The sequence below is a fragment of the Bufo bufo genome, chromosome 4 (assembly GCF_905171765.1).
Source record: "Bufo bufo chromosome 4, aBufBuf1.1, whole genome shotgun sequence".
In the NCBI taxonomy this organism is placed as follows: Eukaryota; Metazoa; Chordata; class Amphibia; order Anura; family Bufonidae; genus Bufo; species Bufo bufo.
In genome coordinates, this window is record NC_053392.1 from 351615615 (window position 1) to 351759793 (window position 144179).

A 144179-nucleotide genomic window follows, 5' to 3' on the forward strand; every position below is an offset into this window, starting at 1 on the left:
AAAATCAAGCATCAGAAAGATCCAAGTGGCCTGTATTTTGTAGGGATGGAGTTAGTAAAACCGCATTGGCGTGGAGAGAATACAATCGAGCGGATCAACAGGAGGGAGGTGGAATTGATCTACATGATGGATTCCCTGCAGCCAAAAGGGATGAATGTAGTATTCGATCTTAAACCTTGCCTCACTTGAAAGAGTCTTCTGCAATCCCCACTCTGTCCATGTCTTGGTTCGTGGCAGTAGTGAGGGACTAACCGCTGCTGGCTGGAGACATTCGTGTGGGTCGCTTTGCCCGTCATTCATTTCTGGATGGAGGGAAGTGTCCTCAGGAGAAGGACTCTGCTATTGGTGGAGAAGGATCATGTGGGGAGTGGCCATCCATGAATGAATGGGGTAGCGTTCCCACGGTGTATAAACAACTACTGAAGGGCGGTCCTACGACACCTGGGAGGCGTCCCTATGACTTGTCATTTTGTTATAGGCTGGGAAGAACCACGTGTCTCCTGACGTCTTCACTGGTGGGACTCTACTATGTGAGACTTCTGGGTTAGTGATGCATGGAGGAGGGCGGTATCAGGTATGATTGATCAGGGGTTATGATTGACTAAGGGGGTGGTGACGTATCGGCTGTCCGTGAATGAGGGTTTAGCCCCTAAGGTTTATTGAGTAAGGCAATATGCTTCTGTAATAGGTGGATAGTAGTCATTAGGAGAAGGCTATACAAATAGGATATAACTAATCCAGACATGGGTATGTGGGAATCTGTCTATTAACCCTGGGAGTGCCGAATGCACAGAGATGTGTATGTGGTTACTTTGTCCATTAACCTGGGAGTGCCATGTCTATTAACCCTGGGAGTGCCGCATGCACAGAGATGTGTATGTGGTTACTTTGTCCATTAACCCTGGGAGTGCTATGTCTATTAACCCTGGGAGTGCCGCATGCACAGAGATGTGTATGTGGTTACTTTGTCCATTAACCCTGGGAGTGCCATGGCTGAGTTTGTTAGCATCATGTTACCCAGCTATTTTGTGTGAGCCTATGTCTATTAACCCTGGGAGTGACGCATGCACAGAGATGTGTATGTGGTTACTTTGTCCATTAACCCTGGGAGTGCCATGGCTGAGTTTGTTAACATCATGTTACCCAGCTATTTTGTGTGAGCCTATGTATTTCTTTGCTATTCATAGGAATGCTGTTTTTAAACTGGTTTAGGATTTATTTGTCTCTGTGTTAAACATGCGATCATGTATGGTGTTTTGATACTATTTTATATCTTCTTTTTTTTTTTGACTGGTATTATGTTAAATGTCATGTGATCAGTCTGAAGCAGTTCAGATATGTTGGTAATTTATAATTCACGTTATAACCAATAATTTGGTGACCCAAAGGAGGTCTATATGTGATATTTGTATAATGAATGTATTTGATGTATTTTTTGGATGTTTTAATGTTTGTATTGAGCCCTTTGAGCTATGATGATTTTAAAAAGGTGTAGCCTATCAGTGGCAGATATATAAAGACCGCCTCTTGGTAGGCGTAGTAGATACCCCTGACGAAGCTTCACAAACTGAAACCCGGGTCGGGTGAATTGATTTGTATACACCGCATGTGATTTTATCCATCTTGTAAGTATAATAAAAACCTTGCAGTTGGAACCTTGTGTGAATGTACTTCACTATTGGTGGCACCTTGATTTCTCATAAGGTTACCTGGAGGAGAGGTGAACTTAAGTGAGCTGATCGCTTACCCATATTCAAGAAATTCCTGTGAGATCTGGAAAGGAGGATTTTTCAGCTCTGTCCAGGTGCAGCACGGTCCTTTTAAGAAAACGTGTCTATAGATGTGAACATTGCCCACTTCACTACTGGAATTCGCGACGCACCGAAAGAAAGGCAACGTACCGAAGGCTATTTTATATATTTCATATATATTCTATTTACCAGTCAGCCATCAGTCGGTAGTTGGAAGCAGTGTAGCATAGCACTGCAGTGGGGAAGCGGCAACAGGCTGATATGGTTAGGGGACAAACAGCACACTGCCGCAAAGCTTTGCCAGGGGATAAGAGTCCAGACTGAGCTGTGGCTCTCGCCACTCAACCTACAACCAGGCATGATTGTGTCTGATAATGGCCGCAACTTAGTGGTGGCTTTGGAGCTCAGCAAGCTCACACACATCCCATGCCTAGCCCACATCTTAAACTTAGTGGTTCAGCAGTTTCTCAAAACCTACCCCAATTTGCCTGAGCTAGTGGTGAAGGTTCGCCTCATGTGTGCACACTTCCGCAAGTCATCAACAGCTTCAGTCAGTCTGTCAATGCTGCAGCAGCGCTAGAAATTGCCAGCTCACCAGCTGTTGTGCGACGTGGGCATGCACTGGAACTCAACTTTCCACATGTTGGCCAGGCTTTGTGAGCAGCAGAGGGCAGTAGTGGAATACCAGCTGCAATATGGTTGTCGCCTTTCCAGTCAGCTTCCGCTATTCACAAGTGAGGAGTGGGCATGGATGTCAATAGAGACGGTGAGCGGCAATAACGCTATTATCAGTGTAACCATCCCACTTATGTGTCTACTCAAATGCTTGATGCTCATAATTAAGGACGACCCTTTGCATGTGAAAGAGGTGGAAATGGGGGAAGACAGTACACAGGGTGATAGCCAGTCCACCCTCTGTTCGTCCTCTCAGCGCGAATTGGACGATGAAGAGGAGGAGCAGGAGACTGTTGCCTCCGCTACAGAGGGTAGTACCCATGGAAGTTAAATTCCATCTATTCTGCGTGGGTGGGCAGAAGAGGAAGAAGAGGATGAGGAGATTGAGAGTCATCCTCCTGATGACGACAGCAAAGTCTTGCCTGTTGGTACTCTGGCACACATGGCTGACTTCATGTTAGGCTGCCTTTCCAGCGACCCGCGTGTTATACGCATTTTAGACAACATGGATTACTGGTTGTTCGCCCTTCTCGACCCAAGCTACAAAGAGAACTTATCATCTCTCCTTCCTCTGGTGGAGATGATGAGCAAAACAGTGCAATACCAGAAGGTCCTTGTTAAAAAATTGCTCCCAAAATTTCCATCTTACAATGCTGACGGCAGAGTACATAGTTCCTTGGGCAACCAAGGAGGGGAGACAAGGGGAACACACAGCAGTTCCAACAGGAGGAAAAAAAAATGGAAGATGTGAAGGAGTACGTAGTAGACCGTGTCAGCATCCTCGATGATCCCTTAGTGCCTTACAAATACTGTGTGTCCAACCTGGACACGTGGCACGAACTGGCGCTCTACGCCTTGGAGGTGCTGGCCTGCCCTGCCGCCAGCGTTTTGTCTGAGCGGGTATTTAGTGCTGCTGGTGGCATTATAACAGATAAGTGTATCCGCCTGTCGACTGAAAATGCTGACAGGTTGACTCTTATAAAAATGAGCAAGGCGTGGATTGACCATAAATTCTCAACTCTACCAGATGAAAGCTGATGAACATAAAGGCACTTTAAATGTGTTGTACTGAATACACTGTATTCCCATGCACCCCTTTCACCACAAATAGCTCACCATCAGGCCCTCACCTACAATCTTATACGGGGTCAGCTCACTTGCAGGCCCTCGCATATAATGTTTAACAGGGTCAGCTCACCTGCAGGCCCTCGCATCTAATTTTTTAGAGAGTCATCTTACCTGCAGGCCCTTGCATATAATTTTTTTAGAGGGTCAGCTCACCTGCAGGCCCTTGCATATAATGTTTTACAGGGTTAGCTCACCAGCAGGCTCTCATCTACAATCTTTTACAGTATCAGCTCACCAGCAGGCCATCCATCATAATTTTTCAAGGGTGAATGATGCCCTCCTTTATGTGTAATTAAGGGTGTATTGGAGTGTCAGTTCCTTGTAATTTTTGGCAGCCCTTTCACTTAGTGCATAGGCTTTATGAGTGTAGGAGTCCCACTACCTGAACAATTGTACCACAATGTGAATGAGGCCCTCCTTTATGTGATATACTGGTTGTATTGGAGTGCTCTTCCTTGTAATTTTTGGCAGCACAGCAGTATATAACCCAGGAATTTCACACGTGCTGATGCTGCATTATAACAGATAAGTGTATCCGCTTATAAGTGTATAAGCTTGTGAAGCTGATGCTGCAAGGCCTGAAAATAGTATTTATTGGCAAAAAAGTGTGTTTTTAAAACCACAGAAAATGATGGGTGTATTTCTAGCTTAAATTGCACACTGACTAATCCAGATGTTGTATATTACCAAAAAAGAGTTTTTTTGGTAACAGAATATGAAAGCTGTATATATTAAACTTAAATTTAACACTTGCAGATCAGGAAAATTGTGGTTTTTGGCAAAAACGTTTTTTTTTTTAAACCCCAGAAAATGATGGCTGTATTTCTAGCTTAAATTGCACACTGACTAATCCAGATGTTGTATATTGCCCAAAAAATTGGGATTTTCAATGTCCCAAAAGCTCAGATGCAGTGCTGGTGCACTGAGCTTGCATAAAATGGCCGCCGCTGCCGCCCACCTAACTGACTTATTAAAGTTATTTTTTTTCCGATCAATGGGCTCAGGGCAGGAAAAAGAAATTGTGCCCTGCACCCACAAAACACAATGTATGTAGATCGCTGAGTTAGATTCAGATTTTGAGCAAAGACTCTCTCCTATTCTTTCCCTGAAATCACCAGCAGCATTCTCTCCCTACACTAAACACAGCAGAGTGATGTGCAGCGCTACAGGACTCCAGCTTATATAGAGGCTGGGTCACATGCTACACTGGACAATCACAGCCATGCCATTAGTAGGCATGGCTGTGATGGCTTCTAAGGTCAGACAGTTAAACGCTTGTTGATTGGCTGCTCTGCATATGAGGCTGTGAGCGGGAAGGCCGAAGTTACGATGCAGCGCTGACAGGTGAGCAGCAGCAGGGTGAGAACGCCCAAAGCGCGCACAGACGGCCCGCACTTTATGCAGCAGCACTGACATATCAGGGCAATTTTTAAGGAATCTCTGCACCACCAAATTCAGCACATGCGCCAGGCAAGGGATGTGCGTTAAACCGGCTAGTCCCAGAGCTGCTACGAGATTTTGCCCATTATCGCACACCACCAGGCCCGGCTTGAGGCTCACTGGCACCAACCACTCATCGATCTGTTGTTCAAGGCCCGTCCACAGCTCCTGATTGGTGTGGGGTTTGTCCCCCAAACAGATAAGTTTTAAAATTGCCTGCTGTCGTTTATCTCTGGCTGTGTTGAAGTTGGTGGTGAAGGTGTTACGCTGAGCGGATGAGGAGCCGGGAGAGGATGAGGAAGCAGAGTAGGAGGAGGAAGCAACAGGAGGCAAACTGAAGCGCCCTGCAATCCTCGTGGTGGAAGGACATGCGCCAAACTGCTATCCGCCTCAGGCCCAGCCGCCACTGCATTTACCCAGTGTGCTGTTATGGAGATATAACGTCCCTAACCGTGCTTACTGGTCCACGTATCGGTAGTGAGGTGCACCTTGCCACAGATGGCGTTGCGCAGTGCACACCTGATTTTGTCCCCCACTTGGTTGTGCAGGGAAGGGATGGCACGCCTGGAAAAGTAGTGGCGGCTGGGCTTGACGTACTGTGGGACAACCACCGCCATAAGGCTTTTAAAACTCTCCATCTCCACCAGACGGAATGACAGCATTTCAAAGGACAGCAATTTTGAAATGCTGGCATTCAGGGCCAGGGATCGCGGGTGGGTAGTGGGGTACTTCCTCTTCCGCTCCAGTGTTTGGGAGATGGAGAGCTGAACGCTTCCATGGGACATTGTGGAAATGCTTGGTGACCCAGATCTGGGGCAGGGATAGGTGGATGGCCCTGGAAAACCCTGCTAACAGAGTCATCAAAAAGCAGAAGAAACTGCTGCATGACTTGGGGCTCAGACTGCTTGGCTGATTTGCAAGGGGGTAAGGTTAAAAACTGATGGACATCGGCTGCAGGTGCCAACTGTGATCTTTCAGCAGGAGACTGGGTGGAGACAATGTGAAGGAACTGGATCCACTGTCAGCAACCCAATCTACTATCGCCTGCACTTGTTCTGCCCTCACCTTTCGTAGAGCCGCATTAGGCCCGACCAAATACTACTGAAGGTTCTGTTGCCTACTCACACCAGAGGAAGGTGTTTCACTTGTGCGTGTAGCTGGCACAGATCGACCCCGTCCTCTCCCTGCATTAGGAGCTCCACTAGGCCACGTCCCTTATTTGACCCTCACCTCATATTTCTCAAATTTAGGATCTTGCCCTAAATGGGTGTTTAATTAATTGTAGAATAGAACGACAGTATGTAAAGGGTGTATCTCGAAATAACAGATGCAGCAAAGGCTGCAAAATTAAGATTTTTGTCCTAAATGGGTGTTTTTTTAATAGAATAGATCAACAGTATCTAAAGGGTTTATATCACAATGACAGATGCAGCAAAGGCCGCAAATTTCGATTTTTACCCAAAATGGGTGTTTATTTATTACTAGAATAGCACAGCAGTATCTAAAGCGTGTATCTCACACTGACAGATGCAGACAAGGCCGCAAATTAAGTATTTTGCCCTAAAAGGCTGTTTTTTAAAACCAAGAAAATTGTAGTTGTATTTCTAGCTTAAATTGCACATTGACTAATGCGGCAGAGGCCCCAGATGAAGGATATTGCCAAAAATTTGTGTTTTTTCAAGGCCAGAATTTTTTTTAAGTATTTCAATCTTGTTTTTAATAATCACAGATGCAGCAAAGACTGCAATATTAAGTATTTTGTCCAAAATGGGTGTTTTTTGAATAACAGAATATGACAGCAGTATATAACACTTGAATTTCACACGTACAGATGCAACAAGGGCTGTAAAATTGTGTATTTTGCCCACAAAGTGTGTTTTTTAAAACCCAGAAAATTAAAGCTGTATTTCTAGCTTAAATTGCACACTGACTAATGTGGCAGAGGCCCAAGATGGAGGGTATTGCAAACAATGGGTGTTTTAAACCCAGAATATTTTTTAAGTATTTCAAGCTTGTTTTAACAATAACAGATGCAGCAAAGATTGCAATATTAAGTACTTTGCCCAAAATGGGTGTTTTTTTTTTATAACAGAATATGAAAGCAGTATATAACGCTTGAATTTCACACTAGCAGATGCAGACAAGGCCGCAAATTAAGTATTTTGCCCAAAATGGGTGTTTTTTTTTACTAACAGAATATAACAGCAGTATATAACGCTTGAATTTCACACGTACAGATGCAGCAAGGGCTGTAAAATTGAGTATTTTGCCCAAAAAGGGTGTTTTTTAAAACCCAGAAAATTATAGCTGTAGTTCTAGCTTAAATTGCACACTGACTAATGCGGCAGAGGCCCAAGATGGAGGTTATTGCCAAAAATGGTTGATTTTTCTTTTAAAGCCATAAAATTATTGAAGTATTTCAAGCTTGTTTTAACAAAAATAAATGCAGCAAAGGCTGCAGAATTAAGTACTTTGCCCAAAAAGGGAGTTTTTTTTTATAACAGAATATGACAGCAGTATATAACGCTTGAATTTCACACGTACAGATGCAGCAAGGGCTGTAAAATTTTGTATTTTGCCCAAAAAGGGTGTTTTCTAAAACCCAGAAAATTAAAGCTGTATTTCTAGCTTAAATTGCACACTGACTAATGCTGCAAAGGCACCAGATGTAGGATATTGCCCAAAATTGGTGTTTTTTTAAACCCAGATTATTATTGCAGTATTTCAAGCTTGGATTTCAATGTCACAAACGCACATATGCACTGGTGCACTGAGCTTGCATAAAATGGCCGCCGCCGCCGCCCACCTAACTAACAGACCGATAAAAAATGTCTCTGTCACTGGGCTCAGGGCAGGGTAAAAAGATTGTGCACTGCACCCACACAACAAAATCTATGCAGATCGCTGAGTTCAATTGCAGTTCTGATGAAAGTTTATTTCCAATTCTCTCCCTCACAGCAGCAGCATTCTATCTCTACACTAAGCACAGCAGAGTGACGTGCAGCGCTACATGACTCCAGCTTATATAGAGGCTGGGTCACATGCTGCACTGGCCATTCACAGCCATGCTATTAGTAGGCATGGCTGTGATGGCTTCTAAGGGCACAGAGTTAAACGCTTGTTGATTGGCTGCTCTGCAGCCTTTCAAAAAGCGTCAATAACTCGCCGAACCCAAACCCTAACTTTTACTGAAATGTTCGGGTCCGGGGTTCAAAAATCCTAAAGTTCGGTACAAACCCGAACTTTACAGTGTCTGTATCAGATTTTCTCTATGTGCACATATGACGTGGATTTCGACCCCAATAGAAGCGGGGGTAATTTCCCCAACACCAGTGACTGCCTAATGTACCTCCAGCCACATCATCACAAGTTCTTTTCTGTCAGGTGAATGCCTAATTTTTGGGGCCTGTACTGTCCTACAGTAAATATTTTAGCTGGTGACTGCCTAATGTACCTCCAGCCACAACATCACAAGTTATTTTCTGTCAGGGGAATGCCTAATTTTTGGGGCCTATACTTGCCGACAGTTAAATTTTTAGCCACTGACCAACTAATGTACCTCCAGCCACATAATCACAAGTTCTTTCTTGTCAGGTGAATGCCTAATTTTTGGGGCCTGTGCTCCACTGGCCTACAATAAATTATTAATATTATTATTGTGACCGCCTAATGTACCTCCAGCCACAAAATTTGTGTTGAGAGAGCATGCTCGGCCGAACTGCTGTTCGTCTTGAGCATCGCTATGCTCGGCAGATCTGAGTGCTCAGCTGAATAATTCGGATGTTCAAATGCAATTTAATACAATGGAAGTCATGGGGAGAAACCCAGGCTCAGAAAAGAAGAGAGTGTCTGGTACATACAAAAGGTTAGAAATTGATGGAAACCCCATCAAAATGGTTTGACAACAGCATTAAGAGGATAGCTGGATGCATCTTAGACTCCTATTATGTATGACATACAATAGACAACCACACATATGCCAAAAGCCAGGTATGGGCAAGCATTCAAACTATCCAGGAGACAGATAGCCAGCATACCTTACAATGGCAGCCTTGGGCACTATGAGATATTACAAACCAGCTCTCATCTGACTGAGAACCAGTAAACCTCAAAGTTATTTTGCATCTGTTGGATGGCTTGGGTGGACCTGCACACCTAGATCACTATCATTAGGGCGACAAGAAGTTTTCTGATTGTCCTAACATAATATTCGATAACCTTTCTATACAGTTTTGTCATGTAAAAACTAATTTGCATAAACATGGGCATATGGGAAAGACATGCAAATGAGCAGAATCTCTCATGAACAGCGCCCTCTATTAGTTGCATAGTGTTATGACAAGACTATTCACTCACAACAGTGAATAGTCTTGTCATAACACTGTGCAACTAATAGAGGGTGCTGCTCATGAGTCATGATTCATGAGTCATGAATCACGACTCATGAACAGCGCCCTCTATTAGTTGCATAGTGTTATGACAAGACAATTCGCTGAGATCATATTCGCTATATTGCTCTATATTCTTTTTTTAGAATATTCGTAATATTCAAAAAAATGAATAATTAGCAATATAGCGAATATTATGTAATAATTATGTAGTAAGTCAGTGATAATATCTGACACTGGAAAAGCTGGGTAATAACTCAGTGTAGATTGCGAGTTATTACCCAGCTTTCCCAGTGTCAGATTTTCTCACTGAGTTATTACCCAGCTTTCCCAGTGTCAGATATCTTTACTGAGTTATTACCCAGCTTTCCCAGTGTCAGATTTTATCACTGAGTTATTACTCAACTTTCCCAGTGTCAGATATTATCCTAGTGCAGATCGTGAATATTCTAATCGCAAATTTTTATTGTGAATTTTCCATGCAAAAGGCTACACTAATAAGCTTGTCATAAGACTCAGTCTAATATTCTTGTCAGAAGACTATGAAAGCAATAGATGGCACTATTGAGTTATGAACAGCGCCCTCTATTGGTTTCATAGTCTTCTGACAAGAATATTAGTCTTGTGATAAGACTGTGAAACCAATAGAGAGCGCTGTTCATAACTCAATAGCGCCATCTATTGGTTTTCATAGTCTTATGACAGCTGAAAAACAAGGCAGATTCTGCTCATTTGCATGTCTTTCCCATATGCCCATGTTTATGCAAATGAGTTTTTACATGACAAAACTGTATAGAAAGGTTATTGAATATTATGTTAGGACAATCAGAAAACTTTTTGTCGCCCTAATGATATTGATCTAGGTGTGCAGGTCCACCCAAGCCATCCAACAGATGCTAAATAACTTTGAGGTTTACTGGTTCTCTTTTAGATGAGAGCTGGATTGGAATATCTCATAGTGCATAAGGCTGCCATTGTAAGGCTGTTATCTGTCTCCTGCATAGATTGATGGCTTGCACATACCTGGCTTTTGGCATATAGCCTTTGTGTGGTTGTTCATTGTATGTCATACATAATATGAGTCTAAGATGCATCCAGCTATCCTCTTAATGCTGTTTCCAAACCATTTTGATGGGGTTTTCATCAATTTCTAACCTTTTTTTAATGAACCAGACACCCTCTACTCTTCTGATCAGGGGGTGCCTGGGGTTCTCCTATTGACTTCCATTGTGCTTAATAAAACACACGAGCATACCGATGTGTTCTGCCCGAGCACACAAACACTTTGGTGCTCGCTCAATACTGCACATAATCACTTATTCTTTTCTGTTAGGTGAATGCCTAATTTTTGGGGCCTGTACTCCACTGGCCTACAGTAAAATTGTTATTCATTGACCGCCTAATGTACCTCCAGCCACATAATAACTTGTTATTTTCTGTCAGGTGAATGCCTAATTTTTGGGACCTGTACTGGCCTACAGTAAAATTGTTATCCATTGACCGTCCAATATATCTCCAGCCACATAATCACTTGTTCTTTCTGTCAGGTGAATACCTAACAGAAAAGGGGCCTGTATTCACGTGGCCTAAAATAAAAAATTTCTAGGTTCCAGCAGGGCATATTTTTGACAGTTTCCCTTTAAGACACTTAGAAATGGACCCTGATTAAAATACATATTTTTTTGTGGGAATTTTTGCCATTGATCCCCCTCTGGTATGTCACTGTCCATGTCACTGTCCATGTTGTGGGACTATTTTTGCACTTCTAGTAAGTATTTGGTGGCTGCAAATATGACCTGAAGGTTTTTTGAGGTTCACGAACATTTGATTTTTGTGTCTGTGTTGTGGTGGAGGGTGCAATTGCAGTCTAGGGTGTGGTAAGGCGGGATAAAGGGGGCCCAAGTAAATTCTTGCCCAGGGTCCAATCAATATTAAAGACAGCCCATCTCAACACTACTCTTGACCCTTCATATACATGCTGGGCATGGCTGTGTGTGCATGTGTCAGACACCTCTAGTGATAGCTTAACTCCACTAAAAACAAAGATCAGGCATACTAAAATCCAACAGCCTGATTCTACTTTCGCCTCAATATAAACATCTTTCGTTGGGCAGAGGTGGGGACACCCCCATACATATTAGATGGCAGGTGATCCTGTCAGGTTTAACAAACATTAACCCCTTAGTGACCACCAATATGCCTTTTTACAGCGGTCACTAAGGGCACTTAGGCTGGACCACCTCTATTCAGAGCTGACTCCCTCTGTCTCCCATCGGCACCCCACAAATGCGATCGCAGGGTGCCGATGTGTGTAAAGGCTGGCTGAGGCTTCATGTAGGCTCCAAGCCAGCCTTGAGTGTTTTTTCCAGCAGGCTGTGCCTCTCTGGTGTAGCCTGCTGGTCAATGTCAGTATAGCACTGACATTAAAATGCAATGCACTATAGGGATAGTGCATTTAATTTTAAAGGCAATTAAAACCATGTCTGTAATGACCCACGCTATACAAATGTCAAGTAAATGATTCCCTACAGTGAACACCTTTAAAAAAAAAAAAAAGGCAGAATTGCTCAATTAATCTTAGTCGCCATCGGAAAACTTAAAGGGATTCTGTCATGAGATTTGAGCCCTATAAGCTAAACATATGGCCAGGTCCGTACTAATAACATGAATCCTAAACTGCCCTTATTAAACCTGCTTGTGGCTCTATAAGCCCAAAATACAGTTTTTTTTAAGCTGTCACTCACCTACCTAAGGTGCCCAAGGGGTTTTACGTTAACCCAGGGTGCCCGCCCGCACCCCTCGCCGTCTGGTGCCCAGCGCCGCCTTCCTCACCTCAGCCCCGCCTCCGCAATCCTCCCGTCCCTCAGGCCGGCGCATCAGGCCGGCGCATGCGCACTTCGCTCAACGAAGCCGCTGCCAGGAGTCTGCGGCGCATCAGGCTGAGCCTAGTGCGCAGGCGCCGGATCTAGCAGAGGGACGGGAGGATTGCAGAGGCGGGGCTGAGGTGAGGAAGGCGGCGCTTGGCACCAGATGGCGAGGGGTGCGGGCGGGCACCCTGGGTTAACGTAAAACCCCTTGGGCACCTTAGGTAGGTGAGTGATAGCTTATAAAAACCATTTTTTTGGGCTAATAGAGCCACAAGCAGGTTTAATAAGGGCAGTTTAGGATTCATGTTATTAGTACGGACCTGGCCATATGTTTAGCTTATAGGGCTCAAATCTCATGACAGAATCCCTTTAACAACAAGCGATCTAAAAGAGGAATTTACCCCAAAATAATACCAATGTAAACTACAAGTCAACCCTCAAAAATTAAGCCCTGACACAACTCCATCGAAAGAAAAATAAAAAAGTTATGGGTCTTGGGAAGCAGCGATGGAAAAATACTTTCTTCCTTTAAAAAAAAAGTAGTAAAACAAAAATTTTTATTTGGTATTGCTGTAATTCTACTGACCTAGAGAATAAATATATCATGTTATTTTTACAGAAAAATGAACATTGTAAAATTTATAATGTAAAGAGCTCAGTGGCATTATTGCTGTTTTTTCCCATCTCTTGCCAAGAAAGATTTAACTAAAGTTAATCAGAAAATTATCTGTACCCCAAAATGACACCATTTAAAACTACAATTTGTCCCATAAAAAACAAGCCCTCAAACATCTACATAGTTGGAAAATTAAAATAGTTAGAACTTATTCTCTGTCCACGGGATAAGGGATAACTAACTAATCGATAGGGTTCTGACCTCTAGAGACCCCACCAATCCCGAAAACAGGAATCTCGTTCTCTCAGTCTAATGGAGTGGAAGGTTGAGCATGCACTCTGCATCATTCTCTGTGGGACTGACAGAAATAGTTAAGCAATATATATTCAACTATCTCTGGTATTATTTGCCTGCGTAGTTGAATAAGTCCATACTGATGATCTGCCATGGACGTGTCGGTATCTCGTGCGACATCATAGTTTCCTTTTGTTGGAAGTCGGCATATTAATTGCAGATGGTACAATTACTGACAAAATCTTTGATTTCACCTTGCATGTTAGGCCAGTAAAGAGTATCACGAGCTTGTCTGTAGCATGCTTCACCTCCAATGTGGCTAGAGTGTATTCGTGATAACATCTCCGCTCTCAGCGATTTAGGCACTATGACCCTTAGGCCTTTGTACAAGATACCATTTTGTACGCTGATCTCATCTCTGAAGGACCAATATTCTCGTAGAGTTGAAGGAATTTCTACTTTATCATCTGGACATCCACTCAAGACAACAGATTTCAGAGCTTGTAACGTTGCGTCACTGTCAGTGTGTTGTATCTGTTGCTGCAGATGCTGAGCAGTGACATTAAGATAGTCTGCTTGATTGATGTCGGCAAAGAAAATTTGTTCCTGTTGCAGCTGACAAATTGTTTGACGCTCGTGTTCACCTCCAGGTGCCACATTATCCAACGTAGCTCTGCTCAAAGTATCGCTGATATACATTTCACTTCCTGGCTTATAGACAATATTGAGGTTGGAATGCTGCAATGTAAGCATCATGCTCTGCAAATGCTTGGGTGCACACAAAAGGGGCTTGTGGTTTGTGGTCAGTCTCGCCCATAGAGATAATGATGGAAGCGTTGGCATGCAAATACAATACTTAAACATTCCTTCTCAATCTGAGCAATGTTTCGCTCAGCTTGTGAAAGAGCTCTGGACGCATATTCAACCGGTTGACCTTCCTGCAAAAGACAACAACCCAGGCCATTTTTGCTAGAGTCACTTTGTATGTCAACAGGCTTAGGCAACCTTCACACTCGCGTTTGGTGCGGATCCGTCTTGTATCTGCACAGACGGATCCGCACCAATAATGCAAACGCTTGTATCCGTTTATAATGGATCCGTTTGCATTATTCATTGAAAAAAAAGTCAATGTCAAAACGGATCCGTCTTGACTTACATTGAAAGTCAATGGGGGACGGATCAGTTTTCAATTGCACCATATTGTGTCAGTGAAAAACGGATCCGTCCTCATTGACTTACATTGTAAGTCAGGACGGATCCGTTTGGCTCTGCATAGTCAGACGGTCACCAAACGCTGCAAGCTGCGTTTTAGTGACCGTCTAAAAAAACGCAACGGAGACCAAAAGCAGCCAAACTGAGGCATTCTGAACGGATCCTTATCCATTCAGAATGCATTGGGGCTAAACTGATCCATTTTGGGGCCGCTTGTGAGAGCCCTGAATCGGATCTCAAAAGGCGGACCCAGAAACGCCAGTGTGAAAGTAGCCTAAGTGACATCATAGTATTTCAACACTGGTGCAGAGGTGACCAAGCGTTTGATATCCTCTACCGCCTGGTCATGTTTGGGAAGCCAGTGCCAAACCGCATCTCTGTCCACAAGTCGTCTTAACAGCTCACACACCTCAGATAAATGTGGCAGGAATTTTGCTACATATGTAACAAAGCCATAAATCTCTGTACTGCTTTGGCATCAGCAGGCTGTGGCATGTCCACAAAGGCTTTAATCTTGTCCGGGTCAGCTTTTAAGCCTTGTGAAGACAGGATATGTCCACGGAAATGGACTTCTTGCACCGTGAACTGCAATTTCTTCACGCTAAGCCTCAGCATCACCTGTCTGCAATGATCTAGTAGCGCTATTAACTTTTCATCATGGTCCCGCTCAGCTTCTTCATCAGTGTTACCACAACCAACTATAAGATATGTCATCAGCTATTGGCTCAATTCCACAAAACCCACTCAATAGTTCATGTTGTTTGCGCTGGTAAACCTCTGGTGCCACGGAAACCCCAAATGGAAGTTTAAGCCCTCTCTTTCTGCCCCAAGGAGTCCAGAAAGTGGTAATGTAACTGCTTTTTTCATCTAGTTTGCACTGTAAAAAGTCATCTCTTACATCGACTAGTGTGAAAATACGCGCTTTTGGAAGTTTGTGCAGAAGAGTGTAGGCATTAGGTAGTGTGACCGCTTCAGGGCCATATTCAGGAACTTGGGATAGCTTAATAGCTATTGGTACATTCCGTGGGGCACATTGAAGTGGTTGAATAGCAGGGTCAAGTTCAAAGCGCATGTTCCCTGGAACAGATACTACCGGGCCCTCAAATACATCACTGTAAGCATGAAGAATTTGCTGTTTTGTCAGCGGCCTCGTCAGGGATTTCGCTGGCTGATTATCAACATTGTGCAGCTCATCAGGAATAGTGAACTGCAGCAGTCCCAGGCGCTCACATGTTGAACCAGATAATAGCAGTTTCTGATCAGCTCCCACAATCTCAAAGTGCAATTTGTGCATGTGGCGAAACCAACCTCGCCACTGGGTTTTGGAGCGGCCTGTTTATCAGCCTCTTGCCTCAGGATTATGGCCCATACTAACTTTAAAGGAGCAGACAGACCGGCCGCACAGCTTAAATCTGTCTTTGCAATTGTATTTTGTTATGTGAGGATACCCAGATAGCTAATTGCATTGTATTTGTGTATTCTGAGTGCCATTCACCTAATGATATGCACTCAGACTTGAGCTATCTGGGAATATGTTAAATGTCTGTGTTTGCTGTGGGGGTGTGACATTGTGTGTTTGGGTGGTGATTTCTGTCCGGTTGTCCCCACATGTGTATTGGCGATTTCCCTTTGTCTTGAGAGATAATTGGATTACTCCTCGGGTGTCTCCAGGGCAGAGAGGAGGAAACCATGATGCATTGTGGGGATGTGTTGTGTCTGTGTATCCTGAGTTGCTGCATATCTGTCCTGTGTCGCAGTCTTCCTTCTGGTCCACTGGGGGCGTGTCCACCAGATGGGGACCTGCATAAATACGGGCGGGTAGCCCTCAATAAAGGAATTCCTGTTTTATACCTTCAGGGATGGAATAACTACACTCTTGGGGATTGCTATATCACAATACTCCCCTGAGTATAAGCTCTTGTAAGAGCTTGCTCCTGGTTCCTGTCTCTGGATTAAGGAGAGGTTCACCCACTGGAGCCTGGAGCCTTGTCGTAGGTCCAGGGTGGGTAGGAGACGGCGAGACCTCCACCAAGCTTTGTCGGTTCGTGGGGTCTGCAGTGCTGACGGTGTCAAGAGGAGTGCTTGGAGTCCTCTGGAAGCACTAGGAGCATCTATCGACGGAGGTACCCGGTCGGGGTGCTAGGCGTTCCATTACAGTGCACACAATCTCGCATGCTGCATCACAAACGTTGCCGCTTACCCTCATCAGCTCAGGCAGCAGAATGCTGTTAGCCGCCATGATGCTGCTATTGCTTGCATCAAATGCTCAAATCCACAGACAGGAGACAGGAGACACGATCATGCTGCAAGGCTGGAAGGCTCTCAGCGGCAAATGTGCAGAATCAGCGCAGATCCAGATACTTCTGACACCATGTTTCATGTGATGTAAATAAACACAGCACGTGGGATTACTGCACAGGAGCCATGTAGATAACATAACATAAAGACAGGAGCAACTGCCACAAACGGAAAACAGGAAACAGGAAGTGGTGCACCAACATAACATCCATAACAGGGGCTGGATGCACCAAAGTTATGTAGAAGCCAGCGCCTCTTCATAACTCTGGCAGATCCACCGCTAGATATAGGGCTTATTAAGATTGGTGTCTAAAACACTGGTCTTAATAAATTACTCCCGTAATTTCCAAAATTGGCCTTGTACTGAAGTGGTTGAAGGGGTTGTCCACTCCCTTTTATATTCATGTCCTATAAATGGATATGTCATCAATATCTGATCAGCATGGTCTTGCACTCAGCAACCCCACCAATCAGCTGTTCTGCAGTAGCTCTGATGTCAAAAGGTTTTGTGCAGTAAACACCACTAATATTACACATGGAAAAGGTTGTCAAGATGGGACAGTCCATTTAAAGGGTTATTCCCATCTCAAACATTGATGCCATATCACTAGTGAATACCATCGGTGTCAGGAGTCTGTCACACCTCTAGGAATCTGCTCCAATCTCCAGAACGGCACCCTGAAGTGAAGGATAGGGCATCACACAAGCATAGCCACTCTCCGTTCAACACTATTGGAATTCAAAAAATACAATGGTTCAGCTATTTCCATCAGTTCCATTGAAGTGAATGGTGGTGCATTCGCGGTGGACTCTCCTTCATTTTAGGGACGACCTTCTGGAGATAGGAACAGGTCCCAGAGGTGGGACTTGCACCAATCTTCTAGAGATTTGCCATCAAGCCTTTTAAATTTGATCCTGATGCTAGAACAATTTGCTGAAAATGAACAGTTTAAGGCTACATTCACATGACAGTAGTTTTCTGCAGATATCGGCCTGTGTGCATTCCGCAATCTGTGGACCACACATAACCGCCGCTACTATAGAAAATGCCTATTCTTGTCTGCAATTGCTGACAAGAATAGGACATGCTCTATCTTTTTGCGGGGCAACGGAACTACGGTGTGCTGTCCGCATTTTTTGCGGCCCCATTGAAATGAATGGGTCCGCACCTGTTCCGCAAAATTGAAGAACGGACGCGGACTCATACATACGGTCGTGTGAATGTAGCCTTAGAGTGTATCTTTTATTGTACTGCATTGGCTCATTATTCTGCAGTAGGCGCCACCTATTATGCACTTGTATTGTAATTACTTCATATGTGAACTGTGCACCTAGAAATAGCACTGTTCCTAGCACTGCAGTACATGCTTTTTGTTCACAGTACTTTAAACTGTATATTGTTTGCCTTTCAGCTGCCTCCATTATCATCTGTCATAAGAAAAAGCCTCACTATAGACAATTTAAATAATCGCTGCAGAACTTTATCATTCACCAACTTTTTATACCAGCTGTCATACTGGCCCGAGTCCCTTAAATAAATGGGAAATTCAGCTACAACAGTTTCTGAAGAAAGGCCAGCTCACCTGCTGATAACTATATGCCTAAGGATTAATACTTATAATCCATTATTCTTTGGATTTTGTGTGTGTTTTATCTGCAAACAGTTCATCCCTTCAGTTCAGTCTCGATGATGCTGGAGGCACACAGACTCTAGTAGGGAATATGAAGGGAAAATAATATGAAATGTATCTTCTGCAGTATTGTGCAGCAAACATACTGACAGTTATCATAATGCTTGTACTGCTGCCAGTCAGTCTCCTGGTTGCAAAGGGATAAGACACCCACTCTGCTACTCTCAATGCAGGAGTTTACAAGGTGTCATGTAAGTGGACAAACTTCTGAAGAAATTCTGCATCATAATAACCCCCTATTGTAAACCTTATTAATTTGTGATGGACAATTTGCTGCATAGATTATACAGAATATATAAGAATTATTCCAGTTGTGTATTACTTTCATTGATCCCTCACTTGAACTATCCAAACAAGTAATATGTTCAGCGGATGTTCTGATGTACTGAGAAGCTACTTAGGAGGACCTTGGCTTTGTTCATTCTGTCCCTGTGCTGTTCAATCGGATTTTGTGCTTCACTGAACCCTTTTCTTGCCTCACTTGTCAGCTCTGTTAACTCTGATCAGTTTTTTGTGTTAACAATACCAAGTACAACTAATATATCTAGCCTCTTGCTTCCACTTGAATACCTGTTTTGTGCCTTGACATTAACTTTTCTGCTTTCCTCTTTAGCCTTTTTTTTGTGATCCTGGGTTACTCTATTAAATTCTATTCAGAATCTAATCCTGTCCTGAGCTGAGCTTATGTTCATTCACTACTGGTTTTAAGGGTCCATTCACATGTCCGCAATTTCGTTCCGCATTTTGCGTAACGGAATTGCGGACCCATTCATTTCTATGGGGCAGCACGATGTGCTGCCGAGATCCGGAATTGCGGATCCGCACTTCCGGGTCCGCAATTCTGTTCCCGAAAAAAAATACAACATGTCCTATTCTTGTCCGCAATTGCGGACAAGAATTGGCATTTTCTATTAAGTGCTGGCAATGTGCGGTCCGCAAAATGCGGAACACACATCGTCGATGTCCGTGTTTTGCGGATCCACGGATCCGTGTATCCGCAAAACACACACGGACATGTGAATGGACCCTAAGTGTGTTTTTGCTTATTATAAAACCCTTAGGCCTCTTTCACACTACCGGGTTTTTTTTTTTCCGTTTTGCGGGCCGTTTTTTGCGTTCCATATACGGAACCATTCATTTCAATGGGTCCGCAAAAAAATGGAAGGTACTCCGTATGCATTCCGTTTCCGTATTTCTGTTTTTGCATTCCGTTGAAAGATAATCACATTCCGCAAATCACATTCCGTGGCTCCATTTAAGTCAATGGGTCCGCAAAAAAAACTGAACACATACGGAAATGCATCGGTATGTCTTCCGTATCCATTCCGTTTTTTTCTGAACCATCTATTGAAAATGTTATGCCCAGCCCAATTTTTTCTATGTAATTACTGTATACTGTATATGCCATACGGAAAAACGGAACGGAAACACAACGGAAACAAAAAACTGAACAACGGATCCGTGAAAAACGGATCGCAAAACACTGAAATAGCCATACGGTAGTGTGAAAGAGGCCTTAAATTGATATTGCAGCTTTTTAATATTGATGACATCCTACAGATAAGTCATCAATATCATATTGGTGGCGATGAGAGTTGAGCTGTAGGCAAGCATGAACAGAGCTTCTGCGTCCACCTCTGTTTAGTTTCCAGCACCTGCTGAAAACACCTGATTAGTGGTGGTGTCGGGTGTTGGACTGGACTGATCAGACACTAATAACTTTCTTGGAGCATAGGTCATCAATAGAGATGAGTGAATTTCTCAAAAATTTTATTCAGCCGGTTTGCCGAATTTTCCGAAAAGATTTGATCCAAATTTATTTGTGGCGAATCACGTTAAAAACCATCTATTTCCTGGCTGCAGAGAGCCTGTATAGTGGTGTAGAACACTGTGCCTTGCAGTAACACGCATAGGGAGTCTGCTGTGGTAGAGAAACAATACTATGAGTCAGTATGACTCGCAGAGGACAGGCGTCACTCTAAGAATCACTGCACACTTCACTTATTTGGGCAGTTTTGGGGCCAAAACTGACCAAATAACTCATGTGAACACAGCCTTACAGGTCAATGTTAGCGTCAAGAAGAAGCGCACTCCTTTTACACCATCATCAGCTGATTCCACATAAATGTCTACAGAACCTGTTCTATTAAACATTTATATAAGTAGAGCCCCCCGACAGAGTGGAGAGGGTGTCAGCAGTAAGTTTGTGTTGACGTCACTGATTATTTTTCCCTTCCTCTGATCCGTCAGAACAATAACCCCCCAAAAAAGGATCCTGTCTGATGAGTATCCGCCTTCACTCAGTCAGCATGTGGTCAGTAATCCATCTTTATTGCTAAAGCAAAAAAAAAAAAAACAGGAGTGAACCCAAAACAGAGATGACAATAAATGGAATATTTGCATGTCTTCTGTGTTTTGTACCCACTCATGCTTTGGCTACCAAATCATAAGCCAATTCTGATGGGACCATACAAGCCTTACAGCTGCTAAATAGACAGGATCCATTTTGCATCTCATTTTTCCTTCCTTCTGACAGATAAGAAGAAGGGTCAAATAAATGATGATGTCAACCAGAGCAAAAAGGCAAAATAGTGGCCCAGTTATGAGTGGGGAGGGTGGGAACAGCATGATAAGTCTACAGAGTAGCCGAATGACATAGTGGTGAGGTGGAAGCAGAGTTTTGATTTGCAGCAGCATGAGGAGACCACAGAGTCGCAAGGTGACATAGTGTGGAGGTGGCAGCAGCAGCATGAGGAGACTGCAGAGTGGCACAATGACAAAGTGTGTCGTGGCAACAGCAGCTTGAGGAGATTTGAGTGGTGATGTGGCAGAAGCCTCAGGAGACCACAGAGTAAACCGGTCACAGAGTGGGGAGGTGGGTGGCAATAACAGTACCCGCTGATGTTGGTGCGTGAAAGAAGGAGCACTTGGCATCAGATGTGTGGCATCAGGTGGGTGGCAGCATCAGAATAGTAGATGAGGCAAGTAGCCAGAAGAAACCTGTCTCTATTGTCAAGGTTTGGTGAGGCAGCATGGATGATCTAATCTGATGTATCAGGCATTGGTGGGTTGAAATCCTGGATGATCCACGCCTGATTCATCTTGACAAAGGTCAGTCTCTCCAAATTTTGGGTGGACAGGCGAGTACTCCTTGTAGTAACTATGGCCCCCATTGCACTCCCTTTCTCTGTTCATATAGTCGGTCCAACATATGAAGGTTGGAATTCCAACGGGTCGAAATGTCGCATATCAGCCTATGTTTAGGGGTTGCCGTTCTACCGCTGCAGCTCAAGGAGGGTGTGTTTTGCGGTGTACGAGTAGCTGAAGTGCATGCAAAGTTTTCTGGCCATTTTTAGGATGTCTTGCAGATGGGTGGAAGACTTCAGGAACCGCTTGACAACCAGAAAGAACACATGTGCCAATCAGGGCGCATGGCTCTGCCCTCCTTGACGCAGCGCCGACACCGTATTCTTCCCGTTGTCGGTCTTTATGGTTCAGATTTTGAGCTGTAGCGGAGAAAGCTAGGATTTGATTTCTTGATCAAAGGATGCGGAAACGTTTCTCCCCTGTGTGTCTCAGTTCGCCCAGGCAAACTAGGTGCAAAACAGTTTGACACTGCTGTACCCTGCACATGTGGTATGCTGGTGGGGCACTGTGAATTGTCCCTGCAGTGGCGGCTGAGGACATGGTGGAGGATGAGGAGGCAGAGGCGGACATTGTCGCACTACCAATGGCGTGTGAACGTGGAGGCGGAAGCGGCGTCACCTGACCAAGTTGCTGGTGTGGCTGTGCAGGAACCACATTAACCCAGTGAGCCGTAAACTACATGTATTGTCACTGACCGTAGTTATAGCTCCACATGTCAGCGCTGCCGTGCACTTTGGCAGACACCTACAGGCTCAAGGACTGGCCCACCTTCTGTTCTACATACATATGCAGGGCTGGTGCTGCGTTTTTGGCCGAGAAATGACAGCTTAGGACTCTCCACTGGGGTTGAGCGAACCCGAACTTTAGGATTTTTGGACCCCGGACCCGAACCCGAACATTTCAGTAAAAGTTCGGGTTCGGTGTTCGGCTATTTTATGGCTCTTTTTGAAAGGCTGCAGAGCAGCCAATCAACAAGCGTTTAACTCGTGGGCCCTTAGAAGCCATTACAGCCATGCCTACTAATGGCATGGCTGTGATTGGCAAGTGCAGCATATGACCCAGCCTCTATATAAGCTGGAGTCACGTAGCGCGGCATGTTACTATGCTCTGTTTAGTGTAGGGATAGGATGCTGCTGCTGTGAGGGAGAGAATGGGACAGAATCTTTAATCAGAAGTGCTTGTTAACTCAGCGATCTACTTAGATTTTGTTTTGTGGGTGCAGTGCACAATCTTTTTACCCTGCCCTGAGCCCAGTGACCCAGAAAAATAACTTTTATGCATCTGTTAGTAGGTGCTACAGCACAACATATGTGCATTTGCGACAGTCAAATAGAAGCTTGATCTACTGCAATTATATTCTGGGTTTAAAAAAATCACCCATTTTTGGAAAGACCCTACATCTGTGGCCTTTGCAGCATTAGTCAGTGGGCAATTTAAGCTAGAAATACAGCTATAATTTTCTGGGTTTTAAAAAACACCCTTTTTGACCAAAATACTACATTTTACAGCCCTTGCTGCATCTGTCAGTGTGAAATTCAAGCGTTATATACTGCTGTCATATTCTGTTATTAAAAAAACACCCTTTTTGGGCAAAATAATAAATTTTACAGCCCTTGCAGCATCTGTTATTGTGAGATACACGCTTTAGATTCTGCTGTGCTATTTCTATTATTAAAAAAAACACAATTTTGGGCAAAATACAAAATTTGCGGCCTTGTCTGCATCTGTCAGTGTGAGATACAATCTTGAAATACAAGAATAATATTCTAAGTTTAAAAAACCTAATAAAACTTAATATTTCAGCCCTTGCTGCATTTGTCATTGTGAGATACACGCGTTAGACACTGGTGTTCTATTCTGTTATTAAAAAAACACCCATTTTGGGCAAAAATAATAATTTTGCAGCCTTTGCTGCATCTGTCATTGTGAGATACACCCTTTAGATACTGTTATTCTATTCTGCTATTAAAAAAACACCTATTTAGGGCAAAAATCTAAATTTTTCATCTTTCATTGTGAGATAAACCCTTTAGATATTTTTCTATTCTATTATTAAAAAAACACCCATTTTTGTCAAGATCCTAAATTTGAGAAATATGAGGAGAGCGTCAAATAAGAGACGTGGTCCCGGTTGTGGTGCTGCTGGTGGAGCTCCTGTTGCAGGAAGAGGACGTGGACGATCTGTGCCAGCTACACGCACAAGTGAAACACCTTCCTCAGGTGCAATTAGGCGACAGAACCTCCAGCGGTATTTGGTCGGGCCTAATGCGTCTCTATGAATGGTGAGGCCAGAACAAGTACAGGCAATAGTAGATTGGGTTGCTGACAGTGCCTTCAGTTCCTTTACATTGTCTACCACCCAGTCTACTGCTGAAAGATTAGAGTTGGCACCTGCAGCTGATGTCCATCAGTCTTTTACCTCACCCCCTTGCAAATCAGCCAAGTAGTCTGAGCCCCAAGTCATGCAGCAGTCTCTTCTGCTTTTTGATGACATTGCTAGCAGGGTTTCCCAGGGCCATCCACCTATCCCTGCCCCAGAAATTGAAGATATTGAGTGCACCAATGCCCAACCACTTATGTTTCAAGATGAGTACATGGGAGGACCACCGCAGCACTTCTCGGATGATGACGAAACAAAAAAGGATCCTGTCTGATGAGTATCCGCCTTCACTCCGTCAGCATGTGGTCAGTAATCCATCTTTATTGCTAAAGCAAAAAAAAAAAAAACAGGAGTGAATCCAAAACAGAGATAACAATAAATGGAATATTTGCATGTCTTCTGTGTTTTGTACCCACTCCTGCTTTTGGCTACCAAATCATAAGCCAATTCTGATGGGACCATACAAGCCTTACAGCTGCTAAATAGACAGGATCCATTTTGCATCTCATTTTTCCTTCCTTCTGACAGATAAGAAGGGTCAAATAAATGATGATGTCAACCAGAGCAAAAAGGCAAAATAGTGGCCCAGTTATGTGTGGGGAGGGAGTGGGGAGGGTGGGAACAGAATGATAAGTCTACAGAGTAGCCGAATGACATAGTGGTGAGGTGGAAGCAGAGTTTTAATTTGCAGCAGCATGAGGAGACCACAGAGTCGCAAGGTGACATAGTGTGGAGGTGGCAGCAGCAGCATGAGGAGACCGCAGAGTGGCACAATGACAAAGTGTGTCGTGGCAACAGCAGCTTGAGGAGATTTCAGTGGTGATGTGGCAGCAGCCTCAGGAGACCACAGAGTAAACCGGTCACAGAGTGGGGAGGTGGGTGGCAATAACAGTACCCGCTTTCCAAAAATGCCTAATACATTTTTGGAAAAACCCTACATCTGTGGCCTATGCAGCATTAGTCAGTGTGCAATTTAAGCTAGAAATACAGCTATAATTTTCTGGGTTTTAAAAAACATCCTTTTTGGGCAAAATACTCAATTTTACAGCCTTTGCTACATCTGTCAGTGTGAAATTCAAGCGTTATATACTGCTGTCATATTTTGTTAGTAAAAAAAACACCCATTTTGGGCAAAGTACTTAATATTGCAGCCTTTGCTGCATCTGTGATTGTTAAAAACAAGCTTGAAATACTTTAATAATTTTCTGGGTTTTAAAAAACACCCATTTTTGGCAATACCCTCCATCTGGAGCCTCTGCCTCATTAATCAGTGTGCAATTTAAGCTAGAAATACAAATTTTCTGGGTTTTAAAAAACACCCTTTTTGGGCAAAATACTACATTTTACAGCCCTTGCTGCATCTGTCAGTGTGAAATTCAAGCGTTATATACTGCTGTCATATTCTGTTATTAAAAAAACACCCTTTTTGGGCAAAACAATAAATTTTACAGCCCTTGCAGCATCTGTTATTGTGAGATACACGCTTTAGATTCTGCTACACTATTCTGTTATTAAAAAAACACCCATTTTGAGCAAAAAACTTAATTTGTGCCCTTGTCTGCATCTGTCAGTGTGAGATACACACTTTAGATCTGCTTTGCTATTCTGTTATTAAAAAAACACCCTTTTTGGGCAAAATAATAAATTTTACAGCCCTTGCAGCATCTGTCATTGTGAGATACACTCTTTAGATACTGCTATGCTATTCTATTATTTAAAAAAACACCCATTTTGGGCAAAATACAAAATTTGCGGCCTTGTCTGCATCTGTCAGTGTGAGATACAATCTTGAAATACAGCAATAATATTCTGGGTTTAAAAAAACACTCATTTTAAGTACTTAATATTTCAGCCCTTGCTGCATTTGTCATTATGAGATACACGCGTTAGATACTGGTGTTCTATTCTGTTATTAAAAAAAACACCCATTTTGGGCAAAAATAATAATTTTGCAGCCTTTGCTGCATCTGTCATTGTGAGATACACCCTTTAGATACTGTTATTCTATTCTGCTATTAAAAAAACACCTATTTAGGGCAAAAATCTAAATTTTTCAGCATTTGCTGCATCTTTCATTGTGAGATAAACCCTTTAGATATTTTTCTATTCTGTTATTAAAAAAACACCCATTTTTGTCAAGATCCTAAATTTGAGAAATATGAGGAGAGCGTCAAATAAGAGACGTGGTCCCGGTCGTGGTGCTTCTGGTGGAGCTCCTGTTGCAGGAAGAGGACGTGGACGATCTGTGCCAGCTATACGCACAAGTGAAACACCTTCCTCAGGGGCAATTAGGCGACAGAACCTCCAGCGGTATTTGGTCGGGCCTAATGCGGCTCTATAAATGGTGAGGCCAGAACAAGTACAGGCAATAGTAGATTGGGTTGCTGACAGTGCCTTCAGTTCCTTTACATTGTCTACCACCCAGTCTACTGCTGAAAGATTAGAGTTGGCACCTGCAGCTGATGTCCATCAGTCTTTTACCTCACCCCCTTGCAAATCAGCCAAGTAGTCTGAGCCCCAAGTCATGCAGCAGTCTCTTCTGCTTTTTGATGACTTTGCTAGCAGGGTTTCCCAGGGCCATCCACCTATCCCTGCCCCAGAAATTGAAGATATTGAGTGCACCGATGCCCAACCACTTATGTTTCAAGATGAGTACATGGGAGGACCACCACAGCACTTCTCGGATGATGACGAAACACAGGTGCCAACTGCTGGGGCTTTCGAAAGTGTGCAGACCGACAAGGAGGGCAGGGGTGAACACTGGGTGGAAGATGATGTGGAGGACGATGAGGTCCTCGACCCCACATGGAATCAAGGTCATGCGACTGACCTGTGTAGTTTGGAGGAAGAGGCGGTGGTCGCACAGAGCCACCAGCACAGAAGAAGATTGAGCAGGGTGCAAAAGCGGAGCGGCCGTTCCTCTAGATCAGGGCTGGGCAACCTGCGGCCCTCCAGCTGTTGTAAAACTACAACTCCCAGTATGCCCAGTCTGCCTACAGCTATCAGCCTACAGCAGGGCATGATGGGATTTGTAGTTTTACAACAGCTGGAGGGCCGCAGTTTGCCCATCCCTGCTCTAGATAGTATGCCTGTTACTGCCCACCGCAGCAAGGGACCGAGCAAACCAAAGCCAGCTCCAAGCAGCTCCTGGATACTATCTCAGCATGAGGGGATGTCAGTAATCTTTACATAATGATTTCTTCTTGAGACTCCTTGAATACCTGCTCACCCATAATTTCTTTCTTTTTGGTACAAAGCTTTACCACCAGCTCAGGGGCACAGCAATGGGCTGTTCTTGTGCGCCGGCCTATGCTAATTTGCTCCTGGGCTGGTGGGAAGCAACCAGTGTTTTTTCAGACAGGATGACGTTGAGTACCGGGCCTATAGCATTGTGGGCCCGTTATATTGACAACATTTTTGTTGTCTGGAATGATACCAAATCATCCTTTTCAGGCTTTGTGGATGAGATAAACAGTAATGACATCGGTCTTAGAGTCACACATGAGTCTGATACAAACACCCTTTCTTGATATTTTTATTTCAAGGAAGGGTACTGATGAACTGTCAACCACCATCTTCAGAAAACCTACTTCTACTAACTCCATCCTACATTGGAGCAGTAGCCATCCTACCCCTCTTAAGAGGGGTATTCCATGTGGTCAGTATTTGCGTGTTAGGTGCAACTGCTCCGAGAGGACGGAGTTTAGGAAGAAAGCGGACGACCTCAGGGCGAGGTTCCACAGCAGGGGGTACCCGGATGATATACTCAAGCAAGCCTACCATAGGGCTGCTGTTACAGCTCGCTCAGATCTATTGGTACCCAAAGAAAAAACAGTGTATGACCAAAAAAACCAGATGATAGCCACGTTTGATGGCTGTGCCGACCGTACGAGCGGGATCCTCAAGAAACACTGGCCCATTCTCCTGATGAACCCGGACATTAGGGAGATGATACATGAGTACCCTCAGATCACTTTTAGAAGAGGCAATAGCCTGAAGGACCTCCTCGTACACAGCCATTTTACCCCTGCTCCTCAGAAGGGCACCTGGCTTGACCGTAGACCTACCGGCTGTTTTAAATGTAGCGGCTGCATAGCCTGTAACATTGTACAAACAGGCAAAACATTCTATAGTTCTAACCTACAAAGAACATTCCCTATCAGGGACTTCATCAGTTGCAGAACCCAGGGTGTGATTTATAAAATCACCTGTGAGTGCAAAATGGAATATGTAGGTAAGACCAGACGTGAACTACGACTGGGCGAGCACCTGGGTGACATCGAGAACAGAAGGGATACGGTAGTGTCCAGACATGTTCACGACTGTCACCAGGGTAATCCTAGATGTTTAAACGCCATGGGAATTGAAAAAGTCGGGCATCCAATTCGTGGTGGGGACTGGGACCGTACTTTACTACAGTGTGAAGTTTGCTGGATTTATACATTGCGTACGGTCTCACCCATGGGCCTGAATGAGCAGCTTAACTTCAGATGCTTTATCTAGATTGATTGTATCCTCCTTTATTATGCCATAATCTCTTTCCCTCCTTCACTGTGGATGATCCCTCCCACCAATACAAACAATAACCCCCCTCCCCCTTCCCTTTCTTAGGTATAATATTAATTGTAATTTCTCATTCCTTATTTTACCTGCACCTCGCCCTTTGGCCATGTGACTGTGCTTGGCCAGCATATTCAAATCACTTTCTTTAATCGTTTTTCCCATTAATGCCACCTAAAACAAAAGCATGACTCCATATCAGTGGCCGCGCATTTGACAGGAGCCGGGGAGAGCGTCCCAGTCGCCCGGCAACTAGGTCATGATATCTCGCAAGAAAGGATGAGATCGGACGCAGTGACGTCACTACACTCACTAGAGTCCCCCCGGTGTTCTCGCCTGCTAGCGATGCGGTATACTTTCCCGCACATGCGCGGGCGTGACCCGCATCGTCATAAGGAGTAGGCGTTCCACCAGCCAAGCTTCATTCTGAAACCGGCGTTTTAAATCGTGGCTGTCTTTACTGCCGCCTCAGACTACATGAGGTCTATGCGCTAGGAACTTTCTTAGGAGGAGGGGGGTCCTTTATCAGTTGTCCTCTACCTTTCCTATTGCCACTATGTCGAATTGAAGCTGTATCAGGGTTCTGGACATATTGCCTTGATGTCCAGGGGACGCGGTCAGTATCTTTGTCTGTGTACCCTGGCCAAATAGCCCAAAGCTCCCTTGTGTTTCCCCTGATGAGTTTATACTCATCTTTAAGCGAAACGTGCATGTAGGGATTTGGCAGGAGAGGGCTCATTAGGGCGAATCAATTCTAGGGTTAGGTTCCTGATTGTACCTGGTCGCTGGGGTCCGTGATCAGGTCACCAGGGATAGTGTAGGTTCTTGCAGGGCATCTTCAGGGCAAGCTAGGCTAGTATCCCTAACCCTGTTTTTTGTTTCCTCTGTGTAATGACTTCATCGATTATTGGTGAGGCAAACGTTGCAAAAGGAATGTTTCATCGGAGTGGTAGGACCATCGGTTTACACTTTTTGGTGCCGCCAGACACTTTTTTCATTAGACAGGTAAGTGTTTTCTGGCCACCTAGTGTCACAATCATCTGTGGGGTGTCCTACCTTGCTTCAATATTGTATTATATGTGTACATTGTATTATCTACTTATCAGATAAATATTGAAAGTTAAGTTTTATATTGATCATCTATTCAATTTTGCTGTGCAATCAGAGCCTGAAGTGAGGCATAAATGTTCTCAACTTGAGCACAACCTGCATGACCAGGCATCTAAGTGCAAAGCATGAGCTGCAGTGGAGTAACCACCTCAAAAACCAAGAAAGGTCTCTGGCTCCTCCTGCTTCCTCTTCTGCTGCAGTCTCGGCCTCTTCATCCACCTCTAAAGTGACAGTGCCACCTGCCACCCCACAAACAGAGGATCTGCCAGCAACACCACCACCTGGGTCACCAAGCATCTCCACAATGTCCCAAGGAAGCGTTCAGCTCTCCATCTCCCAAACACTGGAGAGGGAGAGGGAGCGGAAGTACCCCCATACCCACCCGCGATCCCTGGCCCTTAATGCCAGCATTTCAAAATTACTGTCCTTTAAAATGCTGTCATTCTGTCTGGCGGAGACGGAGAGTTTTAAAAGCCTTATGGCGGTGGCTGTCCCACAGTACGTCATGCCCAGCCGCTACTACTTTTCCAGGCGTGCCATTCCTTCCCTGCACAACCAAGTGGGGGACAAAATCAGGTGTGCTCTACGCCACGCCATCTGTGGCAAGGTCCACCTAACTACGGATACGTGGACCAGTAAGCACAGTCAGGGACGTTATATCTCCCAAACAGCACACTGGGTAATTGCAGTGGCGGCTGGGCCAGAGGCGGATAACAGTTTGGCGCATGTCCTTCCACCACCGACGATTGCAGGGCGCTTCAGTTTGCCTCCTGTTGCTTCCTCCTCCTACTTTGCTTCCTCATCCTCTACCGGCTCCTCATCCGCTCAGCGTAACACCTTCACCACCAACTTCAGCACAGCCAGGCAGTTTTAAAACTTATCTGTTTGAGGGACAAACCCCACACAGTGCAGGAGCTGTGGACGGGCCTTGAACAACAGACCGATGAGTGGTTGGTGCCAGTGAGCCTCAAGCCCGGCCTGGTGGTGTGCGATATTGGGCGAAATTTCGTAGCAGCTCTGGGACTAGCCGGTTTGACGCACATCCCTTGCCTGGCGCATGTGCTGAATTTGGTGGTGCAGAGGTTCCTTAAAAATTACCCCGATATGTCAGAGCTGCTGCATAAAGTGCGGGCCGTCTGTGCGCGCTTTCGGCGTTCTCACCCTGCTGCTGCTCGCCTGTCAGCGCTGCAGCGTAACTTCGGCATTCCCGCTCACCGCCTCATATGCGATGTGCCCACAAGGTGGAACTCCACCTTGCACATGCTGTGGAAACAGCAGCAGGTGATAGTGGAGATTCAGCTGCAGCACGCACGGGTGAGTCGCTCTGTGAAACAGCACCACTTCACCACCAATGACTGGGCCTCCATGCGAGACCTATGTTCCTTGTTGTGCTGTTTCGAGTACTCCACCAACATGGCAAGTGCAGATAACGCCGTTCTCAGCGTTACTATCCCACTTCTATGCCTGCTTGAAAAAAACGCTGCTGGCGATGATGGAAGAGGATGTGGCACAGGAGGCGGAAAAGGAAGAGAGATCATTTCATAGGGTTTCCGGACAGTCATTCACAAGTGGCTCTGAGGGTGGGTTCCTGCACCCACAAATGCCAGGTACACAATTATGCAGCCAGGGCATAGTTCTGGAGGATGACGAGGTGGAGGATGAGGAGGAGGAGATGGAGGAGGAATAATCGTGTTCACAGCAGGGTAGCACCTAATCCAGCTTATGGCCATCACTGGTGCGTGGCTGAGGGGATACAGAGGACACATACGATACACCTCCCACAGAGGACAGCTTTTCGCTGCCTCTGGGCAGCTTGGCACATGAGCGATTACATGCTGCAGTGTCTCCGTAATGACCGCCGAGTTGCCCACATTCTAACTTGTGCTGATTACTGGGTGGCCACGCTGCAGGATCCCCATTACAAGGACAACGTATCGTCTTTAATTCAGTCACTGGATCTTGATCGTAAGATGTGCGAGTACAAGCGCATGCTGGTAGACGTGCTGCTGGTGGCATTCCTACCTGACAGCGGGGGCACAGTGGAAGCACAAGGCAAAGGCATAGGAGGAGGAAGAGGTCGCCAACGCAACTGGGGCACCACCAGCACCTCAGAAGGCAGGGTTAGCATGTCCGAAATGTGGAAAAGCTTTGTCAGCACACCACAGCTGATATGGAACGTCTTAGCAGGAGGCAGCATTTCACCAACATGGTGGAGCAGTATGTTTGCACACACCTACACGTACTGAATGACGGGTCTGCCCCCTTCAACTTCTGGGTCGCTAAATTGAGCACATGGCCTGAGCTTGCCCTTTACGCCTTGGAGGTGCTGGCCTGCCCTGCAGCCAGTGTATTGTCTGAATGTGTGTTTAGCACTGCAGGGGGGGGTTATCACAGACAAGCACAGCCGCCTGTCCACAGCCAATGTGGACAAGCTCACGTTAATTAAAATGAACCAGGCATGGATCCCACAGGACTTGTCCGAACATTGTGCAGAATCGGCATGTATACCGGCCTTAACTAGCCATTGTTATACTTCAGCACAATTGTTCATTGTTGCATTTTGGATACAGATGCAAGAAAAAGTATGTGAACCCTTTGAAATGATATGGATTTCTGCACAAATTGGTCATAAAATGTGATCTGATCTTCATCTAAGTCACAACAATAGATGATCACAGTCTGCCTATAGTTGCAGATCAGACGTGCACAATGGTCAGGAGTAATTCTTGACCATTCCTCTTTACAGAACTGTTTCAGTTCAGCAATATTCTTGGGATGTCTGGTGTGAATCGCTTTCTTGAGGTCATGCCACAGCATCTCAATCGGGTTGAGGTCAGGACTCTGACTGGGCCACTCCAGAAGGTGTATTTTCTTCTGTTTAAGCCATTCTGTTGTTGATTTACTTCTATGCTTTGGGTCGTTGTCCTGTTGCAACACCCATCTTCTGTTGAGCTTCAGCTGGTGGACAGATGGCCTTAAGTTCTCCTGCAAAATGTCTTGATAAACTTGGGAATTCATTTTTCTTTCGATGATAGCAATCCGTCCAGGCCCTGACGCAGCAAATCAGCCCGAAACCATGATGCCGCCACCACCATACTTCACAGTTGGGATGAGGTTTTGATGTTGGTGTGCTGTGCCTCTTTTTCTCCACACATAGTGTTGTGTGTTTCTTCCAAACAACTCAACTTTGGTTTAATCTGTTTACAGAATATTTTGCCAGTACTACTATGGAACATCCAGGTGCTCTTGTGCAAACTGTAAACGTGCAGCAATGTTTTTTTGGGACAGCAGTGGCTTCCTCTTTGGTATCCTCCCATGAAATCCATTCTTGTTTAGTGTTTTACGTAGCGTAGATTCGCTAACAGGGATGTTAGCACATGCCAGAGACTTTTGTAAGTCTTTAGCTGACACTCTAGGATTCTTCTTCACCTCATTGAGCAGTCTGTGCTGTGCTCTTGCAGTCATCTTTACAGGACGGCCACTCCTATGTAGAGTAGCAGCAGTGCTGAACTTTCTCCATTTATAGACCATTTATCTTTCTGGGGACTGATGAACAGCAAGGCTTTTGGAAATACTTTTATAACCCTTTCCAGCTTTATGCAGGTCAACAATTCTTAATCGTAGGTCTTCTGAGAGCTCTTTTGTGCGAGGCATCATTCACATCAGGCAATGCTTCTTGTGAAAAGTAAACCCATAACTGGTGTGTGTTTTTTATAGGGCAGGGCAGCTGTAACCAACACCACCAATCTCATCTCATTGATTGGACTCCAGTTGGCTGACACCTCCCTCCAATTAGCTCTTGGAGATGTCATTAGTCTAGGGGTTCACATACTTTTTGCACCTGCACTGTAAATGTTTACATGGTGTGTTCAATAAAAACATGGTAACATTTAATTCTTTGTGTGTTATTAGTTTAAGCAGACTGTGATTGTCTATTGTTGTGACTTAGATGAAGATCAGATCACATTTTATGACCAATTTGTGCAGAAATCCATATTATTCCAAAGGGTTCACATACTTTTTCTTGCAACTGTATTTCACACTCTTTTGGAGTGTACCCTAATAAAAATAAAAATTAAAAATAAAAACCAAAAATCAGTGTTGGCTACCTTGTCCTCCTCCACCGCCGCTTCCACCTACACCGCTATGTCCACCGCCTACTCAAACTCCTACTCCATATGGACCTTCACCTCATAAATCAAGCTTATTTTTTTTATTTGTACGTATTTTATTTTATTTTTTGTCATTTCACTAATTTGTCTGTTACATATTCGGTCAAAATTCACCAATTTTTGGGTGTAATATACCCCTGCTCTACCTAGTAGACAGGTAACATTTCACTAATTTGTCTGTTACATATTCAGATGAAAATCGCCAATTTTTGGGTGTGATATACCCCGGCTATACCTAGTAGACAGGTAAAAACATTTCACTAATTTGTCTCTTACATTTTTGGGTGAAATTCACCAATTTTTGGGTGTGATATACCACTGCTATACCTAGTAGACAGGTAAAAACATTTCACTAATTTGTCTGTTACATTCTTGCGTGACATTTGACCATTTTTGCCGTGATTAAACCCCTGCTCTGCATAGGTGATAGGGACATAAATTTTAAAAAAATTGTCTGTTACATTGTCAGGTGACATTTTACCAATTTTGCAGTATACAAACCCCTGCTTTGCATAGGTGACAGGGAATTAAATTTCTAAAATTCTTCTTTAATTGATGCGCGCCCCCTCCTTTCATTCAATGCTTAAACTTTAACAACTTGTCCCACATTTGCGCTTTAATAATTTGTCCCACTTTTCCGCTTCATCATATTCAATTTCAAACAATTACCTCCCTTAGATATGGTCTCTCTTTCTCACGCTCCCTCTCCAGCATGGAACGCTGATTCGCCGATAACCATGATCAACATGGTAGGCTCAGAAAAGAACATCGAAAGTTGATAGAGAAGATATCCAAATGGATCGTGGACGTCACGGGGACATGCGATCAGGCAGAAGTTATCTTGAGTCAACAAAGCGGCAGCAGGGCCTCTCCAGTCTAACGTTTCCAAATCCTAAATACCCAAGTGACATTCTCTATCATTTTTTATTAATCATTCCAATAACAGGGCATCTTAAGAGTCCTGTATTGTTATTTATCGTCAGTACCATCCCGAGTCGGGAGTGGGTAATTGCCACGCGCCCCCTCCTTTCCTTTGATTCTTCCGTTTTAATAGATTCTCCCACATTTCCGCTCAATCACAATAAAATTTCATCCATTGATCTCCCTTGGATGTGCTATCCCTTTCTCATGCTCCCTCTCCGGAGTGGAACCCTGATTCGCCACTAACCGTGATCAATATGGTAGGCGCAGAAAAGAACATCGAAAGTTGATAGAGCAGATAACCAATTGGATTGTGAACCTCACAGGGACGTGCGACATGGCGGAGCAGTATGTGTGCACACGTCTACACAAAACTGACTGATGGGTCTGCCCCCTGCAACTTCTGCGTCTCCAAATATAGTACATGGCCTGAGCTTGCCCTTTACACCTTGGTGGTGCTGGCCTGCGCTGCAGCCAATGTATTGTCTGAACGTGAGTTTAGCACAGGTTATATTTACCAATGTTTTGGGGTGTTCCCTTATTTAAAAAAATAAAAATAAATTTAAAACCAAAAAGCAGTGTAGGCTACCTCCTCCACCGCAGCTTCCACCTACACCGCCACATCCACTGCCTCCTCAACCTCCTACTCCATATGGACCTCGTCCTCCTAGATCAAGATTATTATTTAAAGTAATTTCCCTATCTACATTTGTTTGCAAAGCACTTGCTATGCTCTTAACCACATTTTGCTGGCTTTTGCAGCCCTCTAGACCTTTCCATGACATTTTTAGAGCAATTTAAGTGCTCAAAAGTTCGGGTCCCGAACTCGAACTTTTTGGTGAAGTTCGGCTGAACCCGTTGAACCCAAACATCCAGGTGTCCGCTCAACTCTACTCTCCACCTCTGCTCGTCACAAGCCATCAGTTCTCCGAAAGGTGCAGAATCCAGCATTTGGAAAGGGAGGGACTGCAGCACCAGCAAATTGGCCAGGAGCAAATTCTGCTTCTGCGCCGTTGGTTGAGTGTACACATACTCTAATCTCTTGGCAATCGCTTCGGTGAGTAGGAAGAGGGTCAGGAGAATCAGGACCAGCAGATGATGGGAAGGACAGATATCTCCCTTCGGCTGAGGTGCTGGAGCCTTGACTGCCTGAAACTGTGTGCGTGCCACTGGGTGATACAGCAGTTGCTGCGGCAGGCTGGACCACCACATCGGAGCCACGGTTCTCCCAGGCCACTTTATGGTGGCACCCTGGCCACTATTCACCTTCTACAAATGGCCATTGTGACAAACTCTCCTCTTTTGAGGTTGCCACGAGTGCTTGGAGAGGACTACTTGCCAGCCTCTTACCATGCGATTATGGTCCCATGTTGAATGCACCGGTTTTGTGCAGAAAAGCCATAAGTACAGCCAGGCCAAAGAGACTTGTAATAACTTTTGAATTCCTGGTCTAATTCGTGCCATTTTGGGATGTGGTAAATGTCTATGTGTATTGTAAAGGGTGGGACATTGTATGTTTGAGTAAGTGATGTCTGTTCCATTGTCTCTCTGTGTGTATTGGCGATTGTCCTCTGTCCTGGAGACAACCGAGTTGTAATTCGATTGTCTCTCAGGACAGAGGGCAATGTGTATTCTCCTGCCTGTGTTGATTATGTTAATCATGGTGTCTATGTGGGTTGTAACCTTTGTGTTATGGGTTAATGTATGTTTGTTGTGGGTGTCTCCCTTGCATGGGAGCAGGGGATAAAAGCAATTGTATTTTTCAATGTGAAGCCTTCCAGTAAAGTATTTCTAGCATTCAGCTTGGGCTAATGTATAGACTTATTTGGCGATACCAGCGATACTAGCGATAATAGCGATCTATTGCTCTTTGGATTACTTGGCGGTGCTATTTCAAGGGGAGAAGGGAATACTAGACGGTGACACGGATGATACCGTCACAACTGGTGGCAAGCAGCAGGATTTTCCCTTCTTTTTCCCTGCACAGAGGATTCAAGGAAGGCACTAGTGTATGGTGCATGGAGGGCAACGCTGGCACTCGTGCAGCGACCCTGGCTTTGAAGGAGCTCAAGGGACAGAGCTAGCTACCGGGCAGCGTTCCTAACCACAGCAACATGGAAGAGGAGTTTCACTGGAGGTTGCAGCAGTACTTGGCCCGACAGGATGGGCCTTTATCAGAGGAGGGCATACTGGACTACAGAGATGCCACTCGAAAGGGGCTGTGGTATGACGCTTTGGAGGAGGTACAGCGGCAGCGGAGAGAGAGTCTTCCCAGTGAGGAACAGAGGCTGCAGGTACTCGTGGCCCTGCGGTCACCCTTCCAAGGAAAGCAACCCTTGGCTGAGTGGGTGACAGAACTGTGGACCCTGAGTTGGAGGGAGTTGTGGCTGGACAAAGCGTACCGGGCACTAAAGTGGTATGCCACCCAGCGCAACCCATGGATGACTAACCACTATCTGCCAGAGGGAGAGGATTATAATGGTCCGGGCTTACTGTGGGAAGCCTTTGATGAGGGCGATGACTTTGGATGCCCCACAGAATGTCGGTTCTGGGACATCCACGACATCAGGGAAACCGAGCTGACCTTCCCCGAGCGGACGACCTGGGGCCAGACCTGATTCATCTAGTCACCATGGAGTGGGAGCTGGAGCAGAGCTACCGTCAACTGTTCAACCTAGCTCAACCACCATCCCTCAGACCAGAGGATTGCCTGGGAATTATACCCTCTTTTGCCCAACCAACCTCAGAGGTGAGCAACCTCATAGACTTGTCCTGGGAGGACCCACAGATGGCAGGTGGAGATGGGACCGAGGTCTCTCTACCAGCCCTACAGGGATGCTGGGCCGCCTGCCCAGATCTCCAGCGGCAGTGCATATCACAGGGAGAGGAGACAACCGGTCTCTCTCCCCAGCGGCAACCTGAGTTCCAGGGGGAGGAGATGCTGGGTCCCTCTGCCCTACAGCAACCAGAGTCCTGGGGAGGAGAGGCAACCGGCCTCACCTTCCAACAGAAGCTGGAGATACCGGGAAAAGGGGAACACAAACCCCTCTACACGGGCGCAGATGAGACCGCGGGCTCTGTGCCAGTCCTACAGGGATGCTGGACGGTCGGTCCAGATCCCCAGCCATCTCCGCAGGGATACCAGGAGGAGGAGGTAAGCGAGCCCTCCCCTTCCCAGCTACTTCCCAACCGAGTTCTGGGGGCAGGGGATGAGCCTGCGATGCCCACTGATCCCTCTAGCCGAGTTCTGTTGGCAGGGGATGAGCCTGCGATACCCACTGATCCCTTCCCAGCGGAAGAGCTGGCATCCGAGCAGAGCGCCGCTAGCCTCTGCTCCAAGTCGCTGGATACCTCTGCTCCCAGGGGCGCTGCATAAGTGCTAGCGTTTGCCCTCAATTTGTAACTCCACATGTTACCGGTCTCTCTGAGCTGCTTCTCCTCGCACAAGGATGCCATCCCACTGCTTGCCACCAATGTAAAGTTGTGACGGTATCATCCGTGTCACCGTCTAGTATTCCCTTCTCCCCGTGAAATAGCACCGCCAAGTAATCCACAGAGCAATAGATCGCTATTATCGCTAGTATCGCCAAATAAGTCTATACATTAGCCCAAGCTGAATGCTAGAAATACTTTACTGGAAGGCTTCACATTGAAAAATACAATTGCTTTTATCCCCTGCTCCCATGCAAGGGAGACACCCACAACAAACATACATTAACCCATAACACAAAGGTTATAACCCACATAGACACCATGGTTAACATAATTAACACAGGCAGGAGAATACACATTGCCCTCTGTCCTGAGAGACAATCGAATTACAACTCGGTTGTCTCCAGGACAGAGGACAATCGCCAATACACACAGAGAGACAATGGAACAGACATCACTTACTCAAACATACAATGTCCCACCCTTTACAATACACATAGACATTTACCACATCCCAAAATGGCACGAATTAGACCAGGAATTCAAAAGTTATTACAAGTCTCTTTGGCCTGGCTGTACTTATGGCTTTTCTGCACAAAACCGGTGCATTCAACATGGGACCATAATCGCATGGTAAGAGGCTGGCAAGTAGTCCTCTCCAAGCACTCGTGGCAACCTCAAAAGAGGAGAGTTTGTCACAGCCATGTTCACCTCCTCCGGCTGTCACGGCGGACAGGATATAAGATACACAGATAACTAAACAAACAAGTTTTCTAGGCGAGAAGCTGGGGATAAGGTCACCTCCTAGCAAATCCCTAATTCTGCTTTGCCCACATTCAGACCCTAATGGTGGGAATAATGTGTCCTCGTGCCTGGGCTGAGAATACCCTAGAATCCCTGAGATGGTGAAAGGGGAAAAGGGGCAGCCTGCTCCCTCAGAACCAGGAGGGGACAGACGACACTCAAACAGCCTAGACAGCAAACCAAAGAAATCAGAAACCAACTTATCTTATCTGAGCAGGAAAAGCCAATCCTTCACTCCTTGTTTCCACAGCCTGACAGAAGCTATAACCCGCACGGAACACTGGGAGAGGAGTAATTTAAACCAACGACCCCACCCAGTGCACCTGAAGGGAGGCGGATCTAGCATGACTCCAAAACAAAACAAATGACTAGACACGTGCTGCTAATCTGGCAGACCTCCATACATAGTCTGAGCAGGGCATGACAGTACCCACCCCTTCTACGGGTAACCTCCGGACACCCCGGACCAATCTTATCCGGGTGGGATCTGTGAAAAGCCCTCACCAGTCAGCTGGCACTGACATCCAGCGCCGGAACCCACATCCTCTCCTCAGGGCCGTATTCCCTCCAGTGTACCAGGTACTGAAGGGAACCCCGAACTCTAGGGTCAAGAACCCTGGAGATCTCGAACTCTAAATTTCCATCGACCAGAACCGGAGGAGGGGGCAATGGCGATGGTTCCACCGGTTTCACATATTTTTTCAGTAAAGACCTGTGGAACACATCATGGATCCTCCAAGTCTACGGAAGATCCAGCTGAAACGCTACTGGATTGATCACCGCAGATATTTTGTACGGACCAATAAATCTTGGACCCAGTTTCCAAGATGGCACTCTCAGTTTAATATTTTTAGTGGACAACCACACCAGATCACCCACACACAGGTCTGGATCAGTCACACGTCTCTTGTCAGCCATTCGCTTATACCTCTCGCCCATCTTCTCCAAATTCACTTGGATCCTCCGCTAGATAGAAGACAAGGCAGAAGAAAATCTCTCCTCCTCTGGCATCCCAGAGGAACTAGTCCCAGAAAAGGTACCAAACTGAGGATGAAAACTGTATGCGCCAGAAAATGGTGACTTACCCGTGGACTCCTGCCTACGGTTATTCAAAGCAAACTCTGCTAGAGACAAGAATGAGGACCAGTCCTCCTGATTCTCAGCCACAAAGCACCTCAAGTAGGTCTCCAGGTTTTGATTAGTACGCTCTGTCTGTCCATTCGACTGCGGATGAAAAGCCGAAGAGAACGAAAGTTGAATGCCAAGCCGAGAGCAGAACGCCCTCCAAAACCTGGAGACAAGTGTACCCCTATCAGAAACCACATCCGAAGGAATACCATGCCATTTCACGATATTATAAACAAAAATCCAAGAGTCTTGGCATTAGACTAGTTAACGATATAAAGTGAGCCATTTTACTAAAACGGTCAACTACCACCAAAATTACTGTTTTCCCGGAGGAACTCGGCAGATCCGTAATAAAGTCCATAGACAAGTGCGTCCAAGGACGAGACGGAATCGACAAAGGAAGAAGTGAACCAGCCTGTTGAGTATGAGCAACCTTTGACCGTGCACAGGTTTCACAAGCTGCCACGTAATCCTCAATGCTCTTACGTAACCTGGGCCACCAGAACCTCTGGGACACAAGGTCACAGGTGGACTTACCACCAGGATGTCCAGAAAGGACAGTATTGTGATGTTCCTTGAATACCTTTTATCGCAGTCCTTCAGGAACAAACAACCTCCCTGGGGGACAAGAACCAGGAGCCCCCTCCTGGGCTCCCAACACCTCCATCTCCAATTCGGGGTACAGAGCGGAGACCACCACCCCATCAGCCAAAATCGGAACAGGATCCTCTGAATCACATCCCCCAGGAAAACTGCGAGACAACGCATCTGCCTTGACGTTTTTAACCCCCGGGCGAAAAGTAACCACAAAATTGAACCTGGTAAAAAACAGTGACCATCTGGCCTGTCTAGGGTTCAGACGCTTGGCAGATTGCAGGTAAGCCAAATTCTTATGATCCATATATACTGTAACGGGGTGAGACGCCCCCTCCAACCAGTGACGCCATTCCTCAAAGGCCAACTTGATGGCCAGCAACTCTCTATCTCCCACATCATAATTCTTCTCGGCGACCGAGAGCTTCTTGGGAAAAAAAAGCACACGGGACCCACTTGCCAGGAGATGAACCCTGCGACAGCACCGCTCCAACCCCCACTTCTGATGCAATAACCTCCACCACGAATGGCTGAGACACATTGGGCTGCACCAGAATGGGAGGAGACACAAAACACTCCTTAATAGTCGAAAAGGCCTGCAATGCCTCATCCGACCATACAGAGACGTCGGCGCCCTTCTTAGTCATATCAGTCAGAGGTCTTACAATGGTAGAATAGTTAAAAATACATTTTTTAGAATAATTAGTAAACCCCAAAAACAGCATCAAAGCTTTCTGATTCTCTGGTCGGTCCCATTCCAGAATCGCCCGGACCTTTTCGGGGTCCATACGAAAACCAGAGTCAGAAAGCAGATATCCCAAAAATGGAAGCTCCTGCATAGAAAACACACATTTCTCCAATTTGGCATATAATTTTTTCTCCCGAAGGATCGTCAAAACCTGTCTCACATGATCCTGATGGGTCTTCAGATCAGGAGAGTAAATTAAAATGTCATCCAAGTAAACTACCCTGAACCTCCCCACCAAATGGTGGAAAATGTCATTGACGAATCGCTGAAATACCGCTGGCGCGTTCGTCAACCCAAAAGGCATAACCAGATTCTCAAAATGACCCTCGTGCGTATTGAAGGCCATTTTCCACTCATCCCCTTCCTTGATTCTGATCAGATTGTAGGCCCCTCTCAAATCCAACTTGGAGAACACCTTGGCACCAACAATCTGCTCAAAAAGGTCGGAGATCAAAGGAAGGGGATACGGATCCCGGACCGTAATACGGTTCAATTCCCGGAAATCCAAACAAGGTCTCAGCGATCCATCCTTTTTCTTTACAAAGAATAAACCTACTGCCACCGGAGACTTAGATGGCCTAATATGACCTTTTGCCAAACTCTCTGCGATATACTTCCGCATGACCTCTCTTTTGGGTTGAGAAAGATTGTAAAGCCGAGACTTTGGCAACTTAGCCCCTGGGATGAGATTAACTGGACAATCATAGTCACGATGAGGGGGCAATTCCTGAGCCCCACCCTCCGAAAAGACATCCGCAAAATCTGAGAGATACTGAGGTAGAGCCATAGTGGACACACCAGAGATAGATGTGCCAAGACAATTATCCGAACAAAATTCACTCCAACCAATGATTTGTCTTGCTTGCCAATTTATAATTAGGATATGTTTTGTCAACCACGGTAACCCTAAGACTATAGGAGCGGGCAAATCCTTCATGACAAAACAAGACATAATCTCAACATGTGAATCACCCATCCTTAACTGAATACCATGAGCAATATGAGTGAGACTCCTTTGAGAAAGAGGGGAAGAATCAATTGCAAAAACCGGAATCTCTCTTTCTAAAGTGCAAGTACTTAAGGTTTACCCCAGCACCACAGTCAATGAATACTTCAACAAAAAAATTTCTTGAGTCTAGCGCCACCATAGCTGGAAGGAGAAAACGAGTATTACAGGGAGCTTGCATACCTGCTTGCTCCACCACTGCATTCACGCTACCAAGAGTCAGGACGTTTTTCTTTTTCTCTTTCTTATCATCATGCGGTTTAACAAAAGGACAAGCAAAAACAAAATGATCACTTTTCCCACAGTAGTAACATAGTTTATGCAATTTCCTAAAGGCTCTACTACCAGAACGGAAAGATACCTGACCCAGCTGCATGGGTTCCTCCCCTACCCCAGAGTTACCTGTAAAATCACCCTGGGAAGCAGTAGAGACGAAACCACTCACAGAAGGGATCCCTTGTGCGGAGGGAGCGTTACACCTCTCTCTAATACGTCTATCTAACAGTACTGCCAAAGACATAGCATTCTCCAAAGAATCTGGGTACTCATGAAAAGCAAGTACATCTTTCAATCTCTCAGATAACCCCTGACAAAACTGACTACGTAACGCGGGGTCATTCCACTCTGACTCTGTAGCCCATCTCCTAAACTCAACGCAGTAAACCTCTGCAGTATGTTCACCCTGTAATAAATTACTCAATTTAGATTCCGCCACCGATCTGTGTCATCGTAAATTAATCCCAGGGCTTTGAAAAATTCTTCCACCGACCGGAGGGCCAGAGAACCGGGCGTCAGAGAAAAGGCCCAGGATTGCGCGTCCCCTTTAAGCAGAGAAATGATTATACCAACCCTCTGACTTTCATCACCTGACGAAGATGGACGCAGCAGAAAATACAACTTGCATGATTCTATAAAGCGGATAAAGTCATCCGCACCCCCTGCAAATCTATCAGGAAGAACAACCTTAGGCTCCCCACAAATTTGACCTGCACCTGATGCCAGAGCATTCTGACACCGTGTGATTGAACTACACAGATCCGCAACCTCTAGAGATAATCCCTGCATGCGGTCAACTAGCGCATCAATTGACGCCATCACAAAACCGCTGAGTAATGGCACTCAAAGTATGGCGGGTTATAATGTCACGGCGGACAGGATATAAGATACACAGATAACTAAACAAACAAGTTTTCTAGGCGAGAAGCTGGGGATAAGGTCACCTCCTAGCAAATCCCTAACAACTCTCCCTATTCTGCTTTGCCCACATTCAGACCCTAATGGTGGGAATAATGTGTCCTCGTGCCTGGGCTGAGAATACCCTAGAATCCCTGAGATGGTGAAAGGGGAAAAGGGGCAGCCTGCTCCCTCAGAACCAGGAGGGGACAGACGACACTCAAACAGCCTAGACAGCAAACCAAAGAAATCAGAAACCAACTTATCTTATCTGAGCAGGAAAAGCCAATCCTTCATTCCTTGTTTCCACAGCCTGACAGAAGCTATAACCCGCACGGAACACTGGGAGGGGAGTAATTTAAACCAACGACTCCACCCAGTGCACCTGAAGGGAGGCGGATCTAGCATGACTCCAAAACAAAACAAATGACTAGACACGTGCTGCTAATCTGGCAGACCTCCGTACATAGTCTGAGCAGGGCATGACACCGGCAGCTTAACAAAGAACTGCCACAATGCTGAGTAAGTGAATTCACCCCCAACACTCCGCAGTGACTGAATGCTACCGCCGATGCTTCTGTGGACCCCTGCGCCACTACTTTCCGGGCAGGAATTCTCCTGCGCAGAGGGTGGTCTGCCCCGGGCACGTTTGGCTCCTGAGCTCCCACTGCTGCTTGCCTGCTGACTCCCGGCCATGCTAGTGACTTGCTGGCTCCGCTACTGCCTCACGGGCAAGCTGCCACCCTCTTCTCCCGATGATGATGAAGCCCCTATTTTATCCTGCTCCCAAGTGCGATCAGCTACATCATTATCATCGAGTACTGTCTGCACGTCACTGATGTCCTCCTCAACGGTCTCTAGGTCAGGAGCCTGACCGCTAGCATCACCAGCTCCCATGCCACTCTCCTCATCACTACTTGCCCGCCTACCGGAGGAAGCAACGTATGTCTCCTCCACATCTTGGCTGGGCAGTAGCTGCTGACTGTTCTCTAGTAGCTCGTCCTCACTGAAAAGTGGAGCCGAGCTTACGGCATGTAATACTTCTCGCGCTGAGGGAACTGAAAATGACAGAGGAAGGTTCAGGACAGGTGGGGGCACAGGGCCCGCTCCCAGGCCATGACAGGTAAGCGTTGTGTCAGAGGAACCCACCGACTCTTGGCTGGGGGTGTCTGATGTCACTTGGGACGAAGTGGATGACTGAGTCAACAATTCAAGAACCGCTCGGTTGCTGGTCAAGACACTATCGCTAGATGACACCGGGAGCTCAGGCCTCTCGCTGCGACTCCTGCTGCCACGGCCCCTTACTCTGCTGCGACCTGTGCCTGCACCAGCAGAGGGCCTGGCACTTCTCTGTCTGACATACTGTTAAATCAAATAAATAAATAAATAAATAAAAAGGAAATTAAAACACCCTAAAAAATTCTGTAATTTTCTCACTTCACCACACAACAGCAAATATACTTTTTTTGCGCCACTAATATACAGAAAAAAGGGCTTTAGAACATATAACTGCACCGCTGAATGGCAAATACACTGCTCAAAAAAATAAAGGTAACACTTAAACAACACAATGTAACTCCAAGTCAATCACACTTCTGTGAAATCAAACTGTCCACTTAGGAAGCAACACTGAGTGACAATCAATTTCACATGCTGTTGTGCAAATGGGATAGACAACAGGTGGAAATTATAGGCAATTAGCAAGACACCCCCAATAAAGGAGTGGTTCTGCAGGTGGTCACCACAGACCACTTCTCAGTTCCTATGCTTCCTGGCTGATGTTTTGGTCACTTTTGAATGCTGCCGGTGCTTTCACTCTAGTGGTAGCATGAGACGGAGTCTACAACCCACACAAGTGGCTCAGGAAGTGCAGCTTATCCAGGATGGCACATCAATGCGAGCTGTGGCAAGAAGGTTTGCTGTGTCTGTCAGCGTAGTGTCCAGAGCATGGAAGCGCTACCAGGAGACAGGCCAGTACATCAGGAGACGTGGAGGAGGCCGTAGGAGGGCAACAACCCAGCAGCAGGACCGCTACCTCTGCCTTTGTGCAAGGAGGAACAGGAGGAGCACTGCCAGAGCCCTGCAAAATGACCTCCAGCAGGCCACAAATGTGCATGTGTCTGCTCAAACGGTCAGAAACAGACTCCATGAGGGTGATATGAGTGCCCGACGTCCACAGGTGGGGGTTGTGCTTACAGCCCAAAACCATTCAGGACGTTTGGCATTTGCCAGACAACACCAAGATTGGCAAATTCGCCACTGGCGCCCTGTGCTCTTCACAGATGAAAGCAGGTTCACACTGAGCACATGTGACAGACGTGAAAGAGTCTTGAGACGCCGTGGAGAACGTTCTGCTGCCTGCAACATCCTCCAGCATGACCGGTTTGGCATTGGGTCAGTAATGGTGTGGGGTGGCATTTCTTTGGAGGGCCGCACAGCCCTCCATGTGCTCGCCAGAGGTAGCCTGACTGCCATTAAGTACCGAGATGAGATCCTCAGACCCCTTGTGAGACCATATGCTGGTGCGGTTGGCCCTGGGTTCCTCCTAATGCAAGACAATGCTAGACCTCATGTGGCTGGAGTGTGTCAGCAGTTCCTGCAAGACGAAGGCATTGATGCTATGGACTGGTCCGCCTGTTCCCCAGACCTGAATCCAATTAAGCACATCTGGGACATCATGTCTCGCTCTATCCACCAACGTCACGTTGCACCACAGACTGTCCAGGAATTGGCAGATGCTTTAGTCCAGGTCTGGGAGGAGATCCCTCAGGAGACCGTCCGCCACCTCATCAGGAGCATGCACAGGCGTTGTAGGGAGGTCATTCAGGCACGTGGAGGCCACACACACTACTGAGCCTCATTTTGACTTGTTTTAAGGACATTACATCAAAGTTGGATCAGCCTGTAGTGTCTTGTTCCACTTTAATTTTGAGTGTGACTCCAAATCCAGACCTCCATGGGTTGAAAAATTTGATTTCCATTTTTTTACTTTTGTGTGATTTTGTTGTCAGCACATTCAACTATGTAAAGAACAAAGTATTTCAGAAGAATATTTAATTAATTCAGATCTAGGATGTGTTTTTTTTGTGTTCCCTTTATTTTTTTGAACAGTGTATATATATTTTTGTGCCACTAATACACGCCAAAAAGGGCTTTACAACATATAACTGCACAGCTGAAGTCAAATATAATATATATTTTTTTGCCATTAATACACGCCAAAAAGGGCTTTAGAAATATAACTGCACCACTGAACAGCAAATTTATATTTTTTGCCACTAATACATGCCAAAAAGGGCTTTAGAACATAAAATTGCACCGCTAAACGGCAAAAATATATATTGCTTTGCCACTAATACATGCCAAAAAGGGCTTTAGAACATATAACTGCACCGCAAATATATACATTTTTTGCCACTAATACATAGCAAAAAGGGCTTTAGAACATATATCTGCATCGCTGAACGGTAAATATATATTTTTTCCCACTAATACAGATGTGTCATCGCTTCCGCTCCCTTATTTCGCAATTCGTTACTAACTAAACTCGATTTTTTCTCCTCCAGTCTATCAATAGACACCAATGCCAGTAGATGGCGGTGTTGAGTTAAAGTTAATATCGCTATCCGACTCCTGATACAGCCCGTAGTTATCCCGACACTATACAGGAGCCAGGGGTATGGCACCTCAACTGTATATGGTGTTAAGTCAATAGGGACGGATCTGTTTACATTGACACAATATTGGTGCAATTGTAAACGGATCCGTCCCCCATTGACTTTCAATGTAAAGTCAGGAGTCCCTATTAACCACCTCCGGACCGCCTAACGCAGGATCGCGTTCCGGAGGTGGCAGCCCTGCGCAGAGTCACGCATATATGCGTCATCTCGCGATGGCCGAGATTTCCTGTGAACGCGCTCGCACACAGGCGCGCGCGCTCACAGGAACGGAAGGTAAGAGAGTTGATCTCCAGCCTGCCAGCGGCGATCGTTCGCTGGCAGGCTGGAGATGTGTTTTTTTTAACCCCTAACAGGTATATTAGACGCTGTTTTGATAACAGCGTCTAATATACCTGCTACCTGGTCCTCTGGTGGTCCCATTTGTTTTGATCGACCACCAGAGGACACAGGTAGCTCAGTAAAGTCCCACCAAGCACCACTACACTACACTACACCCCCCCCCCGTCACTTATTAACCCCTTATTAGCCCCTGATCACCCCTGATCACCCCATATAGACTCCCTGATCACCCCCCTGTCATTGATCACCCCCCTGTCATTGATTACCCCCCTGTAAAGCTCCATTCAGATGTCCGCATGATTTTTACGGATCCACTGATAGATGGATCGGATCCGCAAAACGCATCCGGACGTCTGAATGAAGCCTTACAGGGGCGTGATCAATGACTGTGGTGATCACCCCATATAGACTCCCTGATCACCCCCCTGTAAAGCTCCATTCAGATGTCCGCATGATTTTTACGGATGCACTGATAGATGGATCCGATCCGCAAAACGCATCCGGACGTCTGAATGAAGCCTTACAGGGGCATGATCAATGACTGTGGTGATCACCCCATATAGACTCCCTGATCACCCCCCTGTAAAGCTCCATTCAGATGTCCGCATGATTTTTACGGATGCACTGATAGATGGATCCGATCCGCAAAACGCATCCGGACGTCTGAATGAAGCCTTACAGGGGCATGATCAATGACTGTGGTGATCACCCCATATAGACTCCCTGATCACCCCCCTGTAAAGCTCCATTCAGATGTCCGCATGATTTTTACGGATGCACTGATAGATGGATCCGATCCGCAAAACGCATCCGGACGTCTGAATGAAGCCTTACAGGGGCATGATCAATGACTGTGGTGATCACCCCATATAGACTCCCTGATCACCCCCCTGTCATTGATCCACCCCCCTGTCATTGATCAACCCCCCTGTCATTGATCAACCCCCCTGTCATTGATCACCCCCCTGTCATTGATCACCCCCCTGTCATTGATCACCCCTCTGTAAGGCTCCATTCAGATATTTTTTTGGCCCAAGTTAGCGGAATTTTTATTTTTTTCTTACAAAGTCTCATATTCCACTAACTTGTGTCAAAAAATAAATTCTCACATGAACTCACCATACCCCTTACGGAATCCAAATGCGTAAAAATTTTTAGACATTTATATTCCAGACTTCTTCTCACGCTTTAGGGCCCCTAGAATGCCAGGGCAGTATAAATACCCCACATGTGACCCCATTTCGGAAAGAAGACACCCCCAGGTATTCCGTGAGGGGCATATTGAGTCCATTAAAGATTGAAATTTTTGTCCCAAGTTAGCGGAACGGGAGACTTTGTGAGAAAAAAATTAAAAATATCAATTTCCGCTAACTTGTGCCAAAAAAAAAAAATTTCTATGAACTCGCCATGCCCCTCATTGAATACCTTGGGGTGTCTTCTTTCCAAAATGGGGTCACATGTGGGGTATTTATACTGCCCTGGCATTCTAGGGGCCCCAAAGCGTGAGAAGAAGTCTGGTATCCAAATGTCTAAAAATGCCCTCCTAAAAGGAATTTGGGCACCTTTGCGCATCTAGGCTGCAAAAAAGTGTCACACATCTGGTATCGCCGTACTCAGGAGAAGTTGGGGAATGTGTTTTGGGGTGTCATTTTACATATACCCATGCTGGGTGAGAGAAATATCTTGGTCAAATGCCAACTTTGTATAAAAAAATGGGAAAAGTTGTCTTTTGCCAAGATATTTCTCTCACCCAGCATGGGTATATGTAAAATGACACCCCAAAACACATTCCCCAACTTCTCCTGAATACGGCGATACCACATGTGTGACACTTTTTTGCAGCCTAGGTGGGCAAAGGGGCCCATATTCCAAAGAGCACCTTTAGGATTTCACAGGTCATTTACCTACTTACCACACATTAGGGCCCCTGGAAAATGCCAGGGCAGTATAACTACCCCACAAGTGACCCCATTTTGGAAAGAAGACACCCCAAGGTATTCCGTGAGGGGCATGGCGAGTTCCTAGAATTTTTTATTTTTTGTCACAAGTTAGTGGAAAATGCTTATTTTTTTTTTTATTTTTTTTTTCATACAAAGTCTCATATTCCACTAACTTGTGACAAAAAATAAAAAGTTCCACGAACTCACTATGCCCATCAGCGAATACCTTGGGGTCTCTTCTTTCCAAAATGGGGTCACTTGTGGGGTAGTTATACTGCCCTGGCATTCTAGGGGCCCAAATGTGTGGTAAGGAGTTTGAAATCAAATTCTGTAAAAAATGACCTGTGAAATCCGAAAGGTGCTCTTTTGAATATGGGCCCCTTTGCCCACCTAGGCTGCAAAAAAGTGTCACACATCTGGTATCTCCGTAATCGGGAGAAGTTGGGGAATGTGTTTTGGGGTGTCATTTTACATATACCCATGCTGGGTGAGAGAAATATCTTGGCAAAAGACAACTTTTCCCATTTTTTTATACAAAGTTGGCATTTGACCAAGATATTTATCTCACCCAGCATGGGTATATGTAAAAAGACACCCCAGAACACATTCCTCAACTTCTCCTGAATACAGAGATACCAGATGTGTGACACTTTTTTGCAGCCTAGGTGGGCAAAGGGGCCCACATTCCAAAGAGCACCTTTCGGATTTCACAGGTCATTTACCTACTTACCACACATTTGGGCCCCTAGAATGCCAGGGCAGTATAACTACCCCACAAGTGACCCCATTTTGGAAAGAAGAGACCCCAAGGTATTCGCTGATGGGCATAGTGAGTTCATGGAAGTTTTTATTTTTTGTCACAAGTTTGTGGAATATGAGACTTTGTATGAAAAAAAAAAAAAATCATCATTTTCCACTAACTTGTGACAAAAAATAAAAAATTCTAGGAACTCGCCATGCCCCTCACGGAATACCTTGGGGTGTCTTCTTTCCAAAATGGGGTCACTTGTGGGGTAGTTATACTGCCCTGGTATTCTAGGGGCCCAAATGTGTGGTAAGGAGTTTGAAATCAAATTCAGGAAAAAATGAGGAGTGAAATCCGAAAGGTGCTCTTTGGAATATGGGCCCCTTTGCCCACCTAGGCTGCAAAAAAGTGTCACACATCTGGTATCCCCGTACTCAGGAGAAGGTGAGGAATGTGTTTTGGGGTGTCTTTTTACATATACCCATGCTGGGTGAGATAAATATCTTGGTCAAATGACAACTTTGTATAAAAAAATATGAAAAGTTGTCGTTTGCCAAGATATTTCTCTCACCCAGCATGGGTATATATAAAATGACACCCCAAAACACATTCCCCACCTTCTCCTGAGTACGGAGATACCAGATGTGTGACACTTTTTTGCAGCCTAGGTGGGCAAAGGGGCCCATATTCCAAAGAGCACCTTTCGGATTTCACAGGTCATTTTTTACAGAATTTGATTTCAAACTCCTTACCACACATTTGGGCCCCTAGAATGCCAGGGCAGTATAACTACCCCACAAGTGACCCCATTTTGGAAAGAAGAGACCCCAAGGTATTCGTGATGGGCATAGTGAGTTCATAGAAGTTTTTATTTTTTGTCACAAGTTAGTGGAATATGAGACTTTGTATGAAAAAAAAAAAAAAATCATCATTTTCCACTAACTTGTGACAAAAAATAAAAAAGTTCTAGGAACTCACTATGCCCATCAGCGAATACCTTAGGGTGTGTACTTTCCGAAATGGGGTCATTTGTGGGGTGTTTGTACTGTCTGGCCATTGTAGAACCTCAGGAAACATGACAGGTGCTCAGAAAGTCAGAGCTGCTTCAAAAAGCGGAAATTCACATTTTTGTACCATAGTTTGTAAACGCTATAACTTTTACCCAAACCATTTTTTTTTTACCCAAACATTTTTTTTTTATCAAAGACATGTAGAACTATAAATTTAGAGCAAAATTTCTATATGGATGTCGTTTTTTTTTGCAAAATTTTACAACTGAAAGTGAAAAATGTCATTTTTTTGCAAAAAAATAGTTAAATTTCGATTAATAACAAAAAAAGTAAAAATGTCAGCAGCAATGAAATACCACCAAATGAAAGCTCTATTAGTGAGAAGAAAAGGAGGTAAAATTCATTTGGGTGGTAAGTTGCATGACCGAGCAATAAACGGTGAAAGTAGTGTAGGTCAGAAGTGTAAAAAGTGGCCTGGTCTTTCAGGGTGTTTAAGCACTGGGGGCTGAAGTGGTTAATATACCATCGGATCTGAGTTTTCTCCAATCCGATGGTATATTTTAACTTGAAGCATCCCCATCCCCATGGGAATGCCTCTGTTAGAATATACCATAGGATTTTAGTTAGATTGTGAAAACTCAGATCCGACAGTATATTCTAACACAGAGGCGTTCCCATAGTGATGGGGACGCTTCAAGTTAGAATATACTAAGAACTGTGTCCATAACTGCCCCCTGCTGCCTGGTAGCACCCGATCTCTTACAGGGGGCTGTGATCCGCACAATTAACCCCTCAGGTGCCGCACCTGAAGGGTTAATTGTGCGGATCTCAGCCCCCTGGTCGGGTGCTGCCAGGTGGCAGGGGCCAGACCCCCCTCTCTCCCCAGTATTAAAAGCATTGGTGGCCAGCACACAGCAAAGAAGAAGACAGAAGAGAAGCCGGGCTGCGCGATCAAGTGGATTAAGGTGAGTTAAATTATTTTTTATTAATTTTTAACCCCTCCAGCCCTATTTTTAACCCTGCTAGCTGTTCACCAGAGTGCTTTTAATACTGGGGAGGGAGGGAGGGAGGGGGGGCCGCACTGGCCACCAATGCTTTTAATACTGGGGAGGGAGGGAGGGGGGGCCACACTGGCCACCAATGCTTTAAAAACTGGGGAGGGAGGGGGGCCGCACTGGCCACCAATGCTTTTAATACTGGGGAGAGAGGGGGGTTTGGCCCCTGCTGCCTGGCAGCACCCGATCAGGGGGCTGAGATCCGCACAATTAACCCCTCAGGTGCGGCACCTGAGGGCTTAATTGTGCGGATCACAGCCCCCTGTAAGAGATCGGGTGCTGCCAGGCAGCAGGGGGCAGTTATGTACACAGTTCTTAGTATATTCTAACTTGAAGCGTCCCTATCACTATGGGAACACCTCTGTGTTAGAATATACTGTCGGATCTGTGTTAAATTATTTTTTATATTTTTTATATTTTTTTAACCCCTCGCCCGTGTGAACTTGCCCGTGTGAACTCAGCCTTAATGTAATGTCCACATATAAATATTGGAATGGCTTAGGTTCAGAGTGTATATACTGTACAGTGTATCTACTGTATTTATGTATAAATATATATATGTATATATATATTGCGGGCAATCATGGATCTTGTTTAGTGGTTATCTGCTCACTACAGTACTATTGTAAAATGTGCAATTGTATTTTTCTATTTTTTTTAATCTTTTTCTATGTTTTTTGTTTAAATAAAGATACAGGGATTTTTGTGATTTTATGCACAGTAAATTATTTAAAAAATAAATAGATTAATATTTTATATACAGAGCCGACCATCAATCCTATATTTAAATATATGCAAAAGGGTATGCACAGTACTTTCTTATTTAATCTGTTTTGTCCATAGTGATAGTGTCAACATTACAATAAAAGATGGACACTTTACTTTCAGTGAGGTTAGTATACATACTATATACACTCAGAAAGATACCATGGATAAATAAAATAAAAAGAATAAAACAGAGTTTCCCCTTCCCACCTCTATTACTGGTTTGGTTTTACACATTTGGTGTGTTACCCTCCCCCCCCTCCCCCAGCTAAAGAAAGTACTATATGCACTACGTTTTTTTTTTCTTTGAGAACAATAGATGATGATTGTGGGGGTTGAGATTAGTCACAGCAGTTGAGTCTAATGGTTTGAAGCACTCTTTCTTTTTGTTAGGAGCTGTAGCTGTGCTCATGCTAAGCACAGTTACAGGACTAACTACAGTACAATGGACTAAATGTACATTCATATATTTATGTATCGATCATAATTATGATTCAGTACATCGAGAATATTAGACTATATTTTTGCATATGCAGCTCTATAATATATCTGTATACACCGCTCCATTATGTCTTTAGATCTGTGATACAAGTGGATTAGTTTTGGATAACACCTGGTGATACATTGTACCGGATTTTTTGCGGCCTACTGCATACAGATATATAATGGAGCGGTGTATACAGATATATAATGAAGTGCTGTATACAGATATGTAATGGAGCAGTGTACAGTATACAGATATATAATGTAGTGGATACAGAGTGTATTTATTAGCTATGTTCCTATAGTGGCTGAATGTTAATACAGTATCGAAAAACAACATGTACAGTATGGATACATTTGTATTTAGCAAAGCCTTTTGATTATTTCCTACTTGCCGGCAGCCCCCACCGACCCCCTTACCTTCTGCCTGGACAATTTTCACACCTATTCTTGCTATTCTTAATGTTGGATCTCTTTCTCCACAATTGTGCAATGGACACCTAATATGAATTATGATGTTAATACTGACACCATTAAACAAATAATATTGTTACATTAAAAACTAAAATAAATAAATAAATACTACTCCATATTATAGCCTAAACTGTGCATTTTTAGACTGGGTAAATGCGGTAATAGCAATCACTATTGTGCCGTAATAATCTATCTATCTAGCTCATATCTATCTTTCTACATATCAATCTATCTGTCTACCTAATTAATGCAGTATCATCGCAGGATCATAGTGGCAGTAGTATATTAATAAATCAATACAGCTGCTGCGCTGGGTAAGTTTTAAAATACACCAAAAGTTAACAGGCAAAAATAGACCAATATATACAGCGTTGCTGCAATATTGATTTATTATATATAAATATATTTATATATATATATTTATATTATATATAAATTTACATATAGTATAATTAGTATAATATTGTAGAATTATTTATTCTATGATCCATATGAGGTATGGTGATTTAGATATAGTGTATTGTACAGTATAATGGACATATAGAGATATAGATAGATAACCTCTGTATTATTAAATAATTATACAATATTACACTAATTATACTAAATATTCAGTTGCAAGAAAAAGTATGTGAACCCTTCGGAATTATATGGATTTCTGCACAAATTGGTCATAAAATGTGATCTGATCTTCATCTAAGTCACAAAAATAGACAATCACAGTCTGCTTAAACTAATAACACACAAAGAATTAAATGTTACCATGTTTTTATTGAACACACCATGTAAACATTTACAGTGCAGGTGGAAAAAGTATGTGAACCCCTAGACTAATGACATCTCCAAGAGCTAATTGGAGTGAGGTGTCAGCCAACTGGAGTCCAATAAGATTGGAGGTGTTAGTTACAGCTGCCCTGCCCTATAAAAAACACACACCACTTCTGGGTTTGCTTTTCACAAGAAGCATTGCCTGATGTGAATGATGCCTCACACAAAAGAGCTCTCAGAAGACCTATGATTAAGAATTGTTGACTTGCATAAAGCTGGAAAGGGTTATAAAAGTATCTCCAAAAGCCTTGCTGTTCATCAGTCCACGGTAAGACAAATTGTCTATAAATGGAGAAAGTTCAGCACTGCTGCTACTCTCCCTAGGAGTGGCCGTCCTGTAAAGATGACTGCAAGAGCACCACGCAGACTGCTCAATGAGGTGAACAAGAATCCTAGAGTGTCAGCTAAAGACTTACAAAAGTCTCTGGCATATGCTAACATCCCTGTTAGTGAATCTACAATACGTAAAACACTAAACAAAAATGGATATCATGGAAGGATACCACAGAGGAAGCCACTGCTGTCCAAAAAAACCATTGCTGCACGTTTACAGTTTGCACAAGAGCACCTGGATGTTCCACAGCAGTACTGGCAAAATATTCTGTGGACAGATGAAACCAAAGTTGAGTTGTTTGGGAGAAACCCACAACACTATGTGTGGAGAAAAAGAGGCACAGCACACCATCATCAAAACCTCATCCCAACTGTGAAGTATGGTGGTATGGGCATCATGGTTTGGGGCTGCTTTGCTGCGTCAGGGCCTAGACGGTTTGCTATCATCGAAGGAAAAATGAATTCCAAAGTTTATCAAGACATTTTGATGTGTATTATCCTGATATAGCTATACTGGCATTTAGGCAAAAGGGGGCATAGATAGAAATATCACTACTGGGGAAGATGAAATTAGATATCAGGTATATAGCTATATACTGTATATCTAGTGTTCCATATAGGGTCAGTAGTGTATGGTATTTATTTATAGGGCGTCTCAGCCTACCCTGTTATTAACAAATCACTATTAGGGGAATAAAAAACGTGCACAAGGACAATTCATAAATTAAAAAGAAGATATGAATGACAAAAGGCTGTGCGTATGTACAGTATGTCTTTAGATCTGTGACTGTACAAGTGGATTGGATTTTGATAACACCAGGTGTTATCTCGGGATCGCGGACTCACAAACTAAAGTGTCCATCTTTTATTGTAATGTTGGCACTATCACTATGGACAAAACAGATGAAATAAGATAGCTATTGTCCTGATTTTAGTTAATAAACACGTACTCCACCAGAAGCGCAGTGAAAGGCACCAGCAGTGAAAGGGTCTCCAGCAGGAAAATTACCTGCACTACTGACTGTAGTTCCATGCGCCATCTGGTGTTCACAAACCAACATTGCACCCTGAATTTTCTCAATGGCTATTTATGCGATTCGGGTTTGCTAATTAAATTGGAAATCGCTTTGCGCTGCCGCGATTCTGAAGGGAGCGCTAGCGATGCTATATCTGTACATGCCAAAATGGGCATTAGAACATATAACTGTATAGCTTAACGGCAAATATATATATATACACTGCTCAAAAAAATAAAGGGAACACAAAAATAACACATCCTAGATCTGAATTCATTAAATATTCTTCTGAAATACTTTGTTCTTTACATAGTTGAATGTGCTGACAACAAAATCACACAAAAAAAAAAAATGGAAATCTAATTTTTTAGCCCATGGAGGTCTGGATTTGGAGTCACCCTCAAAATTAAAGTGGAAAAACACACTACAGGCTGATCCAACTTTGATGTAATGTCCTTAAAACAAGTCAAAATGAGGCTCAGTAGTGTGTGTGGCCTCCACGTGCCTGTATGACCTCCCTACAATGCCTGTGCAGGCTCCTGATGAGGTGGCGGACGGTCTCCTGAGGGATCTCCTCCCAGACCTGGACTAAAGCATCTGCCAACTCCTGGACAGTCTGTGGTGCAACGTGATGTTGGTGGATAGAGCGAGACGTGATGTCCCAGATGTGCTCAATTGGATTCAGGTCTGGGGAATGGGCGGGCCAGTCCATAGCATCAATGCCTTCATCTTGCAGGAACTGCTGACACAGTCCAGCCACATGAGGTCTAGCATTGTCTTGCATTAGGAGGAACCCAGGGCCAACCGCACCAGCACCAGTGGTCTCACAAGGGGTCTGAGTAATCTCATCTCGGTACCTAATGGCAGTCAGGCTACCTCTGGCGAGCACATGGAGGGCTGTGCGGCCCTCCAAAGAAATGCCACCCCACACCATTACTGACCCAATGCCAAACCGGTCATGCTGGAGGATGTTGCAGGCAGCATAACGTTCTCCACGGTGTCTCCAGACTCTGTCACGTCTGTCACATATGCTCAGTGCGAGCCTGCTTTCATCTGTGAATAGCACAGGGCGCCAGTGGCGAATTTGCCAATCTTGGTGTTTTCTGGCAAATGCCAAACGTCCTGCACGGTGTTGGGCTGTAAGCACAACCCCCACCTGTGGACGTCGGACCCTCATATCACCCTCATGGAGTCTGTTTCTGACCGTTTGAGCAGACACATGCACATTTGTGGCCTGCTGGAGGTCATTTTGCAGGGCTCTGGCAGTGCTCCTCCTGTTCCTCCTTGCACAAAGGCGGAGGTAGCGGTCCTGCTGCTGTGTTGTTGCCCTCCTACAGCCTCCTCCACGTCTCCTGATGTACTGGCCTGTCTCCTGGTAGCGCCTCCATGCTCTGGACACTACGCTGACAGACACAGCAAACCTTCTTGCCACAGCTCGCATTGATGTGCCATCCTGGATAAGCTGCACTACCTGAGCCACTTGTGTGGGTTGTAGACTCCGTCTCATGCTACCACTAGAGTGAAAGCACCGGCAGCATTCAAAAGTGACCAAAACATTAGCCAGGAAGCATAGGAACTGAGAAGTGGTCAGGTCACCACCTGCAGAACCACTTCTTTATTGGGGGTGTCTTGCTAATTGCCTATAATTTCCACCTATTGTCTATCCCATTTGCACAACAGCATGTGAAATTGATTGTCACTCAGTGTTGCTTCCTAAGTGGACAGTTTGATTTCACAGAAGTGTGATTGACTTGGAGTTACATTGTGTTGTTTAAGTGTTCCCTTTATTTTTTTGAGCAGTGTATTTTTGCCACTTAGACACGCCAAAAAGGGCTTTACAACATATAACTGCACCTTTGAAGTCAAATATATATTTTTTGCCACTAATACACGCCAAAAATGGCTTTAGAAATATAACTGCACCGCTGAACGGCAAATATATATATTTTGTGCCACTAATACAAGCCAAAAAGGGCTTTAGAACATATAACCGCATCACTGAATCGCAAATATATATATATATTTTTGTCACTTATACACGCCAAAAAGGGCTTTAGAACATGTAACTGCACCTCTGAATGGCAAATATATATTTTTTTGCCACTAATACTCACCAAAAAGGGCTTTAGAACATATAACTGCACCGATGAACGGCAAATATATATATTTTTTCCCACTAATATACGCCAAAAAGGGCTTTAGGACATATAATTGCACTGCTAAACGGCAAATATATATATTTTGTTACCACTAATACACGCCAAAATGGGCTTTAGAACATATAACTGCACCACTGAACGGCAAATATATATATTTTTTTGCCACTAATGCACGTCAAAAAGGGCTTTAGAACATATAACTGCAACGCTGAACGTCAAATATATGTATATTTTTTTGCCACTAATACACGCCAAAAAGGGCTTTAGAACATGTAACTTCACCGCTGAATGGCAAATATATATTTTTTGCCACTAATACATGCCAAAAAGGGCTTTAAAACATATAACTGCACCGCTGAACGGCAAATATATATATATTTTTTGCCACTGATACACGACAAAAAGGGCTTTAGAACATATATCTGCACCGCTGAACGGCAAATATATTCTTTTTTGCCACAAATACATGCCAAAAAGTGCTTTAGAACATATAACTGCACCACTGAACGTCAAATATTTATATTTTTTTGCCACTAATACACGCCAAAAAGGGCTTTAGAACATGTAACTGCACCGCTGAACGGCAAATATATATATTTTTTCCACTAATACACAAAAAAAAGGCTTTAGAACATATAGCTGCACAGCTGAACGGCAAATATATATTTTTTTGCCACTAATACATGCCACATAGGGCTTTAGAACATATAACTGCATCGCTGAACGGCAAATATATATATATTGTTTTTGCCACTAATACACAACAAATAGGGCTTTAGAACATATAACTGCAATGTTAAACGGCAAATATATATATATATTTTTGCCACTAATACATGCCAAAAAGGGCTTTAGAACATATAACTGCACCGCTGAACGGCAAATATATATTTTTTTGCCACTAATACATGCCAAAAAGGGCTTTAGAACATATAATTGCACTGCTAAACGGCAAATATATATATTTTTTGCCACTAATACTCGCCAAAAGGGCTTTAGAACATATAACTGCATCGCTGAACGGCAAATATATATATTTGCCACTTATACACGCCAAAAAGGGCTTTGCAACATATAACTGCTCCGCTGAAGTCAAATATTATATATTTTTTTGCCACTAATACACGCCAAAAAGGGCTTTAGAAATATGACTGCACCGCTGAACGGCAATTATATATTTTTTTGCCACTAATACACACCAAAATGGGCTTTAGAACATATAATTGCACCGCTGAACGGCAAATATATATATTTTTGCCACTAATACATGCCAAAAAGGGCTTTAGAACATATAACCGCATCACTGAATCGCAAATATATATATATATTTTTGTCACTTATACACGCCAAAAAGGGCTTTAGAACATGTAACTGCACCTCTGAATGGCAAATATATATTTTTTTGCCACTAATACTCACCAAAAAGGGCTTTAGAACATATAACTGCACCGATGAACGGCAAATATATATATTTTTTCCCACTAATATACGCCAAAAAGGGCTTTAGGACATATAATTGCACTGCTAAACGGCAAATATATATATTTTGTTACCACTAATACACGCCAAAATGGGCTTTAGAACATATAACTGCACCACTGAACGGCAAATATATATATTTTTTTGCCACTAATGCACGTCAAAAAGGGCTTTAGAACATATAACTGCATCGCTGAACGGCAAATATATATATTTGCCACTTATACACGCCAAAAAGGGCTTTGCAACATATAACTGCTCCGCTGAAGTCAAATATTATATATTTTTTTGCCACTAATACACGCCAAAAAGGGCTTTAGAAATATGACTGCACCGCTGAACGGCAATTATATATTTTTTTGCCACTAATACACACCAAAATGGGCTTTAGAACATATAATTGCACCGCTGAACGGCAAATATATATATTTTTGCCACTAATACATGCCAAAAAAGGCTTTAGAACATATAATTGCACTGCTAAACGGCAAATATATATATATATATATTTTTGCCACTAATACACGCCAAAAAGGGCTTTAGAACATATAACCGCATCACTGAATCGCAAATATATATATATATTTTTGTCACTTATACACGCCAAAAAGGGCTTTAGAACATGTAACTGCACCTCTGAATGGCAAATATATATTTTTTTTGCCACTAATACTCACCAAAAAGGGCTTTAGAACATATAACTGCACCGATGAACGGCAAATATATATATTTTTTCCCACTAATATACGCCAAAAAGGGCTTTAGGACATATAATTGCACTGCTAAACGGCAAATATATATATTTTGTTACCACTAATACACGCCAAAATGGGCTTTAGAACATATAACTGCACCACTGAACGGCAAATATATATATTTTTTTGCCACTAATGCACGTCAAAAAGGGCTTTAGAACATATAACTGCATCGCTGAATGGCAAATATATATATATATTTTTGCCACTTATACACACCAAAAAGGGCTTTATAACATGTAACTGCACCGCTGAACGGCAAATATATATTTTTTTGCCACTAATACTCGCCAAAAAGGGCTTTAGAACATAACTGCACCGATGAACGGCAAATATATATTTTTTTCCACTAATACACGCTTAAGAACATGTAAGTGCACCACTGAACTGCAAATATATATTTTTTTTACCACTAATACACACTAAAAAGGGCTGTAATTTTCTCACTTCATCACACAATGGCAAATACTTTTTTTATGCCTCTAATACACGCAAAAAAGGGCTTTAGAACATATAACTGCACTACTGAACAGCAAATAATATATATTTTTTTGCCACTAATACATGGCAAAAAGTGCTTTAGAACATATAACTGCACCGCTCAAGTCAAATAATATATTATTTTTTCCACTAATACACACCAAAAAGGGCTGTAATTTTCTCACTTTACCACACAACGGCAAATACTTTTTTTGTGCCACTAATACACCGAAAATATGGCTTTAGAACATTTAACTGCGCCACTGATCGGCAAATAATATATATTTTTTTTCCACTAATACATGCCACATAGGGCTTTAGAACATTTAACTGCATCGCTGAACGGCAAATATATATATTGTTTTTGCCACTAATACACAACAAATAGGGCTTTAGAACATATAACTGCAATGTTAAACGGCAAATATATATATATATTTTTGCCACTAATACATGCCAAAAAGGGCTTTAGAACATATAACTGCACCGCTGAACGGCAAATATATATTTTTTTGCCACTAATACATGCCAAAAAGGGCTTTAGAACATATAATTGCACTGCTAAACGGCAAATATATATATATTTTGCCACTAATACTCGCCAAAAAGGGCTTTAGAACATATAACTGCATCGCTGAACGGCAAATATATATATTTGCCACTTATACACGCCAAAAAGGGCTTTGCAACATATAACTGCTCCGCTGAAGTCAAATATTATATATTTTTTTGCCACTAATACACGCCAAAAAGGGCTTTAGAAATATGACTGCACCGCTGAACGGCAATTATATATTTTTTTGCTACTAATACACACCAAAATGGGCTTTAGAACATATAATTGCACCGCTGAACGGCAAATATATATATTTTTGCCACTAATACATGCCAAAAAGGGCTTTAGAACATATAATTGCACTGCTAAACGGCAAATATATATATATATATTTTTGCCACTAATACACGCCAAAAAGGGCTTTAGAACATATAACCGCATCACTGAATCGCAAATATATATATATATTTTTGTCACTTATACACGCCAAAAAGGGCTTTAGAACATGTAACTGCACCTCTGAATGGCAAATATATATTTTTTTGCCACTAATACTCACCAAAAAGGGCTTTAGAACATATAACTGCACCGATGAACGGCAAATATATATATTTTTTCCCACTAATATACGCCAAAAAGGGCTTTAGGACATATAATTGCACTGCTAAACGGCAAATATATATATTTTGTTACCACTAATACACGCCAAAATGGGCTTTAGAACATATAACTGCACCACTGAACGGCAAATATATATATTTTTTTGCCACTAATGCACGTCAAAAAGGGCTTTAGAACATATAACTGCATCGCTGAATGGCAAATATATATATATATTTTTGCCACTTATACACACCAAAAAGGGCTTTAGAACATGTAACTGCACCGCTGAACGGCAAATATATATTTTTTTGCCACTAATACTCGCCAAAAAGGGCTTTAGAACATAACTGCACCGATGAACGGCAAATATATATTTTTTTCCACTAATACACGCTTAAGAACATGTAAGTGCACCACTGAACTGCAAATATATATTTTTTTCACCACTAATACACACTAAAAAGGGCTGTAATTTTCTCACTTCATCACACAATGGCAAATACTTTTTTTATGCCTCTAATACACGCAAAAAAGGGCTTTAGAACATATAACTGCACTACTGAACAGCAAATAATATATATTTTTCTGCCACTAATACATGGCAAAAAGTGCTTTAGAACATATAACTGCACCGCTCAAGTCAAATAATATATTATTTTTTCCACTAATACACACCAAAAAGGGCTGTAATATTCTCACTTCACCACATAACGCAAATACTTTTTTTTTGTGCCACTAATACACACCAAAAAGGACTTCAGAACATATGAACCTTGTACTGCTTCAATATTGTGGAATGATTCCTCTCTATCCTTTCCCTGAACTTCTATACAGCAAAATAAAAGTTTTCATGTATTTTCTAGCACTGTCCCAAGCACCTGCTGATGTCTCTCCCTGCACTAAGTACACTGGAAAATGGCTGAATCCAAGATGGCTGAGGCTATTTATAGGGCTGTGACATCACAGGGCTGGCTGGCTGCTGATTTGCTGCATGCATGGCATTGTGGGCGATTCCTCATTCCTAGATTTCCTTGCTTCATGTCCTAACACGTGCAGCAGCCATTTTAGAAAAAATGTGATTCGTTACGACGTAGTGTGAGGAAATTCGGTTCGGTGCGAATAGAATTTTTCCTAAAATTCGGATCAAATTCCCCTTCGTAAACTTCGATTCGCTCTTCTCTAGTTAGTATGATTCCAAAGATACATTTTAATGATTTTTGTTATACAGCTTGATCCTGTTAACCTTGACTGCATTTAGCTTTATAATAGGCGTCACCTTTCATTGTAATCTTGATTGTGATGATGAAATCAAGTGTCAACCATTTTTATCTGAAATGCAACAGCTATATATTGTGGATTTTTAGTCAAATACTTATTTGCACTCACGCATACTAACCTCAGATCATATAGCTTGGCTAGTAGAAAAGAAGGACATTTAATAGAACTAAATGTTAAATCAAGTGATAGATCAACGACCAATTCAGAGTTATATCACAAATAGCAGCAGTTAAGAGCAAATGTATTAGAGGTTTTTTCTGTTGTATTCAGTAAGAAGGTGACAGAAAAAAACGGTGGCATGTTCCATCCCACTTTGTACGGTATGTACAGTATAGAACCATGTACTGTATTAGAAGAGAATCCTTCTGTACATATGTTGAGCTTTTATAACAGCACACATGAACTTAGCAACCATATAGTCTCTGTGCACTGCTGTAGTCTCTGTGCTAGAGATTATTTTCTTTTCCTTCTCCTAAGGCCTCTTGCACACAACCGTATGGCTGTTTCAGTATTTTGCGGTCGGCAAAAAACAGATCAGCAAAAAATACGGATGACGTCCATGTGCATTAAGTTTTTTGCGGAACGGAACAGCTGGCCCCTGATAGAACAGTACTATTCTTGTCCATTATGCGGACAATAAAAGGACATCTTCTATCTTTAAACAGAACGGAAAAACGGAAATGCGGAAACGGAAGGCATACGGCGTACCTTCTGTTTTTTTTTGCGGATAGATTCAAATGAATGGTTCCATATACGGAATGCAAAAAACGGAACGTAAACGGGAAAATAAAAACATTCATATGCAAGAGGCCTAACAGTCACTTTAACCGCTTTACGTCCGCCCATAGGATATAAACGTCCTATGGGTGGACATCTATTTCTGAACGGACGTTCCAGAACGTCCTTTCAGAAATCGCAGCTGCACGCTAATCGTGCAGCTGCTGATCGGGTTGCCCGCTGTCAGTGACAGCAGGGCAACCCTAAGACAAGGCAGGGACAGTTCCCAGGTGTCCCTGCCTTCCGGATCGCTGCATACACAGCGCTGTGTGAGCGCTGTGTATGCAGAGAAGGAAGCGCTATGCGCTTCCTGTTCCGGCCCGGCGGTCATGTGACCGCCGTGACCGGAGAGTGCAGGGGCTGTGTGAGGTCTCTCAGAGACCTCGATCAGCCCTGCTCTGAGGCTGTACAGCGCTGGATTGCTGCTGTACAGCCTCTCTAGGGTTGTATTTGTCCTGTAACTGGGGCTACTATGTCAGCCCCAGTTACAGGAGAAATCAACAGTGAAAAAAAAAAAAAAAAGTGAAGTAAATGTCCCCCAGAGGTCTTGTATGACCTTATGGGGGACGAAAAGTGTAAAATAAAAAAAATAAAAATAAAAGGTTGAAAATAAAAAACTAAAAAAAAGTTTCACATGTAAAAAAAAAAAAGTCCCCATGTAAGGAATGAAAAAAAAAAGTTAAAAATAGAAAAAATAAAAAAAAGTATACATATTAGGTATTGCCGCGTCTGTAAAAACCAGCTCTATAAAAATATTACATGACCTAACCCCTTGGGTTAAAACAAGCAATTTTTGTCACCTTGCATCACAAAAGGTGCAACACCAAGTGATCAAAAACGCGTATGTCCCACAAAATAATACCAATAAAACCGTCACCTCATCCCGCAAAAAATGAGCCCCTGCATAAGAAAATCTCTCAAAAAATAAAAAAACTATAGCTCTCAGAACATGGACACATTAAAATATAATTTTTTTGTTTCAAAAATGCTATTATTGTGTAAAACTTTAATAAATGAGAAAAAGTATACATATTAGGTATCGCCACGTCCGTAACAATCTGCTCTATAAAAATGTCACTTGACTGAACCCCTCAGGTGAACTCTGTAAAAATAAATAAATAGAAACTGTGCTAAAACAACCAATTTTTTGGTCACCTTGCCCCATAAAGTGTTATAATGAATGATAAAAAAATCATATGTACCCAAAAATAGTACTAATAAAACTGGCACCTTATCCCCTAGTTTCCAAAATGGGGTCACTTCTTGGGAGTTTCTACTGTAAGGGTGCATCAGGGGGCTTCAAATGGGACATGGCATCTAAAAACCATGTGGAGTTCCTTTTCTTCTGCACCCTGCCGTGTGCCCATACAGCAGTTTACGACCACATGTGGGGTATTTCTGTAAACCGCAGAATCTGGGTAATAAATATTGAGTTTTGTTTGGCTGTTAACCATCGATGTGTTAAAGAAAAAAATCGATTAAAATGGAAAATCTGCCCAAAAAGTTAAATTTAAAAATTTGATCTCCATATTCCTTTAATTCTTGTGGAAAGCCTAAAGGGTTAACAAAGTTTGTAAAATCGGTTTTGAATACCTTGAGGGGTGTAGTTTCTACAATGGGGTCATTTATGGGGGTATCCACTATGTAGGCCCCACAAAGTGACTTCAGACCTGAACTGGTCCTTAAAAAGTGGGTTTTGGCAATTTTCTTAAAAATTTGAAGAATTGCTTCTAAACTTCTAAGCCTTCTAACGTCCTAAAAAAATGACATTTCCAAAATGATGCCAACATAAAGTAGACATATGGGGAATGTTAAATAATAAATATTTTATGAGGTATCACTTTCTGTTTTAAAAGCAGAGAAATTGAAATTTAGAAAATTGTGAATTTTTCAAATTTTTGTGTAAATTTGGGATTTTTTTATAAATAAAGGTGAAATATTTTGACTCAAATTTATGACTATCATGAAGTACAATGTGTCACGAGAAAACAATCTCTGAATGACTTGGACAAATAAAGGCGTTCCAAAGTTATTACCACAAAGTGAGATATGTCAGTTTTGCAAAATTTGGCCTAGTCAGGAAGGGGGCAAATGGCACAGATGGCAGGTGGTTAAAATTGGTAAAACTCTCCCAAAAATGTCACTTTTTTTTTCTTGTAGATTTTTAATGTGTGTCTGCAGTAAATCTTTTTGGCGCACAACTCAGGGGACACTATTGCATTTTTAACCCCTTAGTGACATCATTCATTTTAGCCTTAAGGACCAATAATATTTTCCACCTTTGTGTTCTAGCAGTCATAGCTTTTAAATTTTTTCTTCAAATTTTTTATTTATTTTGCGGGATTAAGCTACATGCACACGAACGTTGTTTGTTTTCATGTCCGTTCCGTTTTTTTGCGGATAGGATGCAGACCAATTTATTTCAACGGGTCCTCAAAAATGCAGACAGCACACTGTGTGCTGTCCGCATCAGTATGTCCGTTCCGTAGCCCCACAAACAAAATAGAACATGTCCTATTCTTGTCCATGTTAGGCATTGTTACAATGGATCCGCAAAAAAACTTATGGCATACGGATGTCATCAGTTTTTTTTTGCGGACTGCAAAACACATACACTCGTGTGCATGTAGTTTTTTAGGAACCATTTTGGGGTATATATTGTGTATTAAATCACTTTTATTATTTTATTTTTAGGGGAAAGATAAAAAAACAGCAATTTTCACATTATATTGTGGATTTTTTTTATGGCGTTCACTGTGTGGTAAAATTAATATCATTTTATTATGTGGGTCCGTACACCGATTATAATAACACATTTCTATATATTTTTACTATTTTTCTCTCTTCCTGCAGCCTGTCAGCTCTGCAGATACTCCCTCATTCTCCTCCAGACTAAAGGGGAGGGGGGGCGGCTGCTTTAACTGCTCATATAGAGATATGAGCTTTGTATTGTTTTCAGACAATACCAGAATGACAGCAATATGTTCAGTACAGGGGTAGATATCACTGATAGAAATCGGGATGCTGTGAATGCAGCTGAAAGTGAAAGTTAAAGCAGGTTTTACCACTATTATTCCCGACTCGATTTCGAACAGTGATTTCTCCTCTGTTGCTTGGACTTTTGTTGTCATTTTGGTCTTGTAGGAAAGCCTGCAATGCCAGCTTTCAAATAAAGACTAGTTACCATTCAGGAGATAGCAGCATCTAAAGCAGCCATCCCCCCATCACTTTTTGCCCGAGTCCAGCTTGGGCAGAACAGTTAGCTACTTTTCCCACTGCCCAAGCTGGACTCTGGCAAAACAGGTGGTTAAAATATTTATTTTGGGTGACATTCACCAATTTTTGGTTGTGATATACCCCTGCTCTACCTAGTAGACAGGTTAATAAATTTCACTAATTTTTCTGTTACATTGTCGGGTGACATTCACTAATTTTTGGCTGTGATATACCTCTGCTCTACCTAGTGGAAAGGTTAATAAATTTCACAAATTTTTCTGTTACATAGTTGAGTGACATTCACCAATTTTTGGCTGTGATATACCCCTGCTCTACCTAGTGGACAGGTTAATAAATTTCACAAATTTTTCTGTTACATTGTCGGGTGACATTCACCAATTCTTTGGCTGTGATATACCCTTGCTCTACCTAGTGGACAGGTTAATAAATGTCACAAATTTTTCTGTTACATAGTTGGGTGACATTCACCAATTTTTGGCTGTGATATACCCCTGCTCTACCTAGTGGACAGGTTAATAAATTTTACAAATTTTTCTGTTACATTGTCGGGTGACATTCACCAATTCTTTGGCTGTGATATACCCTTGCTCTACCTAGTGGACAGGTTAATAAATGTCATAAATTTTTCTGTTACATTGTCGGGTGACATTCACCATTTTTTGTCTGTGATATACCCCTGCTCTACCTATTGGACAAGGAAATACATTTCACTAATTCATCTGTTACATTCTTGGGTGACATTTTACAATTTTTGCAGTGAAAAAAACCCTGCTCTGCATAGGTAACAGGGACCGAAATTTTTTAAAATTGTCTGTTCCATTGGTGGGTGACATTAACTCATTTTTGCCGATGAAAAACCACTGCTCTGCATAGGTGACAGGGAATTAAATTTCAAAAATTCGTCTTTAATTGACGCGTGCCCCCTCCTTTCATTCGATGCTTCAACTTTAACAACTTGTCCCATATTTCCGCTTGATCACATTCGAGCATTGACCTCCCTTGGATGTGGTATCTCTTTCTCACGCACCCTCTCCGGCGTGGAACCCTGATTCGCCGTTAACTGTGATCAACATGGTAGGCGCAGAAAAGAACATCGAAAGTTTATAGAGAAGGTGTCCAAATGGATGGTGGACGTCACGGGAAAGTGCTATCAGGCAGAAGTTATCTAGAGTCAACAAAGCGGCAGCAGGGCCTCTCCTGTCTAATGTTTACAAATCCAAAATACCCCAGTGACATTCCCTATAATTTTTTATTAATCATTCCATTAACAGGGCATCTTAAGAGTCCTGTATTGTTATTTATCGTCACTACCGCCCCGAGTCGGAAGTGGGTAATTGCCGTGCCCCCTCCTTTACTTGAAAGCTTCGGCTTCAATAATTTGTCCCACATTTCAGCTTGATCACATTGCAGCCATTGACCTCCCTTGGATGTGGTCTCCATTTCTCACGCTCCCTCTCCGGCGTGGAACCCTGATTCGCCGCTAACCGTGATCAACATGGTAGGAGCATAAAAGAACATCGAAAGTTGATAGAGCAGATATCTAATTGGATCGTGGACATCACAGGGACGTGCGACATGATGGAGTAGTATGTGTGCACACGCCTACACGTACTGACTGATGGGTCTGCCCCCTTCAACTTCAGGGTCTCCAAATTGGGCATATGGCCAGAGCTTGCCCTTTATGCCTTGGAGGTGCTGGCCTGCCCTGCAGCCAGTTTATTGTCTAAACGTTTGTTTAGCAGAGCTGAAGGGGGTTATCACAGGTTATATTTCCCAATGTTTTGGAATGTTTTGGGGTGTACCCTAATTTAAACCCAAAAAATGTATTAAAAAACTTAAAACCTCCTGGCTACCTCCGCCGCTTCCACCTACACCACCACACCCACCGCCTCCTCAACCCCCTACTCCATATGGACCTCGTCCTCCTAGATCAAGATTATTATTTTTTATTTTTGCGTATTATATGTTATTTTAAGTCATATTGTAAAGGGGGAATATTAATCACCAATATTTATGCAAATATCGATAATTAATATTCATAAATGGGAGGAGCCATCTATTGATGACTCCGCCTATTTATGCCTTTATATAATAATAACACATAATACCTTTGCTATACTTTACACTGATCACTATGCTAGCTGCATGCGCCTTACTAAACTAACTATCGCCAATAACCACACGCCACACAGATAGTTATAAACCAAACACAGTATTTATTACTAACAATACACTACGCACGTAATACTAACAATACAGCACTAAATATACAATCCTAAACTACACTACACATTCCCAATTCCACCCATCAACTAACTACACAGTTCACACATACAAGTAATATTAACAATATCCCACCCATCTGTACTCACTGTCCCTACGGGGTTAACGGTGGCACTGCAAGGGAGTGCAGGCCACAGACACTATAGATTCAGCACTGCAAGGGTTACTTGCAAGTGAGTGCTGAGGTTTACCAGGGGTACAGCAGGGATCAGGGACACAGCAGGGAGTGGGGGTAATCAGGGGTACTAATAGGGCCACAGGATCAGGGGTACAACAGGGGAATACAATAAGGCAAGGGTTTGGGGGATCACAGGATCAGGGGTACAAACAAGGATACAATAAGGCAAGGGTTTGGGGGATCAGGGTGTCCAGTAACACGGCAAGGGTAAATCAGGGCCCAGGGTCACATCACATCAAGGACACAAATATAGGGGTTACAGGACCAGGGGTGATACTTAGGCCTTATCCAGGTGGTCATCATGGAGCTCCTCTCTCCTATGCGTCTCTGAATCTAGTCTGGTTGCAAGAGAGCGCACCTCTGGCCGGTTCGGGGTTTTATAGCCCAAAAGCAACCCCCTCCACCTTCCTCAGGCATGTGACATCATAGTGTGCCTTAGTCCCCCCTCCTAGTCCCAAAAATGCTGGGAGTAATGGGCATGGCCATGGGGCAGAGGTGTGGAAAAACAGGTTCTCTGATTAGAAGGTCCCCTCACAAACGGTGCCAAAGCGTCTGATTGCTTTGGGCCTGAACAAAAGGGGACTAGATGCTAATCAGCTGTTATCCTACAGGCTATAACAACTCTGTTGATAACAGTTGGAATTGCATATATGCATATATATATCCACAGATGCTTGGGGGCTCATCTATAAACACATACAAAACCGGGGGTATGAATGGGCAGCAATAAGCCCACATACATACTGTCATGCTGACATAAGTGTATATACATAGACACGTGTGCAAATACATACACACATATCTATATATACACACACCCTCGCATATATCTGGGGCATACAGGGGACATATATAAGGGGGCACATATATATACTAATATAAGGGGGATTATAAGGGGGCACAGCTTCCAGGGACCACATATTTCCCACAGGGGCCACCATGAGCCCCTGGGGATCACCATGGGCATCACCCCATGATGCGGTGGTTAATGTATGCATATATATACCATACATGCCCGCACGTGTTTGCAGGCATGCATGGATATATATGCACACGTCTCAACCGTTCCTCAACACATATCCCTATCAACATTTATTTGCAGAGCATTTGCCATGCTCTTAACCACATTTTGATGCCATTTGCAGTGCTCTAGCCCTTTCCATGACTTTTTTAGAGCCATTTTAGTGCTCCAATGTTTGGGTCCCCATTGACTTCAATGGGGTTCGGGGTCAAGTTCGGGTCAAGTTCGGGTCCCGAACTCGAACTTCTTTTTGAAGTTCGGCCGAACCTGTCGAACCCGAACATCTAAGTGTCTGCTCAACTCTATAAATGATATTATTCTCAGTCGCTGTATCTCTTCCACACAAAATATTGCACCTAGTCTCTCACATAATGAGCGACATTAATTAAGATAATTACACCAAGTGGCGAGAGGCAAATTATGCGGCAAATGTGGCATGCACCATAATGTGCCACTTCCTTAGACCATAATATTGCTGTAATTAGCTTAATAAATGTCCCTCATTATGTGAGAGACTAGGTGCAATATTGTGTGTTGTGTGGAAAATATATGGGGCGGGGCTTAGTGGAAGTGGGTGGGGTGTCACACAGCCACCGTTTACTATAAATTTCTACAGAAAGTAGCCTGCATATACTTTAGTATCTGGTGCACAGCAAGGCAGAGTTGTGCCTGATTTGTCAAGAGGCTTCTGCCTTTTAATACATAAGGCATCTCTCAAGCCAGTGCAGGGAGATCAACACTGGCGGGTGGATAGCCAGTCTTGATATATCTCCCCCATTTTTTCCTTGAAGGCTTAAAGGGGTTGTATGAGTTATTCTTTTGTTCTTTGTATGTTTCTAACTAATCAAATGTAACAGCTTTACCATGCACTTACTTCATCTGTAGTTGCTCCTTTCTCAGATGTCACTGAGGGTCACATGACCTGTGATGTCAGCTTCTCTCCCTGCTCTGATAATGTTTCATGCACAAGCATGAGAGAGCAGATATGAGTCTGTACAGGAGACGTCACAGTGCTGGCCACGCCCTCCTACACTGGCTGAGCTGTTGCTGTCTGCCCTGTGTCTCCCTCCCACTGGATACTTCAGAAAAGATTAACCCCTTCAGGAGCACAGACTGAAGGCTTTACTGAGTAGCTGCAGGCATTGAGGAGACAAATGCTGGGCCCAGAAGCTGACAAGGGAGTTCAGCAGAGCATTGCACAAGAACAGGTAGGGAGAAGATCCAGTGTCATTGTACAGCTGGGACTTGTAGTCCTACACATACAACATGCTGCTGAGTATCCCAGCAGTCAGACATGTCACTCAGGGCAGACTTATTCCCTCCCTTAGCAGAGCAGGTGGAGGGGCAGAGATTGTTGTTATTGCAGGTAAACAAAGGGCCAAAAGAGAACCAGGGAAATGAGAAAATAGATTTTTTTTTACCTAAAACTTGCTTAGCTCAGTTATATATTGTTGCCCATCAGATTTACAGTGCTATATATTTATTTTTCATAACTCTGACAACCCCTTTAAGGCTGGCTTCTATTATTACAGGAATATCTATTATAGAATTACATAAACAGTTAGTATAAGTGTCCATATACGTGAATTTAAACCTGGAGTTGGACCCTTTAAAAATTCTCTTTTATTAGTTTTATTTAAAAAAGCATAAGTATAGACACCCTTTGATAACTGGGTATCCAAAATAATAATAGGACAAGATGTTGCCCAGCTACCACCGTGAATTGGTGAAGAAAAAAAGATACCAAAATAATACAGATGTGTACGAAAGTCCCGTAGCATTAGTGACTTTTGAGGCTTGGGGTTGGGTAGAGGGTGGGGCACATTGATGGGGGTGTTAGGGATGATTCTTTCCCTGTACCCGCCCTAAGGTAATCCTCTGCCCAGGGATGAGCCCTAATGGTGGGATCACCCTGTCCCCGTACCTACCCTGTCTGGCCCTGTACAACCCTGTACAGTGGGAATTTATTACAAGAGATGTCAGAAATTTTTACATTATGTATATATTTTATCCCAACGCGTTTCCCCACTTTTGGTTCGTCAGGGGGGTCGGTTAGAGGATAATAGTTATAATAAGTAACATCAGGCAAGATGAAAAAAACACAACAGATAATCAAGATATAGTTACTATGTCCTGACTGATGCCATGATGGGGCAGGCCGTTAAGGAGGAACCGAGGATTCACATTTGTTCCCCAGAAGATGTTAGATGTCCCCTTGTAGTTTGGACTGCCGCCTGCCGTATCGGGGACATCTAACATGTGACATCTCCTCTTCTAGGGAACAAATGTGAATCCTCGGTTCCTCCTTAACGGCCTGCCCCATCATGGCATCAGTCAGGACACAGTAACTATATCTTGATTATCTGTTGTGTTTTTTTCATCTTGTCTGATGTTACTTATTATAACTTTTATCCTCTAACCGACCCCCTGACGAACCAAAAGTGGGGAAACGCGTCGGGGTAAAATATATACATAATATAAAAATTTCTGACATCTCTTGTAATAAATTCCCACTGTACAGGGTTGTACAGGGCCAGACAGGGTAGGTACGGGGACAGGGTGATCCCACCATTAGGGCTCATCCCTGGGCAGAGGATTACCTTAGGGCGGGTACAGGGAAAGAATCATCCCTAACACACCCATCAATGTGCCCCACCCTCTACCCAACCCCAAGCCTCAAAAGTCACTAATGCTACGGGAATTTCATACACATCTGAATTATTTTGGTATCTATTTTTCTTCACCAATTCACAGTGGTAGCTGGGCAACATCTTTTCCTATTATTATTTTGGATACCCAGTTATCAAAGGGTGTCTATACTTATGCTTTTTTAAATAAAACTAATAAAAGCGAATTTTTAAAGGGTCCTTCTATTATTACAGGCATGGCTGCTTCCAGGATGTATGGACTAAAGCTTATATTATAGTGGCAGATTTTCTTCAAGATGATCGCTAATGAGCGACCATCTGACAGTCTAATACTGCTGCTGATTACCTAATAAACGATCAAAAGCTCGTTCATTGGGCAATCACAGTCTTTGAGCTTGCTGAAAGATCACGATTTTCTGGCGACAGATCATGCTGTCTAAATATGGTCTTCTGCCGGCAAATAATTAGACAGCACGGGGACGAGTGATGGCATAACTATTGCTCCTCCCTATGCTGTGGAGCAGATTGCTGCATGCAATAGTAGCTGTCTCCTCCTCTAACGAGCAGGTGATTTCCAGGAATGAACTTTTGCTTACCGACAATCTCCTGCGGAATTGACTGGTGTAATATAGCTTAACATCACTTCTCATTACCCCTCATTATTTGACTTTATATGCCCTAAGATGTTATTTAGGTGTGGTACTACTATTTCCAGTATCAACCACCTCCACTAGTTACAGGCAAGAATAAATGCTAATTTTATCCCTAGCATCAGCTACAAGTTCAGTCTTCCATTTCTTGCCCACTGCTACTTATGCTCTCTTCCATATGCTTTCATTAAGAGGCTTATGTTAATAAGTCATTCACCCCCCCCCCCCCGCCAATTTATCCACCTGTGATAAAATCATTCGTCCAAAAAGATGTCAAAATAATACCAGTGTTGTTCCCAACGCACCCATTTACAATGCAGTCACATTGTACAGTGCATACACCAGTGAAATATACTGCAGTACCCACTGAAGTCCTGGGAGATGTAATAGCATGCATAAACATAACCAAATAGAAATGCTGCTATGTTCTAGTAACCGTCACATTACAGTTCAACCATTTAACTACTATAGGCGATATTACCATGTCAGCAGGGTCAAATGGTAACCTAGAACACCAGTTACTGCAAAGGAAGCTTTTTCTCATTTTAAAAAGGGGCAGGGCTGATTTCCAACCCTCTTACATATAACTCACATGTTACCACGTAACTTCATATCAACACATCAATGTCTCTTCATGCCCCTTGGTAAAGAAGGAACTGTCCAGGCTATATGCCGTTTGAATTTGGCATTTTGTTGGCTTGTAAGAGGAAATTAATATTTAAAGTTTATGCAGTGCAGTCGTTACATTTTACCCTTATACAAAATTGTGTGTTTCACTTTAAAAGTTAATTGTGTTGATGTCTTGTTTGTTACTATACACATTATCTGTGTAACTTTAACCCGTTCAGGACCCTGCCATTTTTTACCCTAAGGACCAGGCCGTTTTTTTGGAAATTTGACATGTGCCACTTTATGTTGTAATAACTTTGGAACACTTTTACTTATCCAAGCCATTCTGAGAATGTTTTCTCGTGACACATTGTACTTCATGAAAGTAGTAAAGTTTAGAAGCAAATCTTAAAATTTTTCAGAAAATTTCCAAAACCCACTTTTTAAGGACCAGTTCAGGTCTGAAGTCACTTTGTGGGGCTTACATAATAGAAACTACCCAAAAATGACCCCATTTTAAAACCACACCCCTCAAGGTATTCAAAACTGATTTTACAAACTTTGTTAACACTTTAGGTGTTCTGCAAGATTTAAAGGAAAATGTAGATTGTTTTTCAGAATTTCACTTTTTTGGCATGATTTCCATTTTTAATGAATTTTTTTTTCCGGTAACAATGCAAGGGTAAAAAAAACCTCAATATATATTACCCTTATTCTGTAGTCTACAGAAACACCTCGTAAACGTCTGTACGGGCACATGGCATGGCGCGGAAGGAAAGGAGCGCCATGAGGTTTTGGAGGGCAGATTTTACTGGGATAATTTTAAGTTGCCATGTCACATTTAAAGACCCCCTGAAGCACCCCTAGAGTAGAAACTCCAAAAAAGCTACACCATTTTGGAAATAGGGGATAAGGTGGCAGTTTTGTTGGTACTATTTTAGGGTACATATGATTTTTAGTTGCTCTATATTATACTTTTTGTGAGGCTAGGTAACAGAAAAATAGCTGTTTTGGCACAGTTTTTAGTTTTTGTTATTTACAATGTTCATCTGACAGGTTAGATCATGTGCTATTTTTATAGAGCATGTTGTTACGGATGCGATAATACCAAATATGACTTTTAGTGTCTCCATATTCTTAGAGCCATAGTTTTTATATTTTTTGGGTGATTTTCTTAGGTAGGGGCTCATTTTTTGCGGGATGAGATGACAGTTTGATTGGTACTATTTTAGGGTGCATATGACTGCTCTCTCCCTAAGGAGAGTTAGTTCACCCCTTACCTAGACACAGGCCTCTCAACATGTTAAGCCAGTACTCTCTGCCCTGCACTGATGAAGGGCAATCACCTTGAAAAAGCTGTCTGCAGATGAGGTGCTGTCTTTTTTAATATCCAAGTCATGTCTCAAGGCTTATTTTAAGAGCTGAACATTGACTTTTAGGATAGCTGCCTTACATCTGGTGGCATTAGAGGCAGAGCTTGTTAAGAGCTCATTTGCATCCCTTCCCTCCCAGAATTCCAGAGGAGCATGTATGGCCTATAAGTCCCCTCACACTGATTAAGGTGCTCTCTCCCTAAGGAGAGTTAGTTTCCCCCCTTACCTGGACACAGGCCTCTCACCCAGTTAAGCCAGTACTCTCTGCCCTGCACTGATGAAGGGCAATCACCCCGAAACAGCTGTCTGCAGATGAGGTGCTGGCTTATTTAATATCTAAATCCTGTCTCAAGGCTTATTTTAAGAGCTGAACATTGACTTTTAGGATAGCTGCCTTACATATGGTGGCATTAGAGGCAGAGCTTGTTAAGAGCTCATTTGCATCCCTTCCCTCCCTGCTTATCTATACACAGGATATCATTACAGGCAGGATTAGAATCACAGATAAGACAGGATCCACCATTCACAATAGGTGAATGTCAAAGCTTATCTATTTTTTCCTTGTACAATGACCTCTGCACAGGTCACAGAACATGCCTAGAAAACTTTCACATAGAAGTCAATGAGGTCCTCTCCAGGACATTGTGTCTATGGCCCATGTGGCTGCCGTAAATCAATTTTCTTAATTCCTTCTAAATGCTGTTAAAAACAGCTCAGACAAGATTGCAGATAACATTTTTGGTGACAAACTTCCTTTAAGTCTTTGTAGAGGACTGGCAAGCTGCTGTACATAGTAGTGTTGCCAAACTCAGCCAGTATTGCAGAAAGAGGTGGTGAAACTCAGTGCAGTCCCATGTAGAGCCAGATGCTGGTGTGGTGGTGAGCATTGTAGTGCTGATCATTGCATCAGAACCCTGGTTAGGAAAAGCCAGGTGAAGTGAAAAAAGGCAAAGTATGCTTCTGGTATTGGAGTGTGCAGCCAGACTACATGAAATGCATGAGTAGGTGACTCAGAATGTGTAAGCTCAGCAAGCCTTAGTACAGTGAAGTGTCGGTGGGTTAGTAGACAGAGCAACAGAGAGCCTGAGTGTAGTGGTGCATAGTGGTACAGTGAAGTATAGTTGCCAACAGTCCCGAATTAGCAACTACTGTCCCTAATTTTCAAAAACACCCTGCAAATTCAGGGTGACAGAGCAAAAATAGTAATATGAAATTGCGGCACTCAAAAGGTCCTTATGCAATTAGAATAATTTATTGTTACATCAAATAAATAAAGCTCATGATTCAGTTACAGAATTAGAAAATAGATAATCAAATAACCACTATTTCTATTAACACTTGACCGGACAGTAATAATAATTTTATTATTTGACACTGAGCTATTGGTCGACTTCCTAACTCTCACTGACTAGTCCCCTTTCCTACATTTGTTTCCCCTATTTACTTAACAAATATATATATATATATATATATATATATATATTTGCAATTTATGGCAGGATAGTTTGCGAGCCTGCAGTATTACTTTCAATGAACTCTCTATGCAGCATAACTATGCACTCATTATCCTGCTTCCAAAATTTACCAATGAGCTGCCTAACAGGCTATAGTTTTTGACACAATAAAGTACCAAAACTGAATTTGCATAAAAAGTCAAAGAGCCGAAAAGTGGCACAAATACAAAGCCTTTGCGTGAACCTACCCTTAGTGCTAGTTTTGTGACTTTTTCTGCAATTTGCACTGAATTCTTACAATTTAATCCCAAAACCTTTCTAGTATTTTTTGGTGGAAAAGGTAGCAAGTCACTGAAAAACCTGGATTATTTTAAATTGCTCTTCAATCCTAGCACCTAGCAATTAAAAAAAGCTAGCTACTCACTTGACTGCAGTGGTTTCACCCCAGTTGTATCTGTTATTAAATGACTTCAGAAAGGTCAAAGCTACTCACTTGAGATTTTGAAGCTACACAATCCCTTATGAGTAGCCATAAGCAAGATCTTATGACTCAAAATTTTAGAAAACAGCAGGGATTTTAAAGCAATTAAAGAAGACTTGTCCACTCCCTGTCCTTTCCATTGCTGTTTCTCCTGTTCTCCTTGCTGGTCTTTGTGTCCAACCCTAAATTGATGATATCCATGACCTGATTGCTGCAGCCAATGAATGGCCTCAGCAGTCAAATGGGGACATCACCGCTGCAGAAAGATAGTTGGGACATCATTGCAGCAGTGCCAGAAATAAAGACAGAGGAGCACTAAAGCAGTGGCGCTGGAACAGTCAGGGGTGAGTAACTTTTGTCAATTTATAACAATACATGTTATCTATAATTTTTGGCGTCTTAGAAAACAATACACATTTCATTTAAGGTAACATCCATTTTTGCTTGCTTGGTTTTTCTATAATAAAGATAATACTTACAGGGAGTGCAGAATTATTAGGCAAATGAGTATTTTGACCACATCATCCTCTTTATGCATGTTGTCTTACTCCAAGCTGTATAGGCTCGAAAGCCTACTACCAATTAAGCATATTAGGTGATGTGCATCTCTGTAATGAGAAGGGGTGTGGTCTAATGACATCAACACCCTATATTAGGTGTGCATAATTATTAGGCAACTTCCTTTCCTTTGGCAAAATGGGTCAAAAGAAGGACTTGACAGGCTCAGAAAAGTCAAAAATAGTGAGATATCTTGCAGAGGGATGCAGCACTCTTAAAATTGCAAAGCTTCTGAAGCGTGATCATCGAACAATCAAGCGTTTCATTCAAAATAGTCAACAGGGTCGCAAGAAGCGTGTGGAAAAACCAAGGCGCAAAATAACTGCCCATGAACTGAGAAAAGTCAAGCGTGCAGCTGCCAAGATGCCACTTGCCACCAGTTTGGCCATATTTCAGAGCTGCAACATCACTGGAGTGCCCAAAAGGACAAGGTGTGCAATACTCAGAGACATGGCCAAGGTAAGAAAGGCTGAAAGACGACCACCACTGAACAAGACACACAAGCTGAAACGTCAAGACTGGGCCAAGAAATATCTCAAGACTGATTTTTCTAAGGTTTTATGGACTGATGAAATGAGAGTGAGTCTTGATGGGCCAGATGGATGGGCCCGTGGCTGGATTGGTAAAGGGCAGAGAGCTCCAGTCCGACTCAGACGCCAGCAAGGTGGAGGTGGAGTACTGGTTTGGGCTGGTATCATCAAAGATGAGCTTGTGGGGCCTTTTCGGGTTGAGGATGGAGTCAAGCTCAACTCCCAGTCCTACTGCCAGTTTCTGGAAGACACCTTCTTCAAGCAGTGGTACAGGAAGAAGTCTGCATCCTTCAAGAAAAACATGATTTTCATGCAGGACAATGCTCCATCACACGCGTCCAAGTACTCCACAGCGTGGCTGGCAAGAAAGGGTATAAAAGAAGAAAATCTAATGACATGGCCTCCTTGTTCACCTGATCTGAACCTCATTGAGAACCTGTGGTCCATCATCAAATGTGAGATTTACAAGGAGGGAAAACAGTACACCTCTCTGAACAGTGTCTGGGAGGCTGTGGTTGCTGCTGCACGCAATGTTGATGGTGAACAGATCAAAACACTGACAGAATCCATGGATGGCAGGCTTTTGAGTGTCCTTGCAAAGAAAGGTGGCTATATTGGTAACTGATTTGTTTTTGTTTTTGAATGTCAGAAATGTATATTTGCGAATGTTGAGATGTTATATTGGTTTCACTGGTAAAAATAAATAATTGAAATGGGTATATATTTGTTTTTTGTTAAGTTGCCTAATAATTATGCACAGTAATAGTCACCTGCACACACAGATATCCCCCTAAAATAGCTAAAACTAAAAACAAAGTAAAAACTACTTCCAAAAATATTCAGCTTTGATATTAATGAGTTTTTTGAGTTCATTGAGAACATGGTTGTTGTTCAATAATAAAATTAATCCTCAAAAATACAACTTGCCTAATAATTCTGCACTCCCTGTATAAGTTAGAACTAGAAAACTGTATGTGTTATCAGTAAATTTCCACTCACATTACTTTTGACTTTCACAAAATTACTTGTAAGTCTATCAGTCAATGGTACAGTTTGTGTAGTGCAAAGAGCATCCAGCACTTAATATTCTCTCACTAAATGATTCCTTTTAGTATTACTGAGGGAATACTGATCAACATTATTTGCTTGGTGAATTCAAGATGAAAACACTTAGACAAAGCTAAGGTAAATGATGCATGCAGCTACAGATCTGCACACCTCCACTTAGAACTTTAAAATAAATGTGTTAAATTAACAAGGAGAGGAGAAACAGAACATTAATCATGACTTACCTAATAAAATGTAACTGTTCACATACACTCAGAAATACATGTAGAAAAGGTATTTGAAATTACAACGCATAAGTACCTGAAACTGAATCTTTCAAAAATTTTAAGATTTTCACTTATCAAATTTTCAACAATGATCTTTCCTTCTACTCCTATATTCAATCTGTCACCAGTGCATGCAGCCGGCAACTCAAAAACATCTCTAGTCTTCACTATTTTCATACAATGATCCACTTTCATCTTGATTACTGTAACTCACTGTTAATTGATCTTCCCCTCGCTAAACTCTCCCTTCTACAATCTATCCTGAATACAACCCCTAGGCTGATCTATCCAACCACTACTCTGATGCCTTCAACCCGTGCCAGTCATTGCACTGGTTACCCTTACAATATAGGGTTTAATTTATACTCCTTAATCTCACCCACAAAGCATTCCACAGTTCTGCTTCCCCCACCCCCCCTACATCTCTGTCTCTCACCCTACCCATGTTGTACTCTCTGAAAGTAATCTAAGCCTAGCATCCACCATAACCTGAGCCTCACTCTAATCTCCAAGAGTTCTACCAAGCTGCATCAGTTCTATGGAATGCTCTACCCCAAGCAATTAGGTTCATTCCCAACATCCAAAGTTTTAAGCACTCCGAGTATCAGTATCTAACGAACCCCATGCACATTAAAGCACTACAGTTATTGGCTGGTGAATTGCTCATGCAGCTTTATATCTACTCCGCTACTTTGTTAGGATGATTGGACCAGTGTTCAAAGCAAGCACTTGTTAGCTATTGTATTGCCCCTACCTCCTCATAGATTGTAAGCTCTTGTGAGCAGAGCCCTCATTCCTCTTGTTTTAATTGTTGACTTGTTTGTTGCTCTGTAATGTATGTTTTTGTTTGTTTACATAAACTCTCCGATATGTTTGCACTGCATAAATAAAGATTATTAGAGATGAGCGAATTTAAAAAAATTTCGATTCGGTCCGTTCGCAGAATTTTCTGAAAAGATTCGATTCGATCCCAATTTTTTTGTGGCGAATCGCATAAAAATAATAGCTGTTTCCTGGCTTCAGAGAGACTACATAGTGGTGTAGAACACTGTGCCTTGCACTAACACGCATAGGGAGTCTTTTGTGGCAGTGAGACAATACTGTGAGTCAGTATGATTAGTGATGAGCGGCAGGTCCCATATTCAAATTCACGATATTTCGCGAATATTCGAGTTTATTTTCACGATTGCGATTAATCTTAAATGTAAAAATCGCGTATTGCGAAGTTGATCAAAAAAGAATATATAGCAGCCAGTATATTGTCATATTCTAAAACAAGAATATATAGCAAATATCTAGCAAATATTCGTAAAATACACAGAGTAGACTACAATTTAACTAATATAATGCTATAACCTTTTTTTTCAAAGTTGTAATTTTTTTACAAATCTGAAGTTCATAAGAGAAAAAAAATTACGACTCTGAAAAAAGTTTATAGCGCTATATTAGCTAAATTGCAGTCTATATGTGTATTTTATGAATATCCGCTATATTGCTATATATTCTTGTTTTAGAATTTGACGAATATTCTAAAAAACGAATATATAGCAATATAGCGAATATTCATAAAATACACATATAGACTGCAATTTTGCTAATATAGTACTATAAACTTTTTTTCAAAGTTGTAATTTTTCTTCAAATCTGAAGTTCACAAGAGAAAAAAAATTACGACTCTAAAAAAACGTTTATAGCACTATATTAGCTAAATTGCAGTCTATATGTGTATTTTACGAATATTTGCTAAGTTGCTATATATTAGTTTTTTAGAATATTCATCATATTCAAAAACAAGACTATATAGCAATATAGCGAATATTCGTAAAATACACATATAGACTGCAATTTAGCTAATATAGTGCTATAAACTTTTTTTTCAAAGTTGTAATTTTTTTTCTCTTATGAACTTCAGATTTGAAGAAAAATTACAACTTTGAAAAAAAAAGTTATAGCATTATATTAGCTAAATTGTAGTCTACTTTATATGTGTATTTTACGAATATTCGCTATATTGCTATATATTCTTGTTTTAGAATATGACGATTATGGGTGCCAGGTCCGATCATTCCTAGATGAACAGTTTCCTGGAAAGTGGATTGGTTGTGGTGGGCCAGTTGAATGGCCCCTAAGGTCTCCCGATCTGACCCCCTTAGACTTTTATCTTTTGGGTCATCTGAAGGCAATTGTCTATGCTGTGAAGATATGAGATGTGCAGCATCTGAAACTACGGATACTGGAAGCCTGTGCTAGCATTTCTCCTGCGGTGTTGCTATCAGTGTGTGAAGAGTGGGAGAAGAGGGTTCCATTGACAATCCAACACAATGGGCAGCACATTGAACACATTTTATAAGTGGTCAGAAACTTGTAAATAACTCATGAAAGAATAAAGTTACGTTAAAACCAAGCACACCATTGTTTTTCTTGTGAAATTCCCAATAAGTTTGATGTGTCACATGACCCTCTTCCTATTGAAAAAACTAAAGTTGGATTCAAAATCGCCGACTTCAAAATGGCTGCCATGGTCACCACTGATCTTGAAAAGTTTCCCCCCTTATATACGAATGTGCCACAAACAGGAAGTTAATATCACCAACCATTCCCATTTTATTAAGGTGTATCCATATAAATGGCCCACCCTGTATATCCGAACTATCTCTAATACAAAAAACACTATAATGACCATAAACATGTGTAACTTCTGGATTTTGATGTAAATCTGAAGTGTTTATACACCTACTCCACACAATGCACTAATTGTCTGCTAAACTAAATTGCATTAATATTTTATTTTAAACATACAGTAATCTATAAATGCCATAAACGAATGGCCAAGAATTAGAAGGAGCATGAAAAGGATCAATTGGCTCTCCACAAGCTGCTGTGGCGGGTTTCGAAGAAGGTTCGGAAGATGGATAAGAGTAACCGTCAAATAATGAAAGATATAGTGGATTTCCATGAAAAAATAACAAAGTAGCCCGAAGGGACAGTTATTGTTAAAATGTTGGAAATTGTTATTGTTAAAATGTTATTAAAAATATTTATCTGCCACAGACTCGATGTGCCCATCTTGAAAGTTCTAGCAGTCGGAGGAATGCGTCGTGTCGTGTGTAGCTAATTTTGTACTTCTTTTTCTTGTTGTTTAAAAAAATTATTATTTATTTAAACAAACATTTTAGAAAGTCAAATAGTGTATTTTTTTCATATTAGCCCATTCCTGCTGCACACTTACAACATGATGCTGTCAGAGGTGTCTTGGTTTATTTTTGGTGCTGTCCTGGTCTGGTGGGGGCCCATTCCTGGGAACAAATTCCTGCTGCACATTTCGAACCTGCTGCTGGCTGTCGTGCTGAGTTAGGCCAAGCTATGCATAGACCTTATACTGGACCCTTAACATCTACCTGCTGCTGATGCTGAAGTCTGTCCTGACCCTGATGACTTATGTGTGGGCCTTATACTTCACCGTTACCGATACTTGCTGTTGTAGGTCCTGACACTGCTGAGTTATGTGTGTGCCTTATACTCCACCGTTACAGATACATGCTGTTGTAGGTCCTGACACTGCTGAGTTATGTGTGGGCCGTATACTACAGTGTTACCATGTACCTACTGCTGTCTGTCCTGATGAAGATGAGTTTGACCCTGGAATAAAGTGGCCTTACAACTAACTTATAAAATTACACCGTAACATTACATTATAAAAAATGAAAGCACGCGTTATCAAACTGAAAAACTGTATTTATAACAAACATAATAACAAAACATGCCCCATGGGCAACCTTTTGAGCTCCGATAATAACTCGTGCATTTGGTTAAATCTGAGAAGGTACTTTTGCTCCATTTCCCTCTCTTTCTTATTGACTTGCTGCCGCAGCATTTTCATTTCCAGCATGTCTTTTTTATAATCCTTTTTAATTTCTTCCAAATGCTTTCTGCACTTGTTCACTACTGAAAAAAAACAAAAAAAAAAAATGTATTTCAATTACGGTTACTTACAAGACAATTAGTGCATTGTGTGTAGTATGTGTTTAAACATCTAAATACAATAACTATAGATCTTTACGTTAATTATATTTTGGTTTGCTTAGTGATAGTTCGGATAGAGTATAATGTTATTTATTTGGTTAGTTAATAGTTTTTCAGTAGGTTACAGAGTATGTTGCAATTTTTTAATTTTCCTATTACACTCGTTTCTGTTGTCCTCTCATTGTTGCCACTTTTAACCACTTCACGGCCGGTCATTAGGAGTAGGCCTCAGCGGGATGTGACTTGACGCAGAGGGACAGTCTATTACAGACCAACAGACACCCTGCCCCCAGGCATAAACGTTTGTGAACCGGGGTGCAAATGCTGCTCAGTTAAACAGGCAGCCAGGTTAACTAAGGGCTGCTATTTTTCAGATTCATTACACATGTGCATTGCAGCTCCAGAGATGCAGGGTGGGGGGGGGGATCGTGGGATGCTTGTGAATATGTTATGTATACCGAATTATAGTAATGTGTGCACATATTTACCCTCCTGGTGGGGGGTGTAGACCACTTCTTCTTCCTCCTCTTCTGGAGCTGGGGGGGCCGAATCTGGTGGCTGGGAAGTTCTGTCCTCCTCCGTCTCAACTTCCTCTGTAGCGCTAACATCTGGGGGGAAGTGGCATCAATATTTTTGGGGTCCTTCATCTTCTCCCTCCGCCTGCTCCTCACACTCCTCCTTCTCCATCGACATCTCCTCTAAATTTTTTATTTTAGTTTTTTTTGTGGTGGTGGACGGAGAGAACGGGTTGACCTGTAATAATGACACAATGTTAAGAATTTAGACAAACATCTCAGAAATCATAACAAAGGTAAAGATCAATAAATTCCTATATGGAGGAATCTGCATGGGATTATGAATTATACCAATAGTGGATTTGCCTCATTTTGTTGGTAAATAACATGCCAAAACCAGTGTTATAGATGGGTAAAAATAGTCTAAGTTACAAGGTAGGATGAGGCAACAGGGGATTTGTTAGAAAGGTGCCCTATACGGTATTGTGGCTGGGTTATTGACATTTAGGGAAACCAAACAACAGTTCGGAAATTAGATAAGGGGTTATTGGATGGTGTTATGTTGGGTATATAACTTTTTATGGCTGCCAGCGTTATACTGTCCAGCCCGCCCTCCCTCCCTGTTGATTTAGTTGTCACGGTCACTTTATAATTATAAGGAGGGGTAAAGTCTCCCCTTTAACTGTGACTTTGATGGTGACCGCCCCTTTAACAGTGACTTTCACGGTTACCGGCCCTTTAACAGTGACTTGTATTGGATAATGCAGGTCATTTTTTGGGAATATCTCGGGAACGGAATGTCCTAGAGAGCTGAGACCCCCGCAAGATTTCTTTCCAGGAAGCAAGGTGTATACCAAGTTTCGTTGAAATCGATGGTTGCGTTTTTGAGTTTTTGTGGAACATACACACATACATACATACACACATACATCCTTTTTTATATGTGTGTGTGTATATATATATATATATATATATATATACACACACACACTGCTCAAAAAAATAAAGGGAACACTTAAACAACACAATGTAACTCCAAGTCAATCACACTTCTGTGAAATCAAACTGTCCACCTAGGAAGCAACACTGAGTGACAATCAATTTTACATGCTGTTGTGCAAATGGGATAGACAACAGGTGTAAATTATAGGCAATTAGCAAGACACCCCCAATAAAGGAGTGGTTCTGCAGGTGGTGATCACAGGCCACTTCTCAGTTCCTATGCTTCCTGGCTGATGTTTTGGTCACTTTTGAATGCTGGCGGTGCTTTCACTCTAGTGGTAGCATGAGACGGAGTCTACAACCCACACAAGTGGCTCAGGTAGTGCAGCTTATCCAGGATGGCACATCAATGCGAGCTGTGGCAAGAAGGTTTGCTGTGTCTGTCAGCGTCGTGTCCAGAGCATGGAGGCGCTACCAGGAGACAGGCCAGTACATCAGGAGACATGGAGGAGGCCGTAGGAGGGCAAAAACCCAGCAGCAGGACCGCTACCTCCGCCTTTGTGCAAGGAGGAACAGGAGGAGCACTGCCAGAGCCCTGCAAAATGACCTCCAGCAGGCCACAAATGTGCATGTGTCTGCTCAAACGGTCAGAAACAGACTCCATGAGGGTGATAAGAGGGCCCGACGTCCACAGGTGGGGGTTGTGCTTACAGCCCAACACCGTGCAGGACGTTTGACATTTGCCAGAGAACACCAAGATTGGCAAATTCGCCACTGGCACCCTGTGCTCTTCACAGATGAAAGCAGGTGCACACTGAGCACATGTGACAGACGTGACAGAGTCTGGAGACGCCGTGGAGAACGTTCTGCTGCCTGCAACATCCTCCAGCATGACCGGTTTGGCATTGGGTCAGTAATGGTGTGGGGTGGCATTTCTTTGGAGGGCCGCACAGCCCTCCATGTGCTCGCCAGAGGTAGCCTGACTGCCATTAGGTACCGAGATGAGATCCTCAGACCCCATGTGAGACCATATGCTGGTGCGGTTGGCCCTGGGTTCCTCCTAATGCAAGACAATGCTAGACCTCATGTGGCTGGAGTGTGTCAGCAGTTCCTGCAAGACGAAGGCATTGATGCTATGGACTGGCCCGCCCGTTCCCCAGACCTGAATCCAATTGAGCACATCTGGGACATCATGTCTCGCTCTATCCACCAACGTCACGTTGCACCACAGACTGTCCAGGAGTTGGCAGATGCTTTAGTCCAGGTCTGGGAGGAGATCCCTCAGGAGACCGTCCGCCACCTCATCAGGAGCATGCACAGGCGTTGTAGGGAGGTCATACAGGCACGTGGAGGCCACACACACTACTGAGCCTCATTTTGACTTGTTTTAAGGACATTACATCAAAGTTGGATCAGCCTGTAGTGTGTTTTTCCACTTTAATTTTGAGTGTGACTCCAAATCCAGACCTCAATGTGTTGAAAAATTTGATTTCCATTTTTTTATTTTTGTGTGATTTTGTTGTCAGCACATTCAACTATGTAAAGAACAAAGTATTTCAGAAGAATATTTAATTGATTCAGATCTAGGATGTGTTATTTTTGTGTTCCCTTTATTTTTTTGAGCAGTGTATATATATATATATATATATATATATAATCTTGAATCCCATGCAAATTGTGTGGGGGATGTCTGTCATTGGTCCTGGTCTTTGACCGGAATACTGAATGATGTTTGCAGTTTATGTAGATATAAACAAAAATACCAATATATATTTATGTGTGTGTGAAATGTATGAAATCATCCGGTGACATCATACAGCGCTGTGTGTATAACAATATATATACAATCTCAGCGAAGTAGAAATGTATCAATCTGCTTAAACTAATAACATCTGTGTGCATCATATTTAAGGAAGGGGTTAAAGATAAATGCGGTGTGCGAAATCACCTTTATGGAGATTTGAGGAAAAAGTATCGGTTTAAGGTACTCAACAAAAGCTATATTTCTTAGGCTATATAACGGTATCTGGAGTTCCTGTGATTTGGTATCACAAACTTATAGGTACTCTGTGTGCTGCAGCACAGTCCTCAAATTTGATTTTATGGGGGAAAAAGTATGAAATAGGCGGCATATAGAGATACAGTGGAGGCTCCCCAAGTCTATGACTGCTCCATATCAGTACTCTGTACTGTTGTATCAAACCTTAATACATTTGAGCCTCTGATACCTAGAAGCTGAGGTTCTATTCATCAGGACCAGAGGCATACAGTTGCAAGAAAAAGTATGTGAACCCTTTGGAATGATATGGATTTCTGCACAAATTGGTCATAAAATGTGACCTGATCTTCATCTAAGTCACAACAATAGACAATCACAGTCTGCTTAAACTAATAACACACAAAGAATTAAATGTTACCATGTTTTTATTGAACACACCATGTAAACATTCACAGTGCAGGTGGAAAAAGTATGTGAACCCTTGGATTTAAGAACTGGTTGAACCTCCTTTGGCAGCAATAACTTCAACCAAACGTTTCCTGTAGTTGCAGATCAGACGTGCACAACGGTCAGGAGTAATTCTTGACCATTCCTCTTTACAGAACTGTTTCAGTTCAGCAATATTCTTGGGGATGTCTGGTGTAATTCGCTTTCTTGAGGTCATGCCACAGCATCTCAATCGGGTTACTTTCACACTTGCGTTAGGAGCGGATCCGTCTGGTGTCTGCACAGACGGATCCGCTCCTATAATGCAAACGCTTGCATCCGTTCAGAACGGATCCGTTTGCATAACTGTTTATTTCAGATCAGATTTATCACTTCGGAAAACTCAGATCCGACAGTATATTCTAAACACAGAAGCGTTCCCATGGTGACCAGTGCGGCCCCCCCTCCCTCTATATTCATCGGTGGCCAGTGCGGATTCCCAGTATTAAATATGACCAGTGCGGCCTCCCCCTCCCTCCCCAATATTAAATATGAACAGTGCGGCCCCCCTCCCTCTATATTCATTGGTGGCCGGCCAGTGCGGATTCCAAGTATTGTGACCAGTGCGGCCTCCCCTCTTTCCCCCCCCCCCCTAATTAAAATCACCCCCTCCATCATTGGTGGCAGCGGAGAGTACAGATCGGAGTCCCAGTTTAAATCGCTGGGGCTCCGATCGGTTACCATGGCAGCCAAGACGCTATTGCAGTCTTGGCTGCCATGGTTACTTAGCAATAAATAGAAGCATTATACTTACCTGAAGAGCTGCGATGTCTGTGTCCGGCCGGGCGCTCCTCCTACTGGTAAGTGAAAGGTCTGTGCAGCGCATTGCCTATAGCAGACTGTGATTGTCTATTGTTGTGACTTAGATGAAGATCAGATCACATTTTATGACCAATTTGTGCAGAAATCCATATAATTCCAAAGGGTTCACATACTTTTTATTGCAACTGTAACTATAACATAGCAAAATAAGATGGGGCCCCTACCACCTAGGCCGGGGCTTCATAGCAATGCAGTGCTATGGCTGCTATGGTGATAGTTTCGCCCATGATCAGGACAAATCTGTTCTCTGTATAGTAAGCAGAGGTTACAGAAAGGACGATTTACATATTTGAAAAATTAATGTATAAGTTCTCCCATTGCTTTTCGCTTTTCCAATTATTTTTAACTATTATGTGCAAACTAGGAAGAAAACAAAACAAATCTTTAGCTTACAGGTAAATGATCTAAATGTTACTGCACCCATGCCAGTTAGTTACTTACAAATGCAAGTAGTGTTTCCCATTGTTCATCAGAACGATGTTATCTTCAGGCTATAAACCACATTTCAAGTCTCTAAATAGTCTATGTACAAGTGCATATTCCATATGGGTTTGAGGAGAACATTAATGCAAGATATATGTTATGAAGGATTTATTACCTCAATAAACCATGAGTCACATATCTGTTCATTGTTCTACACTTACATCAGCAGTTCCCAAGATTTGATTCCAAAGGTGCTATAATTTCTACGATCTCAGTGCCTGCATATTACAGCCCACAAGCAAGGTCATGACTTCTCAAACTCCAAAAATTTGAAATACTGCAGTACATATGTATTTTTTATTTTTTATTTTTTTTATTAAAGCCACCCTCATATTCAAGAGAAAAGAACAGAACACTTAACTGGTGCCCTACTTTTCATCTTTTCAGTGCAGATCCACCAATTCTCTGGCTGCTGTTTTGCCATCCAAGATGATCAGTCATACCCCATTTCAGACTACCTGATGTGTACTGTGCAATTGGTAGGTCAAAACCAGGGTTGCCACCGATGTGCATTTGGGAAGTCAAAACCAGCGTTGCCAACAGAATTTTTTTACCGGACAAGTTATCCAACAATCGCGGACAGGCAACATTTTTTTACCATAATGAATAATAAAAATGATGAGTAATACATGTCTGTAGCTCTGAATACTCATAAGAACTCAGTACCAGCATTTACGGCGAGCTGTTAAATAATTATAATTACTAGTGTTGAGCAAATCGAAGTTAACAAAGTGGAATTTGATCCAAATTTCAGGGAAAATTTGTTTAATCACAAATACGAATTTCCTGGCCTTTCTAAAATGGCTGCTGCACATGTTGCAAAGTGAAAGTAAGAAGCATGGGAAGGAGGGATTACCGATAATGACGTGCAGCCAGCCAATCAGCAGATAGCCAGCCCCTGTGATGTCATCTATAAAAAGCCTCATCCTGCCCTGTGTCCTCCATTTTACTGTGAACTTGTAGGGAGAGCTGTGACAGGTGACTTTCTTACCGACAAAATATTACTTTTGTACAGATCAGTGATAGCACATAGATAGTGTATGGATTTAATAGGGAGACTTTATCCACACTATTGGGAGATAGCAGAGGACAATTGAACAATTACACCTTGCTGCACTTATTGGGGTTAAAAATCATTCTAATACTGCTGATTTTAGGTTGTTTATGTTCTTTTATACATCAGTAATTCTTCATTCTTTTATTGGGGTGAAATAGCGTTCTATTAGTGCTATTTTACAGTTACAGTACAGTATGTCAGAAAAACAGGTGCCAGGCCCCTCTAAGGGAACGGGCAGTGGCAACAATATTTTTGGAAATGGCTGTGATTGGCCGGTGCATCATGTGACCCAGCCTCTATACAAGCTGAATCACATGTAGCACTGCCCATCAGCTCTGAATAGTGCAGAGACAGGAAGCAGGCAGCTGAAGTGAGCGAGAGTGTTAGCAATTTAATCTGGCTATTTATTCTGTGGGTGACCTATAATGATTTTTTGTGGGTGCAATACATCAGCTTTGCACCCCTGACACAGAGATATAATAATTAATCTGGCAGTTAATTCTGTGGGTGACCTATAGCGATACTTTTGTGGGTGCAATGTACCACCTCTGCACCCCTGACACAAAAAAATAATACCTAATCTGTTTATTAGTTTGGTTGGTGACATATACCCATTTTTGGTGCAAGATACACCTGCACTGCATCCATGACAGGGAAATTAATATACAGTAGTTAATCTGTCTGTTAGTTTGGTGGGTGACATATACCCATTTTGGGTGTGAGTGTATTGTCCAAACATGTGTTTAGCACAGCAGAGGGTTGATCACAGACAAGCGCAGCTGTCTGTCCACAGCCAACGTGGACAAGCTCACGTTCATTAAAATGAACCAGGCACGGATCCCACAGGACTTCTCCGTACCTTGTGCTGAGTAGACAAGTATACCAGACGCACCAAGCCATAGTTATACTCCAGTGCACTTTCTCTTTGTGTTCCCTTTTCCATTTCCACCGCCTTCTCAACCTCCTACTCCACTTTGACCCCCCGCCTCCTAGTTCAAGATTATTATTTTTTGTATTCTACATTATTTTAAGTCATTTCCCTAAATTTTGCTTCCTTTTGCAGCCCTCTAGCCCTTACTATGACTATTTTACAGCTATGTTAGTGCACCAATGTTCGGATCCCAATTGACTTCAATGGGGTTCAGGTTCCAGAACCCAAACTTCGACCCGAATTTTGGCCGAACCTGGCGAACCCAAACATCCACCCATCTCTACTCATGATATTAGGTTTCTGGACCATAAAGACTTAAGCTCATTGAAATTCTGGGGTATTTGTGAACCTTTTGCAAGAAGAAGCAAGATGGATACATAGATTGCAAAGTTGGAGCCCCAAAGGTTAAATTAGGGGATAGGATAGGATTAGAGGATAGATCATCAATAATGAAAAAAATGGAAATCACTGACCAAAGCACTAGTGATGAGCGGCAGGGGCAATATTCAAATTTGCAATATATATCATGAATATTTATGATATTCTTTTCGATTGCGCTATTATTCACACGTACGCATGCGCTATTAGAAACATAAGTGATGAAAATGGTTGGCAGCAACTTTCGAGATAGTGAGGAAGAACTCCTGATCACGGTAAGTAATTGTACATTACAGCACTGTTTTAGATTAAAATTCAATGCATGTCATAACAATAGCTTTATATGCAGATAGAGTTTTTCGAAGTATTCAAGATCGCGCAAATCGCCACTATTGATTCGAATATTTTAGCGCAATACATACAACTTCACCTTTAATCAGGTCTGACAACATAATACAGATTTTTGAACTTAGTATTGTTGTGAGATCACATCACTATTTCCGTAGCATGTATGTATGGACACCAGAGAAATCTCTCTCACATGCACATTGCACATTTATTTTCCTGCCACACACTATAACCTATACTATCTAACACTAACTATATGGATTATATATTTCAGCTATCTCTATAACCTACACTACACCCTGCACTGGACCCTATCAGCTATTCAGCTACACTATATAACACTGATTATCTGGAATATTAATATGCGATTTGGAATGTAATTTGAAAAAGCACATCACAGTATTCAAGCTCCTCTCTCTCTCACATGAAACTCCACAAAATGCCTGCTGGGGAGTGTCTTAATTTATAAAGTGAAGGGGTAGGCAACTTCTCTATTGGTTACTAGGGATGTTGCTAAGCTGTGACAAAGCATTCTCATTGGCCCACAAGCTAGAAGAAGGGAGGGATGATCACCTGATGTGTACTGTGTTAAAAAAAAAGGAAAAAATGAATATTCGTCATTTCGAATATATAGCACTATATTCTAAATATTAGCGAATTCTCGTAATACAAATATTCACGCTCAACACTACAAAGCACTGACGTGTGAGGCTTAACCCCTTATACCCGGGCCAGTTTTTGCTCTTCTGCGTAGGCCATTTTTTGCAAATCTGACATGTGTCACTTTATGTGGTAATAGCTTTGGAACACTTTTACTTATCCAAGCCATTCTGAGATTGTTTTCTTGTGACACATTGTACTTCATGATAGTAAGAAATTTGAGTCAATATATTTCACCTTTATTTGTGAAAAAATCCCAAATTAACCCAAAATTTTAAAAAATTTCCAAATTTTCACATTTGAATTTCTCTACTTTTATAATAGATAGTGATACCTCATATAATAGTTATTACTTTACATTTCCCATATATCTACTTTATGTTTGGATGACATTTTTTTGGGGGGGGGACGTTAGAAGGCTTTGAAAGCAAAAACCCACTTTTTAAGAACCAGTCTGAAGTCACTTTGTGAGGCTTACATAATAGAAACCACCCAAAAATGACCCCATTTTAGAAACTACACCCCTCAAGGTATTTAAAAATGATTTTACAAACTTTGTTAACCCTTTAGGTGTTCCACAAGAATTAATGGAAAATGGAGATGAAATTTCTGAATTTTACTTTTTTGGCAGATTTTACATTTTAATCCCTTTTTTTTTTTAGTAGCAAAGCAAGGGTTTACAGCCAATCAAAATTCAATATTTATTACCCTGATTCTGCGGTTTACAGGAATACCCCACATGTGGTTGTAAACTGCTGTATGGCCACACGGCAGGGAGCAGTAGGAAAGGAACATCATACAGTTTTTGGAAGGCAGATTTAGCTGAACTGGTTTTTTAGATGCCATGTCCCATTCGAAGCCCCCGTGAAGATCCCCTGCAGTAGAAACTCAAAAAAGTGACCACATTTTGGAAACTACAGGATAAGGTTCCAGTTTTATTGGTACTATTTTTGGGTACATATCATTTTTAATTGCTCTATATTATGTTTTTTGTGAGGGAAGGTAACCAAAAAATTTATGTTTTGGCACCGTTTTTTTTTTTTTTTAACAACATTCATCTGGCAGGTTAGATCATGCACTATTTTTATAGAGCAGGTTGTTATGGATGCAATGATATCAAATATGTCCACTTTCTATGGTGTTTGATTCAGTTTTACCTAATAAAGCATTTTTGAAAACAAAAATTAGGTTTTTGTATCTCCATTTTCTGAACGCCCTATTTTTTGTATTTTTCTGCCGATAATCTTGTGCAGGGGCCTGTTTTTTGCAGAAAGAGTTGACGTTTTTATTGGTAAAATTTTTGGGTACATATGATTTTTTGATCATTCATTATTACACTTTATGTGGCAAGGTGACCAAAAATTGGTTGTTTTGGCGCAGTTTTTATTTATTTATTTTTACAGCGTTTACCTAAGGGATTAGGTCATGTGACTTTTTTTATAGAGCAGATCGCTACGGATGTGGCAATACCTAATATTTTCTTATTTATTTAACCTCTTAAGGACATAGGGCGTACAGGTACGCCCTTGTGCCCTGGTACTTAAGGACACAGGGCGTACATGTACGCCCTGTGTATTTTCGATCACTGCCGTGCGGCTGGCAGTGATCGGAACCCGGTGCCTGCTCAAATCATCGAGCAGGCACCTAGGCTAAATGCGCGGGGGGGTCCCGTGACCCCCCCATGTCGGCGATCGCGGCAAACCGCAGGTCAATTCAGACCTGCGGTTTGCTGCGATTTCTGAAGTTTCTGGTCCCCGCAGTCCCTGACCGCAGGGATCAGAAACTTTATATGCCAAAAAAAAAGTTTTATTTACTCCCCCCTGCACCCCCGAATGATTTTTATGGTGGCGGGAGGTGCAGGGGGAGGGTTGCGGGCGGTGTGGGCGGTGCGGGCGGTGCGGGAGGCGGGCGGTGCGGCAGGCGGGATCGCGATCCCCCGCCCGCCTCCCCTTGTATAATCGTTGGTGTCTAGTGGGGATACCAGGGTGCCAGCACATTGCTGGCACCCTGGTATAAACGGCTGACATCTGCGATGCGATGTCAGCCGTTTAACCCTTTCCATACAGCGGTCCGTACGGACCGCTGTATGGAAAAGGTTAACAGCGCAGGGAGCTCCCTCCCTCTCCCATCGGGGGGCTGCTGTGCGTTTGCAGCCCCCCGATGGGGAGGGAGAGAGCCCCCAGAGAGCCCCCCGAGAGATCCCCTCCTTACCCTTCCCCGTCTGCGAAGTTCTGAGCAGTACTGAGCAGACGGGGAAGGTTCCCATGGCAACAGGACGCCTCTCAGGCGTCCTGCTGTCCATGGTGCTGAACAGATCTATGCTGAATGGCATAGATCTGTTCAGTGTAAGTAAAATACAGTACAGAACAATATATATTGTACTGTACTGTATTATTCAGACATCAGACCCACTGGATCTTCAAGAACCAAGTGGGTCTGGGTCAAAAAAAAGTGAATAAAAGTGAAAAAAAAGTAAAAATCAAAAAACACATTTATCACTGATAAAAAATGAAAAAAATAAAATTCCCTACACATGTTTGGTATCGCCGCGTCCGTAACGACCTGATCTATAAAACGGTCATGTTACTTTACCCGAACGGTGAACACCATAAAAATAAAAAATAAAAAACTATGATGAAATTGAAATTTTGCCCACCTTACTTCCCAAAAAAGGTAATAAAAGTGATCAAAAAAGTCGCATGTACGCCAAAATTGTAACAATCAAACCGTCATCTCATCCCGCAAAAATCATACCCTACCCAAGATAATCGCCCAAAAACTGAAAAAAACTATGGCTCTTAGACTATGGAAACACTAAAACATGATTTTTTTTGTTTCAAAAATGAAATCATTGTGTAAAACTTACATAAATAAAAAAAAAGTATACATATTAGGTATCGCCGCGTCCGTATAGCCCGGCTCTATAAAAATATCACATGATCTAACCCCTCAGATGACCACCGTAAAAAAATAAAATAAAAACGGTGTAAAAAAAGCCATTTTTTGTCATCTTACGTCACAAAAAGTGTAATAGCAAGCAATCAAAAAGTCATATGCACCCCAAAATAGATGCCAATCAAACCGTCATCTCATCCCGCAAAAAATGAGACCCTACTTAAGATAATCGCCCAAAAACTGAAAAAACTATGGCTCTTAGACTATGGAGACACTAAAACATTTTTTTGGTTTTAAAAATGAAATCATTGTGTAAAACGTACATAAATAAAAAAAATTGTATACATATTAGGTATCTCCGCGTCCGTGACAACCTGCTCTATAAAATTACCACATGATCTAACCTGTCAGATGAATGTTGTAAATAACAAAAAAAAACGGTGCCAAAAAAGCTATTTCTTGTTACCTTGCCGCACAAAAAGTGTAATATAGAGCAACCAAAAATCATATGTACCCTAAACTAGTACCAACAAAACTGCCACCCTATCCCGTAGTTTCTAAAATGGGGTCACTTTTTTGGAGTTTCTACTCTAGGGGTGCATCAGGGGGGCTTCAAATGGGACATGGTGTCAAAAAAAACCAGTCCAGCAAAATATGCCTTCCAAAAACCATATGGTGTTCCTTTCCTTCTGCGCCCTGCCATGTGCCCGTACAGCTGTTTACGACCACATATGGGGTGTTTCTGTAAACTACAGAATTAGGGCCATAAATAATGAGTTTTGTTTGGCTGTTAACCCTTGCTTTGTAACTGGAAAAAAAATATTAAAATGGAAAATCTGCCAAAAAAGTGAAATTTTGAAATTGTATCTCTATTTTCCATTAAATCTTGTGCAACACCTAAAGGGTTAACAAAGTTTGTAAAATCAGTTTTGAATACCTTGAGGGGTGTAGTTTCTTAGATGGGGTCACTTTTATGGAGTTTATAATCTAGGGGTGCATCAGGGGGGCTTCAAATGGGACATGGTGCCAAAAAAACAGTCCAGCAAAATCAGCCCTCCAAAAACCAAACGGCGCACCTTTCACTCTACGCCCCGCTGTGTGCCCGTACAGTAGTTTACGGCCACATATGGGGTGTTTCTGTAAACAGCAGAGTCAGGGCAATAAAGATACAGTCTTGTTTGGCTGTTAACCCTTGCTTTGTTAGTGGAAAAAATGGGTTAAAATGGAAAATTAGGCAAAAAAATAAAATTCTCAAATTTCATCGCCATTTGCCAATAACTCTTGTGCAACACCTAAAGGGTTAACGACGTATGTAAAATCAGTTTTGAATACCTTGAGGGGTGTAGTTTCTTAGATGGGGTCACTTTTAGGGAGTTTCTCCTCTAGGGGTGCATCAGGGGGCTTCAAATGGGACATGGTGTAAATAAACCAGTCCATAAAAATCAGCCTTCCAAAAACCAAACGGCGCACCTTTCACTCTACGCCCCGCTGTGTGGCCGTACAGTAGTTTACGGCCACATATTGGGTGTTTCTGTAAATGGCAGAGTCAGGGCAATAAAGATACAGTCTTGTTTGGCTGTTAACCCTTGGTTTGTTAGTGGAAAAAATGGGTTAAAATGAAAAATTAGACAAAAAAATGAAATTCTCAAATTTCCTCCCTATTTGCCAATAACTCTTGTGCAACACCTAAAGGGTTAACAACGTATGCAAAATCAGTTTTGAATACCTTGAGGGGTGTAGTTTCTTAGATGGGGTCATTTTTGGGTGGTTTCTATAATGTAAGCCTCGCAAAGTGACTTGAGACCTGAACTGGTCCCTAGAAATTGAGTTTTTGTAAATTTCGGAAAAATTTCAAGATTTGCTTCTAAACTTCTAAGCCTTATAACATCCCCAAAAAATAAAATATCATTCCCAAAACAATTCAAACATGAAGTAGACATATGGGGAATGTAAAGTCATCACAATTTTTGCGGGTATTACTATGTATTACAGAAGTAGAGAAACTGAAACTTTGAAATTTGCAAATTTTTTTCAAATTTTTGTTAAATTAGGTATTTTTTGGTGCAAAAAAAATTTTTTTTTTGACTCCATTTTACCAGTGTCATGAAGTACAATATGTGACGAAAAAACAATCTCAGAACGGCCTGGATAAGTCAAACCGTTTTAAAGTTATCAGCACTTAAAGGGACTCTGGTCAGATTTTCAAAAAATGGCCTGGTCCTAAGGTGTAAAAAGGCTGTGTCCTTAAGGGGTTAAGTTTTACACAATAATAGCACTTTTGAAACCGAAATAATGATATTTTAGTGTATTCATAGTCTGAAAGCCATAACTTTTTTATTTTTTGACCAAGGTAAGGACTCATGTTTTGCGGGATGAGGTTACAGTTTGATTGGTACTATTTTGGGGGGTATATGTCTTTTTGATCGCTTGGTGTTGCAATTTTTGTGATGTAAGGTGACAAAAATAGCTTTTTTTTATTACACAGTTTTTATTTTTATTTTTTTACTGTGTTCATCTGAGGGGTTAGGTCATGTGATACTTTTATAGAGCTGGTTGTTACGGACTTGGCGATACCTAAAATGTATTCTTTATTACAATGATAGCAGTTTTGAAGCAAAAAATTATCATATTTTAGTGTCTCCATTGTCTGAGAGTGATAGCTTTTTTACTTTTTGACCGATTCTCTTAGGTAGGATCTCATTTTTTGCAGGGTGAGGTGACGGTTTGATTGGTACTATTTTGGGGGGCATACACCTTTTTGATCACTTGCTGTTGCAATTTTTGTGATGTAATTGTCACGGATGGTGTACAGGAAACAAGACAATGCAATATATTCAATGACTCACTGGATCCACAACTAAGGAACAAAAGGGAGACCCCTGCATGAGACCTGCCACTCTCCCTGACTGCTCAGCCTATGCAAACACCCCAAAGGTGGATGGGCGCATATCCACGTACCTCGGCTATCTAATACCTGAAGACCCTACAATAGTGAGGGGACACGACCACCGGCTCCCTACACTAGACACGGAGGGAGTCAGGGTCTACTGAAATCCAGCAGACAGAAAATCACAAATAAAGGAACATCACTTATCTTGCAGAGGACTGGGAAATAGGAACAGCATGCACACACACTCCAGGAAGTTGTATAAGCCGCACACTACTGCATTATGGGGAGGAACTTAAAGGGAAGCAATCAGTCCAACTGCATGACAGCTGAGATAGACTAACGAGATGAGGAACTGAAACCAAAACAAAGAAACTCAAGGAGGAGGATCTGGAAGACTCCTGTCAGAGCTTCTCAGCTGTCTGGTTGTGACAGTACCCCTCCCTCTACGAGTGGACTCCGGACACTCAGAGCCCACCTTCTCAGGATGGGACCTATGGAAATCCCTGATGAGACGAGTGGCCTTAATGTCCGTCACTGGGACCCACATCCTCTCCTCAGGACCATAACCCTCCCAATGAACGAGGTACTGGAGGGAACCGCGGACAAGACGAGAATCCACAATCCTAGAGACCTGAAATTCAAGATTTCCATCAACCATAATCGGAGGAGGAGGCAAAGGCGAGGGTACAATAGGTTGAACATAAGGTTTCAATAAGGACTTATGAAAAACATTATGGATCTTCCAAGTCTGAGGAAGATCAAGACGCTAGGCAACAGGATTGATGACAGACAGGATCTTGTAAGGCCCAATAAACCTAGGACCCAACTTCCAGGAGGGAACCTTCAATTTGATATTTTTGGTAGACAACCACACCAGATCACCAACATTCAGGTCCGGACCAGGCCAGGTCCCAAACTGCGGATGAAACCCATATGCACCAAAAAATGGTGACTTATCAGAGGACTCCTGACGACGGGTATTTAAAGCAAACTCAGCAAGGGACAAAAAAGAACACCAATCCTCCTGATTCTCCGCCACAAAACAGCGCAGATATGTCTCCAGATTCTGATTGACGCGCTCTGTCTGGCCATTCGACTGCGGGTGGAAAGCAGAAGAGAATGACAACCGAACCCCCAAGCGAGAACAGAAAGCCTTCCAGAATCTGGAAACAAACTGCGTGCCCCTATCAGAGACTATGTCTGAAGGAATACCATGCAATTTGACAATGTGGTCAATAAATGCCTGCGCCAGCGTCTTAGCATTGGGCAAACCAGGAAAAGGGATGAAATGCACCATTTTGCTAAAACGGTCCACCACCACCAGAATCACAGTCTTCCCCGAGGAACGAGGCAAGTCCGTTATGAAGTCCATGGACAGATGTGTCCAAGGACGGGAAGGAATGGGTAAGGGAAGGAGAGGACCTGATGGCCGTGAATGAGGGACTTTGGCACGAGCGCAAGTCTCGCAAGCTGCCACAAAACCCTCAACCGACTTACGAAGCGCAGGCCACCAGAATCTCCGAGCGATGAGATCCAGTGTGGCTTTTGCCCCCGGGTGCCCAGCAAGGACCGTATCGTGGTGTTCCTTAAAAATCTTGTGTCTCAAAGCGAGAGGCACAAACAACCTCCCAGGAGGACAAAGATCAGGAGCCTCTGACTGGGCTGCCTGCACCTCTGCCTCCAATTCAGGAAAAAGAGCAGAGACCACCACACCATCAGCCAAAATAGGACCCGGGTCTTCAAAATTCCCACCTCCCGGAAAACAACGTGACAGGGCATCTGCCTTCACATTCTTAACCCCAGGGCGGAACGTGACAACAAAATTTAACCTTGAAAAGAACAAAGACCATCTGGCCTGTCTCGGGTTCAGACGCTTGGCTGACTCCAAGTAGGCCAGATTTTTATGGTCAGTAAACACGGTAATAGGGTGTCTGGCTCCCTCTAGCCAATGGAGCCATTCCTCAAAAGCCAACTTGATGGCCAACAATTCCCTATCTCCCACATCATAATTTCTCTCTGCGGAGGAGAGTTTCTTCGAGAAAAAGGCACACGGTTGCCATTTGGCAGGAGAGGAACCCTGAGACAAGACCGCACCCACCCCTATCTCAGAAGCATCAACCTCAACTATGAAGGGTAACGAAATATCAGGTTGTACCAGGATGGGAGCGGAAGCAAAACTCTCCTTGATATTAGAAAAGGCCTTACGCGCCTCTACCGACCAGGAAGAAAAATCTACCCCCTTTCTGGTCATATCAGTGAGTGGTTTAACAACAGAGGAATAATTAAAAATTAATTTCCTGCAATAATTGGCAAAGCCCAAAAAACACATCAGCGCCTTCTGATTCTCAGGAAGCTCCCACTCAAGCACAGCGCGGACCTTCTCGAGGTCCATGCGAAAACCAGAAGCGGAGAGAAGAAACCCCAGAAATTGAATTTCTGGAACCGCAAACACACATTTTTCCAGTTTCGTGTATAATTTATTCTTCCGCAGGATGAGCAAGACCTGACGTAAGTGTTCTTTATGAGTCTTGAAATCAGGAGAAAAAATCAAAATGTCATCCAAATACACTAATACAAATTTTCCCATTAAATGATAAAAAATGCTGTTCACGAAATGCTGAAAAACGGCTGGGGCATTCATCAAACCAAAAGGCATAACCAAATTCTCAAAATGGCCCTCAGGGGTATTGAAAGCCGTCTTCCATTCGTCTCTTTCTCTGACCCTGACCAGGTTGTATGCCCCTCTTAGGTCTAATTTGGAAAAGACTTTAGCCCCAACAACCTGGTTAAACAGGTCCGGGATCAGAGGAAGCGGATAAGGTCACGAATAGTGATACTGTTCAGCTCCCTGAAATCCAGACAAGGTCTTAAAGAACCATCTTTTTTCTTAACAAAGAAAAAACCAGCGGCAACAGGTGACTTCGAGGGTCGTATTTGTCCTTTTCTCAGACTCTCAGAGATATAAGCACGCATAGCGACCCTCTCAGGTTGGGAAAGATTGTATAAATGAGATTTAGGCAGCTTGGCGCCTGGGATGAGATTAATAGGGCAATCGTACTCCCTGTGCGGAGGCAAATCCTGAACTCCACTCTCAGAGAAGACATCCGAAAATTCAGAGAGGAAAGGTGGTACAGTCTTAGTAGAAACCTCAGAAACAGATGTCATGAGGCAATTCTCTCTGCAAAAGTCACTCCAACCATTTATTTGCCTCGCTTGCCAATCAATGGTGGGGTTATGTTTAGTGAGCCAGGGTAGCCCCAACACTAGAGGAGTAGGCAAAGCGCTAAGGACGAAACATGACACATCCTCAACATGAGCATCACTCACAATTAAACGGATATTGTGAACTATGCCCTTTAATGATTTCTGAGAAAGTGGAGCGGAATCAATAGCAAAAACAGGAATATCCTTTCCCAAAGTGCATACCTGGAAACCATGAGTTATTGCAAATTGATTGTCAATGAGATTGACAGCTGCTCCACTATCCACAAAAATCTCACAAAAAATGCTCTTGCTCTCTAGCGCCACCCTAGCAGGCAGGACAAAACGGGAACTACAAGCAAACAGAAAACCTTCAATTTCCGCCTCAACCCTGCCAATAGTAACAGACGGAACATTTTTAAAAGATTTTTTCCTTTTGTTTCTGTATTACTCCCAGAAGACTGCCTGAATCTCCTAGAGGGACAAACATTTGCCAAATGATTTATACCTCCACAACAAAAACAAACCCTCCCATGCGGCTGATTCTTCTATTGTCAGAGGCAATCAACCCCAGCTGCATGGGCTCCTGCTCAGAAGGGGCTGACAGCGACTGAGACCCCTGCGCACAAAATGAGACCGCTGCACTGTCCCGGGACTGAGTATGACAGGAAGGAGAGATCTCTCCTCTCTCTCTAAGACGCCTGTCAATACGAACGGCCTGAGACATAGCAGAATCCAAGGAGGTAGGTCTCTCATGAAAGGCAAATGCATTTTTCAATCCCTCTGAAAGACCATGGCAAAATTGACTTCGGAGTGCAGCATCATTCCAACCAGTATCAGCTGCCCATCTCCGAAATTCTGAGCAGTATATCTCTGCGGATTGTTTACCCTGGCATAACAGACGTAGTCTAGACTCAGCCAGAGCAATACGATCCGGATCATCATATATCTGACCCAGGGCTAAAAAGCATTCATCCACTGAACGGAGGGGCCGTGCCCCCTCCGGCAGCGAAAAGGCCCAGGACTGAGCGTTACCCCTGAGCAGCGATATAATGATCCCCACCCTCCGTTCCTCATCACCAGAGGAATGGGGAGGAAGGCGAAAATGGAGTTTGCAAGCCTCTCTAAAACGCACAAAACACTACCCCCGGAGAACGTATCCGGGAGCGAGATCTTAGGCTCAGAACAAACTCCATGAACGCAAGCTGAACCGGTCACTTGAAACTGAGAAAAAGTCTTAAGGAGATCAGCTACCTCTAATGAAAGACCCTGGAAGCGTTTAGCCAAAAGTGAAACCGGATCCATGCTTGAGACGGTTTTGGCGGCTTATAATGTCACGGATGGTGTACAGGAAACAAGACAATGCAATATATTCAATGACTCACTGGATCCACAACTAAGGAACAAAAGGGAGACCCCTGCATGAGACCTGCCACTCTCCCTGACTGCTCAGCCTATGCGAACACCCCAAAGGTGGATGGGCGCATATCCACGTACCTCGGCTATCTAATACCTGAAGACCCTACAATAGTGAGTGGACACGACCACCGGCTCCCTACACTAGACACGGAGGGAGTCAGGGTCTACTGAAATCCAGCAGACAGAAAATCACAAATAAAGGAACATCACTTATCTTGCAGAGGACTGAGAAATAGGAACAGCATGCACACACACTCCAGGAAGTTGTATAAGCCGCACACTACTGCATTATGGGGAGGAACTTAAAGGGAAGCAATCAGTCCAACTGCATGACAGCTGAGATAGACTAACGAGATGAGGAACTGAAACCAAAACAAAGAAACTCAAGGAGGAGGATCTGGAAGACTCCTGTCAGAGCTTCTCAGCTGTCTGGTTGTGGCAGTAATATGACAAAAATGGATTTTTTATATACAGGTTTTTTTTACGGTGTTCACCTGAAGGGTTAGGTCATGTGATATTTTTATAGAGCTGGTTGTTACGGACGTGGCGATACTTAATATGTATATTTTTTTATGTATTTCACTTTAGCACAATAATAGCAGTTCTGAAACAAAAAATTGTTTTAGTGTCTTCATGTTCTGACAGCTATAGTTTTTTTTTTTTTTTGGGCGATTGTCTTAGGTAGGGGCTAATTTTTTGCCGGTTGAGGTGACGGTTTTATTTATATGATTTTGTGGGACATACGCCTTTTTGATCACTTGGTGTTGCACTTTTTATGATGTAAGGTGACAAAAATTGCTTTTTTTACACCGTTTTTTAAAATTTATTTTATGATGTTTATCGGACAGGGCGGATTGTGTGATATATTTATAGAGTCGGTCATTACAGACGCGGCGATACCTAATATGTGTGGGGGGTTTTTCTGTTTTTTTTTATTATAAAATAAGGGGAAAGGGGCATTTTTTCTTTTTTTACTTTATTAATTTTATTACTTTATTAATTTTATTAAAAACACTTTTTTTTCTTTACTTTATTTCTGATGTTCACTTTATTTCTGATGTTCAATGCATTTGTATTGTAATGCATTGCCTGTTCATGTACTACAGTGAGTAGTACACAAACAGGTTGCCTAGGAGACCCAGCCTGAGGCTGGATCTCCTCGGCACCCGTAGAAGGCAGGTCCTGATGCCGTGCAAGGCATTGGGCAGCATCTGCATGGCATCAGGCTGCCTTCTGACACATTGAGTCCCTGCCACAGCAACGCAGGGACTCGATGCGCTCCCTCACCTGACACAAATCTCTTCTATGTCGCGGTCAGCGTGGACCGCGGCATAGAATGGGTTAATCCGCCGGCATCTGCTTTTACAGCGATACCAGCGGATACAGCAGGGGCCCGGCTATCAGGGACTGCCGGGCCCCTGCAGTGATATCGCGCACACTGCTCCGGCGCCCGCCCGATCACCATGACGTACTAATATGTAAAATTGCGGGAACGCAATGGCTTCCATGACGCAATAGTATGTCATGTGTCGGGAAGGGGTTAATGCATTCAGTCATCAGGAGGTGCAATAAAAAGTAAGTAGCAGCAATATCTAGACACAGAAGCATTTTTCCATATGATCCCAAGTAAAGTTGGATTAAGCATTAAACATAACTCTAAATTCTTGAAAAAGGAAATATGTGACATGTTCTGAAATGTTAGTAAAACTTAGAGTCTGTAAGAGGAAAGTAAATTGCTTCCTTTATAGATCTAAAATTTTCTAGTATTATATGTTAGGTTATCAGTATAGCTAAACTTGAACTACCAATATCTAGAGTTTATTAGTATCTAAAATGAAGATTAAGCATGTTATAGCACTGTCATTGTACTTTACTACAGGAAATATTTTCTTCTTTGTAAATATTTAACTACAGTACTATTACAAAATGAAGAAAGCGGCACAAATTTATCTAATAAATTTGAAACCTTATTTAAAATGCATTTTACTGTAACTTTGATGTTCCTTTCTTATGTTAGTTTACTATTATGTTTTCTCTGCTACGCAATATTTTTATCCCCAATAAAAATGCTAATTTACATGAGTTTGTTTTCTAAGTCTACTAGTGTTGAGCAAATCACAGCATCCAAGGTGGAATTCAATCCAAAGTTTAGGAAAAATTAAGCTGTCCAATTTCACTGTTATTGGGGTTGAATAGATAAGCAATTCTATTACGCCTTGATTCTCAAATTAGGGTGAATAACCTGTCTACTTCCACTGTTAGTAGGGTGTCCACATTGTTTAACAGATAAACAATTCAATTAGGCCTTGATTCTCAAATTGGGGAGAATAACCTGCCTTATTCTACTGTTATTGGTGTGTCCACCATGTTTATGATTATTATTATTATTTATAAGCAATTCTTTCATATAATTCCAGTCCACCCTATCGAACGCCTTATCAGTGTCAGTGCTGAGAAACGCAAGCTTCTTCCCATGCTTCAAGGTGAATTGCTGAGCCTGTAGGACTCGAAACGAGCTGTCCCTGCACTCCCTGCCCCCCACAAAACCAGGATGCTCCGGAGATATAATCCTTGGTAGTAAAGAAGAGAGTCTGTTGGCTAAAAGTTTCGCCCACAGTTTCACGTCCGCGTTTAACAGCGAAATTGGTCTGAAGCTGGAAGGGACCTCTAAGTCTTTGCCCGGTTTCGGCAGCACAATAATATGTGCCTCCAATGCCTGTTTAGTCAGGGGGGTACCGTTTAACAGTGAGTTGAAAAAAGCAACAAGCTGTGGGCCTAGAACTGGGAGAAAACGTTTATAGTAAGCCACCGTAAGGCCGTCTGGGCCAGGGCTCTTACCTGACAGTGTAGTTGTAAGGACCTTTTTTACTTCATCTAGGGTTATAGGGGCCAACAGAGGTAGTTTAGAAGATTCTGTAAGAACTGGTAAGTTCAACTGATGTAAAAACTTTCCTATTTCCTCCTCCCTTGCCAAAACTTCGTCCCTGTTTTCACCAGGTCTAAGATTATACAGAGCGTGATAATAATTGCTGAATATTTTTGATATCATTTGAGTGTCTGTTGTGAGAGACCCATCTTGTGATCTCATATGCTTGATAAAGACCTGGTCATCTCGTTTTTTGATGAGTGCTGACATGATCTTACCTCCTCTATTCCCATGGACATAATGTTTTGTGTTTTACTCTCAGGTAAGCCCTAGACGCTTTCATGTTTAACAACCACTTAAGTTCTTGTCTTAGAGTTTTAAGTTCTTCCAAATCCCTCAATGAAAGTGACTTTTTATGAGACGCTTCAAATGTGGTGATACGGGTTTTTTAATGTGGGAACCCAGCGCTGTGAACTCCCCGCGTATCACCGCCTTATGTGCTTCCCGAATCGACATTCAGGGTAAGGTACTCTTGCAATTTCTGTGATATGGATTCCACTTGTGTCTGTGAGTCAAGGAGGGTATGATTCAATCTCCAGGTCCATTCTCTTCCACACAAGTCAGGGAAACTGATGACAAAGGAGACCGGTGCATGGTCAGACACCGTGATATTGTGAACCACTGAGGATTGAACCGCTGGTAAGTATCTATCAGAGATGAAGAAATAATCCAACCTCTGGTAGGACTTATGAGGATTAGAGTAGAACGTATAGTCTCACCTATCACCATGCACCGATCTCCAGATATCACTGAGGTGAAGATCTCTAAGATGTGATTGGACCGACTTGAGAGCGCGAAATGAGATGACAGACTTCTGGGTTGAAGAATCAAACAGGGGGTTTAGGGTGAGGTTGAGGTCCCCCCCTACTAAAAGGACGCCTGTGGCGATGGCACTGATCGTGTTAAGCACGTCTTTTAACCAGCTAACCGTTTTTACATTTGGCGCATACACATTGCAGATAGTGACCGTCAAATGGCCTATTTCACCCTTCAATAGAAGATATCTTCCTTCAGGGTCTTTTAACTCTGAGTGTAATGTAAAGGGGATACCTTGTTTGAATCCAATGCTGACTCCTCTTGATGCTGAGCTATTAGAGGGAGCGTGGTACCATAGGCCAAAAGGGGAGTTACTCAGGTTAGGATCGCGGGAGCTAGAAAAATTGGTCTGTTGACGGAGGGCTATATCAACTGCGATTTTTTTGAGGACCTGAAAAATTCTGCTGCGTTTCATGGGGTTATTACAGCCATGGACGTTAAAGGTGGAAAAACTTAACGTTAATGGGGCCATTGGTGTTGTCTATAGCAGTGGTCCCCAACCTTTTTTGCACCAAGGACCGGTTTCATGCGAGACAATTTTCCCAGGGACCGGGTGGGGGGGGGGGAAGGGGGCGGGGGTTCTGGGCTGGGCTTAGGGGGTGGGCGGGGCTGACTGATTCACGCGCATAACAAAACACAAGGTGCATATTAAAATATATAACACTATATAATGACTATATAAACTGACTATGGTCTCTGCTGCACTGGTCTCTGCTGCACTGGTCTCTGCTGCACTGGTCTCTGCTGCACTGTACCGTATTTTTCGCCCTATAAGATGCACCTAGGTTTTAGAGGAGAACAATAAGAAAAAAAAGAATTCATTACACCTCAGGTCAGACCAGCAATCAGACCCCCAATGTTAATCAGACCTCAGATCAGACCCCCAATGTTAATCAGACCTCAGATCAGACCCCAAATGGCTCAGATCAACCCCCAAACCTTTAGACATCTATCAGCCCCCAATGTCAGCCATAACCCCCCCCAATGTCAGCCATAACCCCCCCCAATGTCAGCCATAACCCCCCCAATGTCAGCCATAACCCCCCCCAATGTCAGCCATAACCCCCCCAATGTCAGCCATAACCCCCCCAATGTCAGCCATAACCCCCCCCCATGTCAGCCATAACACCCCCCCCAATGTCAGCCATAACACCCCCCCCCAATGTCAGCCATAACATCCCCCCAATGTCAGCCATAGCCCCCCCCCCAATGTCAGCCATAGCCCCCCTCTGGTCAGCCATAAGCCCCCCTCTGGTCAGCCATAAGCCCCCCTCTGGTCAGCCATAAGCCCCCCTCATGTCAGCCATAAGCCCCCCTCATGTCAGCCCCATGTCAGCCATCAGCCCCCCTCTGGCCAGCCATAAGCCCCCCTCATGTCAGCCATAAGCCCCCCTCATGTCAGCCATAAGCCCCCCTCTGGTCAGCCATAAGCCCCCCTCATGTCAGCCCCATGTCAGCCATCAGCCCCCCTCTGGCCAGCCATAAGCCCCCCTCAGGTCAGCCATAAGCCCCCCTCATGTCAGCCATAAGCCCCCCTCATGTCAGCCATAAGCCCCCCTCATGTCAGCCATAAGCCCCCCTCATGTCAGCCCCATGTCAGCCATCAGCCCCCCTCTGGTCAGCCATAAGCCCCCCTCATGTCAGCCATAAGCCCCCCTCATGTCAGCCATCAGCCCCCCTCATGTCAGCCATAAGCCCCCCTCATGTCAGCCATAAGCCCCCCTCATGTCAGCCATAAGCCTCCCTCATGTCAGCCATAAGCCCCCCTCATGTCAGCCATAAGCCCCCCTCATGTCAGCCATAAGCCTCCCTCATGTCAGCCATAAGCCCCCCTCATGTCAGCCATAAGCCCCCCTCATGTCAGCCATAAGCCCCCCTCATGTCAGCCATAAGCCTCCCTCATGTCAGCCATAAGCCCCCCTCATGTCAGCCATAAGCCCCCCTCATGTCAGCCATAAGCCCCCCTCATGTCAGCCATAAGCCCCCAGTGCAAATAAAATAAAAAAACACTTACCTCTCCTGCTCCTGGTCACCATCGCGATCCTCTTCATTCTGCTGTCGGCTCTGGCTGTGTATAGCGGTGCACAGCGTGAGGTCACAGAGAGACCTCACGCTGTGCGCAGCCCTGCACAGCCGATAGCCGAGCCGTGGACCAGGAAGTGGTGAGTACAGATCCTTCACTGCTCCCTGGTCCTTCTGTACTAATGAAGCGCTTCCCTAATGGAAGCGCTTCATTAGTACAGAGTTAAAGACTGCCCTGATTGCCGCGGCCCGGCTAACAATCCTCCACGGCCCGGTCCTGGGCCACGGCCCGGCGGTTGGGGACCGCTGGTCTATAGGACCACGAGCGAAGGCCATATATCTGACCAGACATCAAGGATGTACATAACAAATCAAACAAAACCATAAAGCAAACGAGCATAACTAAAAGGTAATTTCCAATGTAGTCGGAGTTTTGTGCTGGGGGGGAGGTAAGTACGCACGCTAGTAGCATGTGTATCCTGACCAGCCCAGAACCCCACCATCCCAACCTCGTGGTTAATTGTGACAAGATAAACTGGTACTACCCTTTACGAGACACTTGTTGGGTGGAAGATATAGCCCATAATCGGCTTAAAGCTATAAGTAAAGTGAACCTAAATGCATGGCTAACAGAAACAACCATAATACTGTGCACCTAGGAAAAATGGCTGTTAAGGGTAACTTATTGACTCTAAAGAGGCAGTCCAAGCAAACAGGCGTTAAAAGTAGAAGAAATACCACCAATGTCAGACCCTCAGTCTGGTATGCCTTTGGACCAGGCCTTCTTATACTTCCCGGATCTCTGAGGTCTCGGCTTCATCCATTTCGATTCCGATGGTAGCGGTGGTAAGTCCTCCATAGATGGAATAGGTAACCATGAAGGGATCTCCAATGGTGACTGTTGCAGCGCTTCCCATACTGGCGGAAGGTCCTCGGGTGATCGGACGGTTATGCGACAGTTCCCCGCTGTAATCAGAATCCCAAAGGGAAAAAGCCATCGGTAAGGGAACTTGGAGGAGCGAAGGAGATCGGTGAGCGGCTTCAGAAGCCTCTGTTTTTGGAGGGTAGAAGCAGCTAAGTCCTGGTATAACTGGACATTAACCCCTTGAAACTTCACTTCACCTTTTTTCCTTGCCGCCTGTAAGATTAGCTCAGTGTCCTTGTAGCTCAGAATGCCGCAAATGATATCTCTAGGATTATCGCGGGATACCGGTTTCAAGGCACGATGCACTCTTTCAACTGTGACATGGACCGCTTGTTCCGAGCCCAAAAGCATATGGAAGAGAGAGTCAATAACCTGAAACAGATCCTCCTTATCTTCCGCCTCTGGCAGGTCTCGGATCCTGATATTTCTTCGCCTGTTCCTGTTCTCCTGGTCCTCCATTTGCAGCAGGAGGGTATTCATCGCTCTGGCGTGGGAGTACAATGAGTCTTTTACTGCCGAGTTGAAGGTAAGTATAGCGTCTTGAGACTACTCGAGAGTTTTGACCCGGTCTCCAATATGGTGAACGTCAGTTTTTATGGACGCCAGGTCTGCAGCCAACGAAGCCAGAGCTCTTTGTAGCGCTCCTTCCAGAAACACTCTGGTGAGGTCAGACCGTTCGTCTCCGTGCTGTAGGCTACAAGCCCCTATGGCCTCCTCATCTTTCGATGCCTGGGAGACTGCCGGTCGCAGGGTAGTGCTTAGAAAGAGGCTGAGATAGGTTCTGGTGGCGAGAGCTCTGCTAACAAGCAGCCGCAATCGAGCTTGGTCAGGCCACGCCCCCAGGATTCGATTTCTTGACGAAGGACATGGAGCAGTTCCTCCCCTGTGTGACTCTGTTCACCAAGGCAAACCAGGTGCAGAACAGCGTGACACCACTATGCCCTGCACATGTGGTATGCTGGAGGGGCACTGTGACCTGTCCCTGCAGTGGAGGCTGAGGATATGGTGGAGGATGAGGAGGCAGAGGCGAACATTGTCACAGGACCAACAGCGTGACAACGTGGAGGCGGAAGCGGCGTGACCTGACCAAGTTGCTGGTGTAGCTGTGCAGGAACCACATTCACCCAGTGGTACTTAAAGGACATGTACTGTCCCTGACCGTAGTTACAGCTCCACACGTCGGCGCTGCCATGCACTTTGGCAGACACCAACAGGCTCAAGGACTGGCCCACCTTCTGTTCCACATATTTGTGCTGGGCTGATACTTTTTTGGCAAAAAAATGACGGCTTGGGACTCTCCACCTCGGCTTGGCACAAGCCATCAGTTCTTTGAAAGGTGCAGAGTTCACCACTTGGAAAAGGAGGGACTGCAGCACCAGCAACTTGGACAGGAGCACGTTCAGCTTCTGCGCCGTTGGATGCGTGCATGCATACTGCTGTCTCTTGACAATCGCTTCGGTGATCGATTGCTGATGGAATGACTGAGGAGGAGGAGGAGGAGCAGGAGCATCTGGACCAGCAGAAGATGAGAATGACAGACAGCTTCCTTCGGCTGAGGGGACAGAGCCTTGACTGGCCGAAACCGGGTACGTGCCACTGGGTGATGCAGTGGTTGCTGAGGCAGGCTGGACCACCACATTGGAGCCACGGTTCTCCCAGGCCACTTTATGGTGACGCTGCATATGTTGACGCAGGGCCGTGGTGCCAACATTGGCACCCTGGCCAAGCTTCACCTTTTGCCCACATATTCTACATATGGCCATGTTAACCGCCTCCGGCGGCTTCACAAAAAACTGCCATACCGCTGAGTAGGTTATTTTCACCCCAACACTCCGCACTGACTGACTGCTACCGCCGCTGCTCCTTTACCACTACTTCCCGGGTATGTAGGCTGCTGCGAAGTGGGTGGTCTACCCCGGGCAAGTTTGGCTCCCGACCTCCCACTGTTGCCACCCTGCTGATTCCCAGCCATGCTACCACCTTGCTGGCTCAGCCGCTGCCTCACGGGCAAGCTGTTACCCTCTTCTCCTGATGATGATGAAGCCCCTTCTGCACCCCGTTCCTAAGTGTGATCGGCTTCATCATAATTGAGTACTGTCTGCACATCACTGATGTCCACCTCAACGGTCTCAGGGTCAGGAGCCTGAACACTCGCAACACCTCTCATGCCACTCTCCTCATCACTACTTGCCCGCCTCGCGGAGGAAGCAGGAGATGTCTCCTCCAGAGCTTGGCTGGGCAGTAGCTACTGACTGTCCTCTAGTAGCTCGTCCTCGCTGTATATTGGAGCTGAGCCCACAGCATACAATACTTCTGTGACTGAGGGAACAGCAAAGGACAGAGGCAGGTTGAGGACAGGTGAGGGCACAGGGCCTGCTCCCAGGCCATGCCAACTAAGGGTTGTGTCTGACAAACCCACTGACTGTTGACTGGGGGTGTCTGATGTCATAAAGTGGATGACCGAATTAACCAATCAAGAACTGCTGGGTTGCTGGTCAAGACACGGCCGCCAGATGACACCGAGAGCTCAGGCCTCTCGCTGCGAATCCTGCAGCCACGCCCTCTTACTCTGCTGCGACCTCTGCCTGCGCCAGAAACATTCAGGCCTCTGCCACTCATCTGTGCATGGCCTGGCACTTCTATGTCTGACATTAAGCTAAACGAAATAAATTAAGAGCAAGTTAAAACACCCCTAAAAGCGACGAATATATTTTTCTTTCTGTACTGAAATAGGCCACTAAACACTTTCACCACAAATAACTGCAACAGTGAAATGCGTATATATTTTTCTTTCTGTACTGATATAGGCAACTAAACGCTTTCACCACAAATAACTGCAACAGTGAAATGCGTATATATTTTTCTTTTTGTACTGGAATAGGTCACTAAACGCTTTTGCCACAAATAACTGCAACAGTTAAGTTTGTATATATATATATTTTTGTACTAAAATAGGCTACTAAAGGCTTTTCAACATTGCACTTGCACCCTACTAACAAGAACAAATTGCTGGAATGACAGAGCTGTATAATGGCTATTTGAATCCCCAAATAATCTTTCCCTGCACTTGTAAATCGCTTTTCTAGCACTGTCACTAACGCATTCTGAGTCCGTCTCTCCTTGCACTAAGATGCTGTGAAATGATTCCTCCCTATCTTTTCCCTGCACTTGAAAATCACTTTTCTAGCACTATCCCTAGCGCTTTCTGAAATCTCTCCTTGCACTAAGATGCTGTGAAATGATTCTTCCCTATCCTTTCCCTGCACTTATAAATGTTTTTTTCATTTTTTTTTTCACAATGAGGTTTTTCCTATTGCTGTCCCTAGCACCTTCTCACATCTGTCTCTGTACTCAGAACGCTGGAAAATGTCTGAATCTATGATGGCTTCTGTATTTATAGGCCTGTGACATCACAGGGCTGGCTGGCTGCTGATTGGCTGCATGCATGTCAGTCTGGGTGATCCTGCCTTCCCATACTTCCTTTCTCCATGTCCTCAGATGTGCAGCAGCCATTTTAGGAAAAATGCGATTCGTTACCACGAAGCGCGAGGAAATTCACATTCAATGCAAATCAAATTTTTCCTGAAATTCGGATCGAATTCCACTTCGTCAGCTTCGATTCGCTCATCTCTACTTATGATGTACCGTTCCGTCATATAGCTTTTAAGGGGTTAACGGCTAGGATCTGTTGGCTGTCATTTGGGGTCTTAGATGGGGTGTTTCATCTAGATGCTTTGGTGGACCTTTTTTGGGTGTATGCTTGTAGATAAAGGGTGTCACGGGCAGTCATTTACTCCAGGCCTCTTCCATAATTTTTTGGAGTAATCTATTACTGTATATATTTATTAGACTAATAGAAATATAATGTAAGACTGCTTTTTAGTCCCAGATTCTTTCATTTCAAGATTAATTAAATCTAGTATGGAGGGAAGGTGGAGTGAATAACATTTGCCTGTAGGAATCACTCTCCCCACCTATCCAAAATAGGGTGAGTGTAGCCTGCATTGCGTCCATAACCTTCCCCCTGAAATGTGCAGTAGCCGTCCTGATGCCAGTGCCCTCATCCACCCCCTCCCCACACATCCCAACCACCACATTCCCAAGAACACAGCTGTAGAACTTACGCTGTGGCTGGCTTTTCTCATAGTGTTACAGAGCCGTGCAGTTTGGAGCCCACTGTAAGGGAGTTACAGCAATAATCCTCTAACAATTGATGCCTCCCTCCTGCTCACCTCTGGTGCCTCTGTACTTCTGTGTCTTGTTCCCTCGTGTGCTGGCAAACTTACTTGCACATGCGTTGTCTGTACATAGGAACACCAACTAGTGCAGCATCTATGTCCAGGATATTGGAAAGACGAGATTTAGTCTTTTGGATTTGATAAGACAATACCGCAGTCTCCCCAGATGCATTTACAAACTTTAAGTTTCTTCCTCAGTGGTCAAAATGATATATTATTAAGGTACCAATTAGTGATGGCCTTGTGGTTTGCCCGGCGGTTGATTTGCGGTGAACTTTGAGCGTTTTCGATCTGCAGAACATGCGAACATTGTGCCGAACTTTGACACATCCATCAGATGGGACAGGACAGCCAATTGAGACATTTCAGCACATGGACACACCCCCACCCTATAACAGAACCCGATCTGGCTGCCATTTTACATTCTGTATTTTCTCAGTATAGGGAAAGGTTGCTTTGTGGAGCAGGGATGCTATCTAATAGGGCCACAAAAGTCCTTTTAAGTATAAGTATATTATAGTGCATTTGTACTGAGCAGCAGTTGTGTGCAGTTCTGCTGCGATACCGCAGCTATATAGAGTAACAAACGCTATTGGAACAACTAATTGCAACAGGTGTGATATACCAGTTTCCCCCCCAAAAAAACTGATTGAGGCAGGGGTGTGATATACCTATAATATACTTTCTACATAGTGCATTTGAACTGTGCATTAGTTGTGTGCGGTTTTGCTGCGATACCGCAGCTATATAGAGGGACAAACGCTATTGGAACAACTAATTGCAATAGGTGTGATATACCAGTTGCCCCCCAAAAAAACTGATTGAGGTAGGGGTGTGATATACCTTTAATATACTTTCTATATAGTGCATTTGAACTGTGCATCAGTTGTGTGCGCTTTTGCTGCGATACCGCAGCTATATAGAGGGACAAACGCTACTGGAACAACTAATTTCATCGGGTGTTATATACCAGTTGCCCCCCCCAAAAAACTGAGTGTTTTATACATGCTTCCTGGGTGTGTTATACCTGCTTCCACAAAAGACTGATTAAAGGGTTAGATATACCTGCTTCCACCAAATATTGATTGAGGCCCGCAATATACCTGCTTTCACAAATACTGCTCTTCTCTAGGGATTTAGGCATTGGGTCATGTTAAAAATCACAGGCAGAGGAAGATGCAGGCCATTACACAGGGTTGGTAGGGGTCGGGCAGGTGCACCAGGCCAGAGCCTAAGTGGGAAATTAGAGAAGGCGCGTGCGATTACTTCAAAGGACGCACCAGAGTTGGTTGAGTGGCTCACCCTCCTCATCCTCTGTATCTGCACCCTCCTCACTCTTAGCTGTGTGCACCCCCAAATACACCACTACCACGACCATAGCCCCTCCACATAAGTCAGAGGAATTATTTTCCCATCCATTCCCAGACTTTACAGAAGCGCAGCCATTCTTGACATCGGATGAGTTAGAGGAGATTGCAACGGCCGCCACCCAGCGGTCTGGCGACAGTACCCAGATCGGCCCAAGGAGGGAGGTCCCCGCTGTTGCTGCCTACTCCGAGATCTCTAATATCAGTGGTGGTGACGGTGAGGATGATGAAGTGTCGATGGACGTCATGTGGGTGCCAACAAGAGAGGAAGAGGAGGGGAGTTCAGAGGGAGACGGAGCAGCAGAGAGGGAGGAGAAGCAGGGACATCTCACAGGGCACAGGAGGCAAAAAGCAGGCTGCAAATGTATCTGGAGCTAGCCATCCACCATGCATGGTCACTTCTGGCGCTTCCAGGATGCCGGCACATGGCTCCGCAGTATGTTTTTTCTTTTTAACATGTCAGCTGCTGACAGTAGTGTTGCCATCTGCAGCCTGTGCTGTCAATGCATAAGTCATGGTAAGCCCAACACTCACGTAGGGACGACCACCTTTAGAAGGCACTTGGCCTCCCATCACCGAGCCCAGTGGGAGCAACGCCATCAGTACCCACAAAGCCACACTCCCGGTGCTACACGTCCTGCCTCTTCTCCTTCTCCTCCCATTTGTTCTCTACTCCAACTTCCACCGTGCCATCGTCGTGTTCATCTGGCATAAGGCAGGCTTCCGTGGGCCAAATGTTAGAGCATAAAAAGATGATGACGCCGGATAACCCTCTTGCCCAACGGCTGACCGCTGGCTTGTCAGAACTGCTAGCCCGCCAACTATTGCCCTATGAATTGGTGGACTCGGAGGCCTTTCGAAAATTTGTGGCCATTGGCACACCGCAATGGAATTTACCCGGAAGGAAATATTTCTCCCAGAAGGGCACCTCAGAGCTATATGGCCACGTTTATCGGCAAGTGAATATATCTCTGGCACACAGTCTCGGTGCCAAGATACATCTGACCACAGAGACGTGGTCTAGCAAACACGGGCAGGTAAGGTACATAACTTTTACTGCCCACTGGGTGAACCTTCTGACGGCTGTCAAGCATGTAACCTGTGGCTCCTGTGTGGAGCAGGCCTGCCTCTTCTTCTCCTCCTCCTACTCTATCCTCCGTCTCCTCCTCGGCTGACTCACTATTCGACGTCCCAGGTGAGACGTTGCCATACTGTGCTGCGGATGTTGTGCCTGGAAGCCAAGAGCCACACCGATCCTGCACTGATTTCAGCTCTGCGGTCACAGGCCGATCAGTGGCTAATCCCGCTCAATTTGGCAGTTAGTAAAGTGGTGTGCGACAACGGTGTCAATCTGCTAAGCGTGCTGAAACAGGCCAAAATGACACACATGCCGTGCATGGCACACGTCCTGAACTTAGTCATGCAGCGATTTGTTGGCAAATACCCTGGGGTCCAGGACGTCTTGTGGCAGGCCAGGAAAATCTCTCATTTTAGAAGATCTTACACGGCCATGGCTCGCCTTGCTGATGTTCAGCGGCGACACCACTTGCCCGTCAGACGTCTGGTTTGTGACAGCCCGACTTGCTGGAACTCCACCTTGTATATGTTTGATAGGCTGCCCCAGCAGCAACATGCCTTTAACGACTATCTGTACGAACTCTGCTGCAGGATAGGTTCTGGGGAGCTTGTTTTTTTTTTCACCGCACCAGTGGCTGCTCATGCGCAACGCATGCAGACTTCTGCGGCCATTTGATGAGATCAGCAAACTGGTCAGTCGCAGCCATGGCGCCATTATGGAGATCATACTTTATGCCTTCTTTCTGGAGCGTGCATTGCGTCGTGTCATTGATCAAGCCGTCGAGGAGCAGGAAGATGAGGAAGTCGCAATACTGAATGAATTCCCAGGGGGGCTACTCCATCTGAGACAAGTCAGCAGGAGTCTGAAGAGGAGTCAGAGGAGTATGGTGCCTGGGGGGAGGAGGAGCAAGAAGAGCAGGCTTTGAGAGGGACTTTAAACTTTTCAAGGATCCATGGTGTTGTCCGTGGCTGGGGGGAGGAGACCTGGGATGGGCTGGGATGACATTCTCCTGGGCGATGAGCAGGAGCTAGGGCGCACCACCAATTCTAAATGGGGGGCCTTCATGCTCCAGTGTCTGAAGAGCGACCCCCCGTATAAAAAGCATAAAGGGCAAGGACCAGTACTGGGTGGCAACGTACTTAGACCTCCGTTACAAACACAAAATGGCGGACATGTTACCAGCATCATAGAGGGCTGGCAGAATCCAGCATATTCAGGCCTTGCTGTGAGAGATACTGCATTCTGCTGTTGCGGGCTCTGGCAGAGGAATTTCCACTCACAGCGAAACAGGTGCAGGTACCAATCCTACCATGCCTGTAAGAAGTGGGCGGTTTGAAGATGTGTTGGTCACTACAGATATTAGATCATTCTCGCAACCAACCCATCGACAGCCACCCTCCGGATCCAGCCTCATGGAACTCCTAGACCTACAGGTGTCCGACTACATTGGGTTAACGGCCGATGTGGACACTCTGAGAAGTGAGGAACCCCTGGTCTACTGGGTGTGCAGGCTTGACCTGTGGCCAGAGTTGGCCCAGTTTGCCATGGAGCCTCTTGGCTTGCCCCTCGTCTAGTGTCCTGTCTGAAAGGACGTTCAGCGCAGCAGGGGGGAATCGTGACCGATAAGCGCACTTGCCTTGCTCACGACAGTGTGGACTACCTCACATTTCTAAAAATGAATGAGGCATGGATCTCGGAGGAACTTAACACCTGTGAAGACCACATCTAACTGAATATCTTCATGCCAGCCCACACTTATCTGCCACCACCCAGAACAAAGAATGGTCCTTGTCTTATGTATATACAGCGGCATAAAAAGCCTTTTCTGTCAGGTGATTGCCTAATTTTTGGGGCCTACAGTGCAATTTTTATCAAGTGACCGCCTAATGTACCTCCAGCCACAGAATCACAAGTTCTTTTGTGTCAGGTGAATGCCCTAATTTTTGGGGCCTGTACTCCAGTGGCATACAGTTCTATTTTTATCCAGTGACCGCCTAATGTATCTCAAGCCACAGGATCACAAGTTCTTTTGTGTCAGATGAATGCCTAATTTTTGGGGTCCGTGCTCCTGTTGCCTAAAATAATATTTTTCTAGGCTCCAGCAGTGCACATTTTTGAGCGTTTCCCTTGATTAAAATACATATTTTCTGTGGGAATTTTTGCCAATGATCCCCCCTCTGGTATATCACTGTCCATGTTGTGGGACTATTTGTGTACTTCTACTAAGTGTTTGCTGGCTGCAAATATGACCTGAAGGTTTTTCAGGTTCGCCTGCCATTAAAGTAAATGGGGCCCGCCGCGAAAGCTTGGTTTGCGAACATTTGATCGTCCCTGCCGATGTTCGTCCATCACTAGTATCAATCACTTCTTATATAGAGCTTGCTAGTATCAAAATCTGGACTGGACTACTGTGTTACCATGATAACAATAAAAAAGAAATTTGGATCAGCTCACCTCCATGCAGGTTTGGTGCATCTGGGCTGGCAACCCGGAACAATGCAGGAAAACGTGGATAGATCCAGCACCCAAATAAAAACAAATTATTTTATTAACTCAGGACATAGAAAAAAAATATTAAAACCACTGTCGCTTATGTGTTTCGGGCATACAAGCCCTTCCTCATAGCATACAAGACATAGAAAATGATAAAAATGTATATACTAACATGCATGCTGAAAAAGCAGTAACACAAAAAAATCTGGCATGGATGGAATAGGAGCTGTACTGGAAATGTCTTAATAAAAGAGTAATATAATATATCAAGCCCAGTACAGACACATATTGCAAAATATGCATTTAAAAAGAGGGCAAAATGCAGTGTGAATAAGTTCATCAATATAGGTATGACAAATCGGTCTTGAGGTTCATTCCATTAGGAGACCTGCCTCCCATTGTAAGGATCCAGTACACCTCACGTGTCAGCAGGGCTTGTCTCCAATTGCCTTTTCTTTTGGGTTGATTTAACTCTTTAAATGGCTTTAACCTGAAAGGTCTTGTGTGTTGCCTTGGTGGCTGTTCACATAATGTGCAGCTGCACCTGACAGGTTTTTCAGTTGAGGATTTTTGATACTATTGAGGTGTTCTGCAATGAGTTTTTTAAGTCTGCTGGTAGTACACCCGACATTCTGGATCCTGCATTCAATACATTCAATAACATAAATAATATAGTTGGTGTTGCAGTTAATAAATAATATAATAATATTATGACAATAGTTATTTGCTGTGGAGGTCACAAACTTACAAGGCTTGATGTATTTACATATATTACATCTGTTATGACCACATTTATATAGGCCTTGGCATGTGAGCCAGTGTTGTGCATTTTTGCCAATGTGACTGTTTGGAGACACATACATGGAAGGAGCTAAAGTATTACCTAGTGTGACACCCCATTTGGCTACAAATCTGCAGCCATTCTTGGGAATATTTTTTATTTGAGGGTCATCATCCAAAATAGGTAAATATTTTTTGAGGAGACTAACAATCTGATAATATTCTAAAGAATAATTGGTAAAAAAAAAAGTAACAAAATCAGTATTATAATCAGTAGTGTTACGTTTGTTGGGGGAATTTTATGTGACAGTGCCATCGCTGAGTAATGATTCTCTATTTTTAGTGATCGCAATGTTTTTGGCACGATTGAGAGACCAAATAGGATAGCCTCTTTCTCTGAGGTGATTATCAACGATGACACATTCATTATAAAAATCCTTGATGTCTGAAAAAACACGTAACACCCTGATGTACTCCCCTACTGGGATGCTGAGAATTGTGTGCTTGGGAGGGCAGCTGCTTACGGCCAAAATAGTGTTACGTGCTGTAGGTTTTAGATACAACTTGGTAAAAACCCGGTTATGACAGGAATCCCCAATCAGGGTTAGATCCAGAAAATACATTTCATATGGGTGACTATTGTAGGTGAAAATAATCAAAAAACTATTGTTATTTAAATATTCAATAAAGGCTGGCATGGACGCCACAGGGCCCCTCCAAATGAGGAGAATATCATCAATATAACGTCCGTACCAGCCTATATGAGATAGATAAGGATTATGTTTGGAAAAACTGTGAAATTCCTCAAACCATGCTATAAAAATAATAGCGAGAGTAGTGGAGAACCTCTCCCCCATTGGGCAACCTTTAACCTGTAAGAAAAAATTGTTATCAAAAGAAAAATAATTCCTAGATAATAAAAAACTGATGAAATCAATGATATATTCCTTCAATTCAGCTGAATAGTCACTGTATTTATTTAAATGGAAAGTCAAGGCTGTCAGGGCTCCTAGGTGTAGTATAGAAGGATGCAGCGCTTGAATGTCACAGGTAATCCCGGATGAGTGTGAATCCCACCATATATTATTCATATAGTTTAGTACATCTTTGCTGTCCTTCAAATATCCTGGGATTCGGGTGGTCATAGGTTGTAGATGATGATCCACCCAGTCACAAAGTCTTTCAAATATGGATGCAGAGCAGGAGACAATAGGTCTGTATGTAATAGGGGTAACCTGCTTATGCATCTTAGGTAAGCCGTACATGATAGGTGTACACGGACAATCCATTTTCAGGTACTCTTTTTCATTATTACTTAAGACATCCAATCAGAGACCTTTGTCTCAGAATCAAGGGCCCAAGCAAATTCTGGAGTGGGGTCTTTAATTCATTTCCTATAGGTAGCAGTGTCATGTAAAATTTTATTGATAGCTGCTTCATAATCCTTACAATTTATGACCACTACGACGCCTCCCTTATCAGAATTGCAAATTATGATATCTTTGTTATTTTGGAGTTCTTTAAGTGCCAGAGTTTGGGCTGTATTACTACTGTATTACCATGCCTCTACAATATGCTATCGGTCTGCAATACACACCTTGCGGCTTCTCCAATTAACTAACTTACTATCTTCCTTCATATTTGTCATCCTTATAGGATTCACATAGCATCTAAAGGTAGATAGAATATCTGAAAACATTTAAAAAAAAATAAAAAAAAATGAAGAAATAAAAAGTAAAAAGCAAGTAATATTTGAACAACATAGTTAATAGGGCAGAAAGGTCTTGACTATATGGTGGGTGGGGACTAATGGGAGGGCACAAGGCATGTTGATGCGCTGGTAAACAGCCTGGCATCAACATGCTGTGAGTTCCAACCATACACCCCATTATATAAACCCCAAAATATATACAATGGGGTGTATGTGTCACGAACCAGCGGGTGTTAACCCACTGTGCCATGTGTCCTACCTCTTCTAAAGGTGTTGTCTAAGTGAACCCCTCGATTTTCACAGTGCCCCTGATGGTGGGGATAGACTTTCCTGAGGGGAACACCTGGTTGCTACCTCTTGAGAAGGATTGGCACACGAGGCAGCTGGTCCAGGTGGACCAGCAGGTACCTGAGCAAGGTACCAGAGGTTCAGGCATTGTCATCAGGCTGAGCAAACAGGAGTAAAAGTGCAGGACCGAAGGATGAGGCAGAGGCGAAGTCAAACAGGCAACAGGTTAGGGCAGGTGGCACAGGTACAGGTCAGGCTACAGGAGAGTCAAGGCAAGCAGGCAGGGATCAAACAGGTAGCAGAGTCCAGGAATACAAGTACGAGACAGGAACATAAGCAGATATCAGAAACCTTAACAGGACACAAGGACCTTGACAGTGAGGCATCTAGGAAGGGGGCTGAGCCACTTATATTTGTGCAGGAGGGCTAGGATTGGTCAGCAAGGTCACATGATCCAACCCATAACGCACAGGAAGTGACACACGCCGGCCCTTAAGGAAATGCTGCAAGAAACAAGCAGCAAGCATGCTGTGGCCAGGGCTGAAAGGAAACACTGGCAGCAGATCACCGCTGAACACAGCGCCCGAGACCACAGCGGTAAGCAGGGGAACAGTGGTGCATAGCAGCCACTGTTACAGAATGATTCGGACACACAGCATGTTGTTGCTAGGCTGTTTACCATCTTTGCTCCCTCCCATTAGCTGCCACCTGAGGATAGGTCATCAATATTTTTTCCACAAAGTCCCCTTTAACTTTCTTTTTTATATTTTAGCACAAGGCTGCAACATAATAAAATGTGAAGTGAACAGGTCTGAACACTTTCTGAATGCACTGTAGTTTTGTGGCCTCAGGCACATGACCATATTTGTTTCCACCATTTCAATAGAGCTGAAAAAAATGCATCTATATGCCTGCATGCCCATCCTGCAAAAAAATAGATCATGTTATTATTTGTTTTGCAGACAACAGTAGGCATTTTTACAATGGGGTCTGCAGAAATTGCAGGATGCACACAGCTGGTATCTGTATTTTGCAGATCTGCAGTTTGCAACGTATGCATCCCAAAATGCATATGTTGTGTGCCTGAGGCCTAACACTGTGCCTCCCGATTTTGCTTTATGAAAAAGATCTAACAAACCCACCCCTTTAATTACATTTTAACACAAATTCATTATAACTATACATTTTACAAATCTTATAGTATAATGTTTCTCTTTTTCCTTTCATTTACTTGTCATTCTCTCCAAAATTGTCTTAGCACCATCAAGCTTGGATTTATGTCTATTGTGTATACTAGTTTATTATGAACACTTTTGAGATTATCTAGTACAATCTTGAGCCATCACAGTTTATATATTACTATTGTCTCTAAAAAGTCTTCTGCAAAATCAAAGCACTAAAATGTTATAAAAAGTCTTCAAACGGCCATCTCTTTCAGAAGACCAATCCTAATATATCCCAGATTTTCCAGTGATGGATTTTTAAGTATACATACTCACCCTCTTTTTTGAAAGGACCACCCCTCTGGAAGACAAATTTTCATTGCAATTTTGAAGATAATCTCAAAGAGGTTACCCAGTATTAAAACTAGTTTAGACAAACTTAAAGTGACTGTCCAGACTCATAATCATATGGAATTCAGTACTTATAGAACATGCTTGCCTGCTATTTAGTATCAATACGTCCTGCTTTATTTATTTTTATTTCAATTTCATTAGGGCAGAACTGTGATCTGTGACTAAAGCTGAAATAGCTGTGGTAGTCTGAAATATACCTTCTGTATTGTTTCAGGTCACTGTTTTCTTCCTTCCTTTAACAACTATTCAATAAATCACTGACCCTGATCTCTGCTACACCTTTTACTTAAAGGGAACCTGTCATCAAGATAGTCCTTAAAGAGGACCTTTCACTTGTAAAAACAATGTGAACTAAGTATGCTGACATATAGAGCGGCGCCCGGGGATCTCACTGCACTTACTATTATCCCGGGCGCCGCTCCGTTCTCCCGTAATGCCCTCCGGTACCTTTGCTCTGTGAGTTATAGTAGGCGGTGTCTTCCCTTGTCCTGTGGCGTCTCCTTCTCCAAGGCTGTAGCGCAGGCCAATCACAGCGCACAGCTCACAGCCTGGGAGAAAAAAATGCAGTGAGATCCCCGGGCGCCGCTCTATATGTCAGCATACTTAGTTCACATTGTTTTTACAAGTGAAAGGTCCTCTTTAAAGTTTATAGGGGATAGCCAAAGGTAGCTGAGTACAGAGCTTGGCAATCTTCTGAAATCTCATAGAAATGAATAGAGCGGCCATACATATGCTCAACTGGCTGCTCTGTTTATTTCAAGGGGCTCCATGGGCTACAGGGTCCCTGTTCTCGTGATCGTTGGGGTCCCAGATGCAGGCCCCTCAGTGATCTAATAATTTTCCTCTATCCTGTAAATTGGGGATAACAATAGAATTGGAATAACCTTATGATTATGAGCATTACCTTATCATTACAAGCATGTTGTCAGTAATGGTGCTATTATTCTCGTTTTGTGTTTCATGTTTGTAGAGAAAATCAGCTTTATTCCCTCATCAGGGGCATAACTACCATAGCAGCAGACCATGCGGCTGCTATAGGGCCCAGGGCAAGAGTGGGACCAGTTGGGATCATTCCCTTTTCTACTGGGGGTGCAAACTTGGTCAGGACTCTACCCTCTAAAACAGGGTTTCTCAACTCTGGTCCTCGGGACCCACCTACCGGTTAGGATTTGAGAATATCCCACAGAATGAATACCTGCGGTAAGTTTTGATGCATGGACACTAATTATATCACCTGCTCAATACTAAGGAAATCTTGAAAACATGACTGGTAGGTGGGTCTCGAGGGCCAGAGTTGAGAAACTCTGCTCTAAAGGAACAACTTTTAGCAAAGGAGGCAGTGGAAAGAATGGTCCAAGGGTCATTGAAAAGGGTTTAGGCGGAAATACCTTCTGGGAAGGGGGGGGCCTGGTTGGATACTTGCTATGGGGCCCTTACTTCTCTATGTACTGTCCCTCATCCTATGTTAATGAGCCCTTTCAAGTCAAGAAGGCTGGCTCTGGCTTACTGTAAGTCATGGTCACTGTGCCCAAATCCTGCCTGCTGCCCGTTAATAGACATTTCAGAGCAGTGACAAAGTCATCCCCTCACCTTTACACATCCCTCACAGGGTGACTGCTCTGCTCAGTGAAGCTTGGTTCACCACACCTGACTTCAATGCTTCTCTTTGCATGCACCAGACAAGGGTGACAGTGCACTCCTGGTCCTGATCATCCTGGATGCACATAAATCTTTCAGGGGATCACTGTCCCCCTTTATCTGGCTTATGCGCAGTGAAGCAAGTCTATGGGATCATAGTGGGAACATCAGCTCCTTCCTCCCTTTTTTATAGATGAAAGCAAATAAGCATCTAATAATCTGATGGTGGCTAATACAATATTTAAAAATTATACAATTTTTAAGAAACAAAATAAAAATATTAGAATTATTACACATCTTTTTCCTCCCTATTTTATCAACAAAAGTCTATCACATGGTCAGTAGAAAGTAAGTGTAGAGCTTTTTTCCCAGTGCATCAAGGGCAGAATAAACTGCAGGCTACTGAGCCACCCATGGGAAAAATTTAATTATCCAGTAACTGCCATGAATACACTAAGGCAAATCTGCCTCAGTAAGAGGGATCCTGGAGTTTTGCTTTAAACTAAAGTTCTACATTAAGAATTGTGTTCGTAACTTGTGCTGTTCTCCGATATAAAATGTTCCTGAAAATTTATATCAAAATTTTAGTAAAATCTTGGTTTGGCAAGTGAATATAATACAAGGCCCAGAGGTCTAATTGACTCCTGTTCACTTGAGAACTTAGTTCCCACTACTGATGAGGCATATTACATCATAAAACCTATTCTTACCATGGAACAAACATATTTATGTGAACCAGGTGCATTTATGGTTCCCCATTCACAAATGACCCATATTGACATTGCAACTAGACTACAACATATTTATTGCAAAGGCCAGATGTAACCAAATCCTCTAAAGACAATCCTCTGAATAGGTCAATAATTTACAGGAAATTGGCCTGAAATCTAGCTTTGCTTTATTTTTCCTTGAAGTATATCACTGGTAGTAGTTGAACAGTAAGAACTGATAATATATTTTAGTTTTTGGAAAGCATAGCTATACTGATAAAGAAGTAAATAGGTTCTCTCATACTTTATGAAAGGCTTCTATTATTTGTCATCTTAATGAAAGACTGCACTTGTACTTGGAATTATACTCATTGCATACTTAATAAAATTACTTTTTGCTCAATCAGGTTTTATTGAAGATTTTAATTGATGTGTCTTTGTGTCTAATGCATGAGAACAAATTGGACTTCTGTGAAATATTTACTTGCAAAATAAATAATATTTAATACATAATTTGTTGTGCACTACTTTTGACAATCCAATGTATATGGCACAGTTCCACATGCTGAAGGTTAAACACAGAGTTTTCATCCTTAAAGGGGATGTCTCATCATAGACAATGGGGGCATATCGCTAGGATATACCCCCATTGTCTTAAGGTGCGGGTCCCACTTCTGGGACCCGGACATATATCGGGAACGGAGCCCCGCAAGGTGGTGGCTGGAGGACTCCGGTCCAGCCACCACCAATCCGGCTCCCCATAGAAGTGAATGGGAGCGCACAGTGCATGACTGGCCCCCACTCACATTCACTTCTATGGGCTTGACAGAAATAGCCCGGCCAGTGCTCTGCTATTTTCACCGGCCCCATAGAAAATGAATGGAGGGCAGCTGCGCATGCACGGTGCACCCTCCTTCACTTTCAGGGCTCCGTTCTCTATATAGGTGCAGGTCCCAGCGGTGGGACCCACACCTATAAGACAATGGGGGCATATCCTAGTGATATGCCCCCATTGTCTATGATGAGACAACCCCTTTAACAATTCCTTGGACACACTGCATAAAAATAATACTGCTAACAACATTAACCCTAAAAAATTTCAACTGATTCTGCCCAAGATTCTCAGAATTAGCATATGGGTGTTCATTAGGAGACTACCCGTGTCCAAAAAGACCACCTACTTGTAGAATGGTGTATATACTCTGTCAATAGACCTCAAATTTTTTACATCTGTCTGTTACATAGCATGCAAAGGTATGCTATAAATTTCACATTATGGAGTTGTTATAGTGGGGGGGATCCACTAAGTTGATTATCCATAAAAGCAAGTCTTATGCAGCATGAATAGGTAGTGCTGGTACAGCAGAGCATGAGGACAGATTTAGCAGAGCTGGAGAGACTATGTAGAAAAACTGGAGTACTGATGTGTCTCAGTTTCAGCACAGTTAAAGGGTCGGTCGTGTGGCTGCTCCATTCATTTCTATGGGAGTTCTGGAGATAGCCAAGTACATCGCTCAGCTATCTCCAGAATTGCCATAGAAATTATTTGAGCACCGCACACATGCCTGACCAGCAGTTCTGTTTATTTCAGTTGATTGCAGGGGGTATGGGGCCTTGATCCTAGTGATTGGTGGGAGACCCAGTGGTAGGAACCCCCACCAATCTAATAGTTATCCCTATCCTGTTGATAGGGGATAACTTTAAACAAGTGAAATACCCCTTTGATGCACTGAACTAGGGACCAGAATAGCTGAGTTATGTAGTAGGGTTGATACAGTGTACTGGAGACTGGAATAGCTGAGTGATGTAGCAGACCATGCAGTAAATTACGACTGGAATAGCTGAACTGATTTAGCATAGTTGATACAGCATTCTGGATTAACTAGGAGCTCAAAATGGAATACCATCACCTGCCCTGATCATCAGAGTTCGGATGCCAAATAATTTTGTTGCCAATCTTATACCAGAACCATAAGCCATATAACCTCAACTACACTACAGACCGGTAATTATATACACACACATTATATAGAAAAACAAACATTATAGATGTTTAACACTGGTAAAAACAACTCTTTTGAAAATATGGTTCTAGCTGTCATACAGTATTTCCAGTTTATTTTTTTAATTTAATGAAAGGTCCCTGTGCTGAATACACAGAATTAGGGATAAGCCAATTGACTTTGGATGCTTCATCGCATGAAACTTCGTTGTAATACTATAGGGAGTGAGCGCTTTGTACAGTATTAGAATGTATTGGCTCCGATGAGCTGAAGTTATTACTTCGCAAAGTCTCATGAGACTTCGTGTAATAACTTTGTGAATTAATTATTACTGTAAAAAACCTTGATACTGAACTCGGGTTCTGTTCCAAGGTACCACTTGGAACCGAACCCGAGTTTGGTATCAAGGTTTTTTACAGTGATATTTAATTCGCAAAGTTCTTACACAAAGTCTCATGAGACTTCGCAAAGTAATAACTTCGGCTCATCAGAGCCAATACAGTCTAATACTGTATGGAGCGCTCACTCCTTATAGTATTACAACAAAGTTTTATGCAAATTGACTTCGGATGAAGCATCGGAAGTCGATTCGCTCATCCCTACACAGCATATAAGGGTACACAGTTCAGTAGAACACCTTTGTCAAAGTCTCAGCAAAGGTGATAAATGTGAAATGCGTAGCCTTTTATGCGGTGTATTCTGCACTTACACTTGACAATTAATTGGAATGGTTTTAAAGGACTCCTGTGTGGCACTGAACTTCTTCTTTTATCCACTGTGTATTACTGATGCGAGTGGAACAACAATCTTTGAATGAATGATGTAATCAAGGATTTCAGTTCAAAATAAATTGTTCTCTCTCATAATGCCCTGGTGTTATATCATTGAGTTAACATGACTCACTATAAATTGCCAATGTGACCCTATAACATCTTTTAAATTCGTATTGATGTTGGCTCAGGTCTGACTTCTTTTGTTATGCACTGCTATTCTGTACTCTGTCATTCTATATTGATAATCCAGAGAGATCAGATAGGCACTGTCCTTGTACAAATGCACTCATTCTCTCAAAATACAGAAAGGTACAATATTTGATGGTTGTGATCGGTGAGGAACAATCAGTCCATTCACATGCAGTATGCAGCACAATAGATCCAAACAATATTGGGACTCACAAGCTGCTGTAACCAAGTATCAAAGTATTTCCCAGATGAACATGTTAAACACAAAGCCAGCTTTTAGGACTAATGTTTTTATTCTTCTTATTTTTGGTATAGTGCCCCAAATACAGTGTTCACATAACAGTCATTGCCACAGGGCACAATGATAGCCTTTGTAATGACTAGTCATAGCTTTGACAGTCACAGGACCTCCAAATACTGTGACTACCACAATATTCCAATATACAGTGACTGTCCTAAATATCACAGTATAAATTTTACATGTATAAATATTGGTCACCCTTAATAGTGACAGTCACTAGGCACCCAAACATACTGATACTATACCCCCTTCTCCCCCAAAAAATAAAATAAAAAAATAAAATAGCAGCCATGTGAAGGCCTGTGATGATAGAGGGATCCAGATATTAAAAGTATTGTTAGGAGTAGGCAACCCCTCCCTTTACATTCCTGTAGGGGGTCATCACCTCTTCCATGTCCTTCCAGGCCGGAGATTGTAGCAATAAAAATCTGTAAGATGGAACAACTTCACAGAAACCAGAGCCCTATCATAAAATGTGAAAATGTCATGTACCAGCATTATATAGACCAGAACAGTTAGAGGGGTCAGGAAAAGGCTAGTGTCCTTTCCACAGAGGTCACACATGAAACCCCTATCTTGCAATAAGAATGGAAGAAATAAGTGGACAAATCCAGATTTGAGCCAAGTGCTTCCTCCTGAGAACTCAGGCCATGTATATGCGTCTATGGTATCAAAGTCAGCTCAGTAACAGGGAGCAACTAGATAACTTCATCTATCCTGCCATTACCTCCGCCATGTTTGGTACGCTCATGTGCGGGACATTCGGACAGAATTCAAATTGCTGAGGTGAATACCCGAAAAGATATGTCAATACCATGATTTTGAGGCAGACTTGGTTTCCTGCAAGTGGTCATAAAAACTGTCATAAAAGGTCATTACCATACTCCCTGGCCTCCTCTGACATCACAGGTGGGAGAGTGATGGGGGGATGATACTGACCCGTTTTAACACATGCAGGGAGGAAAGCAAACTGTCATTTCTTTGGGGATCACTAGCTTGATGTACTGACTGATTCTCTTGCTTCCCCAGGCAAACGGACTTAACCATCGCATAACGTATTAAGTTCTGCTTTTATCCCTTTTGCTTTACAAACTGTTATTTTGCACTGTATGTATAAGTCTGTATATTTTATTTTGTCTTTTCTCTGATAACCCCATTGTTTGTATGCACTGTCCATTTTGTATATTAAAACTTCGCTTTAATAAGAGCCTTCTTGTGTTTTAACGACTCCATGACTTTAGAAGAAGTGTTACTTAGATATTTATTAACCCTGTGAATGCTTGCAGCTGTAGAGAGTACTGTAGAGGTGTTATTTTATGCAAAGGTGTCTCTTCAGCCTGATATGACGGGTGGTGGCAGCTAAGATTAATTAATTTCAGGAAGGAGTACTGACAGAGGGAGGTCCAGTGTGACCCTGAAGGCTCCCCTCCCTGAAGTCCCTGATCCTGACACGGCCAAATACCAAACTTTTACAAACCAAACCTTACAGTAAAGCTAGGGTTGATTCGTACAGAACTTTAGGATTTTTTGACCCTGGACCCGAACCCGAACATTTTAGTAAAAGTTCGGGTTCGGTGTTCGGCGATTTCTCTGTGCTTTTTGAAAGGCTGCAGAGCAGCCAATCAACAAGCGTTTAACTGTCTGACCTTAGAAGCCATCACAGCCATGCCTACTAATGGCATGGCTGTGATTGGCTAGTGCAGCATGTGACCCAGGCTCTATATAAGCTTGAGTCACATAGAGTTGCACGCCACTCTGCTGTTACTACAGTCGTGGCCAAAAGTTTTGAGAATTAGATAAATATTGAAAATTGGAAAAGTAGCTGCTTAAGTTTTTATAATAGCAATTTGCATATACTCCAGAATGTTATGAACAGTGATCCGATGAATTGCATAGTCCTTCTTTGCCATGAAAATTAACTTAATCCCCACTTAACTTTCCACTGCATTTCATTGCTGTCATTAAAGGACCTGCTGAGATCATTTCAGCAATCGTCTTGTTAACTCAGGTGAGAATGTTGACGAGCACAAGGCTGGAGATCATTATGTCAGGCTGATTGGGTTAAAATGGCAGACTTGACATGTTAAAAGGAGGGTGATGCTTGAAATCATTGTTCTTCCATTGTTAACCATGGTGACCTGCAAATAAACGCGTGCAGCCATCATTGCGTTGCATAAAAATGGCTTCACAGGCAAGGATATTGTGGCTACTAAGATTGCACCTCAATCAACAATTTATAGGATCATCAAGAACTTCTAGGAAAGAGGTTCAATTCTTATTAAGAAGGCTTCAGGGCGTCCAAGAAAGTCCAGCAAGTGCCAGGATCGTCTCTTAAAGAGGATTCAGCTGCGGGATCGGAGTGCCACCAGTGCAGAGCTTGCTCAGGAATGGCAGCAGGCAGGTGTGAGCGCATCTGCACGCACAGTGAGGCGAAGACTTTTGGAAGATGGCCTGGTGTCAAGAAGGCCAGCAAAGAAGCCACTTCTCTGCAAAAAAAACACCAGGGACAGATTGATCTTCTGCAGAAAGTATGGTGAATGGACTGCTGAGGACTGGGGCAAAGTCATATTCTCTGATGAAGCCACTTTCCGATTGTTTGGGGCATCTGGAAAAAGGCTTGTCTGGAGAAGAAAAGGTGAGCACTACCATCAGTCCTGTGTCATGCCAACAGAAAATCATCCTGAGATCATTCATGTGTGGGGTTGCTTCTCATCCAAGGGAGTGGGCTCACTCACAATTTTGCCCAAAAACACAGCCATGAATAAAGAATGGTTCCCAAACACCCTCCAACAGCAACTTCTTCCAACAATCCAACAACAGTTTGGTGAAGAACAATGCATTTCCCAGCACGATGGAGCACCGTGCCATAAGGCAAAAGTGATAACTAAGTGGCTCGGGGACCAAAACGTTGACATTTTGGGTCCATGGCCTGGAAACTCCCCAGATCTTAATCCCATTGAGAACTTGTTGTCAATCCTCAAGAGGCGGGTGAACAAACAAAAACCTACTAATTCTGACAAACTCCAAAAAGTGATTATGAAAGAATGGGTTGCTATCAGTCAGGAATTGGCCCAGAAGTTGATTGAGAGCATGCCCAGTCAAATTGCAGAGGTCTTGAAAAAGAAGGGCCAACACTGCAAATAGTGACTCTTTGCATGAATGTCATGTAATTGTCGATAAAAGCCTTTGAAACGTATGAAGTGTGTGTAATTATATTTCACTACATCACAGAAACAACTGAAACAAAGATCTAAAAGCAGTTTAGCAGCAAACTTTGTGAAAACTAATATTTGTGTCATTCTCAAAACTTTTGGCCACGACTGTAGTGTAAGGAGAGGATGCGGCTGGTGATTTCAGGGAGAGAATAGGAGAGAATGTTTTGTTCAGAACGCGAATCTAACTCAGCGATCGACATCCATTTAGTTGTGTGGGTGCAGGGCTTAATCTTTTCACCCTCCCCTGAGCCCAGTGACCGAAAAAAAATAACTTTTAAACATCTGTTAGTTAGGTGGGCGGCGGGGGCGGTCATTTTATGCAAGCTCAGTGCACCAGCACTGCATCTGAGCTTTTGTGACATTGAAATCCAATCTTGGAAAACTGCATTAATAATCTGGGTGTAAAAAATCACCCTTTTTTGGAAATATACAACATCTGGTCCATTTGCAGGATTAGTCAGTGTGCAATTTTAGCTAGAAATACAGCCAAATTTATCTGGGTTTTTTAAAACACCCTTTTTGTGCAAAACACACTATTTTACATCCCTAGCTACATCTGGACGTGTGAAATTCAAACGTTATATACAGATTTCATATTCTGTTAGCAAAAAAACACACTTTTTTGGCAATATACATCTGGATTAGTCAGTGTGCAATTTAAGCTAGAAATACAGCCATAATTTTCAGGGTTTTTAAAAACACACTTTTTTGCCAAAATACACAATTTTTCCACCCTTGCAGCATCAAGACATTTGAAATTCCAGGTTTATATACTGCTGTCATATTCAGTTATTAAACAAACACCCGTTTAGGCAAAAAAATAATATTTGGCAGCCTTTGCTGCAGATGTCATTGTGAGATACACCCGTTATATACAGGGGTTATATTCAGTTATTTGAAATACAGCCATTTTGGGCACAATTCTTTAATTGCGGCCGAGTGTGGGTCAGGGCCTGTGAGATACACCCTTTAAATACAGGGGTTATATTCAGTTATTTGAAATACAGCCATTTTGGGCACAAATCTTTAATTGCGGCCTAGTGTGGGTCAGGGCCTGTGAGATACATCCTTTAAATACAGGGGTTATATTCAGTTATTTGAAATACAGCCATTTTGGGCACAAATCTTTAATTGCGGCCTAGTGTGGGTCAGGGCGTGTGAGATACATCCTTTTTATACAGGGGTTATATTCAGTTATTTGAAATACAGCCATTTTGGACACAAATCTTTAATTGCGGCCTAGTGTGGGTCAGGGCTTGTGAGATACACCCTATATATACAGGGGTTATATTCTTCTAATAAAATAAAACACCCTTTTTTGGGCAAAATACACAATTGTTCAGCCCTTGCAGCATCAAGATGTTTGAAATTCCAGGGTTATATACTGCTGTCATATTCAGTTATTAAACAAACACCTGTTTGGGCAAAAAAAAAAAATTTGACAGCCTTTGCTGCAGATGTCATTGTGAGATATACCCTTTAAATACAGGGGTTATATTCAGTTATTTAACATACAGCCATTTTGGGCACAATTCTTTAATTGCGGCCTAGTGTGGGTCAGGGCATGTGAGATTCACTCTTTATATACAGGGGATATATTCAGTTATTTGAAATACAGCCATTTTAGGCATAAATCTTTAATTGTGGCCTAGCGTGGGTCAGGGCGTGTGAGATACACACTTTATATACAGGGGTTCTATTCAGGTATTTGAAATACAGCCATTTTGGGCATAAATTTTTAATTGCGGCCTAGTGTGGGTCAGGGCGTGTGAGATACACCATTTTTATACAGGGGTTCTATTTAGGTATTTAAAATACAGCCATTTTGGGCAAACAAATTTAATTGAGGCCTAGCCTGGTTCAGGGCGTGTGAGATACACCCTGTACATACTGTCGTTCTATTCTACTATTAATTAAACACCTATTTTGGGCAAGATCCTAAATTAGAGAAATATAAGGAGAGCGTCAAATAAGGGAAGTGGCCCAGGTCGTGGTGCTGCTGGTGGAGCTCCTGTTGCAGGGTGAGGCACATGGTCGATCTGTGCCAGCTACACGCACAAGTGAAACCCCTTCCTCAGGTGCGAGTAGGCGACAAAACCTGCAGCAGTATTTGGTCGGGCCTAATGCGGCTCTACGAATGGTGAGGCCTAGACACGTACAGGCGATAGTAGATTGGGTTGCTGACAGTGCCTCCAGTTCCTTCACATTGTCTCTTAGCCAGTCTCCTGCTGAAAGATCAGAGTTGGCACCTGCAGCCCATGTCCATCAGTTTTTCACCTCACCCCCTTGCAAATCAGCCAAGCAATCTGAGCCCCAAGTTATGCAGCAGTCTCTTCTGCTTTTTGATGACTCTGTTAGCAGGGTTTCCCAGGGCCATCCACCTAGCCCTGCCCCAGAAGTGGAAGAGATTGAGTGCACCGATGACCAACCACTTATCTTTCAAGATGAGTACATGGGTGGACCATCGCAGCACGTCTCGGATGATGATGAAACACAGGTGCCAACTGCTGGGGCTTTCGAAAGTGTGCAGACCAACAAGGAGGGCAGAGTGAAGACTGGGTGGAAGATAATGTGGAGGAAGATGAGGTCCTCGACCCCACATGGAATCAAGGTAATGCGAGTTACCTATGTAGTTCGGAGGAAGAGGCGGTGGTCGCACAGAGCCACCAGCACAGCAGAAGAGGGAGCAGGGTGCAAAAGCGGAGCGGCCGTCCTCTAGACAGTATGCCTGCTACTGCCCACCACAGCAAGGGACCGACCACACCAAAGCCAGCTCCAAGGAGTTCCCTGGCATGGCAATTCTTCAGACAATGTGCTGACGACAAGACATGAGTGGCTTGCTTGCTGTGCAATCAGAGCCTGAAGCGAGGCATAAACGTTCTCAACCTAAGCACAACCTGCATGACCAGGCATTTAAGTGCTAAGCACGAGCTGCAGTGGAGTAGACACCTCAAAAACCAGGCTCCTCCTGCTTCCTCTTCTGCTGCAGTCTCGGCCTCTTCATCCACCTCTGGAGTGACAGTGCTACCTGCCACCCCGCAAACAGAGGATCTTCCAGCAACACCACCACCTGGGTCACCAAGCATCTCCACAATATCCCACTGAAGCGTTCAGCTCTCCATCTCCCAAACACCGGAGAGGAAGATGAAGTACCCCCCTACGCACCCGTGATCCCTAGCCCTGAATGCCAGCATTTCTAAATTACTGGCCTTTGAAATGCTGTCATTTCGTCTAGTGGAGACGGATAGTTTTAAAGGCCTTATGGTGGTGGCTGTCCCACAGTACGTTGTGCCCAGCCGCCACTACTTTTCCAGGCGAGCCATCCCTTCCCTGCACAACCAAGTAGGGGACAAAATCAGGTGTGCACTGCGCAATGCCATCTGTGGCAAGGTGCACCTCACTACGGATACGTGGACCAGTAAGCATGGTCAGGGACGTTATATCTCCATAACAGCACACTGGGTAAATGCAGTGGCGGCTGGGCCTGAGGCGGATAGTAGTTTGGCGCATGTCCTTCCACCACCGAGGATTGCAGGGTGCTTCAGTTTGCCTCTTTTTGCTTCCTCCTCCTACTCCGCTTCCTCATCCTCTACCGGCTCCTCATCCGATCAGCGTAACACCTTCACCACCAACTTCAGCACAGCCAGGGGTAAACAACAGCAGGCAGTTTTAAAACGTATCTGTTTGGGGGACAAACCCCACACCGCGCAGGAGCTGTGGACGGGCCTTGAACAACAGACCGATGAGTGGTTGGTGCCTGTGAGCCTCCAGCTCGATCTGGTGGTGTGCGATAATGGGCGAAATCTCGTAGCAGCTCTGGGACTAGCCAGTTTGACGCACATCCCTTGCCTGGCGCATGTGCTGAATTTGGTGGTGCAGAGATTCCTTAAAATTACCCAGATATGTCAGAGCTGCTGTATAAAGTGCGGGCCGTCTGTAGGCGCTTTCGGCGTTCTCACCCTGCTGCTGCTCGCCTGTCAGCGCTGCAGCGTAACTTCGGCCTTCCCGCTCACCGCCTCATATGCGATGTGCCCACAAGGTGGAACTCGACCTTGCACATGCTGGCCAGACTGTGCGAGCAGCAGCAGGCGATAGTGGAGTTTCATCTGCAGCACACACGGGTGAGTCGCTCTGCGGAACAGCACCACTTCACCACCAATGACTGGGCCTCCATGCGAGACCTGTGTTCCTTGTTGCGCTGTTTCTCAGCGTAACTATCCCACTTCTATGGCTCCTTGAAAAAATGCTGCTGGCGATGATGGAAGAGGATGTGGCACAGGAGGAGGAAGAGGAAGAGGGATAATTTCGTAGGGTTTCCGGCCAGTCATTCACAGGTGGGTTCCTGCACCCACAAACGCCAGGTACACAATTGTCCAGCCAGGGCACAGTTCTGGAGGATGACGAGGTGGAGGATGAGGAAGAGGAACCATGTTCACAGCAGGGTGGCACCCAGACCAGGTCATGGCCATCACTGGTGCGTGGCTGTGGGGATACAGAGGACACAGACGATACACCTCCCACAGAGGACAGCTTTTTGTTGCCTCTGGGCAGCCTGGCACACATGAGCGATTACATGCTGCAGTGTCTCTGCAACGACCGCCGAGTTGCCCACATTCTAACTTGTGCTGATTGCTGGGTGGCCACTCTGCTAGATCCCCATTACAAGGACAACGTACAGTCCTTAATTCCCTCACTGGAGAGTGATCGTAAGATGCGCGAGTACAAGCGCACGCTGGTAGACAGTGGAGGCACAGTGGAAGCACAAGGCGAAGGCAGAGGACGAGTAAGAGGTCGGCAACGCAGCTGAGGCACCGCCAGCACCTCAGAAGGCAGGGTTAGCATGGCCGAAATGTGGAAAAGCTTTGTCAGCACGCCACAACAACCAGCACCACCAGCTGATATGGAACGTCTTAGCATGAGACAGCAATTCACCAACATGGTGGAGCAGTATGTGTGCACACGCCTACACGTACTGAATGACGGGTCTGCCCCCTTCAACTTCTGGGTCTCCAAATTTGGCACATGGCCTGAGCTTGCCCTTTACGCCTCGGAGGTGCTGGCCTGCCCTGCAGCCAGTTTATTATCTGAACGTGTGTTTAGCATGGCAGGGGGCGTTATCACAGACAAACGCAGCCGCCTGTCCACAGCCAAGGTGGACAAGCTCACGTTCATTAAAATGAACCAGGCATGGATCCCACAGGACTTGTTTGTACCTTGTGCAGAATAGACATGTATACCAGCACTAACCAGCCATTGTTATACTGCAGCACAATTGATCATTCTTGTATTTTGGATATTTCACACTCTTTTGGAGTGTACCCTAATTAAAAAAAAAATTTAAATTAAAACCAAAAACCAGTGTTGGCTACCTCGTCCTCCTCCACCGCCACTTCCACCTACACCGCTACGTCCACCGCCTCCTCAAACTCTTACTTCATATAGAACTCCACCTCATAAATCAAATTATTATTTTTATTATGTTTTTTTTGTACGTATTTTATGTCATTAACTAATTTATCAGTTACATTTTCTGGTCAAATTCACCAATATTTGTGTGTGATGTACCACTGCTATACCTATTAGACCGGTAAAAAAAATTAAAATAATTGGCAGTTACATTTTCGGGTAAAATTCACCAATTTTTGGGTGTGATGTACCACTGCTATACCGAGTAGACAGGTAAAAAATAAAATTTGTCTGTTACATTTTCGGGTGAAATTCACAAATTTTTGGTTGTAATATAGCCCTCTACCTAGTTGACAGCTTAATAAATTTCACTAATTTTTCTTTTACATTTTTGGGTGACAATAAACGATTTTTTTCTGTCATAGACCCCTGATCTACCACGTAGACAGGTTAATAAATTTCTGTAATTTTTCTGTTACATTCTTGGGTTGACATTATACAATTTTAGACGTGAATAAACCCCTGCTCTGCATAGGTGACAGGGAATAAAATGTCAGAAATTCTTCTTTAATTGATGTGCGCCACCTCCTTTCATTCAATGCTTAAACTTTAACAAGTTGTACCACATTTGTGCTTCAATAATTTGAACCACATTTCCACTTTACTCTTTTGGCCCACATTTGCGCTTCAATAATGTGTCCCACATTTACGCTTTACTCTTTTAGCCCACATTTGCACTTCAATAATGTGTCCCACATTTCCGCCTTACTCATTTGGCCCACATTTGCGCTTCAATAATGTGTCCCACATTTCCGCTTTACTCTTTTGGCCCACATTTGCGCTTCAATAATGTGTCCCACATTTCCGCTTTACTCAATTGGCCCACATTTGCGCTATAATAATGTGTCCCACATTTGCGCCTCAATAACTTCAAATGTTTTTTAAATAAATTTATCTCCCTTAAATTTGGTCTCTTTTTCTCACGCTCTGGAACCCTGATTCGCCGATAACCGTGATCAACATGGTAGGATCAGAAAAGAACATCAAAATGCGATTTGCACACATGGTTGCTAAGGAGATGAAGGATGAGTGACCCGGGACCCCATTTACTTTATTATTTTCCCTTAAAACATGGTTATAAGGGAACATAATAACATTCTTAAAGGGGTTATCCCACCTTCTCATTTCCATGCCATGGCTGCTCTCTCTTTTTCGAGAAACTGCTCAGTCAGGGGGTGTTTAGTGACTCCGCCTCCTTGTTTGGCGTGCGCGCTCCCGTGTGAGCAGAAAATCATTCGCTCAGCCGCTGCAGCTACAAGCGCAGGAGAACTAACAAGCGCGCAGGCGCAGAGAGTTCTCTGCAAAAAAAAGCACAGGATGAACTAAAGGAATCCACCGCGCCGGCATGAAAATGCGCAAGCCCGAGAGTCAAGTCGGGCTGCGTAAAAAAAAAGAAGAGGATAGCGCGCAAGCGCGGCAAATGCTCCGGTGTTGCTGGGGTGGCCGTAACCTATAACGACCGGCAGTAAACAAGGCTACAAAAGAAGGTCAAATATATAAGAAGAGAGGACGAATCTCTAATAACTTCTATTGGGTAAATTGATACTGGTGTCAAAAACTACACAATTAGGCAGACTTCAAAAGATGGGATAACCCCTTTAATACAGAATGCTTACAAAAAAGTGCCTTGAGGAGGTTAAAAAAAATTTCACTCACCTCATCCAATTGTTTGCGCACCTGTGATCCTTTTCTTTGTTCTTCTTAAAGGACCTGCAAAAGGACCTTTGATGATGTAGTGCGGTGACATCAGCGCAGGTCCTGCTGAATGAAGATAGATGGATTCGGTGCTGCGGACTAGCAAGGCTAAATGTTCAGCAAGCAGCAGCCAGGTCCATGCTCATCTGGAGGACCTGGGAGCATGGCAAACATTTCAAGATGGAGAGCAGCGGGTAGAGCAGAGAATGTCTGTTCTCCTTGCTGCTCTCCGTGATCAGTGAGTGCTGTGCTCACAGTGCCAACTCCTATATTCCTTTGATGCTATGTTAACCGATTGCCATCTGTCCATTGTAAATTCATAGGAGGACTGCAGACACTTCCCAGCAGTTGGATGTGCCTGTATGTCATTTATTTTCTGCAGGCACTCAGAATTCTGCTGGGCATGTAAACAGCCGGTACTGACTGTTACATACACTGGCGTAACTATAGGGGTCGCACCCCTGGCCCCTAAGCCCTTGCCAGTGGTGCTGTATATTTCCCTTCATAAGATGCAATGCATTGTATAAAGGGAATACTAGTGAGTGCTTTCATTATGGAAGCGCTAACTAGTCTGCAGGAGGAGGGGGAGAGAAGTTCTGCGAGCGATGTCCTCCTGCTCGCTCTTTTCAGGACCCTGAGAAGAGAAGACAGTCGGGAGACCGCCGGACCTGGAGAGTGGCTGCAGAGCAGGAGAGGTAAGTTAATTTCTTTATTTTTAAGTCTGATCTGAGGTCTGCTATGTGGAGGCACATACGGGGGCATTATACTTTGTGGAGACACACAAGGGGGCATTATACTAGGTGGAGGCAAACAAGGGGGTATTATACTAGGTGAGGCACATAAGGGGGCATTATACTAGGTGGAGGCACATAAGGGGGTATATTGGGGGGGTTTGGAGGTCTGCTATGGGGGTCTGGAGGTCTAATTGGGGGTCTGAAGGTCTGGTCTGAGGGCTAATGGGGTCTGGTCTGAGGTCTGATATGGGGTCTGGAGGTCTGGTCTGAGGTCTGATAAAGGGTCTGGAGGTCTGGTCTGAAGTCTGATATAGGGTCTGGAGGTCTGGTTTGAGGTCTGATATGGGGTCTGGAGGTCTAATAGGGGGTCAGGTCTGAGAGGTCTAATGGGGGTCTTATCTGAGCTCTGATATTGGGGCAGGGTCTGATCTGAGGTCTAAAACTGGGGTCTGATATGGGGTCTAACATAGAGGTCTAAAGGGGGTCTGATCTGAGATGGAGGGGTGTCTCATCTGGGGTTTTATATGGGGGTCTTATCTGAAAGGTACGGGAGTTTGTTTTTGAGCTGGCACACAATAAAGGGGTATTTTTGTACTGGCACACTGTGTGGTACCAGAATTTTCATGGGGACTGTTTCTGCAGGATAGTATTGAGGGGGGGGGGAGGTTGGGGTGTTGAGAATGTGGAAGGATGATGGAAAAGTAGGAAACTAAGATGTGTTTGCTAAAGGGATTCTGTCACCTCGTTTTACCCTATAGAGCTGCGGACATGCACGGCTAGATCGCCGCTAGCATGTCCGCAATATACCTGTCCTATATCTCTGAGTGCTTTCATTGAGTGCAAAAAATGATTTTATATATATGCAAATCACCATGGTGATGGATCATGTGATGGACCATGTGATGAACGCAGTGATGTCATCAAAGGTCCTATTGCTCACAGCACAGAAGAAGACAGAAGAGATGCCGGGCTGTGCGAACAGGTAAGTTAATTTTTTTATTTTTTTTTTTAACCCCTCCAGCCCTATTGTACTATGCATTCTGTATTCAGAATGCTATTATTTTCCCTTATAACCATGTTATAAGGGGAAATAATAATGATCGGGTCCCCATTCCGATCGTCACCTAGCAACCGTGCGTGAAAATCGCACAGCATCCGCACTTGCTTGCGGATGCTTGCGATTTTCACGCAACCCCATTCATTTCTATGGAGCCTGCGTTACGTGAAAAACGCACAAAGAGGAAAATGCTGCGATTTTCACGCAACGCACAAGTGATGCGTGAAAATCACCGCTCGTGTGCACAGCTCCATAGAAATGAATGGATCAGGATTTAGTGCGGGTGCAATGCGTTCACCTTCCGCATTGCACCCGTGCGGAATACTCGCCCGTGTGAAAGGTGCCTAACTGTTCTGGAGCCCAGCCACGCCCCCCTGTGAAGGAGCCCAACCACGCCCCCTGTGAATGAGCCAGCACCACCTGCGTCCGCCGAATCTCCTTCGTGCTCGCGCATGCAGAGTGCCGGCATAGTGTTCCTTCCCTGTGCTCGCATCAGCCTCAGGGAAGGAGCTGCGCATCGCGAGATTACGGCGATCTGACTTTGTGAGCTGTCGGGTATTTATTTCATATAAGATATGAAATCATAAAAATTATGATTTCATATTTTTATCAAATATGAAAAATTTAAAAATTTAAAATTTAATTGGCGGACATATAAACGCCAGTTCTTTTATTGATGAGATCTAAAGTTAATTTGTGCAGATAATGAAACAGGGTGCAATTAATTATATAAAATATAATTTATTACAAATAAATACATGCAGTAAAAATGGCATACAAATGAATACAAGGATAATATCAAAATTGACCACAAGATGATGCTCCACCGTTTACGCCGGGCTCACTTAATTTACTACACCAAGTACAATACAATACTACTCTTTTCTTTTATCAAATTATTACCGATTAGTGTACTGATTATCAAAATATTATAATGTAACAACAACAACAAAAACAATAGAAATGAATCTGTGGAAAATCCCTTAATGCTCAATCAAAGAATATGGCAGTAAGAGACACCTTATAAATACGCCCGTTGGCCTAACTACGGATAATAAAATCCAATCAGAGATTCCACTCTGATAGCAATATTACAGGAATTCTAATGATGTGCACGTTCATTAAAATTTCCCGTAAAATTATTGTTTTAATACTATTGACCCACTAATAATGGGGTCTCAACCATATGCCAATTGGAGCGATTTACAATTACTGCAAATGAAATAGATTATACATTACCCCTGGCTTTGGGATAAAGAGCTTTTAGAATGGACCCAGCTTTCCAAGATTTAGATATGTCCCGTCCTGTGGTACGTTCCTGGCGTGTGAAGTGATGCTGATGAATGAAATCCTTGTGAAGTGTTTGTGAAGTCCTTGTGAAGTTTTTCTTTTGTGAAGTGTGTGAAGTGTGTGAAGTGTCCTGATCTCCCAAAACTGGATCAGATATTCCAATCCTTATCTATGCCCATCCCCTCTTGGATTAGGGATTTCCAATTAGATAAGGTGGGTGTGACGTATGTTAAACATGGGGATGATGTCATTTAATTGACATTCCTTAGAAACTTCTGCCCATCTACCACTTGATGGCACTGTTGTATCATATAACAATTTTAAATATTTTAAGAATTAACACATATATATATATATTGTTTTATTACCACTTAAACTCTGATCTCTTCCACCTTAAATCAATTAGGAGGGACTCTTTCTCAAACTTGCTCAGACTGACTGGCGGTATCAGAAGTTTCCCTAATCCCTGAATTTTTGGGGCAGATAAGGGTATAATGGTTCTTCTGGTTTGTGTATCTTAACTGTCTCAGCTATTGAGTAATGATGTTTGAAATAACATCAGCTCCTCTAAAATAAACCCTATTTAAGAAATTTCAACTTAAACACTCTCCATATCCCCTAGAATATATCCTCTCAGTGAGATACAGACACATAAAGATACATTAATAATATTTGGTTATAATACATAAATATTGCATAGTATATATGAATCATAAACAAGTTCAAACGCTAAATAAATGCATACAGGAATATATATATATATCTATATGTATGTGAATATATGAATAGATATCTGTTCCACACCAGATGTGTTTTATGGACGTCTCTTATCAGATCATGGTTTAGCCATGAAACACCCATGTTCCTCAGACAGACAAGTTTAGAGAAACCAGTGTAGATAAATCCATGTCTCTAAACAAAAATACGAAGTATAATGCTCCCTATATATTTACTTTTAACACATTGAACTTGCCATGAACCCATCTTGGTTTTTTCCAGGTTCATGCTGATCACATGCTGTTAAAGGCAATGATCATCCATATTGAATATAGTATCATCAGATACATTGTACACTTATGAAAATGCACAACAGAGCAAGGAGGAGATTCCTGGATGCAGGCGGTGCTGGACTCCTTCTCAGGGGGGCGTGGCTGGGCTCCAGAGCGGTTAGTACAGCCATTTGCATATATAA